The following is a 126196-nucleotide window of genomic DNA, read 5'->3' as shown; positions in this document are numbered from 1 at the left end:
GCAGGAGAGTGAGTTTGTGTGTGTGGTTTTTGGAGGGGGGGTGTGTGTGGGGGGGGGGTGAGAAAACCTTGATTAGTGCTGGAAATGACCCACCTTGATTATCATGCGCATTATAAAGAGAGGTTTCAAAGAGGGATGGGCTATTACCAGCAGGAGAGTGAGTTTGTATGTGTGTCTGTGTGTGTGTGGGGGGGGGGGGGAAGAGTGAGAAAACCTTGATTTGTGCTGGAAATGGCCTTCCTTGATGATCACTTGATGATCACTTTAGATAAGCTGTTAGCAGCAGGACAGTGGGGTGGGAGGAAGTTTTGTTTCATGGTCTCTGTGTGTATATAATGTCTTCTGCAGTTTCCACGATATGCTATGCATCCGATGAAGTGAGCTGTAGCTCACGAAAGCTCATGCTCAAATAAACTGGTTAGTCTCTAAGGTGCCACAAGTCCTCCTTTTCTTTTTTCTTTTTACGAATACAGACTAACACGGCTGTTACTCTGAAAACTATATAATCTGTAGTCAATGAGGAACTGGGGGGGCCTTGGTGGGAGGGCGTGGGTGGGAGGGCGTGGGTGGGTGTTTGTGGGGGAGATGGGAACAGGGAATGGGGGTAAGGAAATTGGAACCATGTTTTGCTAAAGGGGGAAATGGGAACAGGGAATGGGAGTAAGGAAATTGGAATAATGTTTGGCTAAGGGCAGGAATGGGAACAGGGACACAGGTGTAAGGCTCTGTGGTGTCAGAGCTGGGAAGGAGGATACTAAGGAAGGAAACTGGAATCATGCTTGCTGGAAGTTCACCCCAATAAACATCGAATTGTTTGCACCTTTGGACTTCGGGTATTGTTGCTCTCTGTTCATGCGAGAAGGACCAGGGAAGCGAGTGGGTGAAGGAATAAGCCCCCTGTGATGATGTGACGCAGCAGGGAGGGGGGAGTGTTGACCTGGGAATGTGCCCTGGGGACGGGAGACCTGAGAGCCTGTCACCTGAGCCAGGAGGGGGAGGGGGAGGTGACACCTCTGCCCAGGAATGTGGATGGAGGCTGCAGCAGGGAACCTGCTCGGTGGGTTTAGTTTCAGTTTGGGGCTGGGTGGAGGAACACAGGGAACCCCAGGGCTGGGGTCTAAGCTCCCTGCTCCCCCAGAAGGACTTCACTGAGGGGTCCTGGGTGTACCCACAAGCTCTGTTTTGGACTGTGTTCCTGTTGTCCAATAAACCTTCTGTTTTACTGGCTGGCTGAGAGTCTCAGTGAATCCCAGGAAGAGGGGTGCAGGGCCTGGACTCCCCCACACTCCGTGACAACTGGTGGCAGCGGTGGGATCTACTGCACCCCGTGAACGGCGCTTCCTGCAGTAAGTGACTGGGGAACAGTAAAACGAAGGGGGATTGACGGGGACCAGGCGTGCTGAAGATTCAGAGAGAGACGGTTTCAGGGGGCGGTTAACCCCTGGGAGTGTGTGACCAGAGAGAAGGACTTTTGCAGTAACAGGGTCCCCCGGGGGATTGCAGCGAGCGGTCCCAGGGGCGGAGGAGTCTGCAGCTCGACCCTGGCAAAGAGGTGGTGACCTCAAGAAGGACTGGCACACTAGGGGCTTTTCCTGGAAACCGTGGACAGCTGCCCGGCCTGCGAGTGGCCAGCCGGGAGATGTACGCTAAACGCCTTAAGAGCGACCTGGTGGAGCTGTGCAGGCAGAGGGGGCTGCGCGTCGGGAGGTCCACCAAGGAACAGCTGATTGCCCAGCTGGAGGAGAGGGATCGCTTGGATGACCCGATCCCTGTCCCTGAGGGAAGCCGCCCGGCGGACGCAGCGTGGGCCCTGGGGCCTGACCAGGCTGGGAGGGGTCAGACTGCTGCCCAGGACACCCCGAGACCCTTCCTACCTATGCCTGGGGGAGGGGTTGTGGGAAGCCCAGCGAATACCGAGGGCCCCCTGACCCCAGCAGCCAGCAGGGGATCCTCCCAGCGGAGCTCCCCATCCCTGGAGCGGATGCGGCTGGAATGGGAGAGGGAGATGAAAATGAGGGAGCTGGAGGATCATGAAAAACAACGTCAACATGAGGAGAAACAACGTCAACATGAGCAGGAGGAGAAGGAGAAACAACGTCAACATGAGCAGGAGGAGAAGGAGAGGGAGCGTCAGGAGAAGGAGAGGGAGCGTCAGGAGAAGGAGAGGGAACGTCAACATGAGCAGCAGGAGAAGGAGAAACAAAGACAGCATGAACTGGAGCTGGCCAGGCTGAGGAGCAGTGGGGCCCCGGCTGCGGTGAGTGAGGGGGGACCCAAGACTGCAAGGAGCTTTGATAAGTGCTTCCTGGCCCAGCGGAAGGAGGGGGAGGACATGGATAGCTTCCTGACGGCCTTTGAGAATGCCTGCGAGCTGCACAGGGTTGACCCTGCAGACAGGCTCCAGTTCCTCACCCCCTTACTGGACCCCAAAGCCGTGGAGGTCTACAGCCGGATGACAGGGGCAGAGGCAGGGGACTATGAACTGTTCAAACAGGCCCTGCTCCGTGAGTTTGGGCTGACCCCCGAGATGTACCGGAGAAGGTTCCGGAGTCAGCGTAAAACGCCTGAGGTCGCCTACCTACAACTGGTCAACCGGATGCAGGGATATGCCCGCAAGTGGACAGCGGGGGCCCAAACTAAAGAGGACCTGCTGGACCTGTTTGTACTGGAGCACCTGTATGAACAGTGCCCTTCCGACCTGAGGCTGTGGCTGGTGGACAAAAAGCTTGCGAACCCCCAGCATGCAGGGCAGCTGGCCGACGAGTTTGTGAACAGTCGGTCAGGGGGTAGCCGGGAGGAGTCCCAAAAGAACAGGCCCCCCCCGATGCAGAGAGAGAGTCACCATGGGGCCTCCCAGCGGGGAAATAGGGAGAACCCCCTCCAAAGGGGAACGCCTGGTGTCGGGCCCCTCCGACCCGTTCGAGGGGACCAACGTGACCTGAGCTGCTATCACTGTGGCCAGAGAGGCCACGTACGGGCCCAGTGCCCCGGGCTCCGGGACAAACTGAGCAGACCCAACCTACCCAGGGTTAACTGGGTAGGGACTCAGCTGGACGAGGGGCAGGCGACCCAGGAAAGGGGGGCTACCAGTTTGCCACCTGCTCAGGAGGGAAGAGTACCCCCAGCCAGCCCCGCCAGAGGGCTGGAGGCTCTGGACTCAGGGTGCTCGGTTTACAGGGTGGGTGCGGGGCTGTCCCTCCGGAGAGAGTGCCTTGTTCCCCTGGAGGTGGATGGGAGGAAGGTCAATGGATACTGGGATACGGGCGCGGAGGTGACGCTGGCCCGGCCCGAGGTGGTGGCCCCAGATCGGGTGGTGCCCAACACCTACCTGACCCTGACGGGGGTGGGCGGGACCCCATTTAAGGTGCCCGTGGCAAGGGTACACCTGAAATGGGGGACCAAGGAGGGCCCCAAGGATGTGGGGGTACACCACCATTTGCCCACTGAAGTTTTGATGGGGGGAGACCTAGAGGACTGGCCAAGCGACCCCCAGACCGCCCTGGTTGTGACCCGTAGCCAGAGCCGGCGAGGGGCACTGCGACCTGACCCTGGGGAGGGTACCACACTGGAGGCGCGAGACCCTACTCGGGTGGGGAGGGAGCGCCGAGGGGCACGGCTCAGAGAGGCTGCGGCCTCAGACCTGGCCACGGAGGGGGAACCGGGCCCCATCCCTTCCCCAGCCGCTGAGTTCCAGGCCGAGTTGAGGAAAGATCCCTCCTTGCAGAAGCTCAGGGACCTGGCCGACCTCAGTGAGGGACGGACCATGAGGAGAGGCTGCCAGGAGAGGTTCCTGTGGGAGAAGGGGTTCCTGTACCGAGAATGGGCTCCCCCAGGGGAAGTGGAGTCCTGTGGGATCAGGAGGCAGCTGGTGGTCCCCCAGAAGTACCGCCGCAAGCTCCTGTCCTGGCCCATGACATCCCCCTCGCAGGGCACCAGGGAATCCGGCGCACCCGGCAGAGGTTGCTACAGAACTTTTACTGGCCAGGGGTCTTTACCACCGTCCGGCCGTATTGCCGATCCTGTGACCCCTGTCAGAGGGTGGGGAAGGCCCGGGACAAGGGGAAAGCGGCGTTGAGACCTTTGCCCATCATAGAGGAGCCTTTCCAGAAGGTGGCCATGGACATCGTGGGGCCTCTCAGCAAGACGACCCGGTCGGGGAAGAAATACATTCTGGTGGTGGTAGATTTCGCCACCCGCTACCCCGAGGCAGTGCCCTTAGCTTCCATTGAAGCAGACACCGTGGCAGATGCGCTCCTGACCATTTTCAGCCGAGTGGGGTTCCCCAGGGAAGTCTTGACAGACCAAGGCTCCAACTTCATGTCGGCCCTGCTCCGGTGCTTGTGGGAGAAATGTGGGGTCCGGCATGACTGGGCCTCAGCGTATCACCCCCAGTCCAACGGGCTGGTGGAGAGGTTTAACGGGACGCTAAAGATGATGCTGAAAACCTTTATGAACCAGCACCCGCAGGATTGGGACAAGTACTTACCTCACCTGCTGTTCGCGTACAGGGAGGTGCCCCAGGAGTCTACCGGATTTTCGCCTTTCGAACTGTTATATGGAAGGAGGGTGAGGGGCCCCCTGGACCTGATGAGAGACGAGTGGGAGGGGAAGGCCACTCCCGATGGAGAGTCAGTGGTGGAGTATGTCCTGATCTTCCGAGAGAGACTGGCTGAACTCATGGGCCTGGCCAGGGAGAATCTGGCCAGAGCCCAGAGGAAGCAGAAGGTCTGGTATGACCGCACGGCGCGGGCCCGTGCCTACGCCACCGGGATCAGGTGATGGTTCTCATCCCCGTGAGAAAGAACAAACTACAGGCCGCCTGGGAGGGCCCGTTCAAGGTCGTCAAGCAGCTCAATGAGGTAAACTATGTGGTGGAGCTGTCGAACCGGGCCCACCACCGCCGGGTGTACCATGTGAATATGATGAAGCCATATTATTCCAGGGGGAATGTGGTGTTAGCTGTGTGTGGTCAGTGGGAGGAGCAGGGAGATGACCCTTTAGTAGATCTATTCCCTGGGACCAGAGCTGGTTCCCCCTGGAAACAATCCCCCTCTCGGATCAGCTCACCCTTGCCCAGCAAGCTGAGGTCAGGGGGGTGCTGCATCCGTACCGACAGCTGTTTTCCAACCAGCCTGGACGCACTAATCTGACTGTCCACCGGGTGCAGACAGGGTCGCACCCGCCGATAAGATGCTCCCCCTTCCGAGTCATAGGAAAACTGCTCAGGACCTGGAAAGAGAGGTCCGGGACATGCTGGCTTTGGGGGTGATTCAGCCATCGGCCAGCCCTTGGGCCTCGCCGGTGGTGCTGGTCCCCAAAAAGGATGGGTCAGTCCGGTTCTGTGTGGACTATCGGAAGCTCAATGCCATCACTGTATCGGATGCCTACCCCATGCCCAGGCCGGACGAGCTCCTAGACAAGCTGGGAGGAGCTCGGTACCTTACCACCATGGACCTTACAAAGGGCTACTGGCAAGTGCCGCTGGATGCAGATGCCCGGCTGAAATCGGCCTTTATCACCCCTCTGGGGCTCTATGAGTTTCTGACCCTGCCTTTCGGCCTCAAGGGAGCGCCGGCCACCTTCCAGCGCCTGGTGGACCAGCTCCTGAGGGGGATGGAGAGTTTTGCCGTGGCGTATATTGACGACATCTGTGTCTTTAGCCAGACCTGGGAGGACCACGTGTCCCAGGTTAGACAAGTGCTGGACCGACTCCAGGGGGCTGGGCTGACTGTCAAAGCGGAGAAGTGCAAGGTGGGGATGGCTGAAGTATCTTACCTGGGCCATCGGGTGGGGAGCGGCCGCCTAAAGCCGGAACCGGCCAAGGTGGAGGTGATCAGAGACTGGCCCGCTCCCCACACCAAAAAGCAGGTCCAAGCCTTTATTGGGATGGCAGGATACTACCGAAGATTTGTGCCCCACTTTAGCGCCATAGCCACCCCCATCACTGAGCTATGCAAGAAGGGGAAGCCAGACAAGGTGGTCTGGACCGAGCAGTGCCAGGAGGCTTTCCGGCGCTGAAGGAGGCTCTGGTCAGTGGCCCAGTTCTAGCAAACCCAGACTTTGACAAGCCCTTTGTGGTGTTCACCGACGCCTCCGACACGGGACTGGGGGCGGTGTTAATGCAGGAGGATGAAAAGGGGGAGAGACACCCCATCGTGTACCTGAGCAAGAAGTTGCTACCCCGGAGTAACACTACGCGGCCATCGAGAAGGAGTGCCTGGCCATGGTGTGGGCCCTCAAGAAACTAGAGCCCTATCTCTTCGGGCGACACTTCACCGTGTACACCGACCACTCTCCCTGACCTGGCTGCACCAGATGAAAGGAGCCAACGCCAAGCTCCTGAGGTGGAGCCTGCTCCTGCAGGATTACGACATGGACGTGGTCCATGTGAAGGGAAGTGCCAACCTGATAGCGGATGCGCTGTCCCGGAGAGGGGGCCCCGAACTTCCCCAGGTCACTGGTCACAGTGACCCCGCTCAGTTCAGTCTCGAAGGGGGGAGAGATGTGACGATGTGACGCAGCAGGGAGGGGGGAGTGTTGACCTGGGAATGTGCCCTGGGGACGGGAGACCTGAGAGCCTGTCACCTGAGCCAGGAGGGGGAGGGGGAGGTGACACCTCTGCCCAGGAATGTGGATGGAGGCTGCAGCAGGGGAACCTGCTCGGTGGGGTTAGTTTCAGTTTGGGGCTGGGTGGAGGAACACAGGGAACCCCAGGGCTGGGGTCTAAGCTCCCTGCTCCCCCAGAAGGACTTCACTGAGGGGTCCTGGGTGTACCCACAAGCTCTGTTTTGGACTGTGTTCCTGTTGTCCAATAAATCTTCTGTTTTACTGGCTGGCTGAGAGTCTCAGTGAATCCCAGGAAGAGGGGTGCAGGGCCTGGACTCCCCCACACTCCGTTGGACACCCCCTAACACTGACATTCATGCCGACGCTGCTTTTCATGATCCTCCAGCTCCCTCATTTTCATCTCCCTCTCCCATTCCAGCCGCATCTGCTCTAGGGATGGGGAGCTCCGCCGGGAGGATCCCCTGCTGGCTGCTGGGGTCAGGGTGCCCTCAGTATTCACTGGGCTTCCCCCAACCCCTTCCCCAGGCATAGGTAGGAAGGGTCTCGGGATGTCCTCAGCAGCAGTCTGACCCCTCCCAGCCCGGTCAGGCCCCAGGGCCCACACTGCGTCCGCCGGGCGGCTTCCCTCAGGGACAGGGATCGGGTCATCCAAGCGATCCCTCTCCTCCAACTGGGCAATCAGCTGTTCCTTGGTGGACCTCCCGACGCGCAGCCCCCTCTGCCTGCACAGCTCCACCAGGTCGCTCTTAAGGCGTTTAGCGTACATCTCCCTGCTGGCCACTTGCAGGTTGGGCAGCTTTCTACAGTTTCCAGGAAAAAAACCCTCGTGTGCCAGTCCTTCTTGAGGTCACCACCTCTTTGCCAGGGTCGAGCTGCAGACTCCTCCGCCCCTGGGACCGCTCGCTGCAATCCCCCGGGGGACCCTGTTACTGCAAAAGTCCTTCTCGCTGATCACACACTCCCAGGGGTTAACTGCCCCCTGAAACCGTCTCTCTCTGAATCTTCAGCACACCTGGTCCCCGTCAATCCCCCTTCGTTTTACTGCTCCCCAGTCACTTACTGCAGGAAGCGCCGTTCACGAGGTGCAGTACATCCCACCGCTGCCACCAGTTGTCACAGAGTGTGGGGGAGTCCAGGCCCTGCACCCCCTTCCTGGGATTCACTGAGGCTCTCAGCCAGCCAATAAAACAGAAGGTTTATCCGACAACAGGAACACCGTCCAAAACAGAGGTTGTGGGTACAACCAGGACCCCTCAGTCAAGTCCTTCTGGGGGAGCAGGGAGCTTAGACCCCAGCCCTGGGGTTCCCAGTAATTTGTTCCTCCACCCAGCACCAAACTGAACCCCCCCCAGCAGACTCTCTCCTGCAGCCTGTCTTCACATTCCTGGGCAGAGGTGTTACCTCCCCTGCCCCCTCCTGGCTCAGGTTACAGGCTCTCAGATCTCCCATCCCCAGGGCACATTCCTGGGTCAACACTCCCCTCTCCCTGCTGTGTCACATCGTCACAGTGATCAATGGCTCCAAGTCTAGTTGGCAGCCGGTATCAAGTGGAGTGCCCCAGGGGTCGGTCCTGGGGCCGGTTTTGTTCAATATCTTCATAAATGATCTGGAGGATGGTGTGGATTATAAGTTTGCACAGGACACTAAACTGGGAGGAGTGGTAGATACGCTGGAGGGTAGGGATAGGATACAGAGGGCCCTGGACAAATTAGAGGATTGGGCAAAAGAAATCTGATGAGGTTCAACGAGGACAAGTGCAGAGTCCTGCACTTAGGATGGAAGAACCCAATGCACCGCTACAGACTAGGGACCGAATGGCTAGGCAGCAGTTCTGCAGAAAAGGACCTAGGGGTTACAGTGGACGAGAAGCGGGATATGAGTCAACAGTGTGCCCTTGTTGCCAAGAAGGCCAATGGCATTTTGGGATGTATACGTAGGGGCATAGCGAGCAGATCGAGGGACGTGATCGTTCCCCTCTATTCGACACTGGTGAGGCCTCTCTGGAGTACTGTGTCCAGTTTTGGGCCCCACACTACAAGAAGGATGTGGAAAAATTGGAAAGAGTCCAGTGGAGGGCAACAAAAATGATTAGGGGTCTGGAACACATGACTTATGAGGAGAGGCTGAGGGAACTGGCATTATTCAGTCTGCGGAAGAGAATAATGAGAGGGGATTTGATAGCTGCTTTCAACTACCTGAAAGGGGGTTCCAAAGAGGATGGCTCTAGACTGTTCTCAGTGGTAGCAGATGACAGAACGAGGAGTAATGGTCTCAAGTTGCAGTGGGGGAGGTTTAGGTTGGATATTAGGAAAAACTTTTTCACTAGGAGGGTGGTGAAGCACTGGAATGCGTTACCTAGGGAGGTGGTGGAATCTCCTTCCCTAGAAGTTTTTAAGGTCAGGCTTGACAAAGCCCTGGCTGGGATGATTTAGTTGGGAATCGGTCCTGCTTTGAGCAGGAGGTTGGACTAGATGACCTCCTGAGGTCCCTTCCAACCCTGATATTCTATGATTCTATGAATATCTGACACCTTTGCTAGCTAAGAACTCCGTATTAAATGGATTTTTGGAGCAGGGAGATGGAAGAGGAGCTTGGTCTGTCCACTCCACGCATTCACCCGATATTGTAGCTCTTCTGGGAATGGTGCGCCTCTTGGGGAGAATAAACTGGTTAAAAAAACAGAACAAACGTTTTATGCTATGAATGGTGCTGTTTTGTTTGCAATGTTAGTAGATTTATGGCTCATTCATAGCTCTTTTGCACCATGAGCTGAGAATGTGGGGCGAGGGGGAGGCTTCAGGCTTCTCCATTGAATGGCAGGCTCCTGACACCTGGGATTCCCCTGCCCAGTGGTGACAGCGGAGTGGGGGGGGTTGTGTTCACACTCCACCCCATGCCTTGCTCAGCAAAGACAGACAAAGCCAGGAAAGTGCAGGTTTCCATTGTCTTCTTAGATACGCCCCTGATAGGGGGCCTGAGGCCCAGATGGCTGGGTGACATCCCTGTGAGCAGACAGGCCCTTCTCCACACCAAGCAGCAATGCAAAATACAGGAGAAACCAAGGCACACACAGGAGTCATAAAAAGAAAAGGAGGACTTGTGGCACCTTAGAGACTAACATATTTATTTGAGCATAAGCTTTCGTGAGCCACAGCTCACTTTATCGGATTCATTCACGAAAGCTTATGCTCAAATAAATTTGTTAGTCTCTAAGGTGCCACAAGTCCTCCTTTTCTTTTTGCGAATACAGACTAACACGGCTGCTACTCTGAAACAGGAGACATAAAAGCACCAGGAAATTCTGACTTCATCTTGTAGGACAAAGTGGGGATTTTCTGTAACAGGTTTATAATGCCTATGTGTGCCTCAGTTTCCCCTGTATTTTGCATTGCTACCTAATATATTAAAAGGGTTAATGCTGAGCCAGGCAGCACATGTGCCACTTGCTGTCTGTGGGAGTGATGGGGTCACTAAAGAATTGGCTGAAATCGACCCAGATCAACAGAGGATCCGGAGAGACAATGAGAAACCCCAACAATTGCCAGGAGCCCCAGCAGACTGGCCTTGTGATGGAGCTGGAGAGCAAAGGGGAACAGCAGGCTGGAATAAGGGCTGTGTTATGGGGACCTAATGACAAGGGACCTAATGACAAGGAGACAGAGACTCAGAGACCGACATGGGTCCGGTCCAGCTCGGTTGGCTCCTCACACTGGCTTGGCCGGGCTGGCCCATGGCTCCACCTTGGCCTCTCAGCGCTAGGGGCTGGCAGACGCTCTAGCCAGGTGGCTGATCCACGGCTCCCCTGTTTGGGCAGGTGGCCGGTGTCGCTGCAGATCTGCCCCAGGAGCATCACACTCAGATGGGGCAAGGGACAAGCCTCCTGCAGGGGCCTGGCTGGGCTGGACTCGCTGGGAGCCATGCAGACAGATGGGGGTTGCTGTGGCCCAAGGCCCAGTCTCAGAGGCCACGGGCCCACTCCTGCACAGCTGTGGGGGTCCCCGGGACCCAGCCCACCAAAGGGGTCGCTCCCAAAGGACTGATCACAGGCTGGGCAGAGACCAGACCCTGTGAATCCAAGACACCCCCCACTGCCCAGCCTGCCACGTGACCCCTCAGCCCCCATTGCCCAACGGCTCCTCATCACCCCCCACTGCCCAGCCTGCCACGCGGCCCCTCACCCCTCACTAGCACTGTGCCCCCCAACCACTTCCCCTCTTTGTCCAGCCGGAGGGCAACAAGCCCAAGCAACCAGCCAGGGGGCAGTGTCTCCCACTCCCCGCCCTCCCCAGTGACACTGTGTCTCCCACTGACAACTAAGGAGTACCTGCTTCCCCCACTAATCAACTAGGGAGCACTGTGCGCCTCATGCCCATCCAGGGGGGACCTTCCCCCCACCTCTGACACCTGCCCCCTTCGGTCCCCCCATGTCCCCCCCAACAAATCCTGGAGCTCACCGGAGTTACAATGCCAACCACCTCCACCACCCCATCTGCCCCACATGGGGGGCACGTGCCCCCTCCCCCACACCTTAGCTCCACCCCCTCCCACTGGTCTCTTCACTCCCCCACGCTGCGCACCCCCCCCGAGGTCCACCCCGAAGGGGCGTGGCTCTTCCTCTTGCTGCCTTAGGGTCTGGAGCAGCTTTGGGGAGGGCGAGTTCCCACCCCACCGCCGGGGCGCTGGCTCTGGCTCCCTGGGCGGGGCCCCAGCACTGCCGGGGGCGTGGTACTAGCTCTGGGGGCGGGGCCCCAGTGCTGGGGACGGAAGGTGTGTTGGGTAGGGCGTCTCGTTCCAGCACTGGGGGCGGGGCTCTGGCTCTATGGGCGGGGTTTCGGAACTGGGGGCGGGGCTCTGGCTGTAAGGCGTGTGGCCAGGCCCTAGAGAGTTGCTTCGACTTAGGTGTGGGGCTGGCTCCGCGGCTCTGATGCTACTTCTCCTGGAGGGGACGGGGACAGGGACGTGACTCCAGATGTGGGGGCGGAGCTTTGGCTGGGGAGGCGGGGCCAGGCCACGGGGGGCGGGGCTCTGTGTGAAGGGGCGGGGCTCTGCGGGCACTGCTGCCCGCACTCCGCTGCCCGCACACACCTGGCCGGAGCCGCGCGGTGCCGGCTGCCCAGGGTCCCGCAGCCGGGGCTGGTGCCGCTCGCAGCCCCCTGGGGAGCCCGACCCGCCGGAGCTGGCGGGACTCGACCCGCACGAGCCGCGGGCTCAGCCCCGCACTGCCAGGGCGCAGCATCCGGAGCCGAGATGGACCCCGCGTCCGGGGCCGGGGACCTGGAGACCGCTCGCCTGGTGAGCGCCCTGGGCAGCCGCAGCGCCGGCACCCGGCGCCTCAAGAGGTAAAGGGGCCGCCAGCCCTTCCGAGATGCGCCCCACGGCCTGTTGCCCGGGGCCCCTCCATCTCTCCCTCTATCCCCCTCCATCCATCCACCCGTCCCCTCTTAAATCCCCCTCCATCCCTCCCCCTATTCCCCTCCATCCATCCCCTCTTAAATCCCCCTACATCCCTCCCTCTATCCCCCTCCATCCACCCGTCCCCTCTTAAATCCCCCTCCATCCCTCTCCCTATCCCCCTCCATCCATCCCCTCTTAAATCCCCCTACATCCCTCCCTCTATCCCCCCTCCATCCATCCGTCCCCTCTTAAATCCCCCTCCATCCCTCTCCCTATCCCCCTCCATCCATCCCCTCTTAAATCCCCCTCCATCCCTCTCCCTATCCCCCTCCATCCATCCGTCCCCTCTTAAATCCCCCTCCATCCCTCCCCCTATCCCCCCTCCATCCATCCGTCCCCTCTTAAATCCCCCTCCATCCCTCCCCCTATCCCCCTCCATCCGTCCCCTCTTAAATCCCCCTCCATCCCTCCCTCTATCCCCCCTCCATCCACCCGTCCCCTCTTAAATCCCCCTCCATCCCTCCCCCTATCCCCCTCCATCCATCCATCCCCTCTTAAATCCCCCTACATCCCTCCCTCTATCCCCCCTCCATCCATCCATCCCCTCTTAAATCCCCCTCCATTCCTCCCCCCTCCCTCCATCCCTCCCCCATCCCCCCTTCATCCATCCCCCTATCCCCCATCCATCCATCCCCCCTTAAATTCCCCTCCACCCACCCCGTCCATCCACCAATCCCTCTGCACCACCCACATTCACCCCTCCATCCATCCCCCCTGCCCCCATATGCCCCCTTAAATCTCCCTACACCCTTCATCCACCCCCCTTCCATCCCCCTACATCTCTCCCTCCATCCACCCCCAGCCCCTCCATCTCTCTGTCCTCCAGCCCCGTCCTATCCCCCGCCAGCCGCTCCGTCCGCTGCCCCATCACCCCCGCCAGCGCGGGGAGCCGGGCGCGGGGCCAGGGCTGCAGGGACCCCGCCATCGGGGCCGCCTGTCCGGGCGCGGCTCTGCCACCAGACCGGGCGGAGGCAGGGATGCTGCCCCTGGACGTGACCCTTCTCCACGGCAGGGAACCGGGAGCGCCCCGGGGGAAAGAAACCTGCGACCCCCCCCCGCTGCGCCCTGGACCCGGTCCTCCCCCCCCGTCCCCCCTCGCTGCGCCCCGGATCCCGCCTCCCCCCTTCTTCCCCCCCGCTGCGCCCCGGCTCCGGTCCCCCCCCCGTTCCCCCCCTCGCTGCGCCCCGGACCCCCGCATCCCCCCCCCGCGCTGCGCCCCGGACGCCGTCCCCCCCCCTCTGGCTGCGCCCCGGACCCCGCCTCCCCGCTGCTTCCCCCCCGCTGCGCCCCGGCCCCGGTCCTCCCCCCTTGCTCACACCCCCCGCTGCGCCCCTGACCCCCGCCTCCCCCTTGCTCCCCACGCAGCGCCCCGGCCCCAGTCCTCCCCCCTGCTTCCCCTCCCCGCTGCGCCCCGGACCCGGTCCTCCCCCCCCCCGTTCCCCCCCTCGCTGCGCCCCGGACCCCCGCCTCCCCCCCGCGCTGCGCCCCGGACGCTGTCCTCCCCCCCCTCGCTCGCTGCGCCCCGGAGCTCCCCCATCCCCCCTCCTTTCAGACACGAGCTCGGTTCCAGCCCAGCGCCCAGGACACGTTCCCTACAGAGACCCAGAGCCCGCAGCGGGCCCCACGGGGGGAGGGGGGGCACCACCCAGCCTTCCGCAGGGGCTGAAATGCCCAGGAGCCACCCCCCAGTGTGTCTGTAGGGGAGAGTCAGTCCCTCTGCCCCCTGTGTGTGTCTGGGGGGGTTTGGGCCATCTGCCAACCCCCCATGCGTCTGGGGGGGTCAGTCCCTCTGCCCCCCCATGTGTGTTGCAGCAGGAGGGTCAGCCCCTTTGCTCCCCCCCAGTGAGTGTCTGTGGGGTCCTGTCTCTTGGTCCCCCTTTCCCCATGCCCCATAGTAAATGATTGTCGGTGATTGGCGTGCGTGATTTGTGGGGTGGGGGGAGTGTCGGGGCTCCCAGGCTGTGAGGGCCGCTGGGGACTTTAGGGCTCTATGAAGGCCATGGTGCAGGGGTCAGAGCCCTGCTCTCCGGTGGGGAGGGGGGACTGGGCTCCGTGGGATCTCTGCAGGCGGGAGGAGAATGGGGGTGCGGCAGGAGCCGGGGACTGTCTGGGCGACTCCCCCCCAGGCCGCAGTAACCACGGGGCGTGATCCTGCTCTAAGGCTCGCTGCTGCGGTCGGCTTTGCTGGGCCACTGCACCAAACACATGTGACTCCTGGCGCAGGGCTGAGAGCAGGATCCTGGTGGGTGGGAGCTGGGACCCGGGGAGCAGCGGGCACATGCTCCTCACCCCCAGCCCCCAGCTACATCTGTATCTGCAAAGAGACCAGCTGCAGCTTCCGCAGGGCCGGGGGCGGGGCAAGGGGTGCCGGGAGGAAGGGGGGACATTAACCAGGGAACTGGTAAGGTAAGCGCTAACAAAAGCTCCTGGAGCAGGCCAGGGGTGCAGCTGGGGAGGAAGGTTGGGGCAGGGCCGGGGGCCGCAGGGGATTTTCCCCTCGCTGGATCCTGCCGCAGGAGCAGAGTGGGGTGGGCGCCACGGGGCGGTCGGCAGTACCCGTCTGGGAACCTGGCTGGTACTGCCAGTAAGATCTGCAGCCTCAGGGCATGGGGCCTTTGGCACAGACCCTCCCTGGCTGGTAGAAGGGCCCAAATACCCCACATGGTAAGAGCCACTGAAATCCTGGGCTGTGGGGTGACTCCAGCCCCTGCACACCCCCCGCGGGTGAGGCAATGGTCACCTGGCGCCGGGGCATTTCGTTTCTCCATGGGGGGCGCACAGATAGCCAGCTCCGCCAGGGCCCCTCCCCAGCCCAGCCAGACTCATCACTCTTCCTGTCCCCGCCGGGCCTGGGCACAGAGATAAGCCCTGGAGGCAAAGGGGAGGGGGGACTGGTGAGCTGATGCATGGGGCTGGAGATCGATGGGTCAGTCCCGTGGGGAGGGGGGCTGTCGCCTGTCTCTGCAGCAATGGCTGGCACAGCACATGGCGGCCAGGCCACGAGCCCGAGAACATGGCCAGGCCTGGCGGGCTGCTGCGGGGCCTGGTCCCTGGTGCCACATCCTCACTAGCTTCTGTGGGTACCAGCAGCAGACTGACCCCTGCTGCAGGCACCCCTCGGACAGCCATGCAGAGCCCCCGGGGGCCAACAGCCAGCCGGGCTGCCTGGGGGCTGCCCCCGGGCTGGGTGCGGTGCAGGGAGCTCTGTGCTAGGCCTGCACAGGGCTCAGCACCCCGCCCCCCCACCGACACGGGGAGGGGGCCGGACAGCAGCTGCTGAATGCCCCCTACTCCTAGTGAAGACAGGCTTTACCATCGCTGGCACCTGTGTGAGCCCTGTCATGGGCCCACAGGGCCGGGCTACGGCCCAGCCTGGGAACAGTCTCTGGGAGGGGCCTGCAGTGACCCAGACCCCCGGGGTCTCGCTCTTCCCCCAGGGGAGCCATGTGGTCTCACCGCCTCCTGAGACTGGGCCCCTGGGCCTGCAGCCCCCTGCCACACCCTGGGAGCTCTGGGCAGCGAGTCCAGGACAGATGCTGGGGGAGACGTGTCCTCTCCTCAGGGATCAGTGCCCCTCGCCCAGCATCTGCAGGGACACTCCCCCAGCGCTGTGAAACCAGGCGGGTTTATTGGTCACCTGGCACATGGCCCAGGCAGCCCCTCGGGCGGCCCAGAGAACTGACAGTTACAGCCCAGCCCAGCTGCAGTGATCCCCTTGGTTCAAGCTCTGTCCCCCCGTCTGTCCGATCTCCTTTGTCAGACTCCCGGGGTGCCCCTGACTGCTCCCCACAGCCCACACTTAGCCCCCTCTACCCCCGGGCCTTTGTTCCCGAGCTGGGGGATGGGACTCAGCCCCTGCAGAGAGGCAGGGAATCCCCGTCTCTCTGGGTCGCTGGTCACCAGGTGTCCACGTCCTGGCCATGGATCTGCCCTTCTCTTCTCAAGAGCTGCATGGAGATGGGACCTAAGGGCCCAGGCCGCCAGGTGCCATCCACACCTGTGTCTTTGCCTGCCCTGATAGCAAAGAGTCCCTTCCCCCCACTAGGGAACAATGCAGCATACAGGGGAAACTGAGGCATGTACAGGACTCATAAACATATTACAGAAAATTCCCACTTCATCACAAGCCTCTGCTGAGAGCTGGGGCGTCCGCCCCCAGAGCTGTGCTCTCAGACCAGCGCTGCCTCCCTCACACCTGACCCAGGAGAAGTGGAGGGACCTGCCCCCACCCGCCCCACTTGGCCTTGATCCGTATGCCCTGGGGCATGGCCCAGGCTTTGGGAGGTGCTGGTTTAGAGAGCGGGGTGGGAGCGCGGGGAAGGGGGGTGATGGGAGCGACGGGGAGCGCGGGGAAGGGGGGTTATGAGAGCAGGGGGAGTGCGGGTAAGGGGGGTGATGGGAGCGGGGAGGATGGGGGAATGACAGGGTCGGTTTTGAACCAGAACGCCTGGTGGAAAAGGGACCTGCCGACCGGGCCGTTAAAAGTCTGGCTGGCAGCTCAGCGGGGCCCTGGGGCTGGGGCAGGCTCCCCGCGGCTCCCGGCAGCAGCCACCAGGTCCCTGCAGGCCCTAGGCGCACGGGCAGCCAGGGAGGCGCCGCGCACTTCCCCCGCCCCTAGTGCTGGCTCCACATCTCCCATTGGCCAGGAACCACGACCAATGGGAGCTGCGGGGGCGGTGCCAGAGTGGTAGGCAGGGAGATGGGAGGAATGGGAGAGCCGGGGGGGGGGGGAGCCCGCGGGCAGGCGATGCGGGAGGAGAACCATGTGGGGGAAGCCCGCAGACTCTGGGTGGGGTTGGGGTGAGGGGGCTGGGGTGAGGGAAGGGGCTCTGGGCTGGAGCAGGGGGTTGGAGTGTGTGGGGGGGGGTCAGGGCTCTGGCTCGGGGTGTGGGCTCTGGGGTGGGGCTGGGGATGAGGTGTTTGGGGTGCAGGAGAGGCTGGGACAGGAGGTTGGGATGTTGGGGGTGTGTGACAATGGTGCCCGTGGGAGCCAGCTGAGGTCACTCAGTCAGGGTGAACTGCAAACAGAACAGGGCAGAAAACCCCCAAACGCTGGTGGATATTCCACTCCTTAGAGTTACCCAGCCAGCCCAAACCAGCTTCTCCAGCCCCTCCCTGGGTACTCAGACGTCCAAACAGCGCAGTGCCCTTAAAGTGCCCAGCCGGAGGCCTCCATCCAGACACACACGTCAAATATAGGATGCTAAACTCTGAAAATCTTATTTCATCACAGAAAAGAAAAGGTGCTCCTGACCCCAAAGGACCAAGCGCCAGACCCAGGTCAAATGATAACTGAGATCTTACCCCAAATACACGCTTACAGTCAATCCTTAGTAACTAAACTAAAATCTATTAAAAAAGAAAAGAGAGCACGTGCTGGTTAAAAGATCAATATACAGACAGACTTGGGTTCAGTTTTTGAGGTTCAGATACAGAGCAGAGATGAGTTTGTAGTTGTCAAAAGTCCTTTTAGAAAGAGTCCACGGGTTACAGTCCAATGTCCATGTTCAGGGTGACTCCAGTCAGTGACTGGGGATCTCAATCCTTATGGCTCAGGGTTTCCCCCTCCTGAAACCCAAAGCAGATCTGAGATGAAGGAGGATCGTGTCCCAAGGTCTTTATACATTTCCAGCAGCCATTTGGCCTGAGAAAACAATAGACTTCACTTTCCTTCCCCCAAACATCCTGGCAATTAGCCCAGGATAATTTATCCATTAAACAGTTCAGACACAGGTTATCACAACCTTCAAAGAGCCATATAGACAATAATACTATGTCACCCAAGTGTCTTCCTAAATGTTAATATTCCGCTTTTGATCTTTGAATCAAAGCCATGGTAATAGACAAGCCTTGTTTGCTGACATCACAAGACCTGAGCGAACATCTCCCCTTCTATCTCTGACAATGCCAGCTGCATTTTAAAGCTGTGTTCATTTACAGATCTTCCTAACCCTCTTTAGTATCTTCCTAACCAGTCTTTACAGTCCGGCCCTGGGTCAGGTCAGTCTGGGAGTTCATTAACTCTTTCTGGCCCTGTCACCTTTCAATGAGATATTATATTACACTCATAACGTTACAGGGGGTGAGGGCTCTGGGAGGAAGTTTGGGTGTGGAAGGGGGCTCCAGGCTGGGGCAGGGAGTTGGGGTGCAGGGGCCCCACAGCACTTATCGTGGCTCCCGGGAAGCAGCCGCCAGGTCTCTGCAGCCCCTAGATGGATGAGCAGCCAGGGAGGTGCCTCCTCAGGGAGCGTCTCCCGGCCATGCCCAGCCCTCGGCCCCACGGTTCTACCCACTAGCCACAGCTGCCTTGAGCAGCTGGGGTGGGGCCTGGCCCATGGGGCTCCTGGCTCTGGCCTGGGACTCAGGTGCCCTGCCTGAGCTCCAACCAGCCCAGGGATGCCAGTGCCGCCCGATCTGGGGGGCCGCTCTGTGGGCTCCCCGCTGGATCCCCAATCCTGGGACAGAGCCCCCCTTCCCCAAGCCCCCAGGTGGCCAGCGACAGGCCGGGGGGGAGGGAGAATGGGACGAGGGGCGTTTTTGGGGTGGGGAGGGACGTGGAGCTAGGGCTGCAGTGTGGGGCGAGGGGTGGGGGAGGGGAGCGTGGGAAGTGACACATTGTTCTGCTGCCAGAATCACCAGCTGCTTTGTAGCTGGAGCCATTTGTGGGGTGCTGAGGCGTGAAATAACTAACCGCTCTCAGGGGAGCAGGAGCAAGATCGGCCGCCTCAAGACCCCTCTCCTGTCTGCAGTGCCCCTTGCCCCCGATGCACAGCTCCGGGCCCCCCAGCTCTGCCGGTGCCCCCACTCCTGACCCGCAGCCCCCCGCCTCCCAGCTCTGCCGGTGCCCCTCACTCCCAACCCGCAGCCCCCCGCCTCCCAGCTCTGCCGGTGCCCCTCACTCCCGACCCGCAGCCCCCCGCCTCCCAGCTCTGCTGGTGCCCCCACTCCCGACCCGCAGCCCCCTGCCTCCCCAGCTCTGCCGGTGCCCCTCACTCCCGACCCGCAGCCCCCCGCCTCCCAGCTCTGCCGGTGCCCCTCACTCCCGACCCGCAGCCCCCCTCCCCCGCCCTGGGTCCCCCATCCCCAGCTCTGCCGGTGCCCCTCACTCCCGACCCGCAGCCCCCCGCCTCCCAGCTCTGCCGGCGCCCCTCACTCCTGACCCGCAGCCCCTGCCAGCCCAGCTCTGCCGGTGCCCCTCACTCCCGACCCGCAGCCCCTGCTACCCCTGCTAGCCCAGCCCTGGGGCCCCCATCCCCAGTTCTGCCAGTGCCCCTCACTCCCGACCCACAGACCCCCTCCCCCGCCCTGGGTCCCCCATCTCCAGCTCTGCTGGTGCCCCTCACTCCCAACCCGCAGCCCCCCTCCCCTGCCCTGGGTCCCCCATCCCCAGCTCTGCCGGTGCCCCTCACTCCCGACCCGCAGCCCCCTGCCTCCCCAGCTCTGCTGGTGCCCCTCACTCCCAACCCGCAGCCCCCCTCCCCTGCCCTGGGTCCCCCATCCCCAGCTCTGCCAGTGCCCCTCACTCCCGACCCGCAGCCCCTTGCCTCCCCAGCTCTGCTGGTGCCCCCACTCCCGACCCGCAGCCCCTGCTAGCCCAGCCCTGGGGCCCCGAGCTCTGCTGGTGCCCTTCAATCCCAACCTGCCCCCCATATCCCAGCCCTAGGCTCCCTCCCTCCCAGCTCTGCCCCTCAGTCCTGACCAGCAGTCACCCCCAAACTGTTCCAGCTTTGGGCACCTCTGTGGAATCCAGGCTTGGGGTGATGTCCCAGGGCCACCAGTTCCCACACTTGCCAAGTCTCCTTTCCCCGCAGTCTCCCAGGAGCCTGCGCTGCTCTGGGCTTTGCCCAGCCTGTGGCAGGCCCAGGCACCTGGGCAGTCAGGAGGACCCCAGCCAGGCTGGCGAGGGGGCAGCAGGTGCCCTGGACTCACTCCATTGCTACCTAGCAGCAGAGCTGGGTGGAGCCAGGGCCCCCAAAGATGAGAGCAGCCCCTCCCGTCCTGGTTCCCAGCCCTGCTCTGGGCCCAGTGGGGCAGGGGGGCGAGGAGCCGGGCCGGCTTGTTCCGGCCAGGAGTCCCGTGGGCTGTTGGAACTGGGGTGGCCTTCGCACTGACCCCCTTGGGTCTCAGTCTCTTCACAGGCTCCCAGAAGCCCTTCCCCGGCCTGCCCCCAGAGACCAGCCCTGCGGCTCCGTCCCTGGAGCTGGACCGGCGCCTGGCCAGGCACTGCCACCATGGACCCCGCTCCCCCAGCCAGAGCCGTGCGGAGCTGCAGGCCTGCCGGAAGCTGGGCATCGCCTGCGCCATCTGCTTTGTCTTCATGATCGGCGAGGTCGTCGGTAAGGTGGCAGCGGGGCCCCAGCCCGGCTTGTTCCTGGCCCTGCTCAGCCCGTGCTGCAGGACGTCCTGCTCTGCACGTTGCTCAAGTGCTGGCTGGCAGGCGCCCCCCGGATCTCTGGGGGCCAGGAGCCAGGTGCCCGGTGCGGGCCCAGCGCTCACTGGTGCAGCCCCTGGGCCCTCAGCTCCGCGGGATGGGGCAGCTCCCCTCCCCCCCTGCCAGGGTCCCCACATTCCTGGGAGTCACCTGGCTGGATCCCGCCCGCCATGGCAGGCTCCTTGGCAGCGCAAGGGGACGCTGTGTCAGGGCCCGGCGCTCTGTGGAAGGAGCCAGGCCCTGGCAGGCCGGGGCTGCCTGGGGCTGTGGGGGGGCCCTGCCGGGAGCTGGCGCTGAGCTGGCTAATCTCTGCTGCAGGCGGGTACCTGGCGCACAGCCTGGCCATCATGACTGATGCTGCCCATCTGCTGGCGGACGTGGGCAGCATGGTGGTCAGCCTGTTCTCCCTGTGGGTCTCCGCCAGGCCGCCCACCAAGTCCATGAGCTTCGGCTGGCACCGCTCAGGTAAGGGCCCTGCCGGGACTCGCTGCCCCCGCCCAGCCCCACAGACCTCCACCCCAACTCCCTGCCATGCCGGGGCCCAGGCTGGGGAGACCTGGGTGCTTATTTCACTGAGCCCGGGCAGCCCAGCAGGGCAGGGCCCAGCCTGTGTGTGTGGCAGTGGCTCCCCCTCCCTTCAGCCCGTGGGGAGCTGGGGGGTGCAGAGCCTTCACCCCCAGGCCACAGGCAGACCCTCACCGCTGGCCACCTTGGTGCAACACATTACCCATGATGCCTTGCCCCAGGGTCTGTGCTGTGCCCGGCTAAGCGCCCCGTCCTTGTGCCAGCCCCCCAGGGGGTCCCGCACTCCCTCCGGGGGTCAGCCACGTGGCCTCACCGCCTCCAATCCAGAGCCCCTGAGCTCCAGCCCCCCGCCTCAGCCCGTAGCTCTGCCCAGCAAGCCAGACGCCCGGGAGAGACGCGGCCGCTCTGCAGGGCCCCCTGCGCCCACCAGTGCTGCAGAGACACCCGCCAGCCTCTCCCCCCGAGCCGGTCTCGGCCCCCTGGGTGCGGCGTGGGGGGCCCTCGGCTCGCCCAGAGAAGTCGGGGTTAAGTCCCTGCTGGCCGACGCCAGGGCCCCTGTCAGTCTGTCTGTCAGTCCCAGCAGGTGAGAGCTGCCGTGTCTCTGGTGAGCCCAGCTCTGGTCCCGGCTCCTGTCTCCTCTGCTCCATGGCCCTTCTCCTGCAGTGCCCTGCCAAGTTCCCAGCTCCGCAATCAGGCCCTCCCGTAGCCAGGTCACTGCTCCAGGCCTTCGGGCTCCCACAGTCTGTCTAGAGCCTCTCTGATGGGCTGGTTCTAGCCAGGCCGAACAACCCCCGGGGCTGGCCCCAGGCTGCCCTGTGGCACCCCTCTCTCCTCCCCTTGGCACCGTGTGCACAGCTGTGCCAGGCACGGAGGGAAACTGAGGCATATGCGGGCCCCACACAGACATTGCCAGCGTCCCTGCAGCAATGGGCACCAGAGGCAGGTCTTTAACCCTTTCCTCCCTGAGGGGCATGGATGGGTCCCAGCTGGGCTGCCCACAGCTGCGGGCGGCGCTGACTGGTGCCCCGTGCCTGCAGAGACGCTGGGCGCCCTGGCCTCGGTGCTGTCCATCTGGGTCGTGACCGGAGTCCTGGTGTACCTGGCCTCAGCCCGCATCGTCAGCAACGACTACGAGATCGACGCACGCGCCATGCTGGCCACCTCCACCTGTGCCGTGGGCATCAACGTCATGTACGTGGGCTCCCTGCCCCCCAGATCCCTGCCCGCTGCCCCCCTGCCCCCTGGATTCTCAGCCCCCTGGATCCCAGCCCCCTGGATCCCTGCCTGCGCCCCCCAACCCCAGATCCCTGCGTCCTGGATCCCAGCCCCCCCATATCCCTGCCTGCCATCCCCCCATCCCCCTGGATTCCCAGCCCCCCAGATCCCTGCCCGCTGCCCCCCAGCGTCCCGGATCCCTGCCCCCTGGATTCTCAGCCCCCTGGATCCCAGCCCCCTGGATCCCTGCCTGCGCCCCCCAACCCCAGATCCCTGCCTCCTGGATCCCAGCCCCCCATATCCCTGCCTCCCATCCCCCTGGATTCCCAGCCCCCCAGATCCCCAGCCCCCCGGATCCCTGCCCGCTGCCCCCCAACCTCCCGGATCCCTGCGCCCTGGATTCTCAGCCCCCTGGATCCCAGCCCACGCCCCCCCCAACCCCAGATCCCTGCCTCCTGGATCCCAGCCCCCCATATCCCTGCCTGCCATTCCCCCATCCCCCTGGATCCCTGTCCCCCAGATCCCTGCCCCCTGGATTCCCAGCCCCCTGGATCCCTGCCCGCTGCCCCCACACCTCCAACCCCCAGCCCCCTGGATCCTATCCCCCTGGATCCCTGCCCGCCCCCCCAACCCCAGATCCCTGCCTCCCGGATCCCAGCCCCCCATATCCCTGCCTGCCATCCCCTCATCCCCAGATCCCAGCCCCCTAGATCCCTGCCCCCTGGATCCCAGCCCCCTGGATCCTGCCCACCGCCCCCCAACGCCCAGATTCCTGCCCTCCGGATCCCTGCCTGCCCCCTCTCAACCCCAGATCCCTGCCTCCCGGATCCCAGCCCCCCATGTCCCTGCCTGCCGTCCCCCCATCCCCAGATCTCAGCCCCCCAGATCCCAGCCCTCTGCCCCCTGGATCCCTGCCCACTGCCCCCCCCAGATCCCAGCCCCCCAGATCCATGCAGCGACCACGTGCTCGGCTGCCCCAGTGGGTGGCTCTGTGCTCAGCTGGGTTCCCTTGGGCACTACAGGCCGGCCGTGCCAGTGGGTGGGTTGGTTCTAGCCCAGACGCTCCAGGCAGCTCTGTCTCAAATCCCCACCTGATGGGCCAGAGCCTAGGGAGAAAAATCACACCGTCCCCGGGCATGATGCCAAGGGGATCGGGCCAGTGCCACAGGGCGCTCATAAACACAAACACCCACATTTCTCACCCAGCCCAGCTGCTTAGCCCCCGCTCACACCTCCTGCTGCTTCAGGTAGAATAAACAAACAAACTTATTAACTATAAAGATCAATTTTAAGTGATTATAAATCAAAGCACAACAAGTCAGATCTGGTCAAATGAAACAAAAGCAAAACGCATTCTAAGCTGATCTTAACACTTTCCGTGCCCTTACAAACTTAGATGCTTCTCACCACAGGCTGGCTGGTTGCCCCTCAGCCAGGCTCTCCCCTTTGATCAGCGCTTCAGTCGCTTGGTGTCTGTAGATGTAGGTGGAAGCGAGAGAGAGCAAGCAAACGCCTCTCCCTTTTATCGTGTCCTTTCTTCCCTCTTGGCTTTGCCCCCCTCACCTTCAGAGTCAGGTGAGCATTACCTCACCGCAATCCCAAACTGACCAAGGGAAGGGAGGTGACTCCCTCGAGAGTCCAACAGATTTTTTATTGCTGCCTAGGCCAGTGTCCTTTGTTCCTGTGAGGTTGGGCTGGGTTTGTCCCATCCATGCCCTGATGAGGTGTGAACTGCCCTCTACTTCTGGAGAGTTTTTGTCTGGGGCTTGCTTTAAGCCATGAGGACACATTTTCAGCCCTCATAACTACATACATGAAATTATAACCTATAACATCACTATAACAACCATCCTCAGGGCATCGCGAGCTTCCGAAGACACCCAACATGACAAACTTTGCATTGGATCCCACACAATCATTTTACAAGGATGAACATGGGGGGTGCTGGGTGTTCCCCCGAAGTACAGAGCATCCCTGCCCCCCAATCACAGCCCCCTCACTTCTCCCATTCCTGTCTGTGCCCAGCCCCTGATCACAGCGCCCCAGACCTCTCCATTCCTGCCGCTGCCCATTCCTCCCATCCACACACCCCCACCTGGCCTGTTCCTTCTCTGCCCAGCCCCGCAGTCAATGCCCATCCACCTTGCCCATTCCCCCCTGTGCCTGCCCTGGTGATGCCACATATCTGGCCTGGGGTAGGGAGCGGGCGGGCGGAGGGGCTCTGGGATCTGTTGGTGCCGTGGCCCCCGGGCTCTGTGTCTGCCCAGGTTGGCTCAGGCTCCCCACTTCCCTCCAGCATGGCCTACATCCTGCACCAGTCGGTCACTGGCCACAGCCACGCCCGGGGCTATGAGAAGATGGAGGAGAGTCCTGGCTGCGCACCCCCTGGAAGCCCCCTGCCCGGCAGCACCAGCGTGCGCGCCGCCTTCATACATGTGGTGGGGGACCTGCTGCAAAGTCTCGGGGTGCTGACGGCTGCCACCATCATCTACGTGGAGGTACGACGCGAACAACCCCAGGCCTGCTTCTACCACGTCCCTCCCTGCGCCGCCTGGCATCCGCTAACCGCGTCCCTCCCTCACTGCCTTCCCTCTCCTGCCCCCGTAACCACATCCCTCCCTCCGCTGCCTCGCGCCCCGCTAACCGCGTCCCTCCCTCCTCTGCCTCACGGCCCCGCTAACCGCGTCCCTCCTCCGCTGCCTCGCCGCCCCGTCTAACACGTCCCTCCCTCCCTGCACCATCTCCCGTCCCCGCCAACCACGTCCCTCCCTCCGCTGCCTTCCCTCTCCTGCCCCCGTAACCACATCCCTCCCTCCGCTGCCTCGCGCCCCCGCTAACCGCATCCCTCCCTCCGCTGCCTCACGGCCCGTCTAACCACGTCCCTCCCTCCGCTGCCTCGCGCCCCCGCTAACCGCGTCCCTCCCTCCGCTGCCTCGCGCCCGCTAACCACGTCCCTCCTTCCGCTGCCTCGCGCCCCCGCTAACCGCGTCCCTCCCTCCGCTGCCTCACGGCCCCGCTAACCACGTCCCTCCCTCCGCTGCCTCGCGCCCCCGCTAACCACGTCCCTCCCTCCACTGCCTCGTGCCCCCTCTAACCACGTCCCTCCCTCGCTGCCTTCCCTCTCCTGCCCCCGCTAACCGCGTCCCTCCCTCCCTGCATCATCTCCCGTCCCTGCTAACTGCGTCCCTCCCTCCACTGCCTTCCCTCTCCTGCCCCCGTAACCACATCCCTCCCTCCGCTGCCTCGCGCCCCCGCTAACCGCGTCCCTCCCTCCGCTGCCTCACGGCCCGTCTAACCACGTCCCTCCCTCCACTGCCTCGCGCCCCGCTAACCGCGTCCCTCCCTCCGCTGCCTCACGGCCCCGCTAACCGCGTCCCTCCCTCCGCTGCCTCGCGCCCCGTCTAACCACGTCCCTCCCTCCCTGCACCATCTCCCGTCCCCGCCAACCACGTCCCTCCCTCCGCTGCCTCGCGCCCCCGCTAACCGCGTCCCTCCCTCCGCTGCCTCGCGCCCCCGCTAACCACGTCCCTCCCTCCGCTGCCTCGCGCCCCCGCTAACCGCGTCCCTCCCTCCGCTGCCTCACGTCCCCGCTAACCACATCCCTCCCTCCGCTGCCTCGCGCCCCCGCTAACCGCGTCCCTCCCTCCGCTGCCTCACGGCCCCGCTAACCACGTCCCTCCCTCCGCTGCCTCGCGCCCCCGCTAACCACGTCCCTCCCTCCGCTGCCTCGCGCCCCCGCTAACCGCGTCCCTCCCTCCGCTGCCTCGCGTCCCCGCTAACCACGTCCCTCCCTCCGCTGCCTCGTGCCCCCTCTAACCACGTCCCTCCCTCCACTGCCTCGTGCCCCCTCTAACCACGTCCCTCCCTCCGCTGCCTTCCCTCTCCTGCCCCCGCTAACCGCGTCCCTCCCTCCCTGCATCATCTCCCGTCCCTGCTAACTGCGTCCCTCCCTCCACTGCCTTCCCTCTCCTGCCCCCGTAACCACATCCCTCCCTCCGCTGCCTCGCGCCCCCGCTAACCGCGTCCCTCCCTCCGCTGCCTCGCGCCCCCGCTAACCGCGTCCCTCCCTCCGCTGCCTCACGGCCCCGCTAACCACGTCCCTCCCTCCCTGCATCATCTCCCGTCCCCGCCAACCACGTCCCTCCCTCCGCTGCCTTCCCTCTCCTGCCCCCGTAACCACATCCCTCCCTCCGCTGCCTCACGCCCCCGCTAACCACGTCCCTCCCTCCACTGCCTCACGCCCCCGCTAACCGCGTCCCTCCCTCCGCTGCCTCACGGCCCCGCTAACCGCGTCCCTCCCTCCGCTGCCTCGCGCCCCCGCTAACCACGTCCCTCCCTCCGCTGCCTCGCGCCCCCGCTAACCACGTCCCTCCCTCCACTGCCTCACGCCCCCGCTAACCGCGTCCCTCCCTCCGCTGCCTCGCGCCCCCGCTAACCGCGTCCCTCCCTCCGCTGCCTCGCGCCCCCGCTAACCACGTCCCTCCCTCCGCTGCCTCGTGCCCCCGCTAACCACGTCCCTCCCTCCGCTGCCTTCCCTCTCCCGTCCCCGCTAACTGCATCCCTCCCTCCACTGCCTTCCCTCTCCTGCCCCCGTAACCACATCCCTCCCTCCGCTGCCTCGCGCCCCCGCTAACCGCGTCCCTCCCTCCGCTGCCTGGCGTCCCTCCCTCCGCTGCCTTCCCTCTCCTGCCCCCGCTAACCGCGTCCCTCCCTCCGCTGCCTCGCGCCCCCGCTAACCGCGTCCCTCCCTCCGCTGCCTCGCGCCCCCGCTAACCGCATCCCTCCCTCCGCTGCCTTCCCTCTCCTGCCCCCGCTAACCGCGTCCCTCCCTCCGCTGCCTCGCGCCCCCGCTAACCGCGTCCCTCCCTCCGCTGCCTTCCCTCTCCTGCCCCCGCTAACCGCGTCCCTCCCTCCCTGCATCATCTCCCGTCCCCGCTAACTGCGTCCCTCCCTCCACTGCCTTCACTCTCCTGCCCCCGTAACCACATCCCTCCCTCCGCTGCCTCGCGCCCCCGCTAACCGCGTCCCTCCCTCCACTGCCTTCACTCTCCTGCCCCCGCTAACCGCGTCCCTCCCTCCGCTGCCTCGCGCCCCCGCTAACCGCGTCCCTCCCTCCGCTGCCTCGCGCCCCCGCTAACCGCGTCCCTCCCTCCGCTGCCTCACGGCCCCGCTAACCGCGTCCCTCCCTCCGCTGCCTCGCGCCCCCGCTAACCACGTCCCTCCCTCCGCTGCCTCGTGCCCCCTCTAACCACGTCCCTCCCTCCGCTGCCTTCCCTCTCCCGTCCCCGCTAACTGCGTCCCTCCCTCCACTGCCTTCCCTCTCCTGCCCCCGTAACCACATCCCTCCCTCCGCTGCCTCGCGCCCCCGCTAACCGCGTCCCTCCCTCCGCTGCCTGGCGTCCCTCCCTCCGCTGCCTTCCCTCTCCTGCCCCCGCTAACCGCGTCCCTCCCTCCGCTGCCTCGCGCCCCCGCTAACCGCGTCCCTCCCTCCGCTGCCTTCCCTCTCCTGCCCCCGCTAACCGCGTCCCTCCCTCCGCTGCCCTCCCTCTCCTGCCCCCGCTAACCGCGTCCCTCCCTCCGCTGCCTCGCGCCCCCGCTAACCGCGTCCCTCCCTCCGCTGCCTCGCGCCCCCGCTAACCGCATCCCTCCCTCCGCTGCCTTCCATCTCCTGCCCCCGCTAACCGCGTCCCTCCCTCCCTGCATCATCTCCCGTCCCCGCTAACTGCGTCCCTCCCTCCACTGCCTTCACTCTCCTGCCCCCGTAACCACATCCCTCCCTCCGCTGCCTCGCGCCCCCGCTAACCGCGTCCCTCCCTCCGCTGCCTCACGGCCCGTCTAACCACGTCCCTCCCTCCACTGCCTCGCGCCCCCGCTAACCGCGTCCCTCCCTCCGCTGCCTCGCGCCCCCGCTAACCACGTCCCTCCCTCCGCTGCCTCGCGCCCCCGCTAACCGCGTCCCTCCCTCCGCTGCCTCGCGCCCCCGCTAACCACGTCCCTCCCTCCGCTGCCTCACGGCCCCACTAACCACGTCCCTCCCTCCGCTGCCTCGCGCCCCCGCTAACCACGTCCCTCCCTCCCTGCATCATCTCCCGTCCCCGCCAACCACGTCCCTCCCTCCACTGCCTCACGCCCCCGCTAACCGCGTCCCTCCCTCCGCTGCCTCGCGCCCCCGCTAACCACGTCCCTCCCTCCGCTGCCTCACGGCCCCGCTAACCACGTCCCTCCCTCCGCTGCCTCGCACCCCCGCTAACCACGTCCCTCCCTCCCTGCATCATCTCCCGTCCCCGCCAACCACGTCCCTCCCTCCACTGCCTCGCGCCCCCGCTAACCGCGTCCCTCCCTCCGCTGCCTCGCGCCCCCGCTAACCACGTCCCTCCCTCCGCTGCCTCGCGCCCCCGCTAACCACATCCCTCCCTCCGCTGCCTCACGCCCCCGCTAACCGCGTCCCTCCCTCCGCTGCCTCGTGCCCCCGCTAACCGCGTCCCTCCCTCCGCTGCCTCACGCCCCCTCTAACCACGTCCCTCCCTCCACTGCCTCGTGCCCCCGCTAACCACGTCCCTCCCTCCGCTGCCTCGTGCCCCCGCTAACCACGTCCCTCCCTCCGCTGCCTCGTGCCCCCTCCTACCACGTCCCTCCCTCCGCTGCCTCGTGCCCCCTCTAACCACGTCCCTCCCTCCACTGCCTCGTGCCCCCTCTAACCACGTCCCTCCCTCCGCTGCCTCGTGCCCCCTCTAACCACGTCCCTCCCTCCACTGCCTCGTGCCCCCGCTAACCACGTCCCTCCCTCCGCTGCCTCGTGCCCCCGCTAACCACGTCCCTCCCTCCGCTGCCTCGTGCCCCCTCCTACCACGTCCCTCCCTCCGCTGCCTCGTGCCCCCTCTAACCACGTCCCTCCCTCCACTGCCTCGTGCCCCCTCTAACCACGTCCCTCCCTCCGCTGCCTCGTGCCCCCTCTAACCACGTCCCTCCCTCCACTGCCTCGTGCCCCCTCTAACCACGTCCCTCCCTCCGCTGCCTTCCCTCTCCCGTCCCCGCTAACCACGTCCCTCCCTCCGCTGCCTTCCCTCTCCTGCCCCCGCTAACCGCCTCCCTCCCTCCGCTGCCTCGCGCCCCCGCTAACCGCCTCCCTCCCTCCGCTGCTTCGCGCCCCCACTAACCGCATCCCTCCCTCCGCTGGCTCGCGCCCCGCTAACCACATCCCTCCCTCCGCTGCCTCGCGCCCCCTCTAACCACGTCCCTCCCTCCACTGCCTCACGCCCCCGCTAACCGCGTCCTTCCCTCCACTGCCTTCCCTCTCCTGCCCCCGTAACCACATCCCTCCCTCCGCTGCCTCGCGCCCCCTCTAACCACGTCCCTCCCTCCACTGCCTCACGGCCCCGCTAACCGCGTCCCTCCCTCCGCTGCCTCGCGCCCCCTCTAACCACGTCCCTCCCTCCGCTGCCTCACGGCCCCGCTAACCGCGTCCCTCCCTCCGCTGCCTCGCGCCCCCTCTAACCACGTCCCTCCCTCCGCTGCCTCACGCCCCCGCTAACCACGTCCCTCCCTCCGCTGCCTCACGGCCCCGCTAACCACGTCCCTCCCTCCGCTGCCTCGCGCCCCCGCTAACCACGTCCCTCCCTCCCTGCATCATCTCCCGTCCCCGCCAACCACGTCCCTCCCTCCACTGCCTCACGCCCCCGCTAACCGCGTCCCTCCCTCCGCTGCCTCGCGCCCCCGCTAACCACGTCCCTCCCTCCGCTGCCTCACGGCCCCGCTAACCACGTCCCTCCCTCCGCTGCCTCACGGCCCCGCTAACCACATCCCTCCCTCCGCTGCCTCACGCCCCCGCTAACCGCGTCCCTCCCTCCGCTGCCTCGCGCCCCCGCTAACCACATCCCTCCCTCCGCTGCCTCGCGCCCCCGCTAACCACATCCCTCCCTCCGCTGCCTCACGCCCCCGCTAACCGCGTCCCTCCCTCCGCTGCCTCGTGCCCCCGCTAACCGCGTCCCTCCCTCCGCTGCCTCACGCCCCCTCTAACCACGTCCCTCCCTCCACTGCCTCGTGCCCCCGCTAACCACGTCCCTCCCTCCGCTGCCTCGTGCCCCCTCTAACCACGTCCCTCCCTCCACTGCCTCGTGCCCCCTCTAACCACGTCCCTCCCTCCGCTGCCTTCCCTCTCCCGTCCCCGCTAACCACGTCCCTCCCTCCGCTGCCTTCCCTCTCCTGCCCCCGCTAACCGCCTCCCTCCCTCCGCTGCCTCGCGCCCCCGCTAACCGCCTCCCTCCCTCCGCTGCTTCGCGCCCCCACTAACCGCATCCCTCCCTCCGCTGGCTCGCGCCCCGCTAACCACATCCCTCCCTCCGCTGCCTCGCGCCCCCTCTAACCACGTCCCTCCCTCCACTGCCTCACGCCCCCGCTAACCGCGTCCTTCCCTCCACTGCCTTCCCTCTCCTGCCCCCGTAACCACATCCCTCCCTCCGCTGCCTCGCGCCCCCTCTAACCACGTCCCTCCCTCCACTGCCTCACGGCCCCGCTAACCGCGTCCCTCCCTCCGCTGCCTCGCGCCCCCTCTAACCACGTCCCTCCCTCCGCTGCCTCGCGCCCCCTCTAACCACGTCCCTCCCTCCGCTGCCTCACGCCCCCGCTAACCACGTCCCTCCCTCCGCTGCCTCACGGCCCCGCTAACCACGTCCCTCCCTCCGCTGCCTCGCGCCCCCGCTAACCACGTCCCTCCCTCCCTGCATCATCTCCCGTCCCCGCCAACCACGTCCCTCCCTCCACTGCCTCACGCCCCCGCTAACCGCGTCCCTCCCTCCGCTGCCTCGCGCCCCCGCTAACCACGTCCCTCCCTCCGCTGCCTCACGGCCCCGCCAACCACGTCCCTCCCTCCGCTGCCTCGTGCCCCCTCTAACCACGTCCCTCCCTCCGCTGCCTTCCCTCTCCCGTCCCCGCTAACCACGTCCCTCCCTCCGCTGCCTTCCCTCTCCTGCCCCCGCTAACCGCCTCCCTCCCTCCGCTGCTTCGCGCCCCCACTAACCGCATCCCTCCCTCCGCTGGCTCGCGCCCCGCTAACCACATCCCTCCCTCCGCTGCCTTCCCTCTCCTGCCCCCACTAACCGCGTCCCTCCCTCCGCTGCCTCGCGCCCCCTCTAACCACGTCCCTCCCTCCACTGCCTCACGCCCCCGCTAACCGCGTCCTTCCCTCCACTGCCTTCCCTCTCCTGCCCCCGTAACCACATCCCTCCCTCCGCTGCCTCGCGCCCCCTCTAACCACGTCCCTCCCTCCACTGCCTCACGGCCCCGCTAACCGCGTCCCTCCCTCCGCTGCCTCGCGCCCCCTCTAACCACGTCCCTCCCTCCGCTGCCTCACGGCCCCGCTAACCACGTCCCTCCCTCCACTGCCTCGTGCCCCCTCTAACCACGTCCCTCCCTCCGCTGCCTCGCGCCCCCTCTAACCGCGTCCCTCCCTCCGCTGCCTCACGCCCCCGCTAACCACGTCCCTCCCTCCGCTGCCTCGCGCCCCCGCCAACCGCGTCCCTCCCTCCGCTGCCTCGCACCCCCGCTAACCGCAGCCTTCCCTCTCCTGCCCCTCTTCCCAGGTCCCTCCCTCTGTGGGGCCACCTACCCCTCCTGAGTGGGCCCACTTCGCGCAGACACTTGTGTGCCCTGCTCAATGGCCCGAGGCTCTGGCCAGCCCCTGTCTCTAGCCCTGCCCTGCCCTGTCCCAGGTGGCAGCCGGCCAGTGACCCTGCACTGCACCTTGGAAGGATGGTGCCTCTGGCGGGACACGAAGGAGAGTGTCACGTCAGGACAAATCGCTTAGAGCAGGGCTGTCACAGCCCCAGGCTGGGGCTTCTCCACCTCTAAGGCACCGAACCAGCCAGCCAGGGAGGACTTTGGTCTCACCCCACTGGCTAACCACAGGTCTGTGACGGAGCGGGGAGTGGGGAGTTTTGACCTGGGAATGTTGCGTGGGAGGTTTACTGGGACTGTCTGCATTGGTGCTGGATGGTGCTGGGATAGCAGGGGGTGACTTCACTTGAGGGATGTCACCTGAGCCCAGGAGACGGTTGGGGCCAATAAGTCACACAAGCAATTCCCTTAGACACTCAGTGTCCCAGTATCTCCACCAGTGCCCCTCGTTAAGGGGATAAATGGGGATGGAAACCAATACCCCAGTAAAAGAGCAAAGGTTCCCTCGATCCCAAAGGACCAAGCCCCAGACCCAGGTCAATATACAAGTCAGATCTTACCCACAGATCACGCTGTTGCCAATCCTTCAGAATCTAAAATCTAAAGGTTTATTCATAAAAGAGAGAGACGGGAGCTAGAACGGGTTCAATGGAATCAATGACACACAGTGATGGCCAAGTGCTTGGCTCAGGCTTGCAGCAGGGATGGAATAAACGGCAGGTTCAAATCCAGTCTCTGGAGAACATCCCCAGCTGGGAGGGGTCTTTCAGTCCTTGATTCAGAGCTTCAGTGTAGCCAAGTCCCTCCAGAGGTAGGAAGCAGGACTGAAGACAAGATGGAGGAGCTGCAGCAGGTTTTTATAGTCTCTTGCCATGTGGCCTCTCTTTCTGTGTCCAGAGGACAAGCTGCCCATCCCGTGGCCTGGAAACACCTCAGAGTTCGGTCCCTAGGCAGGTCCCTGCACACCTGGCTGGGTCCCCAGGCGTGTCTGCCTTCTCTCAGAGGGTCAGTTGTGTCGCTGATGGTCCTTAATGGGCCATCCAGCAGGCTAGGCAGAGCTGACGCCAACTTGTCTGGGGTGTCCCCCAGAAGCAGAGCACAAGTTTGAACTACAGACAGGGCAGAGCCAATATTCGTAACTTCCACCACGAAATGATACCCCCATCCAGACAGCACGATCCTAACCAGCCAACCATCACCTCGTCTGAGACACCTCATTTGACCCCCTTTATACAAGATTTGGTGCCACGACAGGACCTTGATTGCAACAATGATCTATACGGTCCCAGTTCATGTCAATAACGTCACACACCTCCTGCCTGTCCCAGGGCTCTCTGGGGCTGGGTGCTGCCCATGAGCTGTGGGGAGACAGGACCTGCCCAGGGGAAATAGACTGAGATCCCCACAGGCTCGCTGGGACCCTGGTGCTCAGCCCCAAGGAAGAGCCATATGCCAGCTCCCTATGCTGGGCTCTGCCCTCTGCTGCCTCGTTCCCTCGGTGCGCGCCCCCCCCCCCAGCTTGAGGGGACAGTGGGGCTGGGCCAGGGACTCCTGGGTTCCACTCCTAGGTCTGACCCCCTCACTGGGTGGGGCTGGGAGGTCGTGCGGCTCTGGGGATTCGCTGGCTGCCCAGGTGTAACCCCAACCATGCCCCTTGCAGCCCCGGTACAAGATCGCTGACCCCATCAGCACCTTCCTCTTCTCCATCTTCGTGCTGGGCTCCACCATCACCATCCTCAGGGACGTCTTCCGGGTCCTCATGGAAGGTGAGCTGGGAGGGGGCACAGCGGGTATGGTGCCAGGAGGGCTCACGGGGCTGGGGGCAGAGGCTGCTGCTGCTGGGCAAGGGGAGCAGGCAGGGCCAGGGTCAGGCTGGGGGACAGGGGTCATGGGGTAGGGGAGGCTGGATGCAGAGGACGGGCAAAGCTGGGGAGCAGGGGCAGACCGGGGGGCAGGGGCAGTCGGGTTGGGGGACCAGGGCAGGGTTGCTTGGCAAAGGGTCTCACTGAAAAGTGAACAGGGAGCTGGGCAGATTCTCTGTTGTGAAAACCAGAATTACTCTGAGCTACGGCAGCCACAACCCCCCCCCGACAGATCGTCCCAAACCCCCCTCTGACCTCCCCACAACCCCCCCTCTGACCTCCCCACAACCCACCCCAACAAATCGTCCCAAACCCCCCTCTGACCTCCCCACAACCCCCCCTCTGACCTCCCCACAACCCACCCCAACAAATCGTTCCAAACCCCCCCTCTGACCTCCCCACAACCCCCCCTCTGACCTCCCCACAACCCACCCCAACAAATCGTCCCAAACCCCCCCTCTGACCTCCCCACAACCCCCCCTCTGACTTCCCCACAACCCACCCCAACAAATCGTTCCAAACCCCCCCTCTGACCTCCCCACAACCCCCCCTCTGACCTCCCCACAACCCACCCCAACAAATCGTCCCAAACCCCCCTCTGACCTCCCCACAACCCCCCCGACCTATCCACAACCTGCCCCTCTGCTCCCCACAACCCCCATGACAGATCACCCCAAACCCCCCTCTGACCTCCCCACAACCCCCCTCTGACCTCCCCACAACCCCCCTGACAGATCACCCCAACCCCCCAACCTCCTCACAACCCGCCTCTCTGCTCCCCACAACACCCCCAACAGATCGTCCCAAGCCATCACCCCTCTGAGTCCCTGCTGGGTGGCAAAGCAAAGTATGAGAGAAATTGAGGCACATGTAGCATTTATAAAAAATAGTACAGAAAATTCCCCCTTTGTACAAATATCTCTTTCCCCGTCACAACTGAACTGAGCAGGGTCCCTTTAACCAACATCTTGGGGAAGAGTCAACATGGTTTTTGTAAAGGGAAATCCTGCCTCCCCAATCCACTAGAATTCTCTGAGGGGGGAAACAAGCATGTGGACAAGGGGGATCCAGTGGACATAGTGTACTTAGATTTCCAGAAAGCCGTTGACAAGGTCCCTCACCACAGGCTCGTAAGCTGTCATGGGATAAGAGGGAGGTCCTCTCATGGGTCAGTAAATGGTTAAAAGATCAGAAACAAAGGGCAGGAATAAATGGTCAGTTTTCAGAATGGAGAGAGGTAAATAGCGGTGTCCCCCAGGGGTCTGGACAGGGCCCAGTCCTATTCTACATATTCATAAATGATCTGGAGAAAGGGGTAAACAGTGAGGTGGCCAAATTTGCAAATGATACAAAACTGCTCAAGATTGTAACTCCAAAGCAGACTACAAAGAGTGAACTAAGGGATCTCACTAAACTGGGCGACTGGGCAACAAAATGGCAGATGAAATTCACTGTTTATAAATGCAAAGTAATGCACAGTGGAAAACATAATCCCAACTCTACATATTAAATAATGGGGTCTAAATTAGCTGTTACCACTCAAGAAAGAGATCTTGGTGTCATCGTGGATAGTTCTCTGAAGACGTCCACGCAGTGTTCAGCGACCGTCAAAAAAGCAGACGGGATTTTAGGAATCATCAGAGAATAAGATGGAGAATATCTTATTGCCCTTATATAAATTCATGGTACACGCACATCTTGAATACTGCATACAGATGTGGTCCCCTCATCTCAAAAAAGATAGACTGGTGTCAGAAAAGGTTCCGAGAGTGGCAACTAAAATGATTAGGGGTTTGGAACGGGTCCCATATCAGGAGAGATTAAAGAGGCCAGGACTTTTCATCTTTGAAAAGAGGAGACTAAAGGGGGATAGGACAGAGGTCTATAAAGTCATGAGTGGTGTGGAGAAAGTGAATAAGGAAAAGTTATTTACTTGTTCCCATAATATAAGAACTAGGGGCCACCAAGTGAAATTAATGGGCAGCAGGTTTAAAACAAATAAAAGGAAGTTCTTCTTCACTCAGAGCACAGTCAACCTGTGGAACTCCTTGCCTGAGGAGGTTGTGAGGGCTAGGACTATAACAGGGTTTAAAAGAGAACTGGATAAATTCAGGGAGGTTAAGTCCATTAATGGCTATTAGCCAGGATGGGTAAGGAAAGGTGTGCCTAGCCTCTGTTTGTCCGAGGGTGGAGATGGATGGCAGGAGAGAGAACCTGTTCGGTTCACTCCCTCTGGGGCACCGGGTGCTGGCCGCTGTCGGTCGACAGGACACAGGGCCGGACGGACCCTTGGTCTGACCCCGTCTGGCCTCTCTGATGTGGGCTCAGACAGCGACGAGATGAAAAATCTTCACATCATGTTTTTTATTTCCCTCTTCCAGCCTGCCAAGGGTGGGCCGAGGCTGCTGCACGTCTCCAGGCGCTCAGGGGGCACTTAACAAAGCTTGGCTAATGGTGGCCTGCTTGCCGTTTGAGCACCCTCCTGGGTGGGTGTGGGGCGGGGTAGGACTGTCTCCATGGCTGGTGTTACCTAGGGAGGTGGTAGAATCTCCTTCCTTGGAAGTTTTTAAGGTCAGGCTTGACAAAGCCCTGGCTGGGATGATTTGATTGGGGATTGGTCCTGCTTTGAGCAGGGGTTGGACTAGATGACCTCCTGAGGTCCCTTCCAACCCTGATATTCTATGATTCTATGGTGTCACATGGGCAGAACGAACATCACCAGGGAGAGTAACGCAGCATGTCACGGAGTAAACCCCTCACCGCCTCCTCAGTCCGAGGACCGGTCTGGGCGCCAGCTGTGAGTTTGTCAGTTCTTAGCTATCTGCAGTTGTGGCACTGGGTCTACCAGCATCGGCCTCCAGCAGCTTTACCCTTCGCTGGGTCCTCTCTCACCCCTGGGCAGGACAAACCCGTCCGGCCCTCGCCCTGCCCAGGGCTCCCCACGCTCAGCCGGGCTCTCAGCCATCACAAGACACAGCTTTGCCTCTGGCCCCCAAGCAAGGGCAGGCCAGGCTGGTGTAACGCCAGTGGACCCCGGTTGTTGGTGGGTGGGATCGAACCTGGGACCTCTGGCGCTTAGGGCATGAGCCTCCACCGCATGAGCTAAGAGCCACCTGGCGCTCAGCTAAGGCTGTGGGTCAGACTCCTTTTCTCTCTCTCTCTCTAAGTGGTCTCGGGCCACTCGAGGAGGCAGAACCCCACACCCAGGAAGTGTGTGGGTTACACTGACTCCCTCGGGCACAGCAGCCAGCTGAGGTTACATCCGAGACCATGGAACTCACAGCTCCCCTGTGGGTCTGGGGGTGAGGGGGACGAAGTGGGAATTTTCTGTAATATGTTTATGAAGACTGTGTGTGCCTCAGTTTCCCATGTGCGTGGCACTGTTCCTCAGCGGGTGGGAAGGTCTGGGGGCTCTAGGGGCAGGCGAAGACACAGGTGTGGATGGCGCCTGGCAGCCTGGGCCTTAGGTCCCATCTCCATGCAGCTCTTGAGAAGAGAAGGGCAGATCCAATGCCTGGGACGTGGACACCAGGCAACCAACCACCATGGATGGTCCCACCGCTCCGCAGGGGGCCAAGCCGCACCCCCCAGCTTGGGAACAAAGGCCTGGGGCGGTGGGGGGGATAAGAGCTGGGGGCTGGAAGGAGTCGGGCTCTCACCTGGAGTCTGACCAAGGAGGTTGGATGGAGAGACAGACATAGCGCGAACCATGGGGGTCACTGCGGCTGGGCTGGGCTGTAACCGTCAGTTCTCTGGGCCACCCGAGGGGCTGCCTGGGCCATGTGCCAGGAGACCAATAAACCCACCTGGTTTCACAGCGCTGGGCGAGTGGCCCTGCAGACGCTGGGCGAGGGGCACTGATCCCTGAGGAGAGGACACGTCTCCCCCAGGGTCTGTCCCAGACTCGCTGCCCAGGGCTCCCGGGGTGGGGCAGGGGGCTGCAGCCCCAGGGGCCCAGTCTCAGGAGGTGGCGAGACCGCGTGGCTCACCCTGGGGGAAGAGCGAGACCCGGGGGTCTGGGTCACTGAAGGGCTCCTCCCAGAGACTGTTCAAGAACCCCAGCCCTATGGATCTGGGTGGGGCTGTTCCTCTGCCCCTCAGGCCCAGGGGCTGGTTACAGACAGGAAGGTGCCCGGAGCCTAGCAGCCCTTCCTTCGCGTCACAAGCCGGGGGAAGGACTCTCCCGCTCCCTGCCAGGCAGCTACCTGCGTGTGCCTTGGCACCTCCACGCCCAGCCTTCTGGCTCAGGGGTTCAACCCCTGGGCTGGGGCAGGAACCGGGCTGGAGTTTTGTCCTCAGGTGACCCAGGCATTCCCCACAAGGACGTCAGAGCTGGTGAGCTGGAGAACCCCGACTACCAGCCCCCCGCCCTGCCTGTGTCTGCCCAGGGCTCTGAGGCATAGGCGGGGCGAATGGCTCCCCACCTGGGCCCGTCGCCCCCGTCACAGCCCTGCAGCGTTCGATGGGGTGGCACCACACAGGGTGTGACAAGGGGCCTCTGCCCCAGAATCTCCCCGCCCCAGGAGGGTCTCCCCATTGGCCACCTCCCTCCGCTCCCCTGTGGGTCCGATGAGTCCGAGCCCCGGAGAGTCCAATGTGACACGTGCCTGGGGCCTGGAGTGGGAGCTCGTCTGCCCCCCCATGCCCCCGAGGACCTGGCTGGGTGGCTGCTTCCCTCCGATGGGTCAGTCGCATCGTGCCTCTGGGAGCCGGAGCTCCAGGCTGCCTTGGGTGGGCCTCTGTGCCCTGGGCTTTCCCCAGCTCACCCCTCACGGGTTGTCTGGCCACTGTCCCGCTCCCCCTTGGGCTTCTGCCCATGTAGGCCCTGTTTTCCTACAGACATCCCATCTCAGGGCTCTGAGACCCCTTGGAGGAGTCAACCCGCATCCTGCTCCCCCCTTTGGGTTTACGCCAGTCCCACTTCTGGGGCGCCTCCATGGTCCCTCTCCCAGCACCCAGGCTTAGGCCAGTCCCCTTCGGGTCTCTCCATCCCTGGACCGACTTGCCCCAAAGGGATCTGCCCACCGGCCTGACGGCGCAGCCCCTGCGGCTTCCTGTCCACTAGCCACGTTCTAGGCTCGTAGGGACTCATCTCCTGGAGTTGTTCTGATCCAGCCACATTACACAAATCCTCCAGCGCAGAGACCCCTGCCCCCACCCCATTTGTGGGGAGATCCTCCCAGCAGGGGGGGCTTCCATGTAGGTCACCCCCGGGTCTTCTGCACACCCCAAAACCTTTTCCCATAAGCCTCAGGTGCCCATTCAGAGTTGAGCAGTGGAGCCTGGTTGAACTGTTCCTAGTCCCCAGTATCGGCTCCGTCCTTCTGGCTGGGCGCCCCATGGCTCTGGGACTGAGCAAGGGGGTGAGATGCGGAGCTGGCCCGCAGGGCCAGCCTGGTTCAATCGCAGGCCTTCTCAAAGGCAGTGAGGTGGGAACCGATATCCCTCCCCTCCTCCAACTGGGCAACAATTTGGGATCTAGGCTCCCTGCGGAACTGGCATCCCAGAGCCTTTCCCCACTGTCCCCTCGGTGGGTCCTCTCGCCCCTCAGCTTCTCCAGCCCCCGTTCATGTTTCCGCTGCTTCTCCTGGTTCTTCCTCGTCTTTTCGCTGCTTCTCACGGGCTGCTAGCCTCTGTTGCTCCAGCCGGAGCCCCTTCGCTCTCAGCTCCTACTCCACCAAATCCATCGAGGGCGAACCAGGACCTGCTGCTGCCTCTGTCACTCTCGGACACTCTGGGAACCCCACTTGGGCCTGGAACCGGCTTCTCGGACTGACCGTCCTCCAGCCGTGCAACCAGCTGCCCCTTATTGAGCTGCCGCACACGTAACGTCTCTCCCTGCCCCTGCACAGGCTTGTGATGTCCCTCTCAGGGAGGTGCTTACACGCCATTTTCTTGTTTCCTTTGACTACACTTGTTTTCCTGCCGCACATCACAGCACAACATTACTGGTGCACTCAGCATCCCACCGCACCCACCACCTGTCAGGGATTGTCAAGGTTCCTTCCCCACTCTGAACTCTAGGGTACAGATGTGGGGACCTGCATGAAAGACCCCCTAAGATTATTCTGACCAGCTTAGCTTAAACGCTGCCACCACCAAAGTGTTACACAAAGAACAGGGGAAGTGCCCACTTGGAAATGTCTCCCCCCAAAAAATATCCCCCCAAGCCCTACACCCCCTTTCCTGGGGAAGGCTTGATAAAAATCCTCACCAATTTGTACAGGTGAACACAGACCCAAACCTTTTAGATCTTAAGAACAATGAAAAATCAGTCAGGTTCTTAGAAGAAGAAGAATTTTAATTAAAGAAAAGGTAAAAGAATCACCTCTGTAAAATCACGATAGTAAATACCTTACAGGGTAATCAGATTCAAAACACAGAGAATCCCTCTAGGCAAAACCTTAAGTTACAAAAAGACACAAAAACAGGAATATACATTCCATCCAGCACAGCTTATTTTATCAGCCATTTAAACAAAACAATCTAACGCATACCTAAGTAGAATCATAGAATCATAGAATCATAGAATATCAGGGTTGGAAGGGACCCCAGAAGGTCATCTAGTCCAACCCCCTGCTCGAAGCAGGACCAATTCCCAGTTAAATCATCCCAGCCAGGGCTTTGTCAAGCCTGACCTTAAAAACCTCTAAGGAAGGAGATTCTACCACCTCCCTAGGTAACGCATTCCAGTGTTTCACCACCCTCCTAGTGAAAAAGTTTTTCCTAATATCCAATCTAAACCTCCCCCATTGCAACTTGAGACCATTACTCCTCGTTCTGTCATCTGCTACCATTGAGAACAGTCTAGAGCCATCCTCTTTGGAACCCCCTTTCAGGTAGTTGAAAGCAGCTATCAAATCCCCCCTCATTCTTCTCTTCTGCAGACTAAACAATCCCAGCTCCCTCAGCCTCTCCTCATAAGTCATGTGTTCCAGACCCCTAATCATTTTTGTTGCCCTTCGCTGGACTCTCTCCAATTTATCCACATCCTTCTTGTAGTGTGGGGCCCAAAACTGGACACAGTACTCCAGATGAGGCCTCACCAGTGTCGAATAGAGGGGAACGATCACGTCCCTCGATCTGCTCGCTATGCCCCTACGTATACATCCCAAAATGCCATTGGCCTTCTTGGCAACAAGGGCACACTGTTGACTCATATCCAGCTTCTCGTCCACTGTCACCCCTAGGTCCTTTTCCGCAGAACTGCGTAGATCGCTTACTAACTCTTTACAGGAGTTCTGACCTGCATTCCTGCTCTGGTCCCGGCAAAAGCATCACACAGACAGAGAGAACCCTTTGTTCCCCCCCGCCCCCGCCAGCTTTGAAAGTATCTTGTCTCCTCATTGGTCATTTTGGTCAGGTGCCAGAGAGGTTATCTTAGCTTCTTAACCCTTTACAGGTGAGAGGGTTTTGCCTCTGGCCAGGTAGGATTTAAAGGTGTTTACCCTTCCCTTTATACTCATGACAGGGATGCACAGGGCTGGGCTATGCCCCAGCCTGGGAACAGTCTCTGGGAGGAGCCCTTCAGTGACCCAGATCCCCCGGGGTCTCGCTCTTCCCCCAGGGTGAGCCACGTGGTCTCACCGCCTCCTGAGACTGGGCCCCTGGGGCTGCAGCCCCCTGCCCCACCCCGGGAGCTCTGGGCAGCGAGTCTGGGACAGACCCTCAGGGCTCAGTGCCCTTCGCCAGCGTCTGCAGTGACACTCTCAAAGGGCAGGCGGACAGGCGGGTTTATTAGCCACCTGGCACACGTCAGCAGACGCCTGTGGTGTAGCCAGAGAGCTGAATGTTAAAGTGAGGCCAGTCTGGGCAGCCCAGCGCCCAGCCCCGCTGTCACGGACCCCATGTTCGGGCCGTGTCTCTGACTGCCTTCCTCAGTCAGTTCCCAGATGAGAGCCCTTAGCTTCCTGCAGAACCCCCCGGGGCCCCCTCCCACCTCTCTGCCCAGCCCCTCGCTGAGCCTTGAGCCAGGAGTTGCTGGAGCTGGTGATGGGTCTCTGGGCCCCTCGATCAGTCAGCGCTGGGCTGACGCTGTTCATTCCACCCAGCAGAGAGGTGACGCCCACCTCAGGCTCTTAGCCTGCCCTGCGAGCCAACCGCACCCCTGCCCCACCCTGGGGAACAATGCAACGTACCGGGGAAACTGAGGCACACCTAGGCATCATAAAAAGAGCACAGAAAACTCGCCCTTGTCACGGGTGGGTTTCTAGTCGCCTGTCCTAGCCTGGGGCGGCTTTAGGGCAGCACCAAGAAGCAAAGGTTAGGACACAAGCCAGGCTGCTGTGGCATGGGCGTGGGTCTGGCACGCCCAGCTGAGCCCTGTGTCGCTCAAAGGCAGTGCTTGTCCCAGCCGCTGGTCACCTCTCGGGCTCCCCTAGCAATTCCCCCCCGCCCCCCGAGAGCTGTCCCCCAGCATCAACCCAACCCATCCCAGCACCACCCCGATAACCCACCTCCCCCAGCATCACCCCGACAGCCCCCCAGCTATCACCCCCACCCCCAGCAATCACCCCCACAGCCCCCCAGCAATCACCCCGACATCCTGCCCCCGCAGCAATCAACCCACCATCCTGCCAGCAACCAGTCCCCCCCCAGCAATCACCCCTTGCCCCCACCAAGCACCCCCAATACCCCTCTAGTGCCACACCCCCAGCAGCCTGTCAGCCTGTCACCAAGCCTCAGGAGTGAAGCGACCCCCAGCTTGGCACAGGCTGTTGCAGGCTCCCATGGGTGCTCCACGTCCCCACCTGAGCCCCTGGGCGCCAGCCCTCCTGGGGTATGCATTGAGCTCTGTCCAGCAAGTCCAGCTGAGATAGACTCCTACTCAGAGATTTGCCCACATCTCAGGGACTGATACACCCCGGCTAGGCTTTGCAGTGACACCAGGCAGTGTTTTCCAAACAGAGCAGGGTTTATTAGTCACCTGGACACAGCATCAAGAAGTTCTGAAGTTAGCACAGAGAAACAAAGATTAAGCCATAGTCCAGTTGGCCAAGCCAGTGCAATCAGCCAGCCAAGCTGCTATGGACTCCATTTCAGGCTCTCTCTCTCTCTCCTTTCTCAGTCCCAGGTGAGAGGTCGGGGGTCTATGTGGAGGGTAGCACTTAACCCTGACACCTTTCCCTTTGTTCTTGAGCTGGGGTGTTGGCTTGGCTTCCCTGCCGAGAGCTGGGCGTGGGAAATCTCCTTCCTCTGGAGCTTTGCTGGGTGGGAATGTTCTGGGCAGTGTCATCGACATGGGTTGGGTCCAGCCAGCCCTTAATGACCCCCAGCCCGCCCCCCAATAACACGGCACAGCTCCTGCTCCACTGGGCAGCAATGCAAAGTGCAGAGGGAAACTGAGGCACACATAGGGTTCATACACGTCCCACCAGCATGGGGAGAAAAGCCTGGTTGCTATGGGGCTTTCTAAACTGGGGGTTGGGCCAGGGTGTGGCAAAATCCAGTGGCCGGAAACTGATGCCAGCCAGTCCATTGGCCAGCAGGCCCATGTGTTAACCCCAGGGCAGTGACCCACAGGCCCAAACAGCCCAGGGCACCAGTGACTGAGGCGGCTAGTGACCAGGCTGACCAGGCCGACGCATTAGCCCAGTGCAGGTTCCTGGGCTCAGGGCGGGGTCGCGGACGAGGGGCTCTGCTGGTGGGAGCCAGGGGGCCAATGGGCCCGTCTGGCCTGAGTTCTGAGGACCTGGCCACCGCCGGGCTGGGCAATGGGAGGAGGTGGGCAGCCTGGCCCTGGAATGCTCCTGCCAGTGCTGGGGGGGACATGCCTCACCCTAGCTCTGGCGGGGGGCAGCCCTAGGTCCTGGCCGCCCAGTGATCCCTGAGCCCAGCACACGCCACCCCATGCACATAGCACTCTCCGGCCCATTCCAGCTGCGCGTGATGCCCCCGCTCTGGGCGCATCTCCTGCCCCCATGCCTGCCAGCGCCATGGGGCCACCCCAGGACAGCCTGGCCCCCCACAGCCTGCTCCAGCTCCGCTCTGGCTTCCCCTCCGCCCACCCCGACCCCCAGGGCTGTGAGCAGCCTCTCCAGAGAGCCCTGGGGTGCCCCTGTGCCAGGGCTGGAGCCCTGCCAGGCTGGGGGAGCTGCCTACCTGAGCCCCCAGGAGCTGGGCTGCCCCTGGTGCCAGGCCTCACCCTCCCTGCTTGGCCCCAGGGGCGCCGCGGGGCGTCGAGTTCACCGCGGTGAAGGACGTGCTACTGGCCGTGAAGGACGTGAAGGACGCCCACAACCTGCACCTCTGGGCCCTGACCCTCAGCCACCACGTGGTGTCTGTGCACGTGGCAGTCGGTGAGTGCCCCCCCCCACCCAACCCCTCCCACCAGAGTGGCTGGGCGCCAGCTGTGGGGCACCCCCCCCCCACCAGACTGGGGTCCCTGCCCCCCACTGCCACCAGGGATGGGGTCCTTGCATGTTCCACCCTGGCATGTGCTCCTTGCAGGTCCTGCCGCCCCCCCCACATGGTCCCTGCATGCCTCGCCCCCGATATGTGATTCCTGCAGGCCCTGCCCCCGGTAGGTGATCCCTGCAGGCCCCGCCCCCCCAGTACCTGGTTCCTGCAGGCCCCGCCCCCTGGTCCCTGCAGGCCCCGCCCCCCAATAGGTGGTCCCTGCAGGCCTCACCCCCCCGCACATGGTCCCTGCAGGCCCCGCCCCCAGGCGATGCTCACACGGGGCTGGGCTGCCCCTTTGCCTGCAGATGCCGGCGCGGACATGGAGGACGTGCTGCAGGAAGCCACCGCCCAGCTGCAGAGGACCTTTGGCTTCGTCTCGTGCACGGTGCAGGTGGAGCGGTACCTGGAGGACATGGCCACCTGCCGCCAGTGCCAGGACCCCCAGGACTGAGCACCGGGCCCGCGGCACCTGGCACCAGAGATGGAGACGCCCCAGCCCCCAGCCTCCACTCTGCCCAGCCAGCGGACTGTGGGGCTGCCCCACCAGGCCCTGGTCTTGGCTCTCTTTCTACTGCCAATGGGGCACAAGGGCCAAGGTGCCTTGTGCCAGGAGCCCCACCCACACTGCCCCAGGGGCTGCGCCCCACGCGGGGGAGAGAGCCATGGGACTGCTGGAGCTGCCCTGCCCCCACTGCTGGGGCAGAGGGGCCATGCTGGGACCGTTCTCCCCGTCTGCCTCTGCTGAGCTCTCGGGAAAGGGGGAGCCGTCGCCCCGGCGCCCCTTCAGGCAGCCTGTCTTTGCGCAAGTGGGGTGCAATGCAGAGCGCCCCCTGCAGGGTGAGCGTGTCACACTCCCTGCCCCCTGGCCTGGGACTGGGGCGGCTCTGCTCTGGGGCTGCTCCTGCAGCTGCTGCTACATTGCATCGCCCTACATTGCAGGGGCCCTGCGCCCCCGGTCACCGCCAGATGCCCGTTGTTCTCTCCTGCTCCTTACAGAGCAACGGCCACGCTGGGCCAGACCAAAGGTCCCTCTAGCCCAATGTCCTGTCTCCAGCCAGGGCCAGGGCCCCAGAGGGAGTGAACAGACCGGGCAATCACCCAGTGATCCCTCCCGTCGCCCATTCCCAGCTCCTGGCAAACAGCGGCATCAGCCCTGCCCATCCCGGCCCACTGATGGACCTGTCCTCCATGGACATATCTAGCTCTTTTTGAACCCTGTTCTAGTCTTGGCCTTCACAACATCCCCTGGCAAGGAGTTCCACAGGTTGACTGTGCGTTGTGTGAAGAAATACTTCCTTGCGTTTGTTTAAACCTGCTGCCTAGTAATTAATAGGGCGACCGCTAGTTCTTGGGTTATGAGGAGTAAACGACACGTCCTTATCTACTTTCTCCCCACCGGTCAGAATTTCATAGACCTCGATCATCTCCCCCCTTCGTCGTCTCTTTTCCAAGCAGAAGAGTCCCAGTCTGTTTAATCTCCCCTCGTACGGAGCTGTTCCAGACCCCTCACCATTTGTGTTGCCCTTTTCTGAACCATTTCCAAGGCCAGTCTAGCTTTTCTGGGATGGGGCACCCAAGACTTGTCCCAAGGCAACATCAGGCCACTAGTTACTGCAGCTGACTCTGCTGCAGGGCCCCTCAGCTGTGTGGGGAGTTAGGGAGCCGGTCGGCCCCATCCCGCCCGCTGCAGCCCAGCCGTGCCTTGGTGGGGGCGGCTCCTGGGCTCAGGGCGAGCTTTGAAAGATCTCCAGCCCTCTAAGCAGCAGGGGCCTGGTCCCGGGAGGGGTGGGGGGTGGCCTGGCTCACAGTCCCCTGGGGCAGGCCTGCAGTGTCTGTCATGCTGCCTGCCGCACCCAGCTGACTGCAGGGTGGGGGGCTACCAGGACCCCCAGAGAGGGGTATTTGCCCCCACCCAGGCTCCCTGCGTGGAACCCCTCCCTGGCAGCCCCCTGCCAGCAGCACTGATCGGGTGGGGCCGCAGCACCAGGCTAGGGCAGAGGGGCTGTCCTGTGCCCCCCACCCCCACCCCGCAGTCCCTACCCAGGGGCCTCTCCCAGCCAGGGCAAATGCAGCTCCTGGCTTTGCCTCACTCACGGCCAGGCCTGGCCCCCTCCCCTTGCCTGATCCATGGCCCCGTGTCTGCCTGCCCTCCGCCGAACCCCGACTGAGTCGCTGGTGGGGCGGGAGCCCTGGGTCATGCAGCATGACCAGGGGGCTGGATTCCCACAGAGCCCCTCGCTGAAAGCCCCCTGTGCTGCCAGAACCAGGCCGGGGGACAGGAGCTGCAGCAACCGCCAGCCCCCCTTGAGCTCTGTGGGGAGCAGGACAGATCCACGCAGAAGTTTCCTTACACCTTACGGGGCTGCAGAGAATGGGGCGTGACCCAAGAGGGGGTGTGGCCCCCATGCTGGTGGGGAGGGGAAGTGGACAAGGAAGCTGGATTCCTGCTGGCGGTGCCCAGGCCAGGGAAGCAGCTGGGCAGGCAAAGCGCAGCCCCCCGCATCCCGCCTGCTGCAGGCTGAGCCACGGCCACTGGCCAGGAGTGAGGCCTTGTGCGGGCCCCGCTCGTGCCCCTTTGGCCCAGGGCGCTCTCGTTCCGTCCCAAGCAGGCGGCAGAGCTGCGGGACTGGTGCCTGGCCAACACCATGGCAGCAGCCCAACGCTGCCGGGGACCAACAGGAGAGCGATGCAGAAGACAGAAAATATCATGATGCCTCTGGATAAATCCATGGGACGCCCGCACCGGGAGCCCTGCGTGCGGCTCTGGTGGCCCAGCTCAAGAGGGACAGACTGTGCTACAACCGAGAACAGCACGGAGACGGGCCACAGCAACGGTGAGGGGCATGGAGCAGGCTGGGTCTGAGGAGAGATTAAGACTGGGACCGTTCAGCTGGAAGAGAGACGACGAAGGGGGAGACGATAGAGGTCATTAAAACCACGACAGGCGTGGGGAAAGCAGAAAAGGACGTGTGATTGACTCCTCATAACCCAAGAACTAGGGGTTGCCCAACGACATTACTAGGCAGCGAGTTGAAAACAAACACAAGGCAGTATTTCTTCACACAACGCACAGCCAACCTGTGGAACTCCTTGCCAGGGGATGTTGTGAATGGGTTCAAAAGGAATTAGATACACTCCTGGAAGACAGATCCATCAGCCAAGATGGTCAGGGTCACTACACCATGTTTGGGGCGTCCCTAGACCTGTTTGCCAGGAGCTGGGAATGGGCGACAGGATGGATCACTGGGCGATTCCCTGTTCTGTTTGTTCCCTCTGGGGCACCTGGCCCTGGCCACTGTCGGCAGACGGGATACGGGGCCAGATGGACCTTTGCTCTGACCCAGTCTGGCCGTTCTTACGTTCTAACATGAGCTGCCAGTGAACTGCTGTGGCCAAAAGAGCTAATGTGACCCTGGGGTGCACAAGCAGAGGAATTTCGAGTAGAAGTTGTGGTTACTTTCTCTTTGTGTCTGGCATCGGTGCAACCACTGCTGGGATCCCTCGTCCAGGTCTGGTGCCCACAGTTCAGGAAGGAGGTTGATCAACTGGAGAGGGGTCAGAGAAGACCCAGGAGAATGATTAAAGGATTAGAAAACCTGCCCGATAATGATAGACTCCAGCAAAGAGAAGGTGAAGGGATGATTTGAGCCCAGGCTGGAAGTGCCGACATGGGGAACAAATATTTAACAACCGGCTCCTAGTCTAGCCGAGGAGGTGGAATGGGGCCAGGGCTGGAAGCTGAAGTGAGACACAGACTGGAGAGAAGATGTAAACGTTGAATGGTGCGGGGGGAATTACCCATGGGAACCATTTCTCCAGGGTCTTGGTGGATTTTTTCACTCCAGAGGGGATGTTCTTCTAACAGCTCAGCCCTGGGGCAGGTCGCGGGCCTGCGAGATGCAGGGGCTCGGACGAGAGGACAACGGACCCTTCTGGCCTGCGCTGCCCTGCCCTAGGAGGGGCCAACAGGCCCAAGCCAGGAACCCCCCTCGGCTGCTGTGATGGCAGCAGTTCTGCTTCCCTGAACAAGCCAGGGAGGGGGGCTGGCTCAGGACATCCCTGCCCCCCTGCACGCCCCCGCTTTGCTTCACACCCCCCCACCAAGGTACTGCCGAGCCCCCGCCGTGCTGCCCCAGCCCATGTCACGGCTTGGTCAGTGTCGCCCCGTGGGGGGTGTTGATGTCTGTCACCCCGTGCCGTGTGTCCATGTCTGTCTGTGGGTCTGTCTGGGGTGAGGAAACCGGGGTCCAAACTGTAAGGCCGTGGAGACACCACCAAGGACGCCAATAAACAGTCGCCCTCAGACAAGCCCCCCATGGTCTTCGCTGCTGTTTGTGGGCTGGGCTGGCTACACGCAGCCCAGGATGGGGTGGGGGGGGGGTAGGGGGCTCATGTGCCTAGCGGCGTGGGGCACAACCTGCCCCGTGCGAGCTAGTCGGCCCGGCTCTGTGACAGAGACCCGGGGGACCCCAGCATTGCCCTTCGCTGGCGGACCAGGCGACCGGCCTCTCAGAGGACAAGGCAGCAAGTGGGGCCCAGCCGTGGGGCAGGGGATCTCCGCTGGGAACAGACACCGCCGGCCCAGTAGCCAACGCGAGCCGGGGCCAGACGGGCCACGACCCCCTGCCCTGGGGCCGAGCCAGAGCCTCGAGTCAGGGGCTGAAGCAAGGACAAGGGCCTCCTGCAGTGGGGCACTGACCAGACCTGGGGCACCAGGGCAGACTCCTGCCCATCCCTGGGCCCCACCGCCACCGTGTGCAAGCCAGGGGCCTCTTCCGCCATCACCCGATCGCAAGTCAGACCCTGAATGTGCTGGCCACCACTGCCCCCCGCCAGCCCCACACTGCACCCCCCTGCCAGCCCCACATGGCACTCTCTCACCTGCTCCCCACCAGCCCCACATGGAGCCGCGCCCACCCCCTGCCTGCTCCCCACCAGCCCCACACAGCGCCCCACCCCCGCCTCCTCCCTACCAGCCCACCTGGTGCCCCTCACCTGGTCTCTGCCAGCCCCACATGGCGCCCCACCTACCATGTCCCCCGCCACCTCCCTACCAGCCCTGCCCTGTGCCCCCTGCCACCTCCCTCCCAAGCCCAAGCGGTACCCCCTGCCTGCTCCCTACCAGCCCTGCCTGGCACCCTGCCCACCCAGTGCCCCCCGCCTGCTCCTTACCAGCCCTGCCCACCCAGCGCCCTACCCGCCCAGTTCCCCCCCCACTGCTCCCTACCAGCCCCCCACAGCGCCCCACCCATCCCCCGTCCCTCCTGCCCCAAGGAGAAGGAAACCACACAGACCCTTTAAAAAACAAACACTTTATTGAACAGTTAAGATCACAGCAGCTCAATGTGAGCGAGTTCTTGGCTCCTGGCCTGGGTGCGAGGTGCTGCCCGTACAGCCTGGGCCCGGCCCAACAGCTGCTCTGCAGCCTCCCCACGCGGTGCCCACAGGCACCCCGCGCCCGGGTCGGCAGGAGGGGCCTGAAGCCAGACGCTGGGAGCCAGGCACACGACCAGACAGCAACAGGCACAAAACCACAACGCTACACACACAGGGCATCGCCTGGGGGAGGGGCCCCTGCACAGAGCATCAGCACCCCCCTCCCCCCCAGGCTGGGTGAGGGGCCGCTGCAGAGCGTCAGCTCCCCCCCCCCGCCCCCAGTTGGGTGAGAGGCCCCTGCACAGGTCCACTCACCCCGGCTCACAAGCTGGGTCAAGCGGACAGCCGAAGGGGCTATCCACAGCGATCACCCGGCCAGCCAGCATGCCGCCCATGGCTCTCAGCCCATCCCGCGGGGGACAGATGGGCCGGGAGCTGGCAGGCCGCATGATGCACTGAACCGGTCCCGAGCCTGAGCGGCTGGAGGCAGGACCCTGGCTGGGCTGCTCGGCATCTCCCCCCAGGCCTGGGGACCCCCCGGGAGGCGCTGCGGCATGGAGCATCCGGGCCAGGACTCTGGCCGGCCGGGCGGGCAGACAGCGGTCGGGTGGCTACTGTTCCTGCAGGAGGCCGTGCTCGGCAGGGCTGGGGCTCTCCGGCCTGTCCCTGTACATGGCGCTGAACTGGGCCCGGCACTCCTGGAGCAGCTTGTGGCCCACAGGGGAGGTGAGCCCCACCAGGCAGTGAGCCCGCACGATGCCCGACTGGCCACCCGACACCAGCCAGCCATGAGAGTCCAGGTTGGGGCTGAAGCGAACCTGCCGGGAGAGGAGAATCAGGCAGGGCCTGCGAGGGGGCGGAGCTCATAGGGGTGGGGGCTGGGGGGGCGTCACCAGCTGCCGCAGCAGCAGGTCTGAGCAGCACTCGTCTGACCAGAACAAGGGGTCGCAGCTCCTCCTTTGGGCTGCTCACGGGGCCTCGAGGCTGCCCCCCGCCCTATGAGACAGACAGACCTGCTGCACGGCCCTCCCCCGGGCTGCCCCCAGTGAGTGCCACTGCAGCGTGTCCTGGGCCCCTGTGCTGGGGGGGGCCTCAACAACGCCGAGGCTTCAGGTCTCCTGCCCCCTGCCCCACATGCTCTTCATCTCCACCTCAGTACTGCGGACCGGCTCTGAGAGGAGGGAGGGCAGGCAGCGGGTGGCAAGGGCTAGCCCAGCATCCTGCAATGGGCTCCTGCTGCAGCCCAGGGGGATCCTGCCCCCAAGCGCTCTGGGGTCCAGTCCCACCCCCCAGCACTCCCCCGGCTGTGAGGCTGTAGGAGCCAGTGCAGGGAGAGCACATGGAGATCCTGCTGAGACTGGCATGGTGGGGTGAAGGGAGACCAGCGGGGGAGCCGGGCTTCCTCGGCATGGCAGGGGCGACCAGGTTTCCCAGCACAGGGCTGCAGGCCGGCACTCACCTTGTGGATGGACTCCAGCTGCATGCGGTCCAGGCTCAGCTCGGCCTTCACCTCCTGCTCATGCATCCTGCGCGTGGGCTCCCGGCTGAAGAAGTTTTGGAAGCTGCGCTGGGGGGCAGGGTACAGAGTGAGCAGGACACTGGAGCTGGGCCCCTGGGAAGGGCAAACGGGGGCCAGGGTGGGTGTCTGCCCATGGGCGCAGCCACTCCCTCAGCTCTTGGGCCCCAGCTAGCCATGAACACAGTGGCCTGACCTCTCACAATCCACTTGGCATGAGAGACCCACAGCTCGGAGCACTGCGGGGCACCCAGCCAGCCCGCACAGCCCCAGCAGGCCCATGGGCTGGGAGAGGGTAGGGAGGAGTCCACAGGCCATGCGGCCTTGTGGGTAGTGCTCTGGACTGGCACTCAGCAGAGCTGGATTCCGCTCACAACTCGGCCAGGGGCCTGCTGGCCCCAGCTTCCCCGTCTGCACAGAGAGCCCCCCACACACGAGGGGCGAGGGGAGCAGAGAGCTCCCCACACACAGGAGGGGGGAGACAAAGGGGCTCCCCGGTTGTCCCGCCGGCGCCAGTACCAGGTCCGTGTCCTGGAAGCGGAGGCAGTGATCCTTCGTCATCTCGCTGTAGGTCCGGGTCTTCGGCCTTGGCTCCTCGCCTCCCGCAGAGCTGCAGGGCACCAGATCTGCTTTGTAGATGGGCTGGGGGAGGAGACATGTCCTGAGGGCAGGGCCATGCTGCTCCCACCCCCAGGGACTTGGCTGGGGCAGGCTGTCCCCCATGGGAGCAGGGCCTGGGGTGACAATGGGGCCCTGTGACTCCGGTCCGTGCCTCGGCTGCGGGCGCTGAGCAGGGCCAAACCAAGGGCCAGGGACGGTGCTGACAGAGCTGGGGCACTGGAAGGTAACGACATGGGGCACAGTAACGAGGGGATGGGCTGCTCCCCCCACCGCTGGGGGGCTGGCGAAGGAAGAGCAGTGGGGAACCGGAACAGCTGTAGGAATGGCAGAGAGCGGCACTGTCCTTGCTGCCCCCCGGGCCCTCGTCCTGGTCCCGATCCTGAGAGGTTCCTGACCAGGGAAGCCAGAAAGGGGCCGAGAGGACACTGCCACCCCACAAGCTGAACCGTGGCCCCACACCTGGGCAGCTCTGGCTCCGAGACCAGCCAAGGGACTGTCTTACCAGGAGCTTTCCCTTCCCAGCCTCTCCAGGGGCCAGGAGAGAGTGGTTCAATTAAAGCCCTAGGAAGGTTTCCTTGTCGCTGGGGCCCGCCAGCTGTTCCTTAGTCAGAGGTCGTTACGGGTGGGGCCACGGACACCCCAGGCCGAGGCCTCTGGATACCTTGTTCCCCCCAGGTCAGGGCTGGACGGGGACCAGGTCACGTTAACACGTCTGGCCCCTTTATTCCCTCAGGCCCCCGCAGCGCGGCCCGAGCCACCCCTGCACCCAGCCCTGCCCGAACACACGGCTCCCATGGGCCCCTCGCTCCCAGGGCTGTGGGGGCATCCTGGGTTGCCATGGCTGAGGTGGGCAGGGACATAGTCCTGTACTTGCCCTGTGCCCCATAGCCCCTCACGCACCACTGCTTCCAGCCCCACGGTCCTCCCAGCCGCTCACCCCCACAACCCCTCCAGCCCCATGGACCCATCCTGCCAAACCACTTGTTCACAAGCCCCACGACCCCATTCTGTCAAGCCACTTGCCCACCCAACTCTCCGGTCCCCCCACCCAGTTCAGCCCTTGAGCCCCATGGCCCCTGCCCGCCCTCATATGCAATTCACCCAGAGCCATGCCCTCAGTCCACTGGGCTGCTCCCCCGAGGAGAGAGACACTTACAAATCGGCGCTCCGAGGGCCGCTTGATGTTGAGTGGGTTCATGGCCAGGTCGGGCAGCACCGCCGCCAGCAGCTCCCCGGTGATGTCCCCGGCCGCCACAGCGTTCAGCCAGTCGGAGCTGGAGATGCTCTACCGAGGGAGAGGGGAGCGAAGCTCTCAGCGCAAGCCCTACTCCGAGACAGAGGGGCCCCAGCTGCCAAGTCAGAGGGGCGCCCATGTGGCAGGGCCTGGGCTGTCCCTAGCTGGCCAGGAAAGGGGAACGGGAAACCCCGCGGGCAGCGGGGTCCCGGCACCACCCCGCCGCAGGCTCAGAACCGAGTGGGGGACGTGGGAGCCAGGGGCCCTGCTCCAGGCAGCACAGCGTGTCCCCGAGAGCCACACCCAGCAGAGTGCAGGAGCCGGCAGCCCTCCAAGGGCTACGGGGCACAGCTGGCCCCAAGCACCCAGGGACCCTGAACCCTCTCGCCACCAGCTCTTACCCACACAGTCCCCTTGCGAGGGGCCACGAAGTAGGCCTTGAAGCCCAGGTAGCCGGCGTCAATGTAGTGGATTCCACACAGTCCATACCTGCAAGAGAGAGCGAGTGAGACCCCAGGGGCCGGGCAGCACCGGGCTCGGGCCAGGGCAATGCAGGGAGCCCCCAGGCCCAGCCCCAGGGGAGGGTCACTCACGAGGCGTAGCAGTTGTCCTGGGCCACAGTGACGCCATTGTAGGGCAGCAGCCAGGTGATCTCGGTGGTCAGGAAACGCTTGATGCTGTTGATGGGTTCATAGAGACGCCGCAGGTCCCAGAACTTGATCTTCCGGTCATTCCCCGCCGTAACCAGAAAGTTGCTGAGAGCCAGAAGAGGAGCAGCGCTCAGAGCCCCGTGACCCCACACCCCAAGAGCCATGGGCCACCTCCCCATCCCCCCTGGGAGCCAGCACCTCAGGGCCAGCTCAGACGCCTGGCCCTCACGCCCTCCCCCACAGGTAACACTTCCCCCCAACCCCGTGGGGGTAGGGCCTTCCCTAGCCAGGCTGGGCCCCTCCTGCCCGGCCCACTGCTCACCTGTTGACTTTGCACCACTCGATGCTCCTGACGGCATGGTCGTGGGCAAGGAAGCACCTGAAGGGGTAGATCTTGAGGGAGCCATCGGGCTGGCGCACGCGCTGCAGCAGGGACTTGGTAGGCAGGTTCCAGATGGCCACGGTGCCTGGGGGAACACACCGAGATGCCCGTGAGCCCAGCACCGGCAGCCCACAGACCTCGGGAGCCCCCATCCTGCCAAGCGGAAGCATCGGGGCTAGGGGGGCTGTGGGAATTGTCTGATTTCTATGAACTATCTTTATGACTCTGTACAGATCCGCTTGGCACTGCTGCTGTGACGCTGACAGACCAGGTGTCAGCTCATGCCCAGGCCCCGAGATCTCACATGAACACTGACCAATAGACAGCCGGAACCCGCCCGACTCACCTGCACTAGTGCTGCTAACACAGGGGTAAGTTTATACCAAGGTGTTCAGACTTTGAGATGCCTGCAGAATGTTGCCTGTGGTCCTCTCCCTTCTGACATCCGTGCCCCACGGGACAAGGTGGTAGTAAGTGTTTGCATTGCAACTCTCTAACGGTGCCAGTCATCACCCAGGAAAGCAGCATTAATTCATGGAAAATGCTGGCTTCCTACAGAAGGCACTATCCTGTCCACCAAGGCAGCCCACTGAGCACTGTGAACTAGCAAGAACAAAGCCTTTGTTAACTGCCTCCCCCGGCCCCACGAAGGAGACGCATGAGAACTCCTGGTCTCACCTTGAGCTGTGGGGGAAGGGGATAAAAATCCCTGACAAGAAGAAACTGTGTCTCTGTGCTGCTTGGACTTTGCGAGGGCAAGGATGTCTAAGCGCAAGCAAGGGTTCCCCTGCTGCTCAGCTTGGGCTTGCCCTACAGGACACAGAGAGCTTGCTTGTGACAGCAGCTTCTACCACCTTTATTGTATTGTCATTATGGTCCTCACTTCCCTATTGTTTGTCTGATGTATGATCTCTGGTTCTTTGATTGTTTCTGTCTGTTACATAATTAATTTTGCTAGGTGTAAATTAATTAAGGTGGTGGGGTATAATTGGCTAGAGAATTTTGTTACAATGTTGGGATTGGTTAGTAAAATTTTAGTAAAATGATTGGTTAAGGTAGAGCTAACAGGACTCAAGTTTCACTATACAAACTGGGGACCAAAAGGAAGTACTTTGGGAACTGACTCCAGGACACAGCCCCATCAGAGCTGCCAGACCTCAACCTCTGCCAATGACGGCCTTCCTTGATGATCACTTGATGATCACTTTAGATAAGCTGTTAGCAGCAGGACAGTGGGGTGGGAGGAAGTTTTGTTTCATGGTCTCTGTGTGTATATAATGTCTTCTGCAGTTTCCACGATATGCTATGCATCCGATGAAGTGAGCTGTAGCTCACGAAAGCTCATGCTCAAATAAACTGGTTAGTCTCTAAGGTGCCACAAGTACTCCTTTTCTTTTTTCTTTTTACGAATACAGACTAACACGGCTGTTACTCTGAAACGTGTAGAAACTGGAATCCCCCAGATGGACCTGATCCTGACTGGCCCTCAAGAAAAGTTCATCTGTCTTATTGGGAGTGGTGAGCACTGTATGCATAGTGTGTGCAGTCTGTTTTTGGTGATTGTTAATAAATAGAGGTTAAGTAGGATATTATTGTGTAAGGCTCTTTCACTGGCAAAAGACCCTGCAAACTTGGGAGGGTTACACCCGAGTCCTTGGAACGGGGTGAGGGCGGGTGTCCTAGAGTGTAAAGCAGACAGGGGCAAACTATGGCCCATGGGCCACATCCGGCCCGCAGGACCCTTCCCTCTGGCCCCCGAGCTCCTGCCAGGGAGCGGGGGTCAGGACAGGGTTGCAGAGGAGCCAGCCCAACCCCCAGCTCAGCAGCAGCATGGTGAGTGGGGCAGAGCCTAGCCCCTGGCCCCTCCCCTTCTGCTCCCCTCCCTCCCTGCCTCCCTCACAGTCACAGTTCACGGGGAGTTCAGGGGGGTGGGGAGGCTGGGAGAGGGGGGTTGCAAGGAGGTGGTCAAGGGGCCTGGGCCCTGCTGCCGGGGATGGGGCAGAGCAAACCAGGGCCCCCCTCCACCTCCAGCATGCTTGGCCCCTGTCCCCAGCAGCCAAGCCCAGACAGGGAGCAAGCTGCCAAACGAGCAGGGGAAACACACAGGGAAAGGACTGAGCCCCCCCTTTCCCCCACCCCACAGGTAACGTGGGGCGGGGAGAGCAGGAGGGTTGGATAGGGGATGGGGGGCCCCAGGGGGACGGTTGGGGGTGGAGAGCAGGGGAGATTGGATGGGGCAGGGGTCCCAGGGAGCAGGGGAGATTGGATAGGAGATGGGCATCCCGGGGGGATGGTCAGGGGGCAGAGAGCAGGGGCGTTTGGATAGGATGCAGGAGTCCCGGGGGGGCAGTCAGGGGTGGGGAGCAGGGAGGGTTGGATGGGGGAGGGAGTTCCGGGAGGCTGGAATGGGGACGGGGGCCAGGCCACGCCTCGCTGTTTGGGGAAACATAGCCTCCCCCATCCTTCCCTACCTGGCCCTCCAGACAATTTCTATACCCGATGTTTGCCCACCTCTGGTGTGAGGTGACACCCGAGCCCTGGGAACTGGGCGAGGGGGGGCCCCAGAGTGTGAGGTGACACCCGAGCCCTGGGAAGGGGGGGGGGGGGGGAGAGGGCGGCCCAGAGCGTGTGAGTAATAGAATTTTGTGTGGGTAACACTCCTGCCCTGCAGCCACACCCTGTCCCCTTCCCACCCCTGCCCCCAGCCGCCCTGTCCAGTGCCCACCCTGCCTGCCCATCCTCCTGCCCTGCCAGGCATCCCACTCAGCTTTTTCGCACCCTGCCCTGCCTGTCCTAGGGCCAAGCGGGAGGCTGACTCACCATCGTAGAAGCCGGCTGCCAGGTGCTGGTGGGGCTTGGAAGGCATCCAGGAGAGGCTGAAGCACTGACCGCACTCAGACGAGTTCCCTGCCTGGATGGAGCCAACCTGCAGGGTGGCGATGCACTGCACCTGTGGGTGCCGAGGACATGGCCTGGGTTAGCAGAGTCCTGGTGCTAGTCAGCCCCTCCAGGCCCCCTCGCCAGCACCCACACCCATGGCACCAGCCCCATGGAACCAGGCGTCATGCAGACCATGAGCTGCACAACCACCAGGGCTAGGGCCCTGCGGGACCCAACTCCCATCCCCCTGCTAGACTGGGCCCCCACAGGGGGAAAAGCCCTGTGCTGCTCCCATTCCATCTCCCAGCCCCATGCTCCCCAGGGGCCAGGACCCCTGCTGGGGCTCAGCATTGGTGCCCCCTAGGAACCCAGATTCCACCTGCAGTCCTGGTCCATGGGGCGAAGAGCATGGTAGTGAAGGGCTGCCAGGAACGGGGGTATGGGCTGGGCCCAGCACGCCAGCACCAGCAGACACTCACCTTGCAGATTGTGTGCTTTGGGAAGGGCCCACCTAGGAGAAAGGAGAGAGCAGGACAGTCAGAAAGGGCAGGAGCTGTGCCAAGGGCTAGTTGAGCTGGGTGAGGCTGCCCCAGTCCCTAAGGGTCCACACTGTCCTGGGGCCCCTGCGGCCTGGCAGCTTGGTTGGCCTGGGATGTGAGGGCTGGAGGAATCACAGAAATGGAAGGGACCTCAAGAGGTCATCTAGTCCAGTCCACTGAACTCAAGTCAGGAACCATGCAAAAAATGAGGTTAGTTAAACAGAAATTAAAAGGTACAGTGACTAGAGTGAAATCCCTGCAAGCTGCATTGACACTTTTCAAGGACACCATAATAGAAGCCTCAACTTAAATGTATATCCCAAATTAAAAAACACAGTAAAAACTAAAAAAGAGCCACCGTGGTTTAACAACCATGTAAAAGAAGCAGTGAGAAATAAAAAGGCACCTTTTAAAAAGTGGAAGTCAAATCCTAGTGAGGTAAATAGAAAGGAGCATAAACACTGACAAATTAAATGTAAAAATATAATAAAAAAAGCCAAAAAGGAGTTTGAAGAACAGCTAGCCAAAAACTCAGAAGGTAATAACAAAACGTTTTTCAAGTACTTCAGAAGTAGGAAGCCTGCTAACCAACCAGGGGGGCCCCTGGACGATCGAGATACAAAAGGAGCACTGAAAGATGATAAAGTCATTGCAGAGAAACTAAATGAATTCTTTGCTTCAGTCTTCCTGGCTGAGGATGTGAGGGAGATTCCCAAACCTGAGCCGTCTTTTGTAGGTGACAAATCTGAGGAATTGTCACAGATTGAAGTGTCACTAGAGGAGGTTTTGGAATTAATTGAGAAACTGAACAGTAACAAGTCACCGGGCCCAGATGGCATCACCCAAGAGCTCTGAAAGAACTCGAATGTGAAATTGCGGAACTATTAACGATGGTTTGTAACCTGGCCTTTAAATCAGCTTCTCCACCCAGTGACTGGAAGATAGCGAATGTAATGCCAATATTTAAGAAGGGTTCTAGAGGTGATCCCGGCAATTACAGACCAGTAAGCCTAACGTCAGTACCGGGCAAATTAGTTGAGACAACAGTAAAGAATAAAATTGTCAGACACACAGAAGAACATAAATCGCTGCGCAAAAGTCAACAGGGTTTCTGTAAAGGGAGATCGTGTCTTACTGATCTATTCGAGCTCTTTGAAGGGGTCAACCAACATGTGGCCAAGGGGGATCCAGTGGACATACTGTACTTAGATTTCCAGGAAGCCTTTGACAAGGTCCCTCACCAAAGGCTCTTATGTAAATTAAGTTGTCATGGGATAAGAGGGAAGATTCTTTCATGGATTGAGAACTGGTTAAAAGACAGGGAACAAAGGATAGGAATAAATGGTCAATTTTCAGAATGGAGAGGGGTAACCAGTGGTGTTCCTCAAGGGTCAATCCTAGGTCCAATCCTATTCAACTTATTCATAAATGATCTGGAGAAAGGGGTAAACAGTGAGGTGGCAAAGTTTGCAGATGATACTAAACTGCTCTAGATAGTTAAGACCAAAGCAGACTGTGAAGAACTTCAAAAAGATCTCACAAAACTAAGTGATTGGACAACAAAATGGCAAATGAAATTTAATGTGGATAAATGTAAAGTAATGCACATTGGAAAAAATAACCCCAACTATACATACAATATGATGGGGGCTAACTTAGCTACAACTAATCAGGAAAAAGATCTTGTCGTCATCGTGGATAGTTCTCTGAAGACGTCCACGCAGTGTGCAGCAGCAGTCAAAAAAGCAAATGGGATGTTAGGAATCATTAAAAAAGGGACAGAGAATAAGACGGAGAATATCATATTGCCTCTATATAAATCCATGGTACGCCCACATCTTGAATACTGCGTACAGATGTGATCCCCTCATCTCAAAAAAGGTAGACTGGCATTAGAAAAGGCTCAGAAAAGGGCAACTAAAATGATTAGGGGTTTGGAACAGGTCCCATATGAGGAGAGATTAAAGAGGCCAGGACTTTTCAGCTTGGAAAAGAGGAGACTAAGGGGGGATAGGATAGAGGTCTATAAAATCATGAGTGGTTGGAGAAAGTGAATAAGGAAAAGTTATTTACTTGTTCCCATAATAAAAGAACTAGGGGCCACCAAGTGAAATTAATGGGTAGCAGGTTTAAAACAAATTAAAGGAAGTTCTTCTTCACTCAGAGCACAGTCAACCTGTGGAACTCCTTGCCTGAGGAGGTTGTGAGGGCTAGGACTATAACAGGGTTTAAAAGAGAACTGGATAAATTCAGGGAGGTTAAGTCCATTAATGGCTATTAGCCAGGATGGGTAAGGAATGGTATCCCTAGCCTCTGTTTGTCCGAGGGTGGAGATGGATGGCAGGAGAGAGATCACTAGACCATTACTGATTACCTAGGGAGGTGGTGGAATCTCCTTCCTTTGAAGTTTTTAAGGTCAGGCTTGACAAAGCCCTGGCTGGGATGATTTAGTTGGGGATTGGTCCTGCTTTGAGCAGGGGGTTGGACTAGATGACCTCCTGAGGTCCCTTCCAACCCTGATATTCTATGATTAGGTTCATTCCCTCTGGGGCACCTGGCATCGGCCAGTGTTGGCAGACAGGATACTGGGCTGGATGGACCTTTGGTCTGACCCAGTATGGCCATTCTTATATTCTAAGTATTATCTAGACCATGCCTGACCATGTGTTTGTCCAACCTGCTCTTAAAAATCCCCAGTGACGGAGATTCCACAACCTCCCTAAGCAATTTATTCCAATGCTGAACCACCCTGACACATAGGAAGTTTTTCCTAATGTCAAACCTAAACCACCCGTGCTGCAATTTAACATGGTCCAGCCTGGCCAGTCTCAGAGCTCCCAGAAGCCAGGCTGCTGTGAGATAACCTTGGTTTACTGTGTCTGTCCCTTTTCCTAGATCCCGAGGCCCGAAAGGCCCTTGTGAGCAGCTAATCTGACCCCGTGTCCCACAGGCCAGAGATCGGCCACCCAAGGATTCCTAGAGCAGAGCTTAGAGAAAAACAGCTGATCCAGACTGAAACATTGGCCGTGATGGAACATACATCAGAACCCTTGGTCACTTGTTCCAATGGTTAATGACTCTCCCTGTTAAACATTTACACCTTACTGCCAGTCTGAATGTGTCTGGCTTCAGCTTCCTTTCTCTGCTAGACTGAGTAGCCTGTTATTAAATCAAGTCACCCCTTCACCTTGTCTTTATTAAGCTAAAGAGACTCCAGAAGCTCAATCGCTTTAAGGCAGGCTTTCTAAGCCTTCAGTCATTCACATGCCTCTTCTCGGACTCCTCTCCAATTTATCAACATCCTTCCTGAAGTGTGGGCACCAGACCTGGATACAGGGTCCCAGCAGCAGTCGCACCAGTGCCAAACAGAGGTACAATAACTTCTCTGCTCCAACTCGAGATTCCCCTGTTTATGCTCCCAGGTTGGTATTAGCCCTTTTGGACACAGTGTTACACTGGGAGCTCATGTCCTGCTGATTGTCCACCACGACACCCAGGGTAGAGTCCATCAGCCTGTAAGTCTGGCCTGCATCCTTTGTTCCTAGTTGTACATTTACATTTAGCCATACTAAAATGTACACTGCTTGCTTGTGCCCCATGTCCCCAGGGATCCAGATCGCTCTGTGTCACTGACTTGTCCTCTTCATTATTCTCCACTCCCCCAATCTTTGGATCATCTAAAAACTTTATCAGTGTTTGGGTTTGTTTTCTTCCAGGTCATTGATAAAACTGTTAAATAGTGTAGGGCCAAGACCCCATCCCTATGGAACTCCACTGGAAAGAAACCTGCTTGATAATGAGAACCCGCATTTACAATTACCTTTTGAGACCTACCAGTTAGCCAGTTTTTAATCCATTTAATGTGGGACAGGTTCATTTTACATCATTCTAGCTTTTTAATCAAAATGTTGTGTGATACCAAGTCAAATACCTTAGAGAACCCTAAGTATATTAGGTCAACACTATTACCATGATCAGCCAAGCATGTAAGCGCCTAATATCTATAGATCAAGTTAGTTGGACCAAATCTATTTCCCATAAACTCAGATGAATGCCATGAATTACATCCCCCTCCATTAATTCTTTATTAAGCTGTGTCTGTCAGTCCTGGGGAGGGCAGCTGTGTCTGAGCTGAGCTCGTCCCAGCCTCCTGGCACCTCTCAGTCCATTGTCCTCCTCCTGCAGAGCCCTGCTGCTTTCACACATTCCGCCACCAGAACTGCCCATGGATAGGTTCAGTCCTTGGACCTCCCCCTGCCTTGATGGAGCCTCCACTGCCATGGGCTGGCTCTAGCCAGTCCTTAATGCCCAGTCATGTGACACAAACACCTAGCCTCCAGGTCTGCCCCAGGGCAGCTTTTTACCCCTTCTGTCCCCACGGGGCAGCAGTCCCTAGGCCAGGGAGTCACAAATTCCCAACTCTGTGGGGGAGGCTGGGATGGCAGCTTCACCCTTGGGCCTAGGCACAGGGTGCTCAGCTACCTATGGGGCAAACTGGGGCCAGGGGGTGGGAGTCTGACGATGAGGGACCAGGCCTCTGGCTTTTCTCATGCTGTGGCAGCCCTTGTGCAGCTCGTCCTGCCAACAGTCACCCAGCAACTTGAACTGAGGTGCCACCCCCCATATATGCCTACCATGACCCCTCCCCCATTACAGCCTCTCCCCTAGGCCCAGCCACGCAGCGCCAACCTGCCCACCAGACACAACATTCCCGCCCTCCCAACTCACCCAGCGGGTTGGGTGCCCTGTGCCTCTCTCCCAACCCACCCACCCACGCGATCCGACAGTCTGCCATGCACCTCTCCCTGGCCTGTCCAGTACAGCAGGAAACCTCTGGCATGGGTAATGAAGCCACCCCATTGTTCCAGATACAGACAGCAGCCCACCCCAAGGAGGTGGGGGGAGCAGATCCCTGTGAGACCAGCAGGTCTAGCAGCCCCTCCCTGCCCCACGTGCCCCCCATTCCTCCCACTCAGACATGACAGGCAGCAGACAGGCACTTCAGTTACTGCGTGGAGCGGAGCAGTCATGCATCTTCTCAGGTGCTTCAATTACAGATGGCCAGCTTGTCAATTACCTCCTCCAGGCGGTGGGGAGGGGAGGGGAGCAGCGCCCATGGAGACACTTTCTTGGGGGGCAGCCCCTCTGCCCACTACCCCGGGAAGGGGGGTGCATGGAACAGGGGGAGAGCAGTTCCCATTGACCTGGGGATCTCCAGCACCAGCAGCCCCTAGGCCATGGCGGCTCGGCTGGACTTAGGCCAGCGGGGATAGCTCCCCCATGCTGAGCCCAGAGCTGTCTGCACTGCGCTACAGCAGCACCAGGCCAGCAGGCAAGCCCCCACCTCACAAAGGGGGCACTGTGCCAGCAGGGATTAACCTGCTAGCCCAGAGGGATCAAACCAGGAGGCAAAGAGTGAACCCGCTGTAGCTGGCTGCCTGAGGGTCTGGCGGGGATGCGCCGAACTACAGGGGCTTTGCCAGAGCAGTGGGGCGCAGTCCCCACCGGGTGCCCGGAGCGGTTTCAGGGGGTGGGGTTGCAGATGCTGATTAGCCCTGGCACAGGCCTGCCCCATGGAGGAGCGAGTGGGCCTGGCTTCCCATTGTTACAGCACCAGCAGAGGAGACACTGGTCAAGGCTGAAGGAGCACTGGCCATCCATCACACCCAGCCCCCGTAGACAAGCCTAGTTACAAGCATCGTTAGCTGACTGACTTGGCTGAGAGCACCGAGGCCCCTCCCAGCCCAAGGAGGAGGGGGAGGAGCTCCCCAGCACTCCCATCCCCTAAGGCAGGCCCCACATTCCCCAACCCAGCTCAGGCTTCAATGACTCCCCAGGCAGCAGCTGGGGCTCCCGGCCCCCTGTGGGCAGCTCTGAGCGGGGCCGCCCCCGAGCAGGAGCATGGGGAGCCAAGAAGCCGCAGAGCTGCACCTCCCAGTCTGGGCCCCTTTCCTGCAGACGGTAGCACCCTCTGGTGGCCACAAGGAACAGCTGCACCTCACCGGCACTGTCCCAGGTGCCAGGGCCACAGTGCTCCGTGTGCGGGGTGCCTGCTCCCCTACCCAGCCAGGTGGGGATGTCGGTGGGAAGCCCAGCTCCCCGTCACCCTGTTCGCCTTGGCAGCCCTCTCGGCAGGCAGGCTCAGAGCCCTTGCGGGGTGGGCACTGCCTTATCTGCAGCAGGGCTCCCAAGCAGGTTCTAAGCCCGCCGCTGGCTCTCACTGTCTGGCAGGGAGGCCTCGGCCAGGCTGCAGCATGTCCGGGGGCACAATGCAGGTACAATGCTTCGAACGAGGGGCCCTGGGAAGGGCCTGGTGCACAAAACCAGGGTGCTAACATGACCAGCTCATCACCGAGACCCCCACCATGGGCAGAGCCTCCCAGGGGCACGCCCCTCTACCACCTGGCCTGCCCTGGCCCGGCCCAGCTCCTCTCTGTGCAGCACCCAGCCTGACCATTTGGAGAGGGAACCCCCATGAACAAGGAAACATGGCCAGGCTGGGGGAGAGTCAGCCAGGCCAGGAGGGGAGGAGATGCCTCACAGACAGCCAAGGGGCACAGCCAGGCTGGGATAGCTTAAGGAGAAGCAGCAAACAGCCCTAGAGGTGCTGATGGATGGCTCCCGCCTGCCAGTGGACAGAGGTCAGACACCCAGCCTTGTCCCGCGTCCCCTTGGCAGAGCTCGACCTGCTGACCAGGGCACGCTTGGCTCGCCCGAGAGTGGAGGACGGGTCCAAGGGAACGCGCTGAAGTGGGCTGAGTCCTTCCTGGAGGAATGCACCCAAAGAGCAGGGTTCGGAAGGGCCGCTCCCCCCAAGCCCCTCCCTGGCTGTGCACCACAAGGACCAGGTCTCCCTCGGGCCCGTCTCAACAGCCACCTGCAGCCGCCCGGTGAGCCGGTCAGACGCCGGGGCTCCAGCACCACCTCCCGGTCTGTCTGCCCTTCGCCACGTTCCACCCCCCATGACCCCCGAGATGGCCCCGGGCCTGGAGAACAGCTGGCTGGCAGCGCCCCCAAGCCAGGCTGAGGAGTTCTGGCCCCGGTGCCATCTCCATGGGTGAGGGTCAGGTCAGTCCCTGGCCTGGGAGACGGCTGGATTCCTTGCTGAGCTCTCACACAGCAGCACCCAGCAGTAACGCCGACAACCAGCTCTGGCTGGCTAGGAGCTCTGCCCCATCCCGGCAGATGAAGACTCTGCCTCAGTCACTCCTCTCGGGTGGGCTACAGCAGCGCAATGGACCTGGGCATGGAGCTGCCAACCCCTTCAGAATGCTGCAGCAGGTCCCCTCAGCACCACGGCTACCGCCAATCTATCAGCCCTGTCTCTGCGCTACGCTGCCTTCCCTGGCTCTTCAAAGCAAGTCCCAGGGCTCAGCCTCTCTCTTCAAAGCACTGCGTGGACCGGGCTCCCGGGACCCGAAAGACTGTCTGAAGCGCTGGACGAAGACAGCAGATGACAGCTTTGCTCCTCTGGCCCAGCGGAGCGCTCAGCAATTCAAGGACAGCTGGTCTGTGCCGGAGATGGGACATTTACAGGGGTGGGCCCAGACTGTGAGGTGAACTCACCCTGAAGCAGCCTCCCACTTCTGCTCCAAGGGAAGAGCGCGTTGCTTTAACCTCCCTTCTCTGAAACACACCCCATAGCAGGGACGTCTAGACCCCAACCGTTACCAAACCCAAATGCTGCATGGCACATGAACAAACCTGGGGGCTGCTGTGGAGTCACACTGCTCAACGCAGGCGAGGCACTCCAATACCGGTGCAGAGCGTGGTGCGAGAACCTGGCTCGAACAGCCGGGCCCCACCCAGCAGAGCGCGGTGCGAGAACCTGGCTCGAACAGCCGGGCCCCACCACGGAGTAGTCTGCCAGCAGAGTGCAGTGCGGTGTGGTGAGAGAATCTCGCTGGGCTTCACCAGGGCTGGGAAGGTCCTGTGTCAGGCCACATAGCTGAGCGTGGGCTGACACAGGGAGCCGCAGGGCTGCTTTGTGGGTGCCCTGAGGCTCACACAGGCCCAGGATCCATGGGTGGGGCCCTGGGCGTTGCATTTCTCAGGGTTTTCCCAGAGCCCCATGCGCTGCCCCGCCAGGATTTCAGTACTGTCACCCTACCCCTCTCCGCCCCGCGGCACGGCTCTTCCTACCTTTTACCTGGGCTCTCTTGTGAGCGAGCAGGCCCTCGGGGTGCGGGAGGCTGTACACGAGCACTTTGCCGTCAGAAAAGGCTGCCGCCAGGAGGCCCAGCCGGCTCATCTGAGGGGGCTGGAGGGACAGACGCACAGGCTGAGGGGCCAGGCTCAGGCTCCTGGGGAGACTCACCCAAGGCACCCCACCCCCCGCCGGATCATGCTGAGCGCTGCAGTGCAATGGTTCCATTCTGCGCCCAGGAGCGGGTGCAATCCATGGGCATCGCTCTGTGCTGGGGGGCAGCCACTCCACAGGCTGCTCGGAGGGGAGCGGGATCCGTGTCTGTGGGGCCCACTGCTGGGGTCATCCCCAGAGCCTTCATGCAGGCAGACCCAGCCTCCCCCCTGCTCCACCACACCCCTACCTTCCTGCAGGTGGTGGGCAGCTCCCAGGCTCCGCTGGGGCAGAACTTCATGTCCCAGATGCAGCCGTGGTCGGCGGTGATGGCATAAGCCAGCCTGGCTTTGGTGGCAGAGCTGCAGGCACAGGCAAGTTAGGGGGGGCCTGGCTGGTGGGTGTCAGGAGCCCCCCTCCACCCGCACAGGGGCATAGCTCCAGCTCAGCCCCCAGGCACATGGAGCAGGCAGGGAGAGCCCTGCAGTGCTCTACAGCTGCTGGCTCTGCCACCCAGAGCCCCCACCCTGGGCACGGGCCCAGCCTCCAGCCGGGGCCAAGGCGGTAAGCCACACCCTCCCCGCAGAGCAGCTCCCGGGCGCCTGGGTCGCCGTTTCCCACAGCACTCAGCCTTGGCCTCTGCCCAGGATTGGGCCACTGAGATCCAGGGTCCTGGAGTGAGTGACGGCCTGTGCAGGGCATGGTCATGTGCCCCGGGGAGCGTGGGGGTGAGGCCCCAGGCCCACATCCCATATGGAGGAGACGGCCCTGCTCCACTCCCACGAGCAATGCATTTGCCACCCCTGCAGACTGTGGGCTCGCCACCCCCAACTCTCCCACGGCTCTGGGCTTGCCTGCCTGCCCGCCCCCCTCACACATGGGCTCTGGGCTTGTCCGCCTACTCTGTCCCCCAGGGCTCTGCACTTCCCACCCCTGCAGGCTGTGGGCTCACCACCCCAACTCTCCCCCCGCCAGGGCTCTGGGCTTCCCTCCCAGGGCTCTGTACTGCCCCCCACCCCGCACCACCCCCAGGCCCTGAGCTCACTCCCCCCCACCCCCCAAGCTCTGCGCTCCCCCTTCCCCCCACCCTGCACCACCCCCCAAGCTCTGCGCTCCCCCTTCTCCCGACCCTGCACCAGTCTCCAGGCTCTGCCCTCACTCCCCACCCCCACCCCACACCACCCTCCAGGCTCTGCGCTCACCAGAGCCTCTCCCGCACACACGACTCACCCTGCCTCCGGCTGCAGGATACCCAGAGCCCAGAGCTGTAGCAGTGCAGGGCCTGTGTGGAGCTCGGCCAGGCTGTGCCTTTCATCCATGCCCTTGTTACAGTAGAGCGCCACGTACTGGGGGGCGGCAGAGCCCTCTGGACACGGGCACCACTCCATGGCCCACACTGGGCCACCCACAAAGAAGGACACGTCCAGGCGCTCCTCGTGGGGCTGCAGGGAGTTGAACCTGCCGAGGGGAATGGGAGCAGTGGGTAAAAAGCGGGCGGCAGGGCAGGGAGCATGGCCAGCTAAGGGCTCTGCTGTCCAGGGGACCATACAGAGCAAGGCAGGGCAGCTGCAGGCTGCCTTGACACTGCGCCATAATCGAGCCGTGCTCTGGGGGTGGGAGCCCTGCCTGGACCTGAACCCAGTGCCCAGGGTACAATGCAAAGGGAAGCCTGCAAGGAGGGACAGAGCACACTGCAGGCTCAGCTGGCCCTGATGCTGGGGGCCTCGATTCCCATCAGCTCTGGGCAGTGGCTGCGCTGGATCTCAGGGGCAGAAGCCGCTCTGGGGGGATGCCAAGACCCAGCAAGTCATTCTGGAGTAGGCACAGCCCTCCAGCTGCCAGGCCCAGCTCTGGACAGTGACCCTGGGGCTTGGTCATACCTGTTGATGCGGTACAGGACACCATCTTCTTCAATGCCCTCCCGCTGGATGGAGAAGAGCGGAGACTTCATCTCTCCCGGCAGGTACTGGGCACATTCGCTGAAGGGGCAGAAGGAGAGTAATGAGCAACCACTGTCTCCTCTCTCAGGGATTTGACTTGGGGAACCCGGCTTGTGGCCCCAGCCCAAACCTCAGCAACCCCCTCCCCGGGGCCCTGAGGAACTGGTCCAGCCCTCTGATATTATCGGACACCTGACAACCATCGAGGTCAGTATAGGGAACTGCCCCTATGTTGTGCATTCACCCCTTACCCACTGCTCCCTTGCCAGCCCCAAGGGCAGGGGCTGCCCCATGCCCACACTCGCCCCAGCCTGCGGAAAACCATTCACCTACCTCTCGGAGAGAAATGTCCACTTGCGTGTGGACGGGAGCCAGTCGGGGAATTCCCAGGGGGAGTAGTGCTGGTCCCGCCTGTGGATCACAAGGCATCAGAATCCCACATGCCCCCGCCTGGCTGCTCTCTCTGCTGCTACACACCCAGGCTAGAGGCAGAAGCTGCAGGCTGGGGCATGAAGACAGTGGGGAATTCGAGCCCAGCCTGGCCCCAGTCCCTCACCCCTGAAATCCTTCTGCCAAGGGCTCCTTGCCCCTCTCGAGCCACCTGTGCTGTAAAGGACCCTGCAGGCCTCTACCCACGGGGCAGCCCTGAGTGAGACTGATGCACCCAACCCCGCCACCCCAGACTAAGGGGCAAGGGAGCCTTAGCCATGCCACTGCAGGCAGGCCGGCCCTGCATGATAGGACCACCCAAAGGGCCCTGGGACAGACTGCTTGCAGCCCCTCCAGCCCAGCGGGTCACCCAGACTGTCGCAGCCCCAGGGCCAGGCGCTCACCTCTCAGCACCCGCCCTAGACCTGCGCGAGGGTGGCCATACTCACAGGCTGTGGGTGATGCTGGGACACTTCCACACGGGGGCCATGATGGAGTTGTGGAAGCCATTGGGAGCAAGCCCTCGGCACTGGGGCTTGGACTTCTGAGCATAAGAGAAAGCAGGGTTAGAGCAAGACACTAGTTATCCAGCCATGCCAAAGAGATGCCCCAGGCCAGCTCTCGAGACACCCATGCCCTTAGCCCCAGCTACTTCCCTGCCCTCAGCCCAACCCACCCACGCCCCCAGACGCAGCCCCCCAACACACCCTCCACCCAGCCCCAGAAACAGAGGGGGGGATGCAGCCATCCCATGGAGCCCCTACCCTGCCTCCCTCTCCAGGGCTGTGTCCGCCGAGAGCCCCTGCTCAGCCCGCTGGCTCGGTCAGAGCACAAAGGCTGCTGCAGGCTGGAGAAGCGCAGCCTGCTTTGGCCAGCTGCAGGGACCAGCAGATGTGTGCCCACACCCCAGCCTCAGCCCTGTGTAGTAAGATGCGGCCCTGAAACAAACCCTTATATCAGAGGCCTGGTCTGAGGCCTGAGCTAAAGTAATGGTCAAGACTTTGCTAACATAAAGCACAGTTAAGCTGTGAGCCAGAGGCAGGCCCTGCTCATAGAAGCTGGCAAGGAAAGGGCTGATGTTGCAAAATATACACATACCTAAAAGGTCCCGGACCCTAGCGATATCCGAACACTCTGAAACTTGCACACTCCACACACGTAACAAGGAACAGGCCAACCCGTCCCAAAGACAGGGGCAAAAGTGTACTATGATGGATAGAGTGGTTTTGTTCGAACCAAAATGTACAAAGTGAGAAGGCAGCACCTTACTGCGTAGAGGAGTTGCACCTCGATACGTCAGAAGTGATGTGTAACTTGTCTGTACCTGTGCATAAGATGCATCCCTGGGGCGGTCTCTCTGTCCGGCCTAGGGGGCAGTGGAGAATCCCGCCAGGGACTGAGCTGTGTCCATTGTCAAGGAGCACATAGGGACTAACAGAACTGTAGACATCTGATCCAGGGAGCTACAGATTGTGTTTCTTTTGACAATAAACCTGGCTGGCTGCCTTCGTACCTTATTGGAGTCTGTGGTCATTGGGGGTTCTCTTGGGGTCTGCTGTGTCAGCGATCTGCGCAGAGCCGGGGCAGCACACAGGGAGAACACACACGCACGCAGCCGACTTATCAACATTGGATAGAGCAGCGCACCACACCAGTGGCGTCTGACAACACCCTGGTCAGCGTCAGTCCCAGAACCTCCAACCCAGTAGACAGGAAGAACTGGCCCAGTGCAAACCAGCAAGGGTCTGTAATTAACCTATCGGCTCCAGGACAGCCAAAACCCCTGAACGGCAGGGAGATGCAGCCAGCCAGCACCAGACCTAGATCTATAAAAAAGGGGAAAAGTGACCTGGACACGTACAGCTCCGTTTCTGAGCTCAGGAAATGCAAGGTGGGTGCTGGAACATTGGAGGCGGTACCCAGAAGAGCCTGCGACTGACTGGCAAACCTGCCTTAGTACAGCAGGCCACCCCCTGCACTACAGTCACAGTACAGACCAGCTTTCTGGTTAACGCTGACTCCGGCAAGTGTCCGGCAAGCGCGGCAGGGGTAGTGCCACATCTGGGATCACTGGAAAAAGGGGTTCCTGAGACTCAGCCCTCCCAGGACAACAAGGGCTTTTCTTAGGGTTGCCACATTCTGCCAACCTTTTGGGGCCGGAGCTGGAAGTCAAAGCAGGGCTCTGGCCCTGGCAAAGAGTTACCCCTGGGAGCACCTGGCACCACTGATCCAAGGAGCCGCAGTCCCCAGCCTGTTTAGCTTTCCTGCGATGTCAGAACGACACAGATCTTGAGGCTGTGTCCTGGAGTTGGTTCCAAAGAACTTCCAAAAATGGAGCAGTGCACAGCAGAGCTATAGGTTTAGGCTTTACTTGTCTCCATTCAGCCGAGCCCATCACACTGGGACGAATGGGCCACTTCACACCACTCAGAACCTCCTACACTTTCAGAATTCTCCAGTGCTGGGAGTCTGGATTTAGCAAAGCTGCTGCTGACTGATTAATGCTTTTTGTACACCACTGGCTTCTCATGCACTAATGGCTTAAAGGGATGGGAAGGGGAGGAGGGTGAGCTGGGAAGTGGGGGGATTGTTACTTGGGGGGATGGAGAGAGACACACCAGTCTTCTCTCACATGCTTAGTTCCTGTAACCACCATGTATTAAAGCAGTCAGATTCTTGGGACACAGCCCACGGCTGGGCGAATTTCTCCTCACAGTCCTGCTGGGAACTACACATTACTAACATTTCAAAGCATGACCATTATGCCGGGTCCACTGTAACAAAGTGCATGGTGGGGACAGGACTTATGATTCACGTAGCAACCGTGTGGGCCAGTGGTGAGAGCAGTGGACTGCGACTCAAAGCTTGGGCTCTATTCCCAGCTCTGCCACTGACCTGATGAGTGACTTTGGCCAAATCTCCATGCCTCGGTTTCCCTATCTGTATAATGGGGATAATGATTTTTCCCTCCTTGAAATATAATGATGAAGAACACCATGAAAGACTTAGGTTATCCCCTTTATTACCTGGCCACAGCAGCATCTGGACTGCACACTTACGTAATGACCACTACTTAAATGACCACTAACTCCTACCCATATCACTCCTCCTCCAGGAACTCAGACGACGGGAGCAAGCACAGAAAAGAGCTGCTAGGCTGATGAGCTGAACGCAGGGCCTGTCTTATGGGAGCAGGCTGGCAGAGCTTTGACTACCCTAGCAAAACGCAGGCTGAAGGGCGGGGGGATCTGACTGCTCCCTGGGAATACAGAGCGGGTAACGCCCAAGACAGGGGAGAGCTGCTGAAGCTAAAGGCCAAATCTGGCACAAGACCACACAGGAATAAGGTGACAATGAACACGCTGAGGCTGGAGAGGAGAAAATTTTGGACCATCAGAGGGAGGGAGGGTCGGGAACAGATTCCCAACAGGAGCTGTGGGAGCAAACCACCTCTCTGGCTTTAAGATGGAGCTCGACAAACTCACAAAGAAGCTGCCTGCAACCTCAGGGGACCAGGAGCTCCCTGCCAATCCTAGGCCCTGTGTTCAAACAGGGAGTTTGAGTCACTTTAAACCAGCAGCTCTGCCTCCATGCCATGTCCCAGAGCCCCCTCCCCCTGGGGGGACTGCTTCCTTCCCCCACAGCCATGCTCTATATACCCAGGGCGAGGGTGACCCCTTTCCCACTCTACCCCATACACACTGGAGGGGGTGGGTGGGGAGAGACACGGAACGGACGACACATCAAGGCTCAGTGGCCAGCCCCCTCCCCCCCCTACAAACATTAACCCAGGGCTGGTGTGACAAGGGGGCAATGTGAAGAGGATGCTGTTACCCCTGCTGACTGCATCCTCAGGGTGTGGCCCCGGACAGCCTCTGGCTCTGACTCAGAGACCTCGCTGAGCAGGACATCACTCTCCTCCTCCTCCTCTGCAGCCTCCAGCAACACCTCTTCAGAGGGCACAAAGTCTACATCCTGGGAGAGGTCATCGTCATCAGCCGCCTCCTCCTCTTTCCTCCTCCTGCTCCGGCGCTTCTTTCTCGAACTGTCAGACTCTGGTTCCTGGGGGCCCTCATTGGGAGCCAGGGGCTGGTAGACCGATGTCAGCTCCTCGGCCAGCTCCTGCAGGTAAAGCAAGGCCCTGGGGGCACCAAAGGCATCACTGGTAATAGAGCTGCCCTGCCCCCTCAGGGCGTCTCCCTGGGCTACAGTCATTGGACCTGGTGCTCTGGGAAGGAGCATTTCTGCCACTGATGCCCAGAGGGACTAGGCTGCACTGGGACTGGAGACCCAAACCTTACCAGCAACTTCCCGCACCCCAGCCAAGCTCTGCATTCAGGAAACATGGCTTGCCCCTCTGGGGGGAAAGCTTACACTGCGTCTGAAGGCCAAGCTTCCCCCACAGGAGCGCCAACAGAGCCCAGCAATGCTGCTCTGAGTCAGCCAGGGCCACCAGAGACTGGGAGCACCACTGCCCTCCTTTGGCTGTTTCCCTGTTTCATCTCCATGGTATTCTCATTCAAGCTGAGACCATCACATGGATGGGCTACATCACACCCTGCAGACCGTCCCAAGCTTTCCAGGTTCTCCTGTGTTGGGAATTTGGATATAGCAGAACTGTGGCTACTTTTCTCAAAGTTTCTTTATGCACAACTGGCTTCTAACTAATGGCTTAATGGCACGGGAAGGGGAGGAGGGTGAGCTGGCAATGCCGGCCGCGAGGTGGGGCCACATATTTGGAAAGTGCTTGTTATACATTGCAGGGAATGGAGAGACAGGCACCAGCCTTGTTTCACAGGTTTAAAGTTCCTGCAACCATCACGTAATAAAACTGTCACACTCTTGGTAGCTAGACCAGCCGTGTTTGAGATCTCTCTCTGCAGCCCTGGTGGGAACTGAACACTGCAAATATTCCAATCATGGCCATTATTCCCAGCCCACGATAACAGAGGGCAGGGAGTGGGTCACTTAGGGAATGTCTACATTGCACTGTAAGCCTGTGCTTGAGCCTGGGCTCTAGCCTAGCCTAGCCTCCCCTCCCCTTGTGTCTACACTGCAATTGCTTGAGCTGGGTCCCAGGATTCAGCCAGAAGTATCCCACAATTCCATGGGACAACCTCCTTAGTCCTCTCTATCCCAACAATCTGCAATCCACTATATTGAAAATGGAAGCCCCCCCACCCTTTGCGAACAGCTGCAACTCAGGTCAGCATTAACCCATTCTCTACTGATCACCAATCTGGAAGCGCACTGTCAGAGAGCTTCCTGGGTCTGCAGTGGAGAGCAAACAGATCAAACCTTTTGCAAAGTGAGCAGCTTCAACCTTCCCGTAACGTGCAGGGTGGGACGTAAAGTTTTCCCCACACGGTCCTAGTGCTAGAGCGGCCACATTTCAGGGGGATGAGGATGCTAGGGAGTCGGGGATAGGGTTACCTCGACTAGGGTCTGTGCACTGCAGTGTGGATACTAGAGCCCTAGGATCAAGCACAGATTAGAAAAGTCTTAATGTAGGGTTAAAATACAATGTAGATGCTCAAGCCCAGGGTTCCCTAGCTCAGATTAGCTGACTCGAGTCCCACTAACCCTGGGCTTACATTGCAGTGTAGACATACCGTCTGGCATCACATCACTAGCCCACACGGTTGCTGATGGGGACACAGGAGCCCTGGGCTCTATTCCCAGCTCTGCCACTGGGCCAAATTTGAGATGTACTGATGCAAAGTGCTATGTCAGGGCTAGGTGTTATTACCTGACCACAGCAGTGTCTGAGCTGCACTTCTACATCTGCCTAAGTGACCGGAACTACCAACACCACATTCGAAGAAACTAGGAAGTTCACTGACTAAAATGTCAACAATGCAGAGGCACAGTTGCCTGGTGGTATCTTGCACCTTTCTAGAATGTTGAGTTCACCAAAACTCCAGCTTCTGAAAGCCAGGAAATGCTGAGTTAGGGTACGCACCCATGCAGCCTTAGCTCTGCCCTCTTTGAGCAATGCCCCAACAGACTCATTGCATGCTTACTCACAGTCTCCCTTTGCATTGTACTAAACAGGAGATCATTCAAACACGGCTTGCTCCATGGAAAGTCCACCACCCTGCTAAATTTCACAGCGCCTTCACCTCTACGCACATGGTGCCATCCAGCACTCTGCTTTCACTCACCCTTCGTTAAACTCACAGCCACACTCACCTCCCACAAACTGCTGGCAATCCCCATTGCAAGAAGACCCGTGTCCTGCTCCCGACAAAGCCTACACAATGCAATACTGACACGAGGGCTGCTGAATCTCCTAAGGCACACAAGTACCTCTTTCCTTTGATCACACACAGAGGGATCATGGAGAGGGGCTCACAAACACCCCAGAGGGCCACAGCCCCCCAGATCGCCTCATATTACACACTCAGCTCTGCCAAGCTGCTCCAAATAATGTATCCATCATTCAATACAGCTATACCTAACGCAGGAGCTCCCAGTGGCTAGTGCCTGCTCTCGGGTGGGGGGGGGCAGAATAAAGGTTACGGAGGCATGCACTGTAATTCTATTTCCTGGGTTTGAGTTTTACCAAACTCGATGATGTGGAAGGGCACCAGATGTCGCCAGGCAACCTTATCTCTGGGCTAATGACTGTTTTGTCAGTTAATTTTCAGATGAGAGTTGCTGAACCGCCAGGTGTCCAGCCCCTCAAGCTCTCCCATCCCCGGCCCGGACTGTCAGCATCCCACAGCCATTTCCTGTTCAGCCAGCAGCTCTGCCCTCCCAGGGGCCGCTCTGAGGACAGGACAGTGAAGTCAGACCCATACACAGCCAATACCACCCCATGTCCAGTGTGACTCTATGCTCTGCAGGGAACGCACGTGTGTGTTTGGGGGGTGAAGGCAGTGAGTAACTGCAGCTCATGGGAATGGATTCCCCGGTCAGTCCGCTAACCATAGCCCAGCGCACAGCATGGCAAGCAGCTGCCCTACAGATCCCGTCAGTCTATTGCATTGAAAACCAGCCCCCCAGAGCACAGTCAAAGCTGGCCCCTTGCTGCTGTAGACACACAAGGGGCAGGGCCCTCCCCAGCTCAGAGTGCTTCACTGGGCAGCCCAAACCATCACCACAGCAGTTTTATGGCTGTTCTTGTGACTTTCCCGGGCGCCTTCCCAAGAGCGCAGACAGGGGAGTTCTAGGGTGAGGTGGAGATGAACCTCACAGTCACCACGGAGCAGCTGAGCAGGCTGGGGGACAGACACCTTCAGAAAGGGCAGCATGGAGCCCCACAAGGAGCGACTCCTGCATCACAGACTGCAAAACAGCAGCTATCCCCTCTCTGCCCCGCACAACGCACCCTGGGCTGCAGCTCCTTCAGGTCTCACACCGGAGAGAGAAATCCACAGACTGCAGGATCCCCACTGGATCCCAGCAAGCTAGGCTCAAACCAAGCCTTTTGTTTCCATGCAGACCTGGCCCAGGCATGGCAGACTACAGGGAATCTGCATCCTCCAGCTCAAAATTCCCAAGAGTCACTGTTGGGCAGAGACCAGAGCTGGCCACGTCAGGCCAATGAGCAGCATGCTGGCAGACCTAACCCTCTTCCCCAGCCCTAGAGGCTTAGAATGCCTGCAGGCTCGCCAGGTGCCCGAATGCTGCATGGGATGGTAGCTCCCCTGGAAGGGCCTTGGGGGGACCCAGCCAGGACAAAAGTCCCAAGTGGAGCCCACCAAGTTAACAGCATACAGTCAACAACGGCACCCACTAGGCCCTCCCTGCTGCATCCACAATGGCAGTGATGCCCCCGCAAGGAACAGAACCGGCCTCAAGAGCACCATGCCCACATGCGCAGCCTCACTTCCTCCTATTGATTCTTTGTAGTACCGTAGGACCTAGGAGCCCAGCCACGGCCCAGAGCCCAATTGCGCTAGGAATTGTATAAACCCAGGACAAAGAAATGATACCAGCTCTGCCCCCAAGGGCATTCTTACACTGGCATTAGCACCCTTGCCCTCCTCCCCCCACCCCATTGCACTTCTGTGCTAGGAGCCCTCCTCCCCCCACACCCGCTCTTACACTTTAGCTGCCCGCCTCTTGGGGCGCCCACTGGGCGTGGCCTCCAAGCCATCAGGTGCCTCGTTGCTCCCCAGTACCTTCTGCACACAGATGGGCTCCGGCGCTTGGCAGTCCAGACCCTGCGACAGCTTCAGCAGGAGCAGCTCTGCTTTGGACTTACGGCCTCGTTTCTTTGGCACTTTCATGGGCGAGGTGGGCCCATTCTCCGAGGTCCCAGGGGCCTCCCCACCCCCCTCAGCCTCTGCCCAGGCTGGACACTTGCGGGCAGGCCGTTTCCTTTTGGATTTTCGGCTTCGGACAGGCTTCCTCCTGGGCATGGCAGCTGCCAACTCCCCTTCGGGGTGGGCTGAGACCTCCCAGCCCACCAGCGCCGGAAGCTCACCTGGCCAAAAAGAAGAGGGCCAGATGTCAGTGATGTGCAGCTCAACTCACCATTCACCTCACCCCACCCAAAGCTGCCTTATGGCCCACAAGTCACTACTGTGGGGGTGACAGGGCACCACTCCCCAGCTTGGCAGACACGAGGGCCCCAGGTTCCAGCAGCAAGCAGGGCGCACCCACTCTGCCCCTTCCCAGGGGCACTCCTCAGCCACAGGGACCCCTCTGGGGAGAGGGGCTCCCTCCAAGGCTGGGTGCCAGACAACGAGCTGGCTTGGATCGTTTCATGTTTGACAGGACCTTGCAGGATGAAGGAGCCCTGGGCTATTTGAAAGAGAAGAGGGCACCAGCAGAGCACACGAGGTGAGCGACAGGTGAGGTCAACAGGACTGCAGAACTCAAGAGTGATAGCGTAAGAGCCAAGACTAGAAGCCACGTCGCTCCATCCACAGCCACATCACCTGCCTGGCCCTTCTGCAGCTGCCAACTGCAAGGTACTCAACTAGCAAGGAACCCGGAGCAGCCGCATGGGCAGGCAGAGCCAAGTCCACCTATCAGGTTCTGTGGTCTAGTGCTCTGAGATCCTGGAGAGCTGGGTTCCGTTCCTGACTCTATAAGCTTTCCACGGGGCAAAGCTCGCCCAACACCCTCCCGAGGGGGGTGGGGGGCCTCATTTAAACTGGGAAGCACAGAGGATTATTGAGGGTGAAACTCTCAGGTAAGAAGGAATGGAGGACCAAGAGGGTCTCAGTTTTCCCCCAACATGGCCTAAGTCAGGAGACTGAATGAGCTGAGCTGGAGCTCAGTGCAGCTTGCCAGCACTCAGAAAGCTCCCCAGCTGCACGCAGAGGGTGATTTCCACTGATCAGTCCCAGAGCTCTCCAGACTTCAGCAGCAGGCAGATTCTCACATGGGAAAGTCGCTCACTTGGCCTCCCAATCTGAACAGGGTTTGATTCAAATTCTCAAAAAGGTCCTGAGCCAAGACCTCGCAGGCCCATAGATGGACATTTCAGAGAGCTATGCTATGGCAACCCAAAACGGGGGGCTTGCAACAGAAAGGCTCAGGCAACCTAATGAGAGCTGGCACCCTGGCTACCCCAGAAACCACCACTGAAATGCAGCCACCTGCGGGGAGCCTGGCCGCTGCTTCACCCGGCAGGGCTTAGAGCAGCCATTGAAGGAGCACGGGGGACTCGGGGAGATGAAAGGCGCCCTTAGGGTGGAAGCACAGGCCTTAGACTAGGAAGCCGGAGGTTTATCCTCTCCACTGCCACCGACTCATAAACTGACAAGTCCCTTCCGCTCCCTGCCCCAGTCTCCGAGCGATCCAATGGGGGCCGCGTCGGGCCGGCCGGGACGGGGGCGAGGAATAGGCCCAGCAGGGCCGGGGCGCCGGCGGGGGGGCGTGGGGGGGACCCCAGGCTGCCAGCGCGGGGCTCCCCGCGCAGAGGCCGGGGCGGGGCCGGGAGAAGGGCCGGGGCGGGGGGTGCGGGGGGGACCCCAGGCTGCCGGCGCGGGGCTCCCCGCGCAGAGGCCGGGCCGGGGAGGCGGCGGGTACGTACGGGCGGCGGCCTGCGGGGAGCTCGGCTCCGGCCGCTCGCTCCCTGGAGACCCGCGTCCTCTCGTGCGGCGGCGGCGGCGGCCCGGCTCCTCCCGCAGCGCGCCCGGGGCGGACGGTCCCGCGGCGGCCTCCGCGGCGCAGGGCGGCTCCGAGCGCAGGGACCCGCGGGGGCCCGTGGCCGCCGCCGCCCGCATGGCCCCGGCACGAGCCGCCGCCGGCGCCGCCCGCATGGCTCCGGGGCGGGCTCCGGGGGTCACGCGGGGCCGAGTCCGGCCGAGCCGCCCCGCCGCCCTCACCTCAGCTCCCGGCGGCCCGCGCGGAACCGGGGGCTCTAAGATGGCCGCTCCGCAGGCGCGCGACGATCGACGCGCGGCGCTCCCTGGCGTCACTTCCGGCTGCGTCCCCGGGGAACGGACGTTGCCCTGCTCCCACAGTGCCCCGCCCCTCGCGCCCCGATCTGCATGTGCGGCCCCGCCCCTCGCGCCCCGATCTGCATGCGCGGCCCCGCCCCTCGCCAGCCCCGGGCACCGCCTGCAGCCGGGTCCCGGGACAGAGCCCGTGGGGGGCGGGGCCGGTTCCCCGGGGGCGGGGCTGGGTACCCTGAGAGGCACCCGTGGGGCGGGGCCATTCCCCTGGGGGCAGGCCGGGGGGGGGGGCTGGGTACTCTGAGAGGAACCCGTGGGGCCGGGCTGGTTCCCCTGGGGGCAGGCTGGGTGGGGGGGCCGGGTACCCTGAGAGGAACCCATGGGGCGGGGCCGGTTCCCCTAGGGGCAGGCTGGGTGGGGGGGCCGGGTACCCTGAGAGGAACCCATGGGGCGGGGCTGGTTCCCCTGGGGGCAGGCTGGGTACCCTGAGAGGAACCCATGGGGCGGGGCCGGTTCCCCTGGGGGCAAGCCGGGGGGGGGGTGGGGGGCTGGGTACTCTGAGAGGTACCCGTGGGGCGGGGCTGGTTCCCCTGAGGACCGGTGGGGGCCCATGCAGTGCAGCTCTGGCCCTGTCCCCCAATCACGCAGTCCCAGCAGGCAGCCGTGAGATCAGCAGGGTTTATTGAGGGTCCGTGCAGCCCCCATTCCCCCACTACTGCTCCACGTTCTTGACACGCAGCACGACGGGCACCGAGGTGCATGGGATCATGCCCAAGTCCGTGATCACCAGGTCCACCAGCTCCGGGGGGGTCACGTCATAGACCAGATTGAGAAGGCGCAGGGATGAGTTCTCCTTCCAGCTACGCAGCTGGGCTCCTCCCTTCCCAGGCATGATCAGGTCATCGGGGTCATCTATAGAGACATGCTACAGGGTCAGGCACTAGGGTGCACCCGCACCCCCTCCCTGGGAGGAGCTGCCTGGCACGGGGACAGCTCCCCATGACTTCCCTGACTGGCCGGAGGAACTGCCTAGCACTCGGACAGCCCCCCAGCCAAAGGAGCTGGCTGGCACCAGCACAGCCCCTCTCTGCCCCCCATGACTTCCCCAACTGGCCAGAGGAGGGTGCAGTGCTGGGATGTGCCATACACTGGTCAGTCTGGCTGCACGGTGGCCAGCAGCTGCTCTGAGGGGAGCGGAGCCCACGGCACGGGAGGATGCAGGGCACGTACCCAGCTCGTTGGAGACAAAGGAGTCCGTCTGCACCCGCTCACAGAACTTGTAGGTCTCGCAGCACACCAGCACAGGCACGTTGTAGGCCTTGGACACCAGCGCGATCTGGGATGTCCCCACCCGGGACATGACGGAGCCGTTGGCCAGCAGTGCGTGAGCCCCCAGCAGCACCTTGGAGACCTGCGGGGGGGAGCACGTCAATTAGCACCAATCTACGGCTGTAGCAGGCCCTGCCTCCATCACCCTAGCAATGCCCTTCCCCTCAGCACAGCTGCCTGCTCACCTCGGGCAGCACGTAGGAGATGGCGGTGATCATGACGTAGGTGCAGCGGATGCCCTTGCGCACCAGCCTGCGTAGTGTGTCTCGGCCCTCCAGCCGCGGCCGGCTGTCCACCACAATCACCCGGAAGGCACAACCGTTGGCATAGGCGTCACACAGTGTGCGGTTCACTAAGGAGGAGCTGACAGGACACCACAAGTGAATTCATGGAGCTTAAGGCAGGAAGGGACCATCTAGTCTAATTGGCATATCGCAGGTCAGAGAAATTCATCGTTACCCCGACACTGAGCCCAATAACGTGCGTTAGGCTAACGCACACTCAGAATGGCAGCCAGTCTGGATCTGAAGCCATCGACAGAGGGAGACTCCACCCCTGCCCTTGGCAGTTTGTCCCAAGAATTCATAACCCTCCTGGTGAGAATTTTGTGCCTTCTTTCTAGTTTGGATTTGTTGGGCTCCAGCTTCCAGCCATGGGTTCTTGTTCTGCCTTTCTGCACTAGATTGAAGAGCCCTCACTGTTCTCCCCCCGTGAAGGTGTTGTAATGACACTGTAACGAAGTCACCTCTCACTTTTCTTACTGAACTAAACAGATCAAACTCTTTAAAGCTCATTCTGCTTCATTCCAAATACTGAACAGAAATATTTATTGAACAGTTCTGCCTTTTCCACATCATTAACAATATTACCAAAATCTCCATCTAGTAATGGGCCTGCACCGTTGCTTGGATTTCTTCTGTTCCTGATATATTTGAACTCCTTATTATCCTTACCCCTGACAGCCACTGATTTTTCCCTGAGGTCTTTAGCCTCCCTTATCAATTTTCTACACTTCTTAGCTTCTAGTTTATATCAATTACTATTTATTTCCCATTTGTTATATGTTGCTTTTTTATTTCTTACTGCAACCTTCACGTCCTCACTGATTCAGGATGGGCTTTTAGGCACAGTTGTCCTCTTCTGTGATTGTGGAATCATGGATTTTTAGCTATCTAAAGAATTTATCTTAAAGAACACCTGATTTCCATTCACATTTTTCTGTATACATTTTCCTTCCAGTCAACTTTGCTCATGGGAAATTAGCCTTTGGAAGTATCTGTATTTTTGGTTGGGACTGTCCAGTTTGCCCACAGTGAACATAAGGAAGGCTCCTCCACCCTGGGCCAGATCATCTGCACAGGGAAGCCCCCTCCTCCATACCATCCATATACCAGGATGACATCACGGTCACTGATCTTCTCGAAGGCATATTTGGAGATAGCTTCGGCTGCCAGATGGATCTTCTCCCTCACGTATCCTTCGATGCTGCCCTGCAGTTTCCCCTTCGCCTGGGGAGAGGCAGTGACAGTCACACTGGGGCCTGAGAGCCCTGACATCTTTCCCTCCGGCTCACACCACAGCTGGCCATGCTCCACATTCCTACCAGGAGGGAGCACTCCCATCCCACCTACCCAGGGCGCCCTGACTGGGCCTAGCAGCCGCAGGCCCACAGCACATGGTTTGGGAGAGCCCCTCCGCACTGGAGGAGGAAGGGAAGGGAACGGGTCTGTGCTGTACAATTCAGCCAGGGCAGCTCCCATTCCCCCATCCCATCATCATGAGCAGGAGCCAGGATGCACTGCATGGCACAGGCCTTACCCTGAGTCCAAAGGACCCATCACCCCACAGGGCTGGAGAGGAAACCCCGGCAGGGAATAGGCTGGCTCAGAGCCACTGCCATTCCTGTAGCACCTTCCCGCTATGAGGCCTCCAAAGCACTCTCCCACCACCCCACCCATATGGAAGTGCAGTCCCCTCTGGGACGGAACTGGGCACCTGTAACAGCCACACAGAAATGCTGCAAAATAGATGAGAACAGCAGGTGAAGGAGGATCCTCTATGAAACAACTGCAGGGGGTTAGCTCAGCTAAACATAAATTATCTGGGCTTGAATTTGGCCAGGCCACAGGAGCTAACACTCCAACTCTGACAGACAGCAATTGGCAAAGATCTTTAATATGGGCGGTCAGGCCTTTGCCATCTGAGTGGGACAGAGCCCTCCACAACCGCATTGAGGCCAGCGCTGACTGCAGGGGGGAATGTTCCCTGGCGAGTCCCCTGCCCAGCTCCCTGCAGCACAGCGCCCGTAGCTCTGCACTGGGGCCAGACCTGACTGCAGGGGGGAATGTTCCCTGCCGAGTCCCCTGCCCGGCTCCCTGCAGCACAGCTCCCGTAGCTCTGCACTGGGGCCAGACCTGACTGCAGGGGGGAATGTTCCCTGCCGAGTCCCCTGCCCGGCTCCCTGCAGCACAGCTCCCGTAGCTCTGCATCGGGGCCAGACCTGACTGCAGGGGGGAATGTTCCCTGGTGAGTCCCCTGCCTGGCTCCCTGCAGCACAGCTCCCGTAGCTCTGCATTGGGGCCAGTGCTGACTGCAGGGGGGAATGTTCCCTGGCGAGTCCCCTGCCTGGCTCCCTGCAGCACAGCTCCCGTAGCTCTGCATTGGGGCCAGACCTGACTGCAGGGGGGAATGTTTCCTGCCGAGTCCCCTGCAGCATAGCACCCGTAGCTCTGCATCGGGGCCAAACCTGACGGTAGGGGGGAATGTTCCCTGGCGAGTCCCCTGCCTGGCTCCCTGCAGCACAGCTCCCGTAGCTCTGCACTGGGGCCAGACCTGACTGCAGGGGGGAATGTTCCCTGCCGAGTCCCCTGCCCAGCTCCCTGCAGCATAGCACCCGTAGCTCTGCATCGGGGCCAAACCTGACGGTAGGGGGGAATGTTCCCTCGCGAGTCCCCTGCCTGGCTCCCTGCAGCACAGCACCCGTAGCTCTGCATTGAGGCCAGCGCTGACTGCGGGGGGAATGTTCCCTGCCGAGTCCCCTGCCTGGCTCCCTGCAGCACAGCTCCCGTAGCTCTGCATTGAGACCAGCGCTGACTGCGGGGGGAATGTTCCCTGCCGAGTCCCCTGCCTGGCTCCCTGCAGCACAGCTCCCGTAGCTCTGCATTGGGGCCAGCGCTGACTGCAGGGGGGAATGTTCCCTGCCGAGTTCCCTGCCCGGCTCCCTGCAGCACAGCTCCCGTAGCTCTGCATCGGGGCAGACCTGACTGCAGGGGGGAACGTTCCCTGCCGAGTCCCCTGCCCGGCTCCCTGCAGCACAGCTCCCGTAGCTCTGCATTGGGGCCAGACCTGACTGCAGGGGGGAATGTTCCCTGCCGAATCCCCTGCCTGGCTCCCTGCAGCACAGCGCCCGTAGCTCTGCATCGTGGCCAGACCTGACTGCAGGGGGGAATGTTCCCTGGTGAGTCCCCTGCCTGGCTCCCTGCAGCACAGCTCCCGTAGCTCTGCATCGTGGCCAGACCTGACTGCAGGGGGGAATGTTCCCTGGCGAGTCCCCTGCCTGGCTCCCTGCAGCACAGCTCCCGTAGCTCTGCACTGGGGCCAGCGCTGACTGCAGGGGGGAATGTTCCCTGCTGAATCCCCTGCCTAGCTCCCTGCAGCACAGCGCCCGTAGCTCTGCATTAGGGCCAGACCTGACTGAAGGGAGGAATGTTCCCTGGTGAGTCCCCAGCCCGGCTCCCTGCAGCAGGAGAAAGAGGAAGTTGTTGACTCAAATGCAGAGCTGTGTGAAATGGGGGACAGGGTGCGGAGGAGGCGGGAGCCAAGGCAGGAGGGGGGACACGCCAGGTTGAGGGGTGGATATAGGCAGAGGGAGACAGAGGCAGGATACTCTTGAACTTGAGTCCCCCGTCTCTGTATTCATCTGTGATCAGCCAGCAGCAGGAAATCCACCGGCAATGGGAGTCTCATCCCCTGTAGTGCTGGGGCAGAGAGCACCTCGCGAGCGGTTATACCCCTGCTGGAGCGGTGGTTCTGCGAGATGCTGGGTGTAGGCAGTGCTGGTCCCTCTGGACGTGGCCAGGCGCCTCGTGCACATGGGATGTAACGTTTTAATAGCCATGTGTCTCAGGGCTACACATGCACCCCAGCCCCCTTCCTGCTCCCGTGCCATGGGAGGGGGGCGGGGCGGCTGTGACGGTCCCTCGCGGCTCGAAGCCCCTGGTAGCTAAGGGCTCTGAAAGCAGGGACAGAGGGTGGGTCATGGGATCCACACGGACTGCACCATCGCGAAGCACCACAGCTCCGGCCCAGTAAGTAACCGGTCTCTCCGAGTACAGGCCAGCATGGAGCCCGCTGCTGGTGACTGTCAAGCAGTGCCCCTCAAGGCGGGGGAATGAAGGGCTCCAGCTGGCCAGGACTAGAGGACCTGGCTCAGACCGGGCATAGGGTTTGGCAAGGTCCGCGGGTCACTTGCAGGTCCCTGATCCTGGCGCGTGTCTGAAGCAGACGGAAGAGCTGCCTGGGCTCTGAAGGAGAGCGCCAGCGTGTTCGGCGGGGAGGCGCACCAGCCAGCTGGTAACGCAGCCAGGGACAGCCTGTGATCCACTTCGATAGTCTCCGTGAAGAGATGGCTTGGTCCAGTGCTCTGGCAATAAATGGATGGGGGGGTCGGAATGGTTTGGTCAATACAACAAAGCAAAGCCCTGGATGCATCACGCGTGTGGTTTCTTTTCTCCCAGCACCGAGTGCGGCAGGGGGAGGAAGTCTGGCAGTGGACTGGCCCATTCAGATGGAAATCTGAGACCAACTCAGCAGTGAACATCAGCTAAGGTCTCAGCACCACCTTGTCCCACAGGGAGGCTCGACAATATGTCCCTGAAGTCAAAGCCACTAGCAAGACCAACTTCAGAGTGAGGTGGTGCAGGGAACATCCTTAGAGCGGCTCGAACGGAGGCACCACGACTCTCAGGAGGACTGAATGGAGGTCCCAGACAGAGGCAGGTTCTCTGATCAACGCAGGAGTCCCTTGGAAATCTCGATACTGGGGAGAGGGGTGTGTGAAAAGACCAGGCACAACCGCACAGGTGGGCAAGCTGAAATGCTGCAAGGGGTGCGTTAACAGAGCAAAGTGAAGGCCAGCCTGCTTCCAGTGTAACAGGGAGTCCAGGATCTTTGGTACTGAAACTTGGGCTCAGAACAAATTGGGCTGGGCTGCCATATTGAGACCACCTTCCACCTAGATGAGTCCGTTGGTCTGGCAGATATTTTCCTGCATTCGATCAGGATTTCCTAGGCCCAGAGGGAGCAGTGCCTACCCGCAGCACTGAGTCAGCCCACAGCCATGCCATCAGGTGCAGCGAACACGGGTCTGGATGCAGCAGCTGGCCACGGTGCTGCGAGATCAGGTCCAGGAGCTGGACTGGTGGCTTGACGGACATTTGTCACAGGGCTGTGAGCCACAGCTGTCTTGCCCAACAGGGCAATGAGACGGACTGTGGGAGATCACCGTGGGAATCAGGGAGCAGGTGGAATGGGGTGCAGCAGGCTCCGTTCCACTGCAGGAGGACGAGCTCTGGGGACAATCCTGGGCTCAGTCCTTCTTGGGAGCCAAAGTTCTGAGCGTCAGCATCGTCCGTGGTGGCGAAGGGGCTGCTCACAGACTGCTCATGAAACCCTCTGGGTTCTTGCTGGCTGCCATGGAGGATGGTAGGGCCAGCGGCGTCACCTTGTTTGGATGGTGTCGAGTCCAGACCCTGACGGCCTCCAGACGTGTGAGGAGCAGGCCTCCCCTTTTCGATGCTGGGTGTGTCATGCAGGAAGCTCTGCAGGGCTGAATTCCAGTGGACAGGGAGGAATGTCACACCGGCCTGAGCTCCAAGACATTCCCTCCACGCCAGCCGGGGACCAAGTCCCGTGAATCTGTAAGTGACCCAAGTGAGCCCCCAGCCTGAGACATTCGTGATCAGTGTCTTCATCGGTGAGGGGATGGAAAGGGCAACGCTTTCCAAGTGTGTGTGGGGCCCAAGCACCGGCAGCTCTGCCGCGACATGCTGGGGCAGACACGTCCCTGCCTATCTGAAGGCTCAGTGGAGACGAGACTGACCTGAGCCAGACTCAGAGGGACCGCAGCTGGCGTCTGGCATGAAACTTCCTGAGCATGCGTGCTAACATGCGAGCTAGCGCTGCCAGCCATGGCTGTCCTGGCCCCAGCCATGAAGAGTGAGTCCCTGCAGTGCTGGAGCCCACCCTTGGTCATGCATGCCTTTTCTGGCTGGCGTCTACAAGGCTCCTGTGAACGCTGTGCCCAGGAGGGTGAGGCATTACTGTTAGGATCAAGGCCTCTTTGTTAGCCTGAGAGAGAATTTGGGGTTTGATCTTTGATATTCTTACTAACGTGTGAACAAAGACGCTGTGTGTTGCATCTGCCCACTATCGATGGGGTTTATCGCACAATGTGAAAAGACAAGGAAGAGAGTTAAAGTGTTGCTGGGTATGGTGGGAGTTTAATGTAGGAGCATACACTTGAAGGCTGCCCGACTCCTCTCCCAAACCAAGGTTAAGCAACTGGTCAGGAGGGGCAAGGGGAATTGTGTGTGTGCAGGGGGCATAAGAAACACTAAAAGCCAAAGAAACAGTGACCCTGCCCGAAACACAACTTCACTCCCTACCCTTCCCAAGAGGTGGTACTGAAGCCCCCAGACTCAAGGCCCCCCAAGACAGAATATGATCATAAGTTGTAAGGGGTGGGACTAGGGCCGGGCACTACAGGTCAGTTTGGGCCTGCTAAGAAGAAGGAGGGAAGGGAAGAAGGCTCTCCCAGTGTGCAGAGCTCTGGATATGCTTGCTTGATCAACCCCAATTAACATGGCATTGCCTGCACTTCGGACTTCTGGTCTTCTGCCTTCTGTCTGCGGGACAAGGGGCGGGGGTGGGGGAGCAGAGGGGAAGCCCCTAACAGTTATTAATAATAGTTCACCAGTGGGGGGGACAGGGACAGAGCACGTTCCAAGCCTACTGCTGCCGCCTGCTGCGACTTGCCTCCGAGCAGCAAGTCTGTAAGTGCCCTGACTTCGCAGGGGAGCCGCGACCAGCGTGAGGCATTTCCTGGAGACTCTCAGGGCCGCAGGGAGCCTGAATGGTAACGCTCTGATCCCCCACGAACGTCCGGGTCTTCCTGTGGGCCGGCTGGGTGGCCGTGTCCTGAAGCCAGGAGCCATGCACCAGCCCTGGGCTGCAGAGGTGGAACCATGGAGGGAAGTGTTGCTGTCCTGAAGCAGTTCAGTCTCCTCTGGCCATGCATGAAACAAAAGCCCCCTTTTGTCTTCCAGAGACTACGTTCAGCATCCGTTGTCTGAGGTGAGATCGTCCCACGCTCAACGGAACGGGCAAGGCAGCCCCCAAAGACTGGCTCCTGATGGGACCTGCACTGGAGCCAAACACTCCCATCAAGTCTGCAGTGGGGAAGGGTGGGTGACAGAGGATATCACAATAGTTTTTACACGGGTACCGTGGCTGCCTGCCCTGGGAGAAGAGGGGAGCCTGCTGCCTCTGTTGGGGTTTTCTGTAGGGCAGAGGTGGGCAAACTACGGCCCGCAGGACCGTCCTGCCCGGCCCCTGAGCTCCTGGCCCGGGAGGCTAGCCCCCGGCCCCTCCCCCACTGTCCTCCCTCCCCCGCAGCTATGCTGCCGCACGGGCAGTGCTCTGGCTGGCAGGGCTGTGCGCTCATGTGGGGCGGCGCGTCTGCAGACATGCTGCTCTGAGTGGCCTGGTAAGGGGGTCGGGGCAGGGGGGTTGGATATGGGGCAGGGGGTCCCGGGGGGCAGTCAGGGGACAGGTAGCAGGGGGTAGTTGGATAGGGCAGAGGTTCGGGGGGGCAGGGGAGGGGGAACGGGGGGATTGGATGGGGGTGGGGTCCCGGGGGCCCTGTCAGTGGGCGGGGGTGTGGATGGGGTCGGGGCAATCAGGTGACAGGGGAAGTTGGATAGGGGGTGAGGTCCCAGGGGTAGTTAGGGGTGGGGGGGTCCCGGGAGGGGGCAGTCAGGGGACAAGGAGCGGGGCGGGGTTTGGATGGGTGGGGGGTTCTGAGGGGGAGAGTCATGGGGCGGGAAGTGGGAGGTTGGGGCGGGGGCCAGGCTGTTTGGGGGGCACAGCCTTCCCTACCCAGCCCTCCATACAGTTTCACACCCCGATGGGCCCTCAGGCCAAAAGGTTTGCCCACCCTGCTGTAAGGGGTTGGTGTGTAGATTCTCAGGGTGGCTCTGAAGTCATCGAAGTGAGCACTGGGTCGCTTCCTTTGTTGAAGAGCTCTATCCTCCCGAATGGGAGCCTCACATGGTGTCACGGATCCACTGGATTGTCTGTGCTATGCTGTGGCCTTTCCTGAGAGCACCCCGTCAACGTGCCAGACCACAAAGGGCCACCCTTTTCCACAAGGGTTGGCCGTGCACCCTCAACGCCTCCAACACTGAGCCTCCATGCTCCAGCACTCCTGCTTCTCACCATGAGCTCTACCCAGCCAGGCCAACTCAAGCAGAGCCCTGTTCAGAAACTTCCAGCCCCTCAGGGATCTTTGGGCACTACCTGCAGCAGCTCCAGGCAGCCTTTTCCAAAGAGAGCTGGGTTCCCAGTCACCTGGACACAGCCTCAGGAGTGCTTCGGTTAGCAGAGAGAAACACAGGCTAAGACAGGGTTCAGACTGGCCAAGTGCCTCTTTTTCTGTGAGCTGAGCTCTTACCACAGCGGCCTCGCCTTCGCAGAGCCTGCTGAGTTCACCCCTGCCTCCTGCGAGAGCCACCTGCTGTTAAGTGTCCTTTGTTCAGAGGCTGGGACTCCCGCTGTCTTTCAAAATCACCCCTTGATACGGTCAGTTTCAGCCAGTCCTTAATGACCCATTCGCCTCCCCCTAGCCAATTCCACAGACACCTCCAGTCTCCTGCTCTGCTCCCGGCCCGCATTTGAACCCTTCCCTAGTCACTGGCAGGCAGTTCCCAGGCAGTAAGTCACTGCTATGCCCATCTTCAATAACTTCCCAGACGCATCACACACGGCATGCTGCATCTCTCCTGGCATTCCTGAGGCTGACAGGAGGCCCAGCTCCTGGTCAGAGCCAAGGCCTGCCACCTTGTGGCCATGTCAGAGCCTGAACAGCGGCTCTGGCCACCTCTCATGACTCCTTTAAGTCCTCCTGGCACCCTGTGGCACTTCCAGCAGGACGGGGTCACCCTCTCCAGCCCCAGGAAATTAGATCTGGTGAACACCCCCAGCAGTCTGCCGCCCAGCGCTGCAGTGAAGCAGTCGAGGAGACCTCGCGCCTGCACACATCCAGTTTTGGGGGGTCCTTGTCCATTTTGTCTATTTTGATTTTCCCACACTGCTGTAGTTACCCCACAATCCTGGGTTTGGGTGGGAGTCAAAGGGCTCAGTTTTTCAGAGGTCTCTGATCTGACTTCACCTGTTCAGAGGTAGGATGGATAGTGACTGGGGTTTGCCAACCCCCCGACTGGCTCCAGTGTGCTTTCTGTCACAGGTGGAACAGTTCTGACCAGGGCTGACGCAGAGAGGGAGTCAACGTTTGTGAGATTCCTCTCGTATGGCCATCATTTGGATATCCAGGGTCTCCGCCATTGAGCCAGGACATGCTGGAACGCTTCCGTCATCAACTGCTAGGCAAGGGCTGGTCTGACCGCCTCCTCCAGCAAAGACTGGGGCTCCCGGGGTTTCTCCAGTGCTCTCCATCCTGGAGTGCTGACGTCGGGCTCTGGAGACGGTGGTCTGGGCAGTGAAGCCACCGGGAAGAGCTCGATCTCCTCCTCCTAGACATCCCGGAGGGGATCTGCTGGGGAACATGTGGGATGATGAGCCGCACAGAGCCAGTCTAGCATGGTATACAGGTCAGCTCAAAGCCACTCTGGCCTCCTACGAGAGGGGTCCCCGGTATCACCTCTAGGCCTCTGTCAGACAGACGCGGGGAGGCGTCTCTGCTTGGTGCTGGGAAGAAGGCACAGTTTGGTGAGGGTGACGAGGCATATTCCTCGGCCAGTGCCACGGGGAGGTCTCTGCTCCAGCTCTGCGCCAGTGGTGGCCCAGCAGGGATCCCAATGGTTCAGTGAGGGCGTCCCCTGGGCACTCTGTCAGTGCCCCGTGACTTAGCCCTGCTCTCTTGGCAGAGCACGACGGCAGCCTGCCCTCTTCTCCCAATGGGGCGACGTCTCTATGCTTGGAGTCGTGTCTGTCTCTGCTTGGCCCCACACTCGTGCCTGCTGCAGCGATGACAGTGTCTCTGCTGGCACAGGCTCCGTCGGTACCAGTGCCAAAGCAGTAGCCAGCCTTGGTGCTGAGATAGCCGCGGGGGTGCTGACAGTACTGGGGCAAACAGTGTTGATGTCACCCGTGCCGATTTTGCTAAAGTTGTCTTCCTGCCTTCCTGACGCTGCGAGAGCCTGGCATGGGTCTGCTCGCAGGGCACTCGCTGAAGATTAGCCTGTGGGCTCCTTGGAGGGAGGTGGACGTCTCCTCCAGGTCTGAGTGACACGCATTGACTGCTCGAGCAGGTGCATTTCAGCCACGCCTCCCTCGACTTGCAAGTCCTTATCCCCTGTGCACCTAATGGGGAAGTGGCTCTGCCCCAGGCAGAAAAGGCATCGGCCATGTCTGTTGGCAGGGGACCGAGCCCCTAGCAGGAGGGGCTTGGCTTACACCCTGCAGGTTTAGAGTCTAACACATGGTCAGTGCAATGCGCTGCCTCCCGCTGCACAGGGGATGGACAGCGGAAACGTCCACAGGAGAGAGCGGAGCGACACGAAGAGCAGGTGAAGCAGCAGTTTGTCACCGAACTGGGTGTAGAAGAGGAGTCTGAAGGAAGGAGAAAGTCAGCAGGCGAGCGCTCGCCAGGCTCCTTATCTCTGCCACGGGTGGTCTGTAACTTCTGCCTGCTTCGAAACGTACAGTGGAAAGTAGGTCAAGTCATTTTCCATAAAGAATGTTACCAACAGGTGCAAGAGAACCAGAGAGAGACGGAAGTAGCCTGCACCAAGAAGGCCATGCTGATCCAATCCAAGGAGTGTTGACCTTCTAATGGTTAGAAACAGAGATCAGGCCTAATTGGTGGACAAAATAACGAGGGGATGAGCTCTTCCCCCACTGCTCCCCTTGTGGGTCCTTCAAGAGACTTTGGGAGGGGGGGAGAAGACAGACAGAAGGATGGGGAGGAAGAACAGATGGTGACTACTCAACTGAGCTTCACCATCATGGCTGCTACCTCCACCATTTCCAGGGACCCTGGGCCTTGGTCATCCTGCCCTTAGAGGCGTCCTGACCAGAACAGGCCAGACAGAGATCCAGACAACATCGCCACCTCCACCGGCCATAGCCGAATCCCAGATACCACCTGGGATGAAGCAGGATTGGACTTTAACAGCAGCAGCAGCAGCAGCTCCAGCTCATCGCAACGCACTTCTTTTCTGCCCATAACGACATCCGATAGCGTCGAGAGAGGGTCAAACAGCTGGGTGATTTTCCTTCTAAAACCCTCTCCGGCTACAGGGCAAGGGAACAAGGGATGCTGTTGGAAGGAAAGCCTGACTGAATGCTTTATATTTCAAACGCTTTAACTGTTTGTCCTTCTTTTCTGTAGCTGTAATAGCAGGTGAACAGGCTGTTTAATGGGGTGTTTGCCCTGGTTCTGGGCAGGCTGAGGTCTCTGGATACCAACCCCTGTCCTGCCCCCGGTTCAAAACTGTTTAATGTTGGACGGTGGCTGGGTTCTGTTACCACCTTTGGCCCATTTGCTCCATCTAAATTAATACAACAGTGGTGCGAGGGAACCGAGGGAGGGCTGCTGACTCGGCAACCAAGCAAATGCCACTTTGATGTCAATATGTGCCACATGAAGGCCCAGCCCCATGGCCCCAGCTCTCCAGGCGTCCCGACTAGACCTTGGGGTCTCTCACCACATGGAACATGTTAACACTGAGCAGCACTGGGTACAAGACAGCCCTTGTCAAAGAACTCTCACGCTACAAGATCACAATCCCTGGCACCACAAAGTGATTATCACTGTGGAAGAGGCAACCTTCCTCCACTCCAGTGCTCCACACCCAGTTCCAGACGTGTCACTTGTTATCAGACACCGCGAGCGCAGTCCTTACCCTCCCAGAACCTCACTTCTCCAGCCCTACACAAACCCCAAAGGTTTTAAACTACAACAATTCAGCCCTCAGGAGTCTGAGCAGTTGTGGCCACAGGCAGAGAACTGGAGAGACCAAGGTGCCCCCAGGGCTGTGGCCCCTGCAGTGGCAGAGAACTGATCAGGTCAGACATGCCCAGATGATCCCAGCAGGCGATCCAAGCCCCACACTGCAGAGGGAGATGAAAAATCCCCAAGGCCCCTGCCAACCTGACCTGGGGAAAATTCCTTCCCGACCTCGAATCTATCCATCAGTTTGACCCTGAGCCTGTGAGCAAGACCAGCAGCTGGGCACGTAGAAAGGATTCTCTGCACCACCCCAGAGCAATGGGCCACCCCGCGTAGTGTTCCATTTCCAGCAGTGGCCAGTCTCTGATGCTTCAGAGGAAGGCGAAAAAAACAGAATCCATCCTGCCACTTGTGCATTGAGGGGAAAATTCCTTCCTGACCCCCTGCAGGTCAGTGGCCAATGACACAAAGCATGAGATCTGAATATAGTCACTGCCACAATGCAGAGCTGCAGGTGTTACGAGCACACGGAAATCACTGCAGGCAGTCCTGTTCTGCTGCCTTCTCTGAGGATGCATCTACACGGCACCGCTCCTGGGGCAGCACGTAGGTTAAGGTAGGTACACGCTGGCTGTGTCCACACTGTGATGTGTAACTGCACGTATCGGTAAAAGGCCCTGGCAGGTGGGAGGCAGCAGGGAGCTGCGGGAAATGTTCCCCACTGTAGGGAAAGATTCCTGCAACAGAGCTGCCGGAGCCTTCCCCCACTGCTTCCCAGCTGCCGGAGCCTTCCCGCACTGCCAGAGCCTTTCCCCACAGCTTCCCTGCCGCCGGAGCCTTTCCCCATTGCTTCCCCAGCCGCCAGCGCCTTTCCCCATTGCTTCCCCACTGCCAGAGCCTTCCCCAGCTGCCAGAGCCTTCCCCAGCTGCCTCCCATCCACTGCCAGAGCCTCTCCCTGCAGCAGGGTAGGAGTCCAGCGGTGGGACACTACAATGCTAAGAACATCAGCGTGGATGGGGTGCTGCGTGGGCGAGCCCAGCCGTGTAGGGTACGTGCCCCGGTGCGTACCCCCAGAGGTCAGGAGGGTCTGCACTCACCTGAGCAGAGCTCCCTGGCCACAGTCCTAGTTATACCAGTGCTGGGGGCTGGCTGTGGATGTATTCTACATGCAGTGTGCAGTGCAGATGTACCCTGAAGTTCCTCTGGTCCTGATGACCCTACATAACTCAGTGTCACCGGCACATTCTGTCCCTTCACTGCTCACCCAATTCCCATCATCAATAAATACATTAACGAGATCTAGTTCAGCACCTCAAGGCCTCCGTTTGCCTTCAGCCGTGATGGAAGGTGACCATTTACTCTACGCTGTGTCCTGTCTCCTGACCAGTTTCTGATCCCTGGCAGTATCTGCCTCAGCCCACAGCGACTTAGTGTCTTTACAGCCTCTTGAACAGGCCCCTCCTGTAGCCCTGGTGAACCCACAGACCCCTCTGTGGCTTCCTGCTCACCTCCTCCTCTCTCAGGGTGCTGGACAGGCCTGAGATCTCTTTCTTGAGGTACTTAATGGCATTGCCCATGCTGGCGGAGAGGGGCCGGCACTGGTTCAGGAAACTGCAGAGAGGAGACAAACGCTGAGGGGCACGGACTGGAGCCAGATCTGGGGGCAGAGAGCACTCAGTGCTGGGGGGGGCAGGCAGCACCCCCAGGGCGGGGGAGTGCCTGGGCTCATTAATGGGGATTAGCAGCTTTTCAGCATCTGCAGAGAAGCCCCTGCCCAGTAATACCCAGCCTGGGCCTGGCGGGGAGCAGGAACGGCAGGCTGGGGGAGAATGGCAGCGCCAGTGGAGATGACCAGCCCGGACTGGGGGGGGCCAGGGGAGAACCACAGGCACAGTACCCATATGAACTGCAGCCCCAAGAACCCCTCCCTTGGAAGATCCTGCCGTCCCATCTCTCTCGGCCTCACCTGATGTAGGGCTTCAGCCTGGCCACCAGGTCTCTTGAGAGCTCCTCGCTGGGTGGTGTTGAGTAATCCCGGATCACCTGGAACGAGCAGGGCAAGAGACCATGACACCCAAGCACCGGGACAGGGTATCCCGGCTTGGCAGAGGAGTGGAGGGGGCAGGCAGCCGGGGCTCATCTAGGGAGAGCAGCAGGTACCCAGGCGTGTTAACTGGGAACATCTCCCAGGAGCAGGCATGGGCGGAGGGGACATGGAGAGAGACTGGGCTGGTGTGGGGCGGAGGTGGCCTACCCGAGCCCATGCTAGCACAGAGTGCTGTCATGGGGCGAGGGGCAGGGCGAGCTGGGAGGGGGCAGCTGGGACAGGTTCTGAGGAGGCGGAGAAGAAGGGAGGTGCTGAGCTAGTGGTGAACTGGGCTGGGCTGGGCGGCGAGGTGATCAGATAAAGGAAGATGAGAAGAAGGAGCTGGGAAGTGCAACGGAGGGACAGAGGGAAGGTTTTAGGGCCCGAGGAGCAGAAGAAAGCAGAGCTGGGTATGTGAACAGGCCCTACCAGAGACGGGAGGGCATGGGAATAAAAACTACAGACGTGCTGGAGAAAGTATCAGGGAAAGATACTTGGTGAAAAGGGAACTGATCACAAAGCAGATCCTGAAACCAGCAAACGAGAAGCCTGCCCACCCCAGGCCTGCAGCGTATGGACTGAGCGTGACAGGTACTGAAGGAAATGCGCCCAATGGGCAGGTGAGGGCCCACTAGGTGCAGGAAGCCCGCTTGTGGATACACGCCGTGGGAAGAGATACAGCCGCAGGACAGCGACTCTAAGGAGAACGGCAAGCTGAAGAGAGGCAAAGAGCAGGACAGCCAGCGTGGAGCTGGACTTCCAGCCCAGGGGAGGAAAAGTTCATTCTCCGGAGTGACCCGGACTGTCGCTGATCCAGCTCCGTGTTCTTGGACAGCGTGAGGAAGAGCCGCGTGTGCGAGGCCAGTGAGTGGGGACCCAAAAGCTTATCGTCACAAGCAGTGAGTACTCGCTAACGGTCTAGATATTTCTGCGCCTGGTACAGTGGTGGGGTTTTCCCTTATAAACTTTTAAAAATGTAAACGATCCATTTTGTCTTGGTTTGCCTCTGCTCAGTCAGCACAGCCTGCCTCGCCGGTCACTGCAGAGGGGCATTGGCAGAGCGGGAGAGCAAGGCTTCCAGACAGCGGGGGGTGGGGCAGTGGAGGGTTGGGGGGCTTGGAGCTGGAGCACCGGCAGAGCTGGGGGGCGGGGCAGGGGGCACCCGCAGTGCTGTGGGGGGAGGGGGGCAATTAGTCAGGCTCCGTGGCGGGCAGGTGCCAGCAGCCCCACCCATTCTGCCCCCAGGCTGGGCTGCGGCACCACGCAGGGCCTGGCCTCACCAGCCCAGGGAGCCGGCAGACGACAGACTGGCACAGCCCGAGGGAGCGAGGGGCCCGGGTCCAGGCCCCGAGCCAGGGCAGGACGCTGCCTCTCAGCCTGCGCCCCTGGGGGGAGCCGGCACTGGCGCTGCGGGGGGTCAGCGGTACCTGTTTGAAGACTTGCAGCAGGGCGAGGCAGCGTGCATTGGAGCCGTTCAGCAGCCCCTGGGAGTACTGCAGGCCGAGCCGCACCACGGCGGGATGGATCACCGTGGAGGGGATGCTGGGGACACAGGGCACAGATGAGAGGCCTTGGAGCTGGGAGGCTCCACCAGTGAGGAAGGGGAAGGACCCTACGGCCCCCAGTGCTGGGTCACCTCCCCAGAGCTTCCATGGTGAGCCCCCAAGCGATCAACCTGCCAGTGAGAGGCACATGTGCCCTTCATGAACCAGGCCACCCCACACACACACCCAGGGTATCCCCATCAGCTCCCCACAGGGCATCCCCGTCACCCCGTAACCCCTGCGGACACCCAGGGCATCCCCATCAGCCCCCCCCGCACCGAGGGCATCCCTGTCACCCCGTAACCCTGTGGACACCCAGGGCATCCCCATCATCTCCCCAGGGCATCCCCATCACCTCCACACCCACCCAGGGCATCCCTGACACCTTAACCCCCCACACCCACCTAGGGCATCCCCATCACCTCCCCCCAAGGCATCCCCATCACCACCACACTCACCCAGCACATCCCCGTCACCCTGTAACCTCTGCGCACAACCAGGGCATTCCAGACACCCCCCTGCACACACCCAGGGCATCCCCATCAGCCCTGCACACACCCCCAGGGCATCGCCATCACCCCATAGCCCCCACGCACACCTAGCGCATCCCCATCACCTCCCCCCAGCACATCCCCGTCACCCCTACACCGCATCCCTGTCACCCCCTAACCTCCGCGCACACCCAGGGCATCCCCATCAGCCCTGCACACACACCCAGGGCATCCCCGTCACCCCATAACCCCCATGCACACCCAGGACATCCCTATCACCCCGTAACCCACCCAGGGCATCCCCATCACCCCTCCTCCCCACAACACACCTCCAGCATATCCCCGTCACCCTGCCACGCACACACCTGGGGCATCACCCTTTGCCCCACACTTGTCCCAGGCCAGGATTCCCTATTTGTCACATATTCCCCTAACCATCCAGGTTACCGCGTCCCCCAAACACCCCTACACACAGTAATAGGGTGCCCCCCTCACCCCATACCTCTCCAACACACACTGGGTGCCCCCTTCATTCCATACCCCCCCCCCCACACACACACACAGCCAGTACGTCCCCCGCCCCATACCCTCCCCACATGCGGCAAATGGGATGTCCCGGCCAACCCACCCCAACTGGCCAGGGCTCACCCTTCACCCTGTAGCCCCACCGGGGCAGCAAGACCTGCCCCTGGGGTGGGCACACAGAGCTGGGCAGCCCACAGCAACAGGGCGTCGCCCCAGCTGGGGCTCACCAGCTTCCCCTCATCCAGGAAGGACACACGGAGGCCAGGCTGCGTGGGCACAGCCCAGCCCAAGAGCACAGGCTGCAGCAGACATCTTCACCAGCCTCAGGGCCGGGCGGGGAGCACAAACCTCATCTGCTGGGTCAGCGGCCTCTTCCGGCTGTACTGGTGCAAGTGGGAGAAGAGATTGACTTTGGAGCCATAGTCTGGCCTCAGAGGAACCTGGCATGGAAATTTCAGAGCACGCTGCTTCAGTGCAGGTCGGCAAAGGCCCTCTGCCAGACACAGCCTGCCCATGGCACACTCCCACCCCGGCTCACCCCTGCTGGGCACTGCCCCCCTGCCCCTGCCCAGCAGGCACAGCCTGCCCATGGCACACCCCCCACCCTGCCCTCTCCCCTGCCAGGCGCCGCCCATCTGCCCCTCCCCCCTTCCCCTCCCCAGCGGCACAGCCTGCCCATGGCACACCCCCCACCCTGCCCTCTCCCCTGCCAGGCACTGCCCACCTGCCCCTGCCCCCTCCCCCATGGGCACAGCCTGCCCATGGCACACACCTCCACCCCTGCCCCCAACCCCGCTGGGTGCCGCCCACCTGCCCCTGCCCCCCCCAGACACCACCCACCTGCCCCCTTCCCAGTGGGCACAGCCTGCCCATGGCACATCCCCCACCCCTGACCTCACCCCTGCCAGACACCGCCCACCTTCCTCCTCCCCAGTGGGCACAGCTTGCCCATGGCACACTCCCCACTCCTAACCCGCCGGGCACAGCCCCGACACCCCCTCGCTTGGCATAGCCAACCTGCCCATCAGGAGGTGAGCCAGCGATTAGGGCCTAAGTGTCTGTAAAGGATCCACATACACATTGATATCACATGCTGCTTAGGAACCTACATGAACAAGCACCTGGCCAATGTAAGCTACACAACAGGGTGCCTGGGATTACCCTTTGGGGAGCAGTACCAAACACAGCCATCTGGCTTACTTGGAACCGTCCCTGATATCTAGGCACAGAACAGGGACAGGGCGACGACAGGTCACGGCAGCCCCGCCGAACAGAGCCAGCGAGGCAGGGCCCCAAAGCCCCTGACCAGCATGGAGACAGGCTGGTTATCGTTAATAAGCAGATGAGTGAGTTCCCTCACTTGGCGTGAAGAGAGACCCTTAGTTTGGGTCACAGCCGAACGCAGCCAGGGAGGGGGCGGGCAGAGCCCCTGGGTATAACAGAATGCGCTGAGATGGAAGGATCTGCATCCACACACCTTGTCTGTACCCACAGCCACCCCACCCGCCTGCCCCATGCCCCTATCTCCTGCCCCTGACCCCCGCTGGGCACAGCCTTCTAGCCCACTACGCCCGCCCACCCCAGGCGTCCCCCTTCACGGAGATGAGACCACACGGCATGTGGCAGTGCCCGGGCACCCTGTACCTGCTGCCGTTCCAGCTTCTTCGCCAGTCTCCTCTGTGCTGCTGGGTCGTCCACCTGCACGTGCTCCGGTACCCGCTTCACCACTGGCAGGAGCAAGGAGAACAGGCTGAGCTGGGGGCTAGGGCATGACCCTAACACGGAGCCACCCAGGCACCGGGGGAGGGGCACAACCACACTCCACGGGGACCAAGGCATCCTGGAGGGGCAGGGGGCAACAAAGAGCATGGGGACCCGGGAAGGGGGTGGGGGACGAGGGCAAAAGCACAATCACAGCGACCTGGGCACAGGGGAGATACGGCAGCACCATCCAGGGGGCGCTGAGCTAGACCCCCCCCTCCACGCCAGCTCATCCAGGGGATGCTGTGTCAGACCCCCTGCCAGCTCACCCAGCCTCACCCAGGGGACACCGCTCTGGGCCCCCTGCCAGCTCATCCAGGAGGCGCTGAGCCAGAACCCCCACCAGCTCACCCAGCCCTACCCTGGGGGTACTGCCCCGGGCCACCCACCGGCTTACCCAGCCCCACCCAGGGGTCGCTGCCCTGAACCCCCATCGGTTCACCCAGCCCACCCAAGAGGCGCTGCTTTGGACCCCGAGCCCTGCACCGCACCCCTTTGAGCCCACAATGCTGAGGAGGGGAATGCCTTACTGGACTGGGGCTCGCTGGGTGGCAGCCTGGGCTTGGCCGGCGCAGCTGCCGGGGTCGACTCCACTTTCTTGGTTTGTTTCAGGGCGCGGTCAGCCTCCTGCTTGGCCCGGCGCTCTGCTCGCAGCTCCGCCTTGCTCTTCCCTACCGCCGGCTTCTCGCTGCCAGCCAGGCCTTCGCTGGGCACTGGGGCCAGCATGGGGGGCGCAGCCCCTACAAGAGGAGAGACCGGTCAGCTTGCAGGAGCCTCCTGCACCCCCAGGATCCAGAGAGCACACGGCCCATGGCGGGAGGGAGAGGGGGGCGCAGTGGTCAGAGCACGCGACGAGGATGCAGGAGACCAGGGGTCATGTCCCTGCTCCACCACAGACTGGCCAGGCACTGGGTCCCCAGTTCCCACCAGTAGCATGGGGACAGTAGCCGGGCTGTGCCATGGCTGGTCGGGTGTGCCCCAGTCAGAGGTGGAACCCAGACGGACAGACAGAGAGCTCATAACCCAGGGGCCACGTGCAAATGAGCAAAGGCTTGGGACAAAGTGGGAATTTTTTGTAATATTTTATGAGCCCTGTTTGTGCCTCAGTTTCTCCCTGTGCTGCATCGTTACTGAGTGGGTGGAAAAGGGCTGTGTGCTCTCAGGGCAGGGGGAGAGCTGCCCAGGCCCCCTACCAGCGGCAACAGTGGCAGCTCCAAGGGGGAGAAGATCACGTCCCACCTCTCCACAGGGCAGCTGAACACCACTCCCCAGCGGAGAGCAACACGCGGGCGGGGGGATAAGCGTTGGCTGCTGGAAGCACTGGCGGGGGCTCGGACCAAGGAGTGAGCCGGAGCCAGACAGAGCTTGAACCCCGGGGTCGCTGCGGCTGGCTGGGCGCTGGCTGCCCAGAACGGACTCTGCTGGAACCACTTCTCTGTGTGCCAGGCCACGGATACACCCGCCTGTCTGCCCGCGCTGGCTGGGTGTCCCTGCAGACGCTGGCGGGGGGGGGTGCTGCTCCCCCAGATGGGGCACATCTCCCCCAGGGTCTGTCCCAGACTCGCTGCCCAGGGCTCCCGGGGTGGGGCAGGGGGCTGCAGGCCCAGGGGCCCAGTCTCAGGAGGCGGCGAGGCCGCGTGGCTCACCCTGGGGGAAGAGTGAGACCCCGGGGGTCTGGGTCACTGCAGGCCCCTCCCAGAGACTGTTCCCAGGCTGGGGGCTTAGCACCGGCCCTGGGGGTCGGTGACAGGGGCGCACTGAGAAGGGGCAGCCCCCCGCTGTACCTGGCGGCTGGCCCTGCGGGTGCCCAGGGAGGGAGGGCTCAGCTGGCTGCCCCTTCTCGTCTCTCCGCTTCTTCTTCTGCTGCTTCTTCTCCTTCCGCAGCTGCAGCTTCTCCTCCTTGGAGAGCTCCTGGGCCTGGGGGGGCCACGAGTCAGCCCGGCCCCCTGTGGGCAACCTGCCCCTCCCCCGGCTCTGGGGGCAGCCCAACCCTGCCCCCCGCCGGCCGCCCAGCCCCCTCCTGCAGCCAGACCAACCCCCACCCCGGGGACAGCCCCCTGCCGGCCCCCCAGTCCCCTCCTGCAGCCAGACCAACCCCCACCCCGGGGGGCAGCTCCCCACCCAGCCCCCCAGCTCCCTCCTGCAGCCGGACCAACCCCCACCCCGGGGACAGCCCCCTGCCGGCCCCCCAATACCCTCCTGCAGCCAGACCAACCCCCACCCCGGGGGGCAGCCCCCCGCCGGCCCCCCAGCCCCCTCCTGCAGCCGAACCAACCCCCACCCCGGGAGCAGCCCCCAGCCCGGCCCCCCAGCCTCCTCCTGCAGCTGGACCGACCCCCACCCCGGGAGCAGCCCCCCGCCGGCCCCCCAGCCCCCTCCTGCAGCCAGACCAACCCCCACCCCGGGGACAGCCCCCTGCCGGCCCCCCAGTCCCCTCCTGCAGCCAGACCAACCCCCACCCCGGGGGGCAGCTCCCCACCCAGCCCCCCAGCTCCCTCCTGCAGCCGGACCAACCCCCACCCCGGGGGCAGCCCCCAGCCCCCCACTGCCGCCGGACCGACCCCCACCCTGGGGCCCCTCACCTGTCCGTCTGCGGGCGTCTCGCGGCTCGGCAGGGGGCCGGCCCCTGAAACAGAAGAGCGGGGCGTGAGGGGGCTCGGGGGGCGATTCGGGGGGGCTCGGGGGGTGATCCCAGGGAGGGCTCGGGGGGGCTCGGGAGGGCGATCCCGGGGGGGCTCACGGGGCGGCTGGGGGGGCGATCCCGGGGGGGCTCGGGGGGGCTCGCGGGGCGATTGGGGGGGCCGATCCCGAGGGGGGGCGGTTGGGGGAGGCGATCCCGGGGGGGGGCTCGCGGGGCAGTTGGGGGGGGATCCTGGGGGGGTCTCGCGGGGCGGTTGGGGGGGCGATCCCGGGAGCGGCTCGTGGGGCGGTTGGGGGGGCCGATCCCGGGGGGGGGCGGTTGGGTGAGGTGATCCCGGGGGGGGCTCCCGGGGCGGTTGGGGGGGATCCCGGGGGCGGTTGGGGGGGCGATCTAGGGGGGGTCTCGTGGGGCGGTTGGGGGGGGCGATCCCGGGGCCGGCGGTTGGGGGGGCCGATCCCGGGGGGGGTCTCGCGGGGCGGTTGGGGGGGGCGATCCCGGGGGCGGCTCGCGGGGCGGCGGGGGGGGGCGATCCCAGGGGCGGCGGTTGGGGGGGCCGATCCCGGGGGTTGGGGGCGGCGGGGGGGGCGATCCCGGGGCGGGGGGGGACCCGGCCCGCCGCTCGCTCTCACCGCTCCGCCCGCCCCGCTCCGCCATCGCTGCAGCCTGCGCGGGGCCCGGCCGCTCACAGCGCCGCCCCCGGCCGGAGGGGGACCCGCGCCGCGGGAGGGGTGACCCCCGCCGGGCTCTGCGGGTAAATCCCCCCCCGGCCGGCCGGGCGCTGGGGGGTAAATCGCCCCCCCGCTGGGCTCTGGGGGGAAATCCCCCCCCCGGCCGGCTGGGCTCTGGGGGGTAAATCCCCTGCTGGCTGGCTGGCTGGCTGGGTGGGGGAGGCCCCCCCGGCTGGGTGGGGGAGGGGTGAACGCCCCCCCCCCCCCGCTGGGCTCCCCACCCTCTGCCAGGAGCTCATCGCGAAAGCTTCGGCCACATCTGCCCCGCTAAAGGCCTGTCCTGGCCCCCGGGACCCGCCGGCTGCCGCCAGCCGGGGCCTTGCGGCCCATGTGGAGCGTGGCTCCCGTCTCCCCCACAAGCCCCCAGCCAGATTTGCTGCTTCGCGGCCGCACTGGCCCATGACCCCTGCAGCCTGCCCCACGCCATGGGGGGAGACGAGCGCCCGGCGATGGGTCTCCAGGGGAAGCTGCAGAGCGCAGCTCATGGGCCATGCTAAATGCAGGGACGATGCCCGCTTGGGTCACAGAGCCCCAGCCTCTCTGTCCACTCCAGCCGCAGGCAGCTTCCCTGCATCCCCGCCGGCTGCCCTGCCCCGTCCCTTGTGCCCCGTGTGCTTCGGGTCGCCACCCCCCGGTTTCACCAGGGTCTCCCGGAATCGGCCTCAATCTCCCAGGGGCTACTGCAGCCAAACAGGGAGATTTTAGGCTGCTAAAAGTCCATCGGCACGGGGGGGCTAAGGCAGGCCCCTGCCTGCCCTGGCCACATGCTGCTCCCGGAAGCAGCCAGCACATCCCTGCAATCCCTGGGGGGCAAAGAGGATCTCGGCAGACACCACCGGTGTGGTGCTCTGCTCTATCCAATGTTGAGAACAGTCGGCTGCGTGCGTGCGTGTGTGTTCTCCCCGTGTGCTGCCCCGGCTCTGCGCAGATCGCTGACACAGCAGACCCCAAGAGAACCCCCAATGACCACAGACTCCAATAAGGTACGAAGGCAGCCAGCCAGGTTTATTGTCAAAAGAAACACAGTCTCTAGCTCCCTGGATCAGATGTCTACAGTTCTGTTAGTCCCTATGTGCTCCTTGACAATGGACACAGCTCAGTCCCTGGCGGGATTCTCCACTGCCCCCTAGGCCGGACAGAGAGACCGCCCCAGGGATGCATCTTATGCACAGGTACAGACAAGTTACACATCACTTCTGACGTATCGAGGTGCAACCCCTCTCACGGAGTCCCCGGGCGATGCTCTGGACCTGCTCCCCATGAAGCCAGGCAGGACTCTGGGGCAGTCTCCTCTCTGGGAGCAGCCTGTCTGCAGGACACACAGCTCACCCAGCTTCCACCTTCCTGGGTCTGACCTCGGAGCATTCAGCATCCTCTGCCCCTCCGTGCGCTTCCCACAGCCAGTCCGCTCAGGTGGGGCTCCTGGGGAAGCCAGAGGGTCCTGCCCCCCAACTTCGCAGTCAGACGTGACTCTCAGCCAGCCAGTAACACAGAGGTTTATTAGACGAGAGGAACATGGTCTAAAACAGAGCTTGTAGGTGCAGAGAACAAGACCCCTCAGCTGGGTCCATTTTGGGGGGCAGTGAGCCAGACAACCCCATCTGCCCTTCAGTCCACGTCCCCAGCCAGCCCCAAACTGCAACTCCCCCCAGCCCCTCCTCCTCTGGGCTTTGTCCCTTTCCCGGGCCAGGAGGTCACCTGATTCCTTTGTTCTCCAACCCTTTAGCTCTCACCTTGCAGGGGGGAAGGGCCCAGGCCATCAGTTGCCGGGAAATAGGGTGTCGACCATTCTCTGTGTCCAGACCCCTGCACACACCTGCCCTCTCGGGCTCTGCAATGATCATACACCCTTCTCCCACCCCCTAGATACTTAAGAACTGCCTAGGGGAAACTGAGGCATCCCCACACTATTCAGAGGAAACATTAAGAACAGTCCCACTTCATCACATCTCTCCCCCCTTCGAGATCGAACTGAGCGGGGTCACTTTAGCTGTTGACCTGGGGAAGTTCGAAGCCACCAACGTTCCCATGGACGCCCCAGCATCTCTCCCATTCCTTGGTAGGAGTTACACCAGGCCCTTCCAGTTTCACGCCCTCCCTTAGGTCGGGGGTGGTCGATAGCACTCGCAGGCTGCATGTGGGAAGGTTTATGCGGCACGTGCCCTTTGGCCACCCCCAAAACCCCAGGGGGTCAAACTGGGATTGGGTCTTCTCCCCAACAAGCTGGCCAAACACAGCCACTTGGTTATAGGACTGTTTAACTTTCTTAACAGCTTTCGCTCCATCTGAGACCTTCTCAAAGCTATCCACACTGGATCCTTCAACAGGAAAGTCAGTGGATCCATTCACAACAGAAAATTTCTGGCTGTTAGGAACTGAAACTTTCTTGATTAAATCATTTTCACACCCTTCAGTTGCAGTAAACTGCTTGCAAAGACTCCATGAGGATTCCTTTCCCTAGGGCTTTTCTATGCAACAATTCACCCCTCACAGAAATGATGCCCTTATCCTCTTCACCTAGGGCTTGCTCTAGGGGAACACTTTCCTGAGCAACAACAGACTCTTTCTGGGTCTCCCTTACATCCAGAATTACCTCTGGCCTGTCCGGTGGATTCCTACACAGTCCCCTTTCAGGCGAACTTACAGACTCCCTAGATAAAAGGTCAGAAGCATTCTCCTTCCCTTTGCCACACACAAGTTCAGGAATCTTTTCCTTCTTGCTACAGGTTTCCACACCCTCAGTAGGTAACACAATCACATCACCTTCATTCTCTCCTTGTGCCCTGGCTAGGATCTCACCCTGATTAGACAGAGTTGCGACACCCTTTCCCAACAACACACTAGCAACAGGCAAAATACAAGCACCAGAATTGTCTGGGCTCTGGGATTTTACATAGACACTAACTGGATGCGACCTAGTTACAGGGCCATTCTCCCGAGCAGACACAAACTTAGGACCCTTCCCTTCCTGGGCTTTAGCTGAATCCAGAACCAACTCTGAGACAACTGCACGACCCTCAACCATCACAGGCTGAAAGGCCCCTTCTGTCTGCTCCACCGACGAAGAGCCGGACACACTTTCTCCTTTCCCAGACACCCAGCTTGGGATCTCTTTCCCCTTGTCCCGGCACACAGGGCTGGTCACAGACAACTGCTTGGAGACCGGGGAAGCTCCCTCCATAGGCAAGTCAATACCCCTGACAGACACAGGCACATTTCTTTCACTGTCACACTTCTCCACCCAGCTAACAGGTAAGGTCCAGGGACACTCATCTTCCACTCTCCTGTCCTTCCCACCCTGCTGACTAGACACAGCCATCAGCTCACAAGGCTGCCTAGGCTCATCCAGACTTTCCTTACCCAGCACCTTGCCACTCCCAGCAGATGCCCTGCCCTGCCTGTGTCTCCCCCCACTCAGCTGGGGTCTCAGCTCCCACTGTGCTCAGCGCTGCCCTTGCTGTCCCAGGGGGGTAGGCAGCGAGCTCGCTGCTTTCCTCACTGCATCAGAGCCAGCCTGAGCCCCCTCTCCGGTGTGCAAGGGGGGTGGGGAGCATCTCTCAGTCCCACCCAGCCCCAGGGGTCTGGTTACAGGCAGGCAGGTAGCCTGAGTCTAGCAGCTCCTCCCTGCTGCCAGCCAGGTCATCTGAATTTTCACTGACCATTTCCATCTCCGCCGATTGGTTCCCTGGATTCAAATTCAAACCCTTGGCAGTTACCGGAGCAGGGCCTGGATCCTGTCCCAGAGAGACACAGTCGCCCCACAACAGGTCTCACAGCCAATATCCTGGAGAGCCCCAACGACCAGCCAGCCCCACCCCTCCTGGGTCTGCACAGGGATCTGGGCCATAGGCAGGGCGAGGGGCTTCGTCCCTGGGACCCTCACCCAGCTCACACAGCCCCTCAGCATCTGAGGCTGCACCACCCAGGGCCTGACAACAGTTCTCTCTGTCCCAGGATTTCGCCACCCCAGGAATGTCTCCCCATTGACCATCCCCTTCCGCTCCCACTGGAGGTCCGAGGGGCTTGGCCCCAGGAAACTCCACACAGACATATAGGTTGGGGTCAGGAGTGGGAGCCTGTCCACCTCCCCACCCATCTGGCTGACGGAGTCTGTGGCCTTGGGATCCAGCAAGGGAACTAGACACCGGGGCTTTTCTGCAGGGTCCCCCTCGTTCAAATCTCCAGCCTGCTCAAAGGCAGTGAGGTGGGCATCCACATCCCCCCCTCCTTAACCAGGGGCAGCAATTTAGTCTCGAGGTTCCCTGCGGAACTGGCACCCCGGGGTCTATCCCCACTCACCCCTGGGGGGTCCCCTAGGCCTCTCCGCTCCCCCACCGCCAGTTCATGCTGCTGCTGCTTCTGCAGCTCTTTCTCGGGCTCTCGCTGTCTCTCACAGTCCTCTTGCTCTCCCGGACTCAGCTCCAATCCTGTCCGTCTCCGATCTCCCAATGGGGAACCCGATCGTGAAGACCCTCGTCTGGTCGGGGACAGGAGTCTTGGGGATGCCTGGCTCCCACTCCAGCTGCTCCCAGATCCTGCTATAGCCCCATTTGGGTCAGAAATCTGTTCCTTAGAGCGGTCATCCTCCTCCAGCTGCACGATGAACTGTGCTTTGGTGAACTTTCCAATGCTCAACCCTCTCTTTCTGCACAGGGTTACAATGTCCTTCTTAAGGAGACGGTGACAGGCCATCACTCCGCTCTTCCCAAGTTGTTGTGGACTCACAGGCCTGTGTGCTCTCAGCTCCCCACGGTTTCCAGGGAGAACCCCTAGTGTGCCAGCCCTTCTCGAGGTCACCACCTCTTTGCCAGGGTCGAGCTGCAGACTCCTCCGCCCCTGGGACCGCTCGCTGAATCACACACTCCCAGGGGTTAACCACCCCCCGACACCGCTCCTCTCTGAGCCTTCAGCACGCCTGGTCCTCATCAATCCCCCTTCGTTTTACTGCTCCCCCGTCACTTACTGCAGGAAGCGCCATCCGCGGGGTGCAGTAGATCCCACCGCTGCCACCAGTTGTCACGGAGTCCCTGGGCAATGCTCTGGAACTGCTCCCCATGAAGCCAGGCAGGACTCTGGGACAGTCTCCTTTCTGTGAGCAGCCTGTCTGCAGGACATACAGCTCACACAGCTTCCACCTTCCTGGGTCTGACCTCGGAGCATTCAGCCTCCTCTGCCCCTCCGTGCGCTTCCCAAAGCGAGTCTGCCCAGGTGGGGTCCTGGGGGGGCCAGAGGGTCCTGCCCCCCAACTTCGCAGTCAGACATGACTCTCAGCCAGCCAGTAAAACAGAAGGTTTATTAGATGACAGGAACATGGTCTAACACAGAGCTTGTAGGTGCAGAGAACCGGTCCTCAGCTGGGTCCATTTTGGGGGGCAGTGAGCCAGACAACCCCATCTGCACTTCACTCCATGTCCCAGCCAGCCCCAAACTGAAACTCTCTCCAGCCCCTCCTCCTCTCGGCTTTGTCCCTTTCCCGAGCCAGGAGGTCACCGGATTCCTTTGATCTCCAACCCTTTAGCTCTCACCTTGCAGGGGGGAAGGGCCAGGCCATCAGTTGCCAGAAAACAGGGTGTCGGCCATTGTCTGTGTCCAGACCCCTGCACACACCTGCCCTCTAGGGCTCTGCAATGATCATACACCCTTACCCCACCCCCTAGATACTTAAGAACTTCCTAGGGGAAACTGAGGCACCCCCACACTATTCAGAGGAAACATTAAGAACAGTCCCACTTCGTCACACCCTCTATGCAGTAAGGTGCCGCCTCTCACCTTGTACATGTTGGTTCGAACAAAATAACTCTATCCATCATAGTACCCTTTTGCCCCTGTCTTTGGGACGGGTCGGCCTGTTCCTTGTTAGGTGTGTGGAATGGGCAAGTTTCAGTGTTCGGATATCGCTAGGGTCCAGGACCTTTTAGGTATGTGTATATTTTGCAACATCAGCCCTTTCCTTGCCAGCTTCTACGAGCAGGGCCTGCCTCTGACTCACAGCTTAACTGTGCTTTATGTTAGCAAAGTCTTGACCATTACTTTAGCTCAGGCCTCAGACCAGGCCTCTGATATAAGGGTTTATGTTTCAGGGCCGCATCTTACTATACCCCCCTCCCCCTCATCCTGAGCGCTGACTCCGCAGCTCCCATTGGCCAGGAACTGCGGCCCATGGGAGCTGCGGGGGCGGTGTCTGCAGGCAGGGGCAGTGCGTGGAGCCCCCTGCCCCCCCCCAGGGGCCACAGAGACATGCCGGCCGCTTCTGGACCCACACACCACAACCCTCTGCCCCAGGTCGGTGAAAGTGAGTGAGGGTGAAGGAGAGCAAGGGACAGAGGGAGGGGGAAATGGAGTGAGCGGGGCAGGACCTCAGAGAAGGGGTGGGGCAGGGGGCAGGGGCTGGGCAAAGGTGTTTGTGTTTGTGTGATTAGACTGGGGAATAAACATGGGGAAATAGTTTTACTTTGTCTCTATTCAAGCCTGAGTTAATGGTGTCCAGTTTGCAAATTAATTCCAATTCAGCAGTCTCTCGTTGGAGTCTGTTGTTGAAGTTTTTTTGTTGAAGAATTGCCACTTTTAGGTCTGTAATCGAGTGACCAACTTAGGCTTGAATAAAGACTGGGAGTGGATGGGTCATTACACAAAGTAAAACTATTTCCCCACGTTGATTCCTCCCCCCCACCCCCCACTGTTCCTCAGATGTTCCTGTCAACTGCTGGAAATGGCCCACCTTGATTATCACTACAAAAGGTTTATTCCCCCCCCCCCCCGCTCTCCTGCTGGTAATAGCTCACCTTAAGTGATCACTCTCATTACAGTGCGTATGGTAACACCCATTGTTTCATGTTCTCTATGTATATAAATCTCCCCACTGTATTTTCCACTGAATGCATCCGATGAAGTGGGCTGTAGCTCACGAAAGCTTATGCTCAAATAAATTTGTTAGTCTCTAAGGTGCCACAAGTCCTCCTGTTCTTTTTGCAAATACAGACTAACATGGCTGCTACTCTGAAACTTATAAAGTTTGCGGACGATACCAAGCTGGGAGGGGTTGCAAGTGCTTTGGAGGGTAGGATTAAAATTCAAAATTATCTGGACAAACTGGAGAAATGGTCTGAAGTAAATAGGACAGCATTCAATAAGGACAAATGCAAAGTCCTTCACTTAGGAAGGAACAATCAGTGGCACACGTACCAAATGGGAAATGACGGCCTAGGCAGGAGTACTGCGGAAAGGGATCTGGGGGTCATAGTGGATCACAAGCTAAATATGAGTGAACAGTGTAACACTGTTGCAAAAAAAGCAAACATCATTCTGTATTAGCAGGAGTGTTGTAAGCAAGACACGAGAAGTGATTCTTCCACTCTACTCTGCACTGATTAGGCCTCAACTGGAGTATTGTGTCCAGTTCTGGGCGCCACATTTCAGAGAAGATGTGGACAAATTGGAGATAGTCCAGAGAAGAGCAACACAAATGATTAAAGGTCGAGAAAACATGACCTATGAGGGAAGACTGAAAAAAATGGTTTGTTTAGTCTGGAGAAGAGGAGACTGAGGGGGGACATGATAACAGTTTTCAAGTACTTAAAAGATTGTTACAAGGAGGAGAAATTGTTCTCCTTAACCTCTGAGGATAGGACAAGAAGCAAAGGGCTTAAATTGCAGCCAGGGAGGTTTACATTGGTGTCATGGAGTCCCCGGGCGATGCTCTGGAACTCCTCCCTACGAAGCCAGTCAGGACTATGGGGGAGCCTCCTCTCTGGGAGCAGACTGTTGTCAGGGGAAGAAGTTTACACAGCTTTGACCTTCCTGGGTCTGATCTTGGAGCATTCAGCATCCCCTTTTCACATCTCCTCTTCCCACAGCATGTCCACCCGGGCGGGGCTCCTGGGGAAGCCAGAGGGCCCTGCACCCCCACTCCGCAGTCAGACGTGATTCTCAGCCGGCGTAAAACAGAAGGTTTATTCGTAGACAGGACCACAGCATAGAACAGAACTTGCTATTCCAGACATCAGTGACTTTCAGCCAAGTCCATCTTGGGAATCCTGGGCCAGACACCCTGGATTCGCCCTCTTCCAGTTCCCCCAAGCAGACTGCCAGCCTCCAGTCACCAGACCTCCCCCCCCACCCCCCGTTGATGCTCCTCCTCCTTCTCTTTGTCTGGGAAAAAGGTGTCACCTAGTCACATCCCCCATCCTGTGTCTCAGGATACATAGCTGCAAATAGCTGGGCAGTCTCACCTGCCCTGAGGGCCTCAGCAAAATCACACCCAATTCCCACCACCGAAGTATTTGTGCAGTACACAGGGAAACTGTGTGTGGAAAGGTTTCAGAGTAGCAGCCATGTTAGTCTGTATCCGCAAAAAAAACAGGAGGACTTGTGGCACCTTAGAGACCAACAAATTTATTTGAGCATAAGCTTTCGTGAGCTACAGCTCACTTCATCGGATGCATGGAAACTGACTGTAAGCGAGGACTGGCCTGTCTCCCCAGGTCTGTGAGAGCGAGGGATCATTTTTCAGGACAGGTTGTAGATCCTTGATGATGCGTTGGAGGGGTTTTAGTTGGGGGCTGAAGGTGACGGCTAGTGGCGTTCTGTTATTTTCTTTGTTAGGCCTGTCCTGTAGTAGGTGACTTCTGGGAACTCTTCTGGCTCTATCAATCTGTTTCTTCACTTCAGCAGGTGGGTATTGTAGTTGTAAGAATGCTTGATAGAGATCTTGTAGGAGTTTGTCTCTGTCTGAGGGGTTGGAGCAAATGCGGTTGTATCGTAGAGCTTGGCTGTAGATGATGGATCGTGCGGTGTGGTCTGGATGGAAGCTGGAGGCTATGGGTATAGCTATGAGTACCCGCATGGCCCCACAGTATGCCAACATTTTTATGGCTGACTTAGAACAACGCTTCCTCAGCTCTCGTCCCCTAACGCCCCTACTCTACTTGCGGTACATTGATGACATCTTCATCATCTGGACCCATGGAAAAGAAGCCCTTGAGGAATTCCACCATGATTTCAACAATTTCCACCCCAACATCAACCTCAGCCTGGACCAGTCCACACAAGAGATCCGCTTCCTGGACACTACGGTGCTAATAAGCGATGGTCACATAAACACCACCCTATACCGGAAACCTACTGACCGCTATTCCTACCTGCATGCCTCCAGCTTCCATCCAGGACACATCACAGTGCCGGGGATGCATGTGTGTGTGAGACAGAGACACACACCGTGTGTGTGTGTGTGTGTGTGTGTGTGTATGGGAGAGAGAGAGACACACACAAACACACGCACACCATGTGTGTTTGTTTGTGAGAGAGAGACGCACACCATATGTGTGTGTGTGAGAGAGAGAGATGCGCATTGCCCCTTTAAGTACACTGACCCCACTCGAAGTACATTGCCTTTTTAAGTAGATCAGCAAGTTGAGACAATAGCTGCTGCCAGCAAGCTCCCTCCGTGCTGAGCCCTGCCGTGTCCCCCCGGCTGGGTGAAGACGGGGTGCAGGAGCGGGGGGAGGGGGACACCGTGACATTAGCACACACACCCGTGCACAGCAGGCAGGAGGCTCGGGGAGCAGCTCCAGGGCAGGGGGGTTGGTCCGGCTGCAGGAGGGGGCTGGGGGGCCTGCCGGGCGGCTGCCGCACAGGGAACGTAGGGGAGCGGGGAGCTGATACGGGGGGCTGCCGGCCCACCCTGGTTCCAAGCCCCCACCTGGTGCAACAGACTGCTCTTCCTGCGTTATGTGGGAGCAAAACGAGCGTGTTCTCGAATAGATCAGTGACATTGTGGTACAGGAAACTGCTCCCTCTAGCAATGTGCTACTGGGGATGTACGGAGCATGCTCAGTATCATCTGCTGAAGCCACTGCCCTTCACCCTGCCCTTATTAGCCATAAGATTCTGCTGACTGCTTTCGACGGGGGTTAAAAAGGGGCAAAGGGGGAAAATCAGGGGAAGGGGTGGCCAGGGTCTGAGCAGGAGACAAAAATCGACTGGTCGCGGGGTCAAGCAGCTGGAGGCAGGGTTAGGAAAGGGGATAAAGGGCAAAATCAGGAATGGAGGAGGAAGGAGATGGAGTTAAGCCCAGGGGTGAGGCGCTGGCAGAGGGTGACAGAGGGTAAAACCCCTGCACAGGCAGGGGCGGAGGGGATAACAGTTACCCTGGTGGGATGAGACCCCAGTGTTTGCAGAAAACAGGGTGGGGGAGGAGCGGGGCTTTTTTATTTCCCCTCCCACAGACAGCACCGCTCAGCACGGGCTTCCCGGGGCTGGGGTCTTAAAGGCCCAGGCTCCCCAACGCCCCATCACTGCAGTGCCTCTTTGATGTAACCTACCGAGGTGCTGCAGCAGGAGACTCAGTTCAGTGAAGCCAGGCCTTCCCTACCTCCCCGGCCCCAGGAGCTGTACACCCCCCTGCATTTCCCCAACTTCCCCCCCCCCCACCCCCCCAGTGGTCAACTAGTTACATGAAGTGCTGCCAATTTTGTCATTGGTTGGAACTTGAATTGAAATTTGAAACATTCATCCACACTTTAAAAGCAGATACCGTATATGATAAAATACATGTACCTGGAAAAGTGTAATGGGTCTGAAAAGTCTGAACAAAGCCTGGCTTCCTCACACAGCTGTTGTTTTTGCTGACAATGGCGGCACATTGGTGTCGGCGATGCTGGCCAACCTTATAATTTAAAATAATGATTTGTAAGCCAGGGCTGACTGAGCTCTCCCCTGACAACTCGTGGTGAGCTGGAGGCCTGGGGGGAAGGCTTCAGGACCAGACTGTATTGACATGAACTCACCTACTGTGCCGAGGTACCCAGCAGACAGACCTGTGCTGCCCAAGGGATCGATTTTGGCTGGTGTTGGGAGTTTCTGTGTTGAACATTTTTATTATATTATAATTAATTTTTACATAAGAACGGCCATATTGGGTCAGACCAATGGTCTATCTAGCCCAGTGGGTGGCCAGTGCCAGGTGCTTCAAAGGGAATGAACAGAACAGGGCAATTATTGAGTGATCCATCCCCTATCATCCACACCCAGCTTTGGGCAAACAGAGGCTCTCAGAGCATGGTGTTGCATCCCTGCCCATCCTGGCTAATAGCCATTGATGGACCTGTCCTCCATGGACGTATCTAGTTCTTTTTTGAACCCTGTTCTAGTTTTGGCCTTCACAACAGCCCTTGGCAAAGAGTTGCACAGGTTGACTGTGCGTTGTATGAAGAAATACTTCCTTTAAACAGTAGTAATGTCATTGGGTGACCACTAGTTCTGGTGTTATGTGAGGGAGCTTTTCACTCTCTCCGTACCAGTCACGGTTTTATAGACCTCTCTCATATCCCCCCTTAGTCGCCTCTTTTCCACGCTGTAAAGGCCCCCAGTCTTTTTAGTCTCTCCTCCCACGGAAGTTGTTCCATACGCCCAATCATTTTAGTTGATCTTCTCTGCACCTTTTCCAACTCCAGTCTATCTTTTTTGAGATGGGGCGACTAGGACTGCACGCAGTGTTCAACATGTGAGCAAACCATGGATTTATATAGTGAAAATGGAGGAGCTTGGTTTTCCAGACTGATCAGCAAAGCCAATGCTGACAAACTATGTGAAAAGGCTGCAAAACACCCGATCCTCTGGACTGCATCGACATGAGCATGCTTTCTCATGAGCGATGCTTGGCTGTTGTCTTAAAATTACTGCAACCATTATTATTGGCTTTGGAAAGTATCTACCAAGATGGGACGGATCTAAGTAGTCAGGCTGGTGGACTCCTTTTGCTACTAAGTTCAGAGAACACAATCGCCATTCTCTCTCTTGTAAGTCTACTGCTGAAACCATTTGGGTCATTAAACAACGCCATCCAGGCATCTGCTCCAACGGTCGTAGTTCTGTGTCCAGCAATAGAAGCTACGCTTGGATCAATCAGAGAGATCCATTGAAAATGTACTGGAAGAAGCAAAGACTTCAGTTCAGAAGTGACCAATTAGGGCACTTATATTAACCCCTTAAATGAAGAAGACAAGAAGTGTTTGTTAAGCCAGCTGAAAAAGGAAAGTACACGGACTTGATTCTTACCTCTCTACAACAACAACTTTGGGATTCCATCAGCCTCTGGGGAGCTTTTCCAGATGCCGGTCTTATAAAACACCGACAGTTGAGCGGAGTGAGGCACTACCAGCAATGGGGCTGCCACGTGACCAGGACAGAACAGAGAATTTGAACCCAGAGCGGAATATCATACCATGAACGAAGTGGGTATTCACCCACGAAAGCTTATGCTCCAATACAACAGTCTATAAGGTGCCACAGGACTCTTTGCCGCTTGTATAGATCCAGACTAACACAGCTACCCCTCTGGTACTTTAATTTGTGTGATGATTTAAAAACATGAGTTAAATTTAATAAAATGGTGGTGAAACATTTTTCAATGTTTACTTTGATGCCATGCAGCCCACCTTTGCCCTAACAGTCTCACCCCTCATCAGTCCTCACCCCTCCTCCTGTATTTTTGAACAAACACCCCCCCCCCATCTCAATTTCTGTGAAAAACACTGGAGACGGGTCATGGAAGCGGGGAAACAGGGATAGCTGTATCCACAAGAACGACGTGGTGGAAAAACATGAGGCCAGACGGCTGGGCCAAGATTTGTTTGGGACTCTGGATTTTGGCCAGGAGAACCCAAACAATTCGAACAAAGGGCTGTACGGAGACAAGGCACAGGTACGCTGTATGTAAGAAAGTTCAAGGGATGGTTTGCCAGGGACCCAGTCACCAGTGCTTGATTGGCTAGAGCCTTTTGGATCAAGCCTGCAGAGAGACATATTGCATTTGTTGTTGTTTGTTGTTTTTAAAAGCTGCATGCGGAAAGGGTTGTGACAGGATGGGTCACAGAAACCCCCGTGGGAACTGTCCCCAGATGTGCGGAGACTACCTCTGAGCCCATTTTCCCTGGCAGCTTGGGACTTCAGTGCCTTGCCTGGTTGTGCCAGACACGCTAGCCCTGCTACAAACACAGACCCAGCTCTGAACCACGTCCCCCAGAAGCTGCAGGCTTAACTGAAAACAGCTTAAGAAGTACTCCTGTCTCCAACACCCAGACACCCAGTTCCCAATGGGATCCAAACCCCAAATAAATCCGTTTTACTCCGTATAAAGCGTATACAGGATAAACTCATAAATTGTTTGCCTTCTATAACACTGATCGAGAGATATGCACAGCTGTCTGCTCCCCCAGGTATTAATACATACTCTGGGTTAATTAATAAGTAAAAAGTGGTTTTATTAAATATAAAAAGTAGGATTTAAGTGGTTCCAAGTAATAACAGACAGAACAAAGTAAATTACCAATCAAAATAAAACAAAAACACACAAGTCTAAGCCTAATACAGTAGGAAACTAAATGCAGGTAAATCTCACCCTCAGAGATGTTCCAATAAGCTTCTTTGACAGACTAGACTCCTTCCTAGTCTGGGTCGAGCAATCACACCCCCTGTCCTTACTGTCCTTTGTTCCAGTTTCTTTCAGGCATCTCTTTGGGGTGGAGAGGCTATCTCTTGAGCCAGCTGAAGACAAAATGGAGGGGTTTCCATGGGCTTATATGGTTTTTCTCTTGTGGGTGGAAACCCCCCTCTTCTCCTGTGTAAAATCCCCTCCACAAGATGGAGTTTTGCAGTCACCTGGGCAAGTCACATGTCTGTGAATGATTCAGCATTTTGCAGGCCAACACCATTGTTTGAACATTCCCAGGAAAGCTTAGATGTGGATTGGCGTTTATTGTTAGCTAAGTACTCCCAATTACTTGAATAACCCCTTCACACTATGTTGACCAAATCTGCCTTATATGCTTCCCACAGCAAACACTTTAAATACAAGCATAGAGCCAATGCTCATAACTTCAGATATAAAAATGATACATGCATACGAATAGGATGAATATATGCAGTAGAATATAACCTTTGCAGAGATTTGTTACATGGCATATCTAGCATAAAACATATTCCAGTTATGTCATATTTACATTCATAAGCATATTTCCATAAAGAATTATGGGGTGTAACATCACAGGGGGTCTCTTGACACACGGTGTAGAAGGTTTTAAAATCATGTTATGAAAAAGTACAAAGATACCTTATACCAGGGGTTCTCAAACTGGGGGTCGGGACCCCTCAGGGGGTTGCGAGGTTATTACATGGGGGTCGTGAGATGTCAGCCTCCACCCCCAAACCCCGCTTTGCCTCCAGCATTTATAATGGGTGCTAAATATATAAAAAAGGTGTTTTTAATTTATAAGGGGGGGTTGCACTTAGAGGCTTGCTGTGTGAAAGGGGTCACCAGTACAAAGGTTTGAGAACCACTGCTTATATATATTTCTTATTGTAAATTTTTCAGCAGCTGAGCGATGGTTCTTCAGAGGACTTGGAGGTTCTGGACACAAACAGCTCTGAAGCAACAACCAGATTGGGCCCAATCTGTTTTTGCCCAGACCCAAAACCAGATGCTCAACAGAATGTCGAAACAGAGGGGGATGCTTATTCTATAGGCCTGTACTATCTAGAGTTGAGGGAGAAATTCGGTATTCAGCCTGTGCCAGTCCATAACCGTAAAACCGTGATGCATGCAATTGTGCGAGCAGCTGTGCACGGAATCACCAAGCACTGCCTGAGAGAGAAACAAAATGAGGAGTGTCCTGGGTGCGCCATAGATGCCCCCAGTCAGAGGCATCACGCCTGCGTGTTCTGGTCTTTAGATAAAGTGAACTGTCAAATGAAAGAAATTAGCGGTAGTTTGTGTCTGGAGAGTGTGTTAAATATCGTCATCACATTGGGATACGCGCTGCAGGGCCTCTGTTTACCCCAGGAACATGTAGCTCTAGGGGCAGAATTGGTGGACAAAGTGACAGAGCCCGAGGACCCAACTGGCGTTTTATATGAAATCATCAAACCGACAGATAAATGTTTAATGCAAAATGTTGAACGTCTTCTTCGTTCAAAAAGAACAGGAGACCTTGTGGCACCTTAGAGACTAACAAATTTATTAGAGCATGAGCTTTCGTGGGCTACAGCCCACTTCATTGGATACATAGAATGGAACACTACAAAAAGAAGGATTCTGGGTGGACTCCTCCTAAAGGTCGAAACAACAGACTGGACTTCTACATAGAGTGCTTCCGCCGACACGCACAGGCTGAAATTGTGGAAAAGCAACATCACTTGCCCCATAACCTCAGCCGTGCAGAACACAATGCCACCCACAGCCTCAGACACAACTCTGACATCATAAGCCGAAAGGCTGACAAAGGAGGTGCTGTTGTCATCATGAATAGGTCGGAATATGAACAAGAGGCTGCTCGGCAGCTCTCCAACACCACTTTCTACAAGCCATTACCCTCTGATCCCACTGAGAGTTACCAAAAGAAGCTACAGCATCTGCTCAAGAAACTCCCTGAAAAAGCACAAGAACAAATCCGCACGGACACACCCCTGGAACCCCGACCAGGGGTATTCTGTCTACTACCCAAGATCCATAAACCTGGAAATCCTGGACGCCCCATCATCTCAGGCATTGGCACCCTGACAGCAGGATTGTCTGGCTATGTAGACTCCCTCCTCAGGCCCTACGCTACCAGCACTCCCAGCTACCTTCGAGACACCACTGACTTCCTGAGGAAACTACAAACCGTCGGTGATCTTCCTGAAAACACCATCCTGGCCACTATGGGTGTAGAAGCCCTCTACACCAACATTCCACACAAAGATGGATTACAAGCCGTCAGGAACAGTATCCCCGAGATACTGTTGAATTGGAATTCATTTGCAAATTGGATACAATTAACTTAGGCTTGAATAGAGACTGGGAGTGGCTAAGTCATTATGCAAGGTAGCCTATTTCCCCTTGTTTTTTCCTACCCCCCCCCCCCAAGACGTTCTTGTTAAACCCTGGATTTGTGCTGGAAATGGCCCAACTTGATTATCATACACATTGTAAGGAGAGTGATCACTTTAGATAAGCTATTACCAGCAGGAGAGTGGGGTGGGAGGAGGTATTGTTTCATGCTTTGTGTGTATAAAAGATCTTCTACACTTTCCACAGTATGCATCCGATGAAGTGAGCTGTAGCTCACGAAAGCTCATGCTCAAATAAATTGGTTAGTCTCTAAGGTGCCACAAGTACTCCTTTTCTTTTTGCGCATACAGACTAACATGGCTGTTACTCTGAAAAGTATCCCCAATAATGTCATGGCTAACCTGGTGGCTGAACTTTGTGACTCTGTCCTCACCCATAACTATTTCACATTTGGGGACAATGTATACCTTCAAATCAGCGGCACTGCTATGGGTACCCGCATGGCCCCACAGTATGCCAACATTTTTATGGCTGACTTAGAACAACGCTTCCTCAGCTCTCGTCCCCTAACGCCCCTAATCTACTTGCGCTATATTGATGACATCTTCATCATCTGGACCCTGGAAAAGAAGCCCTTGAGGAATTCCACCATGATTTCAACAATTTCCACCCCAACATCAACCTCAGCCTGAACCAGTCCACACAAGAGATCCGCTTCCTGGACACTACGGTGCTAATAAGCGATGGTCACATAAACACCACCCTATACCGGAAACCTACTGACCGCTATACTTACCTACATGCCTCCAGCTTTCACCCTGACCACACCACACGATCCATTGTCTACAGCCAAGCTCTGCGATACAACCGCATTTGCTCCAACCCCTCAGACAGAGACAAACACCTACAAGGTCTCTATCAAGCATTCTTACAACTACAATATCCACCTGCGGAAGTGAAGAAACAGACTGACAGAGCCAGAAGAGTACCCAGAAGTCACCTACTACAGGACAGGCCCAACAAAGAAAATAACAGAACGCCACTAGCCGTCACCTTCAGCCCCCAACTAAAACCCCTCCAACGCATCGTCAAGGATCTACAACCTATCCTGAAGGACGACCCATCACTCTCACAGACCTTGGGAGACAGGCCAGTCCTTGCCTACAGACAGCCCCCCAACCAGAAGCAAATACTCACCGGCAACCACACACCACACAACAGAACCACTAACCCAGGAACCTATCCTTGCAACAAAGCCCGTTGCCAACTGTGCCCAAATATCTATTCAGGGGACCCCATCATAGGGCCTAATCACATCAGCCACACTATCAGAGGCTCGTTCACCTGCACATCTACCAATGTGATAGATGCCATCATGTGCCAGCAATGCCCCTCTGCCATGTACATTGGCCAAACCGGACAGTCTCTACGCAAAAGAATAAATGGACACAAATCTGACATCAGGAATCATAACATTCAAAACCCGGTAGGAGAACACTTCAGCCTCTCTGGCCACTCAGTGAAAGACTTAAGGGTGACAATTTTGCAACAAGAAAACTTCAAAAACAGACTCCAATGAGAAACTGCTGAGCTTGAATTAATATGCAAACTAGATCCCATTAACTTGGGTTTGAATAGAGACTGGGAGTGTCATACCTTCTTGTCAACTGTCTAAATGGGCCATCTTGATTATCACGACAAAAGTTTTTTTCTCCTGCTGATAATAGTTCATCTTAACTAATTATCCTCTTACAGTTTGTATGGCAACTTCCATCTTCTCTGTATGTGTATATATATCTCTTCTTACTCTATGTTCCATTCTGTGCATCCAATGAAGTGGCCTGTAGCCTACGAAAGCTTATGCTGTAATAAATTGGTTAGTCTCTAAGGTGCCACAAGTCCTCCTGTTCTTTTTGAGGATACAGACTAACACGGCTGCTACTCTGAAACCTGTCATTATGCAAGGCACTGAATTTAGCCGTATGGAATGGCAATCCCTCTTCTTTGTTCAGCAAATTACAAAATCTTGCTAAGAAAGAACACTAAAAGTTAGAGCGTGTTTTGGGAACAAAACAGGGTGTGTTGTAAAATAAAATGTCCGTTGAAAATAACAGTGTGAAGCGCTCTTGTATGGAGTTCACGGGGTGTGGGGTTTGTCAAAGGGGAAGTAGGTTGCCTCCATGGTGTACGTTCAGTTAGGTTACAGTTTGTCAACAACAAGAAGAGGTAGATGAGTGGCCTGTTCCTCTGACAAAGGCCCACCCAGCCCTGGCACTTGTGTGTGAGGGATATAGGCTGTTGGGCAGCCGGACCATTGCAAAGCAGCCCCAGAACCCCTCTTTAATCATTCCATCTTCTGCTTCAGCTGGACCTTTTCATTTCCCCCCGCAGGCCCTCTGTATTAGGACTTAATCATGACCCCTCTGATTTCAACAATGCCTCAGGTCTCTCGTCGACTGGTTCATATTATTTAATGCTGTTCAGCGTCTAAGGTTACAGTTTGCATAAAAGTGTTTTATCAAAAGAAAACAAAAAAATACTCTCTAGGGGCTTAGACAAGCTAATGATCAACAACATTATACATGTTGCTTTGCAGGCCCTGCTACAAAGTATCTTGACGTTTGTTTGCGTTAATATTTCTGACAGGCCGGAGGAGGGGGAGCTAATACCTCACAAAGGGGAAAGCGCTTCCGAATGTCGGACGCTTGCCTGTGCTAAAGCACGACAGCTAACACGGACTGGCTGCCTGCAGCCCTGTTGTGCTAAAAGCGTTATCAGCATCCCCTACAACTCAGGGAACCCTCTCTCACCCCGTGGCCTTGGCTTCTAAAATCTAAATCTGGGGCTGGGGCTTTTTAAGAAATTTCTTTGTCCTCGGTTTATATTTAAAAAAACATTCAGAAAGAAAGTGGGGTGGGGGGGAGAGGGGAGTAGGAAGGTGCGGGGGGCAGACTCCTTATTTCTGGTTAAAAAACAGCTAATTTTTTTTACATAAGCTATTTTTCCTTGTGTTTTTTGTATAAATCCCAACTTTGAAATGCAATCTTGGGTATTCTTTTGTTAATTTTGTTTTTTTATTAAAACACATATGTAAACTCCCCTCAATTGCCAGTTTTCATATTCTTAGCCGGCTGCTGTTTTGGTACGTTAAAAACACAATTTTTAAAAGGCCAGACCAGTATCTTCAGCCTTTTTAGTTCACTAAACTTCCACAGAATATCCCTGAGCGGGGCCTTGGTTTGCTCCAGCTCAGCCAATACTGCTTTTTCATGTGAAAATTTTAAACACACCCACCCACATAATGCGTCCGATAGGCCTCGCTGCACACGGGATGTAACGAGGTCTTGTCATGTTACAGCTCAGTCAGTGCTGTATTTTCATGTTAAATAGGGTGACCAGACAGCAAGTGTGAAAAATCGGGATAGGGGGTGGGGGGTAATAGGAGCCTATATAAGAAAAAGGCCTAAAAATCGGGACATCTAATGTTAAATGTAAAAACAAAAAACCTTTATATAATGAAACACAGCATGTTTAGCAAGTGTCGAAAGCATGGGGGAAAAGTCGAGGGGTGGTCTTCAGATAGGCTATCTCTGAGCTTCGTGTAGTCACAAAGCGATGGGTTTTGTCTTTTACAATCAGTAAATGGAATAAAATATTTGTTATAACTCTCACAAAGTGTCTTTCAATGCAATCTCACCATTTGTTAAAACTTGAAGAGTGTTTAAAGAGTTGACGAAGAATGCTGTGTGAAAAAACAAGCAAACTGAAGGGGTGACCCCTAGAGCAGTGCTAAGGCAGACTATAGTGCAGGGATGGGCAAACTACAGCCCGCGGGCTGGATCCGGCCCCTCAGGGCTTTGGATCCAGCCCACGGGATTGCCGGCCAATGGGAGCTTTGGGTGTGGAACCCACAGGCGAGGGCAGCGTGGAGCCCTCTGCCCTCCTACCCCAGGAGCCGCAGGGCCGTGGTACCAGCAGCTTCCAGGAGTGGCGCGGGGCGAGGGCAGGCAGGGAGCCTAGCCTGGGCCCCGGTGCGCACCGCTGCCACCCCAGAGCTGCTCCAGGTAAGCGGCGCCCCAAACCCCTCCTGCACCTCGCACCCCAACTCCCTGCCCTGAGCCCCCTGCTGCACCCCACACCTCTCCTGCACCCCAGCCCCCTGCCCTGAGCCCCCTCGTACACCCCACACTCCTCCTCCACCCCAACCCCTTGCCCTGAGCCCCTTCCTGCACACCGCACCCCCTCCCACACCCCACACTCCCTCCCGCACCCCAGCTCCCCACTCCAGCCCTACATGCATGGCCCTGCATGCAATTTCCCCATCCAGATGTGGCCCTCGGGCCAAAAAGTTTGCCCACCCCTGCTATAGTGCATGGATCGCTGGCTAGCCTAGTTAGTCGTATCTGTTTTTAAAATGTAGAGAAAGCCACAGCTCCAGCCTGTGGTGTATTATTTTAATAAAATCTATGGACCCTAAACAAACACAGGAGCTTATACCAGTGTCTCAGCACAGGTTGTAAACATTTAAAAACAAAGAGATTCTGATAATGCAACAGAAAAATGCATACTTAAATCTAAAAGTCCTACGAAAATGAAAGTTTAATAGAACTTTCCCATGGATTTGTTAAAAAGTGGGGAGGAAAATAAACTTCTCTCTGATCCATGGGATTACAGAATAAGGGGACTGACTATAAACTAGCTGTTACTAAGGGTCTGTGGTTTTCACTCCGGGGTGTTTCTACTCTTTTTTTTTTTTTTATTGAAAATCACCTGTAAAAATGTGAAATGAAGGGATGAGTCTCCATATAGGCTTGTCTTTTAAAGTGTTTATTCCTTGACAAAACTTAATAGAACTTTCACTTGTATTTGCTAAAAAGTGGCGGAAGAAGCAATCTTCTTATCTCTGATCCACTTCCTCACAGATGCTGTTTTTGCTAACAGGGGCTCTGCTGCAAAAGCAGGCTGCTTCAAATTGTCCGTACTAAAAAATGACCAATGTTCGTCTAAACCATAGGGGGGAAATGGTTTTACCACTATACATTACTTTTATAAACAGGTTCTCTGTGGTTTTAGCCCTGGGATCGTTCTGCATGCTAAATTTTTATTGAAACATATGCAAAAGTGCTAAATGAAGGGATGTGTCTTCAAATAGGCTTGTCTTTTAAAGTGTTTATTCCTTCACAAGACTTAATATACTGGAACTTTCACCTCTATCTGTTAGAGAGTGGGAGAAGAAGCAATCTTCTTACCTCTGATCCACTGGCTCACAGATGCTGGTTTTGCTGCAGCTTCAAATTTCCCTCACTAAAAGCACAAGGAAAAGCTTTTCGAGACTTTTTGTTCGTAAGAGTTTGTGGGTTTAACCCCGGGGTTCTTCTGCAGGCTCATTTGTTATTGAAACACTTGTAAGCAGGGTCTGGATGAGCTCTCCCCTGACATCTAGTGGTGAGCTGTGGAAAAAGACTTCAGAAGCTGATCTCATTTGCATGGACACACCCACCCTGCCTAGGTGCTCAGCATGATGGGATTGCTTGCCCAAAGGATCACGTGTGGCTGGTGTCGGATGCCCAGTCTCCTTGTTATTGGGGCAGGAGTAGCAAAGCGTTGTTATCCTTGTTGTGTGAACCGAGGGCAGCAGAACGGTACCTGGCATACCCCATGTGACATTATTGACATAAACTGTGACCATATAGAGCGTTGTTGCAACCACTGTTATATATTTGCAGCAAATATTATACAAAGGTTGTTGTGTGAGGTGTCAAGGTGATAGTTTGCTGGTTAGGATTATGCCGTCTGTATGTGTGTATCACTTTTGTATTTGAAGTTATGAATATGGGCAATGTACTTGTGTCTCAAAGGTATTTGATTCCAAGGAGCCTCAGTGAAGCATTTGGTCAGCTTCTTGAGAAAGGACTGTTCTCAGTAAGCGCCCAAACAAGAAACACTTAACTGACAATGGACTCTGGGAGATGCCAATCCACATCTGAGCTTTCCTGGGAACCTTCAAACTAACATGTAAACAATAGCGTTGGCCTGCAAACTGAGTCATGCATGGACATGTGACTCACCCATGTGACTCCAGACTCCATCTTGCTGCTGTGATTTTCCACAGTAAGAACAAAGGGGTCCTTCCGCAGGCAGAGAATATAAAAGACCCTGGAAACCCCTCCATCTTGTCTTCAATCCAGCTTCTGACCTCTGGAGGAAACTTGCTACAAACTGAAGCTCTAAACAAAGGACTGAATGACCCCTCCCAGCTGGGGATGTTCTCTAGAGACTTGATTTGAACCTGCCATTTATTCCATCACTGCTGCAAGCCTGAGCCAAGAACTTTGCCATTGCTGTGTGTCAGTGATTCCATTTAACCAATTCTAGCTCTCATCTCTATCTTTTCCTTTTATGAATAAACCTTTAGATTTTAGATTCTGAAGGATTGGCAACAGCGTGATCTGTGGGTAAGATCTGACTTGTATATTGACCTGGGTCTGGGGCTTGGTCCTTTGGGACCGAGAGAACCTTTTTTCTTTTACTGGGGTGTTGGTTTTCATAACCATTTGTCCCCATAACGAGTGGCACTGGTGGGGATACTGGGAAACTGGAGTGTCCAAGGGAATTGTTTGTGTGACTTGTGGTTAACCAGTGGGGTGAGACCGAAGTCCTCTCTGTCTGGCGGGTTGGTGTGCCTTAGAAGTGGAGAAACCCCAGCCTGGGGCTGGGACTGCCCTGCTCTAAGCGATTTGTCCTGAATTGATACACTCAGAAGTGTCCCACCAAAGGCCGCAACGTTACATCCCAATGGAGGGACTCGCTAGGCAGGAGACATGGGTTCCAAAGCCTGATGAGTTGAGAGAGGGTGGGGATAGGTATTTGTACCTGCTGGCGTGGGCCCCGTTTAAGGGTCCTAAACACCTGTGACCCTTCCTCGCCCTATGGTATAATAAAAGAGCTAATTTAGATTCAATTGGGAGTCTTCTTACTTGCTGCAGAACTGAAATCACTGATACCTAGGTCCATGTATTAGACCTACTTTGGGATAGCACCTCTCTTGCAGGAGACTGCCCAGTATGCACCAGCAGTGAGGCTCCCCCACGAACAGCTGAGAGCTGTGGTGGTGGGCGGGGGGGCCTGAAGACATCTTGGTGAGTGGACAGCTGGCAGAGAGGCGCAGTAAGAGGCCAGCAGGGTGGTTGCGGGAGAGGCATGCCCAGCGGCCAGCAGGGAAGCTGGTGGAGAGGGCCAGAGCAGAGCCCCGCAGAGATGCAGCAATCAGCCGTTGCGGCAATGAACGTGTAAGGTGCCTCCTTACCCCCCCTCCACCCAGGGTGGGAGGTGAACTCTGCGGATGAACCTCTGAACTCTGGGGCTGCACTGGCCAAGGACAGTAACTGCGAGTGAGGTGCGGAGAAGGGACAAGCACGTTAAAGGGACTATTGGGTTGCTGGACTTAAGAACCTGAGGGGAAAAGGACACTGCCCAACTTACTTGGGGGTGGGTCTTTTGCTCATGGTTTGTGTTTATGAGCCCTACTTGTGGTGTTTTCCCAAATTAATGCTGAGTTAATTCCCTCCTTTTATTAAAAAGTTTTGATACACTCAGACTCTCTGCTTGCGAGAGGGGAAGTATTGCCTCTTAGAGGTGCCCAGGGGGCAGTGTGTAATTGTCCCAGGTCACTGGTGGGGGCTCGAGCCGGTTCTGTGTTGTATCAATGAAAAGGAACCCCAAGATACTGAACCTGGCCCTTGTTGCTGCCGGCTCCACCTGACAGAAGGGTTACACATGTAAAAGTGTTAAATGGAGGGATGTTTCTTCAGATAGGCTTGTCTTTCAAAGAGGTGGTCTTCTTTTCTAATCCACTAACTTAGAAAGGCTGCTTCAAATTGTCCTCACTAAAAAATAACCAGTGTTAGCAAGAGGATAGGGGAAATCTTTTTTATTACTATAAATTACTTTGATAAACTGGTTGTTTGTGTTTGTAGGCCTGGGGTGTTTCCACATGCTCATTTTTTATTGAAACATATGCAAAAGTGCTAAATAAAGGGCTGTTTCTTCAAATAGGCTTGTCTTTTCAAATGATTATTCCTTTACAAAACTTAATATGACTTTTATTTGCTTTTGTTCAAAAGTTTGAAAAGAAACAAACTTCTTATCTCTACGTTCCAAACATCTAACAGCCTTCTTTATTTCTAATTCACTGGCTAACACAGCTGCTTTTGCTGCAGCTTCAGATTGTCCTCACCAAAAGCATAGAGGGAAAACTTTTTAAAATGGTTTGTTACTAAGGGCTTATGGTTTTAACCTTTATTAAAGCACCTATGGAAAAGTGCTACATGGTGGGAAAGATGCTTGGAATCTGGTTTTTTAGATAAGAATCAGGCAGCTAAAGGGAGGGGGGGAGATGGCTCTTTGTTTAAAAATCTTGGGACTATAGGATTGGTTCAGGAAAACGTATAGAACAGCATCTGATTAGTCTGACCCAAAGGCAGATGTAACTAGCCAGAGGGGTTGAGAGCCTTCGAGCTTCCCGTTTCCCCAGGAACAGTCGCAGGGGTAAGGTCTCTCTCTCTCTGACTCAACCACATGCTGCCTGGCTTTGCCCTGTGCAAAGGGGCTTTCTTTTCCCTTTTCCTGCCCTGTCCTCTCTCTTAACCTATCTTTATATTTTTCTCTTTTATTTAATTCTTTTTAAATGTTCTTTTCTTAACCTAACTTTATATTTAATATTTTAA

General features: G+C 59.2%; 3 protein-coding genes across 5 annotated transcripts; 1 reads left to right on the top strand and 2 right to left on the bottom strand.

Moving 5' to 3' along the window:
- The first annotated feature begins 11798 nt into the window (after window positions 1–11798).
- Window positions 11799–45158, top strand: SLC30A3 (solute carrier family 30 member 3). The gene is made up of 8 exons (XM_074946733.1): window positions 11799–11906; window positions 20149–20357; window positions 20771–20917; window positions 22015–22168; window positions 24489–24690; window positions 33525–33630; window positions 43890–44024; window positions 44433–45158. Exons 1-8 carry the CDS (start codon window positions 11815–11817, stop codon window positions 44576–44578), a joined length of 1191 nt encoding a protein of 396 aa, XP_074802834.1. The 5' UTR covers window positions 11799–11814; the 3' UTR covers window positions 44579–45158.
- A 4641-nt stretch (window positions 45159–49799) lies between these two features.
- On the bottom strand, window positions 49800–78382 carry GTF3C2 (general transcription factor IIIC subunit 2). 3 transcript variants are annotated; one of them, XM_074947258.1, is made up of 18 exons: window positions 77988–78192; window positions 76046–76427; window positions 71828–72134; window positions 68443–68537; window positions 67898–67975; window positions 67505–67603; window positions 66855–67082; window positions 65875–65986; window positions 65468–65585; window positions 57266–57297; window positions 56727–56856; window positions 53847–53991; window positions 53468–53629; window positions 53276–53363; window positions 52797–52925; window positions 51539–51661; window positions 50963–51070; window positions 49800–50321 (listed from the first exon to the last, which is right to left on the bottom strand). In XM_074947258.1, exons 1-18 carry the CDS (start codon window positions 78178–78180, stop codon window positions 50115–50117), a joined length of 2736 nt encoding a protein of 911 aa, XP_074803359.1. In that variant the 5' UTR covers window positions 78181–78192; the 3' UTR covers window positions 49800–50114. The 3 variants fall into 3 exon arrangements, 2 of the variants coding, with proteins under 2 accessions (XP_074803359.1, XP_074803358.1); XM_074947257.1 differs by lacking the exon at window positions 77988–78192 and adding an exon at window positions 78283–78382 and having other exon boundaries at window positions 49801–50321; XR_012638713.1 differs by lacking the exon at window positions 77988–78192 and adding an exon at window positions 78283–78382 and having other exon boundaries at window positions 50184–50321; window positions 50963–51065.
- A 646-nt stretch (window positions 78383–79028) lies between these two features.
- Window positions 79029–101605, bottom strand: EIF2B4 (eukaryotic translation initiation factor 2B subunit delta). Its single transcript, XM_074946731.1, has 13 exons — window positions 101549–101605; window positions 100861–100904; window positions 100063–100195; window positions 98809–99018; window positions 98162–98244; window positions 96866–96957; window positions 95385–95499; window positions 93838–93914; window positions 93380–93482; window positions 81061–81188; window positions 79866–80043; window positions 79582–79762; window positions 79029–79263 (listed from the first exon to the last, which is right to left on the bottom strand). Exons 1-13 carry the CDS (start codon window positions 101571–101573, stop codon window positions 79064–79066), a joined length of 1569 nt encoding a protein of 522 aa, XP_074802832.1. The 5' UTR covers window positions 101574–101605; the 3' UTR covers window positions 79029–79063.
- Between the last annotated feature and the right edge of the window lie 24591 nt (window positions 101606–126196).

This window comes from Natator depressus, chromosome 3 (genome assembly GCF_965152275.1).
Source record: "Natator depressus isolate rNatDep1 chromosome 3, rNatDep2.hap1, whole genome shotgun sequence".
NCBI classification, from domain to species: domain Eukaryota; kingdom Metazoa; phylum Chordata; order Testudines; family Cheloniidae; genus Natator; species Natator depressus.
Note: the sequence above shows the minus strand (reverse complement) of the source record. Positions and strands in the feature narration are given on the sequence as shown.

Coding starts and splice junctions, on each gene's coding strand:
- SLC30A3 (XM_074946733.1), top strand. CDS start 11,815: ATGGACCCCGCGTCCGGGGCCGGGGACCTGGAGACCGCTCGCCTGGTG. Junction 20,358..20,770: donor CATGATCGGCGAGGTCGTCG/GTAAGGTGGCAG, acceptor TCTCTGCTGCAG/GCGGGTACCTGGCGCACAGC. Junction 22,169..24,488: donor GCCGTGGGCATCAACGTCAT/GTACGTGGGCTC, acceptor ACTTCCCTCCAG/CATGGCCTACATCCTGCACC.
- GTF3C2 (XM_074947258.1), bottom strand. CDS start 78,180: ATGCGGGCGGCGGCGGCCACGGGCCCCCGCGGGTCCCTGCGCTCGGAG. Junction 68,538..71,827: donor TGAGGATGCAGTCAGCAGGG/GTAACAGCATCC, acceptor TCTTATGCTCAG/AAGTCCAAGCCCCAGTGCCG. Junction 51,662..52,796: donor GGCCCTCGGAGCGCCGATTT/GTAAGTGTCTCT, acceptor CTCCTCCCCCAG/CCCATCTACAAAGCAGATCT.
- EIF2B4 (XM_074946731.1), bottom strand. CDS start 101,573: ATGGCGGAGCGGGGCGGGCGGAGCG. Junction 98,245..98,808: donor ACCCAGCGAGCCCCAGTCCA/GTAAGGCATTCC, acceptor TGCTCCTGCCAG/TGGTGAAGCGGGTACCGGAG. Junction 95,500..96,865: donor CCGCTGACCCAGCAGATGAG/GTTTGTGCTCCC, acceptor CTGTGTCCCCAG/CATCCCCTCCACGGTGATCC.